Source organism: Rana temporaria, chromosome 8 (genome assembly GCF_905171775.1).
Source record: "Rana temporaria chromosome 8, aRanTem1.1, whole genome shotgun sequence".
Lineage (NCBI taxonomy): Eukaryota > Metazoa > Chordata > Amphibia > Anura > Ranidae > Rana > Rana temporaria.
The window spans coordinates 166253488-166397666 of NC_053496.1; the positions used below are offsets into that span (position 1 = coordinate 166253488).

At 46.1% G+C, this 144179-nt stretch overlaps 3 protein-coding genes across 3 annotated transcripts; 2 read left to right on the forward strand and 1 right to left on the reverse strand.

Moving 5' to 3' along the window:
* Positions 1-12145: 12145 nt before the first annotated feature.
* Positions 12146-36499, reverse strand: LOC120909854 (zinc finger protein 792-like). The gene is made up of 5 exons (XM_040321590.1): positions 36279-36499; positions 27972-28130; positions 24298-24435; positions 20840-20963; positions 12146-14127 (listed from the first exon to the last, which is right to left on the reverse strand). Exons 1-5 carry the CDS (start codon positions 36459-36461, stop codon positions 12560-12562), a joined length of 2172 nt encoding a protein of 723 aa, XP_040177524.1. The 5' UTR covers positions 36462-36499; the 3' UTR covers positions 12146-12559.
* Positions 36500-41285: 4786 nt separating this feature from the next.
* Positions 41286-65111, forward strand: LOC120909848. Its single transcript, XM_040321581.1, has 8 exons — positions 41286-41424; positions 48361-48490; positions 52000-52161; positions 52355-52478; positions 56474-57255; positions 57349-57460; positions 59544-59638; positions 63423-65111. The coding sequence occupies exons 2-8, from the start codon at positions 48413-48415 to the stop codon at positions 64902-64904; spliced, it is 2835 nt and encodes a 944-aa protein (XP_040177515.1). The 5' UTR covers positions 41286-41424; positions 48361-48412; the 3' UTR covers positions 64905-65111.
* A 25768-nt stretch (positions 65112-90879) lies between these two features.
* On the forward strand, positions 90880-137431 carry LOC120909846 (NACHT, LRR and PYD domains-containing protein 3-like). The gene is made up of 11 exons (XM_040321577.1): positions 90880-90935; positions 94888-95175; positions 97353-97394; positions 106848-108552; positions 116248-116355; positions 119563-119733; positions 124443-124610; positions 128563-128730; positions 131125-131295; positions 132209-132373; positions 137379-137431. Exons 1-11 carry the CDS (start codon positions 90914-90916, stop codon positions 137416-137418), a joined length of 3048 nt encoding a protein of 1015 aa, XP_040177511.1. The 5' UTR covers positions 90880-90913; the 3' UTR covers positions 137419-137431.
* The last annotated feature ends 6748 nt before the right edge of the window (positions 137432-144179 follow it).

The window sequence follows — 144179 nt, forward strand, 5'->3', positions numbered from 1 at the left end:
ACTACAAATCTGCAGTGCTGTTCAACAGTGTTGCTTTGCTTAAGTTCCTGTCTGCAGTGTGCTACTATTGTCTTCCTGTGTACCGTTTTTGGCCCTTTCCTTGACTTCTCCCGTTTGCCTGTGCCCCTGACCTTTTGCCTGTCTATTGGTTACCCTTGTCTGCCTGTTGCCCTGACCTTGGCCTACCCATCACTACCATTTGTCCTGCCTGCTGCTTCCCCTCTCTCCCTGCAGAGTGTGACCTAGGGGATCCCAGGGGTCGCGACCTGGATCCAGCTGCGGCGAAGGCCATCCTCACCACCAGAGGCTCTGGTGAACACAAAGCTGGGTCTTAGACTCCGCGCCCTGGGTGATCTTGGGTTCGCGCTTCCTCCCTGATAGCAGCAGTCGGCTATAGCAGTGTTTCCCAACTCCAGTCCTCAAGGCACACCAACAGGTCATGTTTTCAGGATTTCCCTCAGATGAAACGGCAGAGGTAATTACTAAGGCAGTGAAACTGATCTAATCACCTGTGCAAAATAATTGAAAGCCTGAAAACATGACCTGTTGGTGTGCCTTGAGGACTGGAGTTGGGAAACACTGGGCTATAGGGTTCACTACCCTGAGGTGCATCCCTGAATTCAACGGGGTGCACTTGTCACCTGGCTACGGGTGACCTGACAATTACAACTTCTCAGATCTTCCTATAATTGCTGAGTGACAGCATTGGTATTGGCTCATTCTAAGTCCCATTGCTGTTCCAATTACATCCATAGGCATTTCAGAGACATTTTCCCCCAAAAGTGTTGGCTTTACCCGTTGTCTTCAATAAACATTCCAAAAAAACAGTTAAAGTCAGTGCATTTCGGGGGAATGCCTCTCCCTTCCTCAAGATTGGAATAATGGATATCATTTGAACAGCTATTAAGCCTCATACACACGATCGTACTTTCCCGTGGATTTCTGTCTGCAGGGCGTTGTCCGTGAACATGGTATGCATACACACGGCAGGACTTTTTCAGCCAACACGAATGTAGTGACGTAATAGACGTACTACGTGTTTTTCTGCTCTTTACCGCCACCCTTTGGGCAACTTCTGCTATTGTTGTCTGATCTTTAGCATGTGTGTTTGTACTTTGGACTTTAGTCTGATGGACTTGTGGGTACACACGATCGGATTAGCTGACGTAGGACATTTGTTGCCAGAAAGTTTGTCTGTTCTCACAGCGAACACTTGTCCGACGAAAAAGCAAAACAGGTCCGTCGGACATTTGTTGTCAAAAAGTCAGATCGTGTGTATGGACCTTTTGACCTAGGAGGCTCATTACAACTTCTCAGATCTTGCTATAATTGCAGAGGGGCGGCATGGTATTGGCTCATGCCAAGTCCCATTGCTGTGCCAATTACATTAATAGACATTCAGGAGACATTTCCCATAAAAACTTTGGCATTACCTGTTGTCTTCAATAAACATTCCAAACAAACAGGTAAAGCCAACACGTTTCAGGAGAAATGTCTCCAAACTTCCTTTGAATGTAATTGGCACAGCAATGGGACTTCGAATGACCATACCACCACTCTGCAATTACGAGACGATCTGAGAGCTCGGAACGAGCCTCATTCTGCAGCTGGATACAGACTATACAATTTTCTTTAGATTTACTAAAACCATATAATATGGAGGTACATACGATCGGATTTTCCGCAAAGCGTTGGACTTTTGTCCAAAGGGCGTTGGCCAGGAACTTGTCTTGCATACAAAAAACGCCGCACAATTGTCGACCAACAAACACAAACGTAGTTACCGTATTTATTGGCGTATACCGCGCACTTTTTTCCCCTTAAAATCAGGGGGAAATCGTGGGTGCGTGATATACGCTGATACCGAGCCGAGCCGACTGTACTGCGCACTCGGCTCGGCTAGGCTCGGCTCCGCCCGCAGCCACGCGAGAGGAGCCGAGTGCGCAGGAAATCCGGCTCTGCACAGCGCGCCAAATTCAAACACACGACGCTGCAACCCCTCGACGGACCCCGCCGCAGACGGACACCCACAAGGCTCGACGGACCCCGCACAAGGCTGGACGGACCCCGCGCAAGGCCGCACACGGATGCCGGGCAAGACATCCAAAATGTACGTTTTTCCCTAAACTTCCCTCCTCAGCTTGAGGTGCGCGCTATACGCCGGCGTGCGGTATATGCCGATAAATATGGTAGGTACTACGTGTTTTTTCAGCTCTTTAGTGCCACCCTTTGGGCACCTTCTGCTAATGTTGTGTTTGGGGAGCAATGCTTCCGAGCATGCGTGTTTGTACTGACAGACTTGTGTACACATGACCGTTGTCCAGGGAAAAATTTAAAGCCTGCCATCCAACATTTGTCCGCGGAAAAAAAGTAAAAATTGTCCGATGGAGCATACAAACGGTCGGATTTTCCACCGACATGCTGTCATCACACAATTCCTGCCTGAAAATCTGATCGTGTGTACGGGCCAGAGTAGGGATCCTCAAACTACGACCCTCCAGCTGTTGTAGAACTTACACATCCCATGAGGCATTGTAACACACTCACATTCACAGACATGACTAGGCATGATGGGAATTGTAGTTTCTGAACAACTGGAGGCCCGTAGTTTGAAGACCCATGCTTAGAGTTTCAATTTGTATGCAATCAGGCCGGCCCGTGCACTACATGGTTTTGGTAAATCTAAAAGGAAATCAGACAACAAAAGTTGTATAGTTTGTATGGGGTCTTAGTCACATTCATTATTCCAACTCTAAAGAAGGTGGAGGCATTCCTCTGAAACGCGTTTCCTTCACCAGTTATCTTCAATAAACAATTCAAATACCGTATTTATCGGCGTATACCACGCACTTTTTTCCCCTTAATATAAGGGGAAAATCGTGGGTGCGCGATATACGCCGATCCCCGCACTGTGTTTGAACGCCGCCTCCGACATATACCGAGCGCAGTACACTCGACCAGGCTCGGCTCCCCTTGCTGTCACGCCCTGTGCCGCCTCCTAGCCTTTATGCGAGAGGAGCCGAGCGTGCCCGAGTGTACTGCGCTCGGTATATGTCGGCGGCGGCGTTCAAACACAGCGCGGGAAGCGGGGATCGACTCAGAAACAGCGCTGGAGAAGCGGGGAGGACACCACCAGGGCCGCAGACGGACGCCGGACCGGACAAGGCCGCCGGGCAAGACACCGACGAGGGGCATTCAAACTGTAAGTATTTTATTTTTTTCAGGAAATTTCCCTTCCAGGTTGGGGGTGCGCGCTATACGAAGATAAATACGGTAGATTCTTGAAGGGTATGAACTTTTGTACCGGACGCTCTTCTATACCCATCCAAGAGTTTTCTGTTGAGGGTCCTCCTTGTCACCATCAGAGAGGTAGAAGACTAATAGGCCCCCCCCCCCTTCATTGGGTATTGGCCCCCAGTAGGAAGGCTTACTCCACACTGCATGCACCAATACCTAGCCTTGTTTTTATTGGTCCAGCACTGTCACAAAACACACCAAAATGTTCTCTTGGCACACACCCCAAGCTCTTTAATACCAACTGGGCATACTTTTCATATTCTCAATATCTTAATATTGTGGCGATCACATGTGTCTTTATGGGATTTACAAGACAGGTGTACCCAATAAAGCACTAGGTTCAAAATTAGTGAGAAGTATCTTTAATAAGTGCCAACCCATGCGGTACAGGGAACTCTCCATCCTGAGGTATACAACCTAGGAGTCAGTTGTTCAGCCCAGCCTAAACCACCTTATACATGGTGAAGCTAGCATGCTCTGACCCGTCTGTCACCCGATCCTACTGGCTTTGCCCTGCCCGCTTTATTCCTAATTAGAAATTACAACGCTTGCTTATGCTTCCATTTCCATCATCATTTTAGATTAAAGGATTAGTCCACCCGAAAAGCATAACTTGGTGTTCAGTAAATGCTGATGTGGTTCACTGCTTACTGTATTGATAAAACTCTCACATTGGGGTAAATTTCCCTGAAGGGACCCCAACTCTGCCTCATGCCGCTGCATATTTGAAACTGGTCTTCTCCTAGATGCGTCGTCAGGCTCCCCCTGCTGGGCTCTTCATAGGAATATATACTGTATAAGGAGCCTGTATGAGCTAAACCTCTGCGTTTTTGAGCGAAAAACCTCAAAAACGTGAACAAGTTCTAGCAGTATCACACATAAATATTAATTTCATTATTCGCAGAGCTTCTAAAGCATCCTACACATTTTTAAACAAGCTCTATGTTTAATATTTACATGTTTTATTGGCTGTAGTTGTCATGTTGGTAGGCCCTAAGGAATAACTGTACTCTTGCAGCAATTCAACTCTTTATTTATCCAGGGATAGCCAACAAAAAATTTAAAATATTTCTAAATCTCTTCTTTTCTCTCCTGTACTTTGAGAGCGGTTATTACTGGCCAATGCAAACATTGCATTGCTTACGTTCAACCTGTCTGCAGTCTGCACTGTGACCAGAATGGATTATAATGAGGGATACCTGTTAGGCCTCGTACACACGGACGGACTGTCCGATGAAAACGGTCCGCCGGACCGTTTTCATCGGACATGTCCGCTCGGAGATTTCTGTCTGATGGTTGTACACACCATCAAACAGAAATCCGCGCGGACACAAAACGCGGTGATGTGGCCGCGACGATAACTCGGCGACGTGCGCGGCCCTGGAAGGTCAATGCTTCCATGCATGCGTCGAATCACTTCGACGCATGCGAGGGCTTTCGGCCGAGCGGACATGTCCGGTGAGTCTGTAGAGACGACCGAACATGTCCGACGGACAGGCTTCCAGCGGACATGTTTCTTAGCATGCTAAGAAACATTTGTCTGCTGGAAACCTGTCCGATCCGCCGGAAAATTGTCCGGTTGGACGTACAGACGACCGAACATGTCCGCTGAAACTGCTCTGCGGACCAGTTTCAGCAGACATGTTCGGTCGTGTGTACGGTGCCAGCTACAGATATTAATTCCTAGCTCTCTAGATCTGCCTTTCCTGTTGGCAGGGCTGGTCTGCAGACATGGGGCCAGATTCACAAAAACAGGCGTATATTTAGGCGGGCGTAGCGCATCTCATATGCGCTATGCCGCCGTAAATCAGAGTGGCTCCTAGGGTATCCACAAATAATTTGCTCCCATATGCGGGCCGGCGTAATGTAAATCTGCCGGCGTAAGCCCGCGTAATTCAAAGTAGGCTTGGAGTGGGCGTGTTGTATGGTAATCTTGTATGACCCCACGTAATTGACGCTTTTTACGAACGGCGCATGCGCCGTCCGTGGACGTATCCCAGTGCGCATGCGCGAAATCACATCGCAAATAGTCAATGCTTTCGACGTGAACGTAACTTTCGCAAAGCCCTATTCGCGAACGATTTACGCAAACGACGGAAAATTCGACTCTGTCCTGACGTCCATACCTAACATTGCATACACCTCATAGAGGCAGGGGTAACGTTACGCCAAAAAAAGCCTTATGTAAACGACAGAAAAAAATGCGACGTTCTTTTTGGATCTGGCCCATGGGCTCTTGTATTAGGTTAGTTATAGTGTAGGGAGCACGTGTGCCCAGACCAGCCCTGCGAATGAAGAAGGCATTCGAAATCTAGATGTGCATTCTGCTTTCCATAATGGTTTAAGGTCACATGGGTGGGCAGAGCCTATGCATGGCCTATCTGCTTCTAGCAGTTAGTGATCTTCAATGACTACATGAGTGTGCTGCAGCATATAAATCAACACATTAACGTTTTTTATTTATCCAGAGATACCCAGCAAAAATATCATCTCGGTTTTTCTCTCCTGTACTTTGAGAGCGATCATTACTGGCCAGTGCAAACATTGCATTGCTTTCGTTCAGCCTGTCTGCCCTGTGACCATGGGGAAACAGGAAGAGACATAAATGCTCGCTGCTTTCCGGTCTCCTAGCTCCAAACTTTGGCCCCCGGGCCGGATGCCGCTCTTTTCCCGCCTTATCTGGCCCTTGGGGAATTCTCTCCCAGATATAAAGCGCTATTTCTCCCACTGTTAAAACTCTCTCTTTAACTGGACAATGAGGGGGCACTATTCCTTCCCCTGGTACCAAGGGTGGGGCACTATCCTTCCTAACAAAACAATGGGGCACTATTCCTCCTACTGACACCCATTCCTCCCACTGACACCAACAATGGGGCACTATTCCTCCTACCGACACCAACCATGGGGCACTATTCCTCCCACCGACACCAACCATGGGGCACTATTCCTCCCACCGACACCAACCATGGGGCACTATTCCTCCCACTGACACCAACCACGGGGCACTATTCCTCCCACTGACACCAACCATGGGGCACTATACCTCCCACAGACACCAACCATGAGGCACTATTCTTATTACTAATACCCATTAATGGGCCACAATTTCTCCTCCTTTTGACCACAGGCATGATGTAATTCTTTACTCCCACTGACCAGAGTCCAGCCCCCCTAAAGTCTAAAAGGACAGCAAACTGGCCCTGTGTTTAAATTGTTTGGAGACCCCCATCCTAGACCATAGAGCTGAACGGGGACTTTCCAGTTCTCCAAAAGTTCTATGGTGTGCCAGTGGAACTGCTGGCTTTAGTTCCAGATTCTTCCGTGGGACGGAGAACCTGGAGAGGCCCCCGGTGAGCGACAACCCTTCCCGCCGCCTGTAAAAGAAATCCAGCAGCTAATTAGCTGCTACGATTGCTTTTACAAAATAAAAGCCGGGCACCCAGAGAAAAAAGCAATACCGGGAAGAAGCCTGTAGCTGCAAGTAATCATCCCGGTATACCACTTAAAAGCCGCAACATAAATTTATGTATTCCGTTCAAGTGGATAATTGGCTGTTTAAGGTCACATGGGTGGGCAGAGCTTAGCTTAAACCTATGCATGGGCCATCTGCTAGCAGTTAGTGATCTTAATTGATTACATGACTGCACTGCAGCACATAAATCAGAATTTCATCAGTGAATACCCTAAAAAACACATGTATATGGAGTAGACGCAAGAAAAATATGATCTGGCACAACCACAGTGACAGGCCTCCATCCCTAATATAGGTATGTATGCAAAGAACTGTGGTCATGGGACTTTGTGTGAGGCCAGCCACTTAATAAAGTAATGGTACAAACAATACACAAAATAAAAATGTATTTATTATACAGACAGAATTAAAAATGTTCTCCAAATACTTGATGCAATTGTTGAAACAAATTCCATTTGAAGCCAAAATTCATATAGGAGATAAAACTATAATTCTTCCACTCTACAAGACTCTGGTCCAGCAGCACCTGGAGTGTGCTGTCCAGTTCTGGGCTCCAGACCTCAGGAGGGATGTGCTGGAAATGGAGCGAGTACAAAGAAGGGAAACAAAGCTAATAAAGGGGCTGGAGCAGGGCTGTCTTAACCACTTAAGGACCGCCTCATGTACATATACGTCAGCAGAATGGCACAGGCAGGCACATGTACGTATATATACGTCCTCTGCTTGACGTGGGTCGGGGGTCCGATCGGGACCCCCCCCCCGTACATGCGGCGGTCCCCGTGGCTTCAGGAGCGATCCGGGACGACGGCGCGGCTATTCGTTTATAGCCGCTGCGTCGCGATCGCTCCCCGGAGCTGAAGAACGGGGAGAGCAGTGTGTAAACACGGCTTCCCCGTGCTTCACTGTGTCGGCGCATAGATCGCGTCATTCCCTTTTTAGGGAAGACACGATCGATGACGTCATTCCTACAGCCACACCCCCCTACACTAGTAAACACACACAAAGTAAACCCTAACTCCTACAGCGCCCCCTGTGGTTAACTCCCAAACTGCAAACTGTCATTTTCACAATAAAGAATGCAATTTAAATGCATTTTTTGCTGTGAAAATGACAATTGTCCCAAAAATGTGTCAAAATTGTCCGAAGTGTCCGCCATAATGTCGCAGTCACGAAAAAAAATCGCTGATCGCCGCCATTAGTAGTAAAAAAAAAAAAAAAAAAAAATGCAAAAAACTATCCCCTATTTTGTAAACACTATAAATTTTGCGCAAACCAACCGATAAACGATTATTGCGATTTTTTTTACCAAAAATAGGTACAAGAATACGTATCGGCCTAAACTGAGGAAAAAAAAATGTTATATATGTTTTTGGGGGATATTTATTATAGCAAAAAGTAAAAAATATAGCATTTTTTTCAAAATTGTCGCTCTATTTTTGTTTATAGCGCAAAAAATAAAAACCGCAGAGGTGATCAAATACCACCAAAAGAAAGCTCTATTTGTGGGGAAAAAAAGACGCCAATTTTGTTTGGGAGCCACGTCGCACGACCGCGCAATTGTCTGTTAAAGCGACGCAGTCCCGAACTGTAAAAACCCCTTGGGTCTTTAGGCAGCATTTTGGTCCGGGGCTTAAGTGGTTAATGAGAGGGCACACATGGGCTTTCCCCAAAGCAGCTGGTCCTTGAGCCCACGCTGCCCCGAAATTGGGGGCCCCATGATGCCACTGAGAGTGATAGATACACAGGGGAGGCAGTCTGCCTCCTACCTACTTGATGTTTACCTGCACTGTCATCGTTGTAGGGGCCCCAGAGCATTCTTTTGCCCAGAGGCCCATGATGCTATTAAGACGGCCCTGGTCTGGAGGATATTAGTTATGAAGAAAGGTTGCGAACACTGAACTTATTCTCTCTGGAGAAGAGAAGCTTGAGAGGGGATAGGATTTCAATTTACAAATACCGTACTGATGCTCCCACAATCGGGATAAAGCTTTTCCGTGGAAGAGAATTTAATATGACACGTGGCCATTCATTAAAATTAGAAGAAAAGAGGTTTAACCTTAAACAATGTAGAGGTTTCTTTACTGTAAGAGCGGCAAGGATGTGGAATTCCCTTCCACAGGTGGTGGTCTCAGTTGGGAGCATCAATAGTTTCAAAAAACTATTAGATAAGCACCTGAACAACCACAACATACAGGGATATACAATGTAATACTGACATATAATCACACACATAGGTTGGACTTGATAGACTTGTGTCTTTTTTCAACCTCACCTACTAGAGATGATAATGATCTGGAAACCTCGATCCGAGGCATCCTTAATACCATTTTAGGTAATACTGTCACTGATACTCTGCGATTTGACAGAGTTCACTGCGCCCTGAGGCCTCGCAACATCACCTCTGACCAACCCAGAGATGCCATTTGTCGTCTCCATTATTTCGAAGACAAAAAAAGCCATCATGACCAAGCTGCGGAATACTTCCAACATTGACTTTGATGGAGCTACCCTTAATATCTTTCCCAACATCTCTAAGGAGACCCTTGACCGCCGCAGGCCTTTAAAGCCTCTCTTAGAGCAACTGAGGAGTGATGGAACTACCTACCGGTGGGTGGGGTTTCCCTGCGTGGTTAATAGCTACTAAAAATGGTCGCTCCTTCACATTGCGGTTTCCCGAGGAACTCCCTGCCTTTCTTCAGGACCTGAACCTATGGAGCTGCCGGGTTGGCAGAACCCCATATTCACTTTCTCTGCTCCCCAGTCCTCCCAATGGCGGAAAACCCCAGCCAAGCAAAAGCGTGTTTCTACCCCAGGCTCTTCTCAGAAAAATGGGCGAGATGTCTCCTTGCACACATTAATCTCTCTTGCTACCTTGTCTCCTCACACCAATCGTAGCCTACATTCCAATTGTTTACTCTTCCATGTCAAGGGTCTGACTCACCTTACCTACTAGAGCAGGGGTGCCCAACCTTTTGAAGAGGGAGGGCCACTTAAGCAGCTTGGTAACCAATCATGGGCCACAATGAGCGGACGGATGACAGGTCACGGCTACGCAATAGGCCCCCAGATATGGCAAGATGGAAGGGGACAAATGTTTTTTCGGATTGGAGGTAGACAGGCGTAAAACGGACATCTGTCGCTCTGTAGAGGTGAATTGAGGGTCCCATTTGGTTGGGTTGATCGTGTGAAAATAGCTTAAGGCCTCGTACACACGACCGAACATGTCTGCTGAAACTGGTCCACGGACCAGTTTCCGCGGACATGTCCGACCGTGTGCAGGGCCCACCGGACCGGATTCCTGGCCAAGCGGACAGGTTTCCAGCGGACAAAAGTTTCTTAGCATGCTAAGAAACTTGTCCGTTGGACATGTCCGATGGTCAGTACGACTCATCGGACATGTCCGCTGGCCCGAGAACCCGCGCATGGCGTCGAAGTGATTCGACGCATGCGTGGAAGCATTGAACTTCTGTGTTCGCGCACGTCGCCTGCGTCATCGTCGTCACCGCGTATTCTGTCCGCGGGGAATTTGGTCTGATGGTGTGTACACACAACAGACCAAATTCTGCCAGCAGACATGTCCGATGAAAACGGTCCGCGGACCGTTTTCATCGGACATGTCTGGCCGTGTGTACAAGGCCTAAGACTGCTTTCACACTGATGTGCTGCGGTTTACCCAGCTGTGTCTATCCCGCGGGTTAGCTGAACTTTGCCATAGACTGTCTGTGGCAAAAGTCGGCGCTGTAGTGGAAGCATCGGCTTATGGGGCTCTGCTCTGCAGCCGATTTCTTCCTCTACCACCAGCTTCATATAACAACACTGATGCTTTGGTATGGCGGGTTGGCAACCTGCGATCTTTGCATGCCAACCTGCCATTTCAGAGCAGGAGGTCACGGGCAACAACAGAGGGCTCCGCGGGCCACTGGTTGGCCACCCCTGTACTAGATTACATTTTTATATATATATATATACCATCATATATTCCATGAGCTGACGTGTAAGCATTAGACCCTCTGTCTTTCCTTCATCTTCCTTCTTTGTTCAACATAGGCAATCCCTATTAATACACTTTCTTTAAGTGGCTGGCTTTTCGGAACCATTTGGGCCTCTGACTCTAAACTTAGGAGACACATCGAGGTCAGTAAGGAGTGCCTCTCTACCAAATCTATACTTCTAGATACCTTTGACATTGCACTCCTGATGAGGGGGTGGATCCTCGAAACACGTCAAGTTCTTTCATGTCGAAACAGTCTGACTTTTTAACATTTATAACATGAACCCCCTCTTAAATATATATATATATATATATATTTTTTTTTTTTTTAATACTATATTTTTTTTAGATATAATTGTATTAATTATATGAATGTCAGCTTCTAATGGAATTTGTTTAAACAATTGCATCAAGTATTTGGAGAACATTTTTAATTCTGTCTGTATAAATAATGTTTTATTTTATTTTAACGTATTATTTGTACCATTACTTCATTAAGTGGCTGGCCTCACACAAAGTCCCTTGACCATAGTTCTTTGCATACATACGTATATTGAGTAGACGCCTTCCTTGCTTTTCCCAGTCCTTGTTTGCAGTTGCGGACATGGATTTGCTGAATGTAATCAAAGCACCTTTTGCATTCTCTCAAAGCACATGGAAAGACAAGGGGCTGGATTCACGTAGATCGGCGCATTGTTACGGCGGCGTAGCGTATCGTTTTTACGCTACGCCGCCTTAAGTCAGAGAGGCAAGTGCTGTATTCACAAAGCACTTGCCTCCTAACTTACGGCGGCGTAGCGTAAATGGGACCGGCGTAAGCGCGCCTAATTCAAATGAGGATGAGGGGGGGCGTGTTTTATGTAAATGGGTGGTGACCCGACGTGATTGACGTTTTTTACGAACGGCGCATGCACCGTCCGTGGACATATCCCAGTGTGCATTGCTCCAAAGTACGCCGCAAGGACGTATTGGTTTCGATGTGAACGTAAATTACATCCAGCCCCATTCACGGACGACGTAAAATTTTCAAATTTCGACGCGGGAACGACGGCCATACTTAACATTGACTACGCCTCCTAGGGGGCAGCTTTATCTTTACGCGGTGTATCTTACGGAAACGGCGTATCTTTACTGCGACGGGCAAGCGTACGTTCGTGAATCGGCGTATCTAGTCATTTACATATTCTACGCCGAAATCAACGGAAGCGCCACCTAGCGGCCAGCGGAAAAATTGCACCCCAAGATACGACAGCACAGGCCGTCGTATCTTAGCTAGGTTTAAGTGTATCTCAGTTTGAGCATACACTTAAACTTACGACGGGCTTAGATTCCGAGTTACGTCGGCGTATCTACTGATACGCCGGCGTAACTCTTTGTGAATTCAGCCCATGGTCTTATTTTGCAAAATTGCCCACTATGCATAGGTGCGCTTGTTCTTCAAAAGCCCATTTTTACAGCACCAGGCTTTGTCTGCCTGGTTTGCAATTTTTAAGGTATTTTGGATATTTTTCGGGAATGCTTGCTCACGAGCGTTCTGCATCTACCTATGCTTTCAAATGTATTTGCCAAACGCTTGTACTGCCATCAAACTATTACACAGGTCGGGAACTCAGCGCCGAGGTCTAACCCAAGTCCCTGAGAGATAAAAGACTTTCAGGTGTTTAAATCTCCAGCATTTACCCAACACCAAAATACCAATTTTTGGTGGACTGGCCCTTTAAGGTGCTAATGGAATACTGGATCTACCAGCACCCACCCAAAACTAAGCTATCATTGTTAAGGAGGACTTCCCCTTTAAATCAGCTTCCTCCCTGGAAAGCCACCTGCATACTCCCCGCGTGGCTCAGCATATGCTTATTCAGGATGTGATTGGATCCAAAAAGTTGACCGCACTCCGGACAAGGCAGGGGTCTCTGTGGCAAGTGAATCTTCTCGTGGCGGACCAGGTCCGACTTCTTGATAAACCTCTTCCCGCACTGCGAGCAGGGGAAAGGTTTGACGCCTGTGTGGATGCGCCTGTGCATGAAAATGTTGGAGACGCTGGTGAAGCGTTTACCGCAGTCTGGGCACGCGAACGGCCTTTCGCCAGTATGTATGCGCTCGTGTCTGACCAGGTCCGGCTTCCGCGAAAAGCTCTTCCCGCAGTGAGAGCAGGCGAACGGCCGCTCGCCGGTGTGGATGCGCTCGTGGATGACCAGGTAGGAGGCGCTGGCGAAACACTTGCCGCAGCCCGAGCACACGTGTGGCTTCCGGCCCCGGCACAGCAGCTGGTGCTTGGCCAGGTTGCTGCTGTTGGAGAATGATCTTTTGCAATCTGGGCAGTTGTAGATCGGTTGGTTGGCGTAACCGAGCGCACTGTTAAAGTTGTTCCCAAAGCCTGTATAATTCAGCAGAGTCTGGTTTTTGCCGAGTTCTTCAGTATTAATCGAGTCCTTGCTATCCTCTTCTATGCAAACGTCCACAAAGGCCTCCTGAGCCGGTTCTTGAGGCGTAAAATCTTCCATATTGTCCTCTTCTTCATGTTCCATCTTAACATGGGTGGCACCAAAGTTGACGTGTAAATTGTTGCCGCGGCTTGCTAGCGCCCCTCCTGCCGTAGTCTCCTGTATATGTTTCACAGGTAGGTAGATTTCTTGAAACGAGAGGCTTTCCTCCTCCCACGTAACCAACTCTTGCTTGATGCTCGTTAACTCATCTTGAGTTAGGTCCGCGGGGGTGAAGATGTTGGTGAACATTGCGTTCTTGGTTTCCTCTGGGGTTTGGGAAGATCTATACGACCCCGGCCGGCTGTTAGAAGCTTCATATTCGTCCATGTGGGTAACGCTTTCCTCTGGGCATAAAGAAGAATCCTCGAGGATACAGTTTGATGGGTATTCCATCTCTGGGAGATTTAGGGCCGTATGACTTTTCTCATAGGTGGACACGCAATTTGGGGGCCACACAGAATGATGGTCTTGGACCTCAGCAGGTTTTTGAACCGTTTGTGGGTGAGAACGAATTCTGACCGCGTCGCTTTCCATCTCCTTTTCAGGTTCGATGGTCACCAGGCAGTCGTCATCATCAGAGCAATTGTGGTCTTCAAGCGGTTTTGGAATTTCGGGTATACGGTCAATCACGGGATCTTCAGCCGTAGAGTAAATGACATCATTGCCTTCATTGAAAGAAGACGGCTCTTCCCGGTCGCAGTCAAGCTCCGTCTGCGTGTATTTTGTACAGGAGGTCACGGGGGTTACTCCATATTGACCCATGTTTGGTGCCAATGCACAGTTCATTGTTTTCGGCTTGCACGGGTCTGAGATCGTCCGCTCGTCAAAGTGCACCCTGTGCGTTTTATGGTCATCGTGGGAGATTGCGACTTCCGACTCATCTGGAAACGAATGAAGAAAAGTGTTTTTTTTTTTTAAAAAAATTGAAGAAACTGACATTTTTAGCCAAATTTTTAGTTTTCATTTAAAGCGGAGGTTCACCCCAATTGACATGTATATCTGACCAGCTTCCTTATATTCGTAACAAGTACAGTCTGGAATCTTTTATTTTTTTTATTGTTTACGTAACTTGTAATCCATGTTTTCAATGTGTAACAAGTGGTAAATATCTGCGCTGTGAAACAAACTTAATTAATAATTTGAGCAGGTACAGCTTGTATACCTCCACGAGTAGCGAACTCGTCTTGCCGTCCGTCGGATGCTAGGATAAATCCAGTGCTCCAATCCCGACGCGTATCGTCACACCACGTGACTTCATCCCCTTAATTAAGTTTGTTTCACAGCGCAGATATTTACCACTTGTTACATTTACCACTTTTTGTCTATCAAGGTAGACCTTTTTATATTTGCAGCAGTGCCCCTTTCACTTTCCCTTCCCCATTCTTCCATTCACAGACAGCGCAGGAGTTTCACCTATCCATGTTTTCAATGTACTTCTCCCCGCGGGAGTAGGCGTTTCTATGCCTAGGGGGATTGTCATCTGGGAGGTCGGCCAGATGATTGACGGCTGTTCCCCCCGGCGGATAAGGCCCCGCTCCCCGTATTGCGTAGGCACGCACGAGTTACGGGGTTTCCGAAAGAAGCCAAACATGCAGAGATGCAAGTCGGCTCTATACGGCGCCTGCGCTCTGCATGTTCGGCTTTTTCCGGAAACGCCGTGACTCGTGCGCGCCTACGAAATACGGGGGGCGGGGCCTTATCAGCCCCGGGGGGGGGACAGCCGTCAATCATCTGGCCGACCTCCCAGATGACGATCCTCTTAGGCATAGAAACGCCTACTCCCGCGGGGAGAAGTAGATTGAAAAGATTGATTACAAGGTACGTGCGGCATAAAAAAAAAAGAAATTGCGGACTGTACTTCTTACAACTATAAGGAAGTTGGTCAGATGTAAATATATTAGGGTGAACCTCCGCTTTAATGTTTCAAGTAATTTTCTTTAACCACTTCAATACTGGGCACTTTTTCACTCCCTTTCTGCCCAGGCCAGTTTTCAGCGCTGTTGCACTTTGGATGACAATTGCCCGGTCATGCAACACTGTACCCATATGACATTTCTATACTTTTTATGGAGACAGAAAGAGCTTTCTTTTGGTGGTATTTAATTACCACTGGGTTTTAAATTTTTTGTTACACAACGAAAAAAAGACAGCAAATGTTTCTAAGGCCTCGTACACACGACGGGACATGTCCGATGAAAACGGTCCGTGGACCGTTTTCATCGGACATGTCCGCTGGCGGATTTTGGTCTGATGGCTGTACACACCATCAGATCAAAATTCCCAGACAGCGAACGCGGTGACGTGGCCGCGCCGTCGCGCACGACCCTGGAAGGTCAATGCTTCCACGCATACCTGTCCGATCCGCCGGAAAATTGTCCGGTCGGCCGTACACACGACCGAACATGTTTCGCCGGACCAGTTTCAGCGGACATGTTCGGTCGTGTGTACGAGGCCTTAGATTCTGTTATAAAAAGAAGTATTTTTTCTCCTTCACTAATGGGCAACGATGAGACTTCACCGATAATCAGGGTACTGATGAAATGTTAATGTGCCCTGTCATTATTGCCAGTTACCGGCTCTCCTTTCCCCACGCTGTGACAGCGTGCCAGGAAAGGAATGACGATAACCGACAAATTTGTTTACATATGATCAGCTGTGATTGGACACAGCAGATCACATGGCAAAGCTCCGTTGCGATTGGCCCTTTACCACGATCTGTGATCAGCTCTGTCCAAAAGGACACAGCACTCACAGAGTGGGCTGGATGTGCGCCCCAGAAGGTGTGGTGCTGGGAGGATGTCCATGGACGCCCTGCCAGAACTTGGACGACTGCGCTGCAGCTGTATTTTGGCTGTAGCACAGTTGGGATTGTAGTGCATGTTCATAATAATTTTTCACTCCAGCACTATATAATGGCCCGGATTCTCAAAAGAGATACGACGGCGTATCTCCAGATACGCCGTCGTATCTCCAGATACGCCGTCGTATCTCCAGATACGCCGTCGTATCTCTGCGTTGTGCCGTCGTATCTATGCACCCGATTCTTAGAATCAGTTACGCATAGATATCTATTAGATCCGACAGGCGCAAGTCTCTTACGCCGTCAGATCGTAACTGCATATTTACGCTGGTCGCTAGGGGCGCGTACGCTGATTTACGAGTTAAAATATGTAAATCAGCTAGATACGCAAATTCACGAATGTACGCCCGGCCGACGCAGTAAAGTTACGCTGTTTACGTTATGCTTTTCCCGGCGTAAAGTTACCCCTGCTATATGGTGGCGTAAGTGCGGCGCACCAATGTTAAGTATGGTCGTCGTTCCCGCGACGAAATTTAAAATTTTTACGTCGTTTGCGTAAGTCGTCCGTGAATGGGGCTGGACGTCATTTATGTACACGTCGAAACCAATATGTCCTTGCGGCGTACTTTGACGCAAAGCACACTGGGATATTCCACGGACGGCGCACGCGCCGTAAGTGAAAAACGTCAATCACGTCGGGTCATGGATAATTTACATACCACACGCCCACCTCTTCACAATTTGAATTAGGCGGGCTTACGCCGGCCGATTTACGCTACGCCACCGCAACTTACGGAGCAAGTGTTTTACGAATACTGCACTTGCCCGTCTAAGTTGCGGAGGCGTAACGTAAATCAGATACGTTACGCCCGCACAAAGTTACGCGCTCCTATGAGAATCTGGCCCAATGAGTTTGGAAATTGTAGAGAAATGTTAATGCACTAATGCATTACAATTTAATTACGCCCGTTCGATTTTAGACAACTAAAATTTGTTTTAGTCGACAAAAATGTTCCTGTAGATTTAGTCGACTAAATATGACTAAAATAATTGCAGAAGAAGACTAAAAAGACATTTTAGTCCTAAGACTAAAACTAAATCGGAATTTGCTGCCAAAATTAACTGCTTGTCAGCCAACAGTACATTTACTGCTGGTGGGTGGCTCCCCTGGGCACTTCCTGGTTTAGAGGCGTACATGCGCGGCGTTCCCCCTGCTCATCTATGCTGTCACTGGACACAGCATGAATTTGTCAGCAGGTTACAGCCAATGATTTTGGCTATATACTGTACCTACTGATTGTCTGTGGCCACTCACAGCACAGAGATGTGTGTGTTTGTAAACACAACACACAGGTTCTGGTTGGATTTTTTAAAATAAATAAACTTTTAACCACTTGAGACCCGCGCTATTGACAAAAGACGTCAACAGCGCGGCACTCAGGTGCCGACTGGACGTCTTTGGACGTCATTTAAAGTGCATTACCCGCGCGCGCCTCTGGGGCGCAGGCAGCGGGTAAACACTGTCCCGGCGCATTGCTGGGAAGCCGATGCGTGTACCTGGCGGCCGCGATGTCCGCCGGGTACACGCGATCGCCGGTAACACAGCACGGACGTGGAGCTCTGTGTGTAAACACAGAGCTCCACGTGCTGTCAGAGGAGAGGAGACCGATCTGTGTCCCTTGTACATAGGGACACAGCATCGGTCACCTCCCCCAGTCACCCCCTCCCCCCACACAGTTAGAACACACCCAGGGAATACATTTAACCCCTTCCTCACCCCCTAGTGTTAACCCCTTCACTGCCAGTCACATTTATACAGTAATTAGTGCATATTTATAGCACTGATCGCTGTATAAATGTGAATGGTCCCAAATTTGTGTCAAAAGTGTCCGATACGTCCGCCGCAATATCGCAGTCCCAATAAAAATCGCAGATCGCCGCCATTACTAGTAAAAAAAAAAATAAAAAAAAATCATAATTCTGTTCCCCATTTTGTAGGCGCTATAACTTTTGCGCAAACCAGTCGCTTATTGCGATATTTTTTTTTTTTTTTTTACAAAAATACGTCGAAAAATACGTATCGGCCTTAACTGAGAAATTTTTTTTTTTTTTTTAAATGGGAGATTTATTATAGCAACAAGTAAAAAATATATATATATATTTTTTAAATTGTCGCTCTTTTTTTCTGTTTATAGCGCAAAAAAAAAAAACGCAGAGGTGATCAAATACCACCAAAATAAAGCTCTATTTGTGGGGAAAAAAGGACGTCAATTTTGTTTGGGAGCCACGTCGCACGACCGCGCAAATGTCAGTTAAAGCGACGCAGTGCCGGAAGCTGAAATTTCGCCTGGGCACGAAGGGGGTTTATGTGCCCAGTAAGCAAGTGGTTAATATAGGGTGCATCTATGACATATGAGCTACAGGACATTTGTTTTTGTTTTTTTGGCAAATTAGTATAGTTGTGTCTTTTCAGGCTCATCCTCTAGAATTGAATTGTTGCACTGAGCTACTTAGAAGGGGAGGGAATGAAGAAAGAGCAAGTAGTCATTTCTCTGATGCCTCGTACACACGACCGGTTTTCCCGTCGGGAAAAAAAACTCATGGTTTTCCCCGACGGATTTCCTCTCAAGCCTCACAGTCACACAAAAGTCCGGTGAACTTTTGACTGCCAAGAACGTGGTGACGTAAAAGACTACGACGACCCGACAAAATTAAGTTCTATGCTTCCAAGCATGCGTCAAATTGTTTCCGACGTTTTTTTTCCCCGTCGGAAAAGCATCCTACTCTCTTTTTTCCCCCGGCGGTTTGGAGCATACACACGGTTGGAATTCCCCGCCAAAAGCTCTCATGGCAGTTTTTCCGATGGGAAAACCGGTCGTGTGTACGAGGCATGACTCACTAAGGGCCCTTTCACACTGGTGCGTTTTTGCCGCGTTTTCGCGGTAAAAATAGCGCTATTAAAACGCTCCCAATGCCCCCTCCATTGAAATGAATTAAAAACCGCGGTAAAAACGGAGCGTTAAAGTTGCGGTAAAACACTGCGGTTTTACCGTGTTTTTACCGCGTTTTTAATTTATTTCAATGGAGAGGGGCATGGGGAGCGTTTTAATAGCGCTATTTTTACCACAAAAACGCGCCAAAAACGCACCAGTGTGAAAGGGCCCTAAGTTGCAGTTGTCAAATTTCAGCTAAAGCGGAGTTCCAGTCTTTTACTGTTTATTGAAAGTCAACAGCTACAAAAAGTGTAGCTGCTGACTTTTAATAAAACAGACACTTACCTGCTCCATGGTCCAGCGATGCTGCCGGCCGGAGCTCCGCTCTTCTCCGCCGGCGCCTCCATTCACAGTGTGGGCACCCGGCCGCGACAGCTTTTTGGACAGGCGATCTCCTGGGACCAGGCAAGAGGAGGAGTCCCCTAGGTGGTCCCTGGGTGGAAGAAGGAAGTGGGACAGGAAGTCCCACTCCTACCGAAGCCCCCACTCCCCCCCCAAAAAAAAAAAAATTACGTAAGGGGGTGCTTAACCACTTGCCGACCGCCGCATGTATATGTACGTCCACAGAATGGCACGTACAGGCATATGGGCGTACATGTACGTCCCCGCCTTTCCGTGGGTCGGGGGTCCGATCGGGACCCCCCCCCGCGCTACATGCGGCAGTCGGATACCCGCGGGGAGCGATCCAGGACGACGGCGCGGCTATTCGTTTATAGCCGCTCCGTCGCGATCGCTCCCCGGAGCTGAAGAACGGGGAGAGCCGTATGTAAACACGGCTTCCCCGTGCTTCACTGTGGCGGCTGCATCGATCGTGTGATCCCTTTTATAGGGAGACTCGATCGATGACGTCAGTCCTACAGCCACACCCCCCTACAGTTGTAAACACACACTAGGTGAACCCTAACTCCTACAGCGCCCCCTGTGGTTAACTCCCAAACTGCAACTGTCATTTTCACAATAAAGAATGCAATTTAAATGCATTTTTTGCTGTGAAAAGTACAATGGTCCCAAAAATGTGTCAAAATTGTCCGAAGTGTCCGCCATAATGTCGCAGTCACGAAAAAAAATCGCTAATCGCCGCCATTAATAGTAAAAAAAAAAGAAAAAGAATAAAAATGCAATAAAACTATCCCCTATTTTGTAAACGCTATAAATTTTGCGCAAACCAATCGATAAACGCTTATTGCGATTTTTTTTACCAAAAATAGGTAGAAGAATACGTATCGGCCTAAACTGAGGGAAAAAATGTTTTTATATATGTTTTTGGGGGATATTTATTACAGCAAAAAGTAAAAAATATTGAATTTTTTTCAAAATTGTCGCTCTATTTTTGTTTATAGCGCAAAAAATAAAAACCGCAGAGGTGATCAAATACCACCAAAAGAAAGCTCTATTTGTGGGGAAAAAAGGACGCCAATTTTGTTTGGGAGCGACGTCGCACGACCGCGCAATTGTCTGTTAAAGCGACGCAGTGCCGAATCGCAAAACCAAGCCTGGGCATTTAGCAACAAAATGGTCCGGGGCTTAAGTGGTTAAAGCGGAAGTTCCGCTTTTGGGTGGAACTCCGCTTTAAGCTCTGTAAACAGGTTTTCTCATAGCAAAGCAGCTAAGAAGAGCCTAGTAAGCATGTGATAATTCCAAGAGCCCCACGTGCTGGTGAAATATATATTCTAACATATTTATAGGCAATATTTTAGAATTACATCATCCCAAAAAAAAAATGTAATTAACATTGTACTTTTTAGCGTGATCATAAAGAAAGTGTTTACAAAATAGGATAACAAATGTGTCTTAGCTTACCTTGAGAGGTAAAAGGCTTTGCATTTTCTGCCATGACTTCTTCATAGAGATCCTTGTGTCCTTCTATATACTCCCACTCCTCCATGGAGAAATAGACAGTGACATCCTCACACCTTATAGGAACCTGACACACACAATGATACAGTCACCACATACAGTATAGTTAAAGTGGTTGTAAAGACATAACATTATTTTTACCTTTTTAATGCATTAAGGTAAAAACAACTCAGTAGCAGTATCGCCCCCCCTCCTGTATACTCCTCACTAGACCTAGAGCTGTGTCCATCTATCCTCCCTCTCTGCATCCAGAGGCAGCTGCAGGAACTATTGGTTCCTGCTAGGGTTGTCCCGATACCACTTTGAGACCGAGTACAAGTACTGATACTTCCCCCCCCCCCCCCCCAAGTACTCGCCGATACCGATTGCCGATACTTTTTTTTTAGGTCATGTGACAGTATTTTTTTTTTTGTGTTTTTTAGGGGGGGGGGTGGATTGTCAGTGTGTTTTTTTTTTATTTATTTACATTTTATTTTTATTTTTTATTTTTTTTAAATATTTATTGCAATTTTTTTTTTTTTAATCAGCCCTGTTGGGGGGTCTTTGAAAAGATATCAGGGGTCTGACATCTCCCCTTTAAGACAGAGAAAGGGACTAAGGACACAGATTCCCCAGTCGCTTTCTCTGCAGCCTCAGCTGAAATGAATGGAGAGAGGCTCCTCTCCATTCATAAACTGAAGCATCGTAAACACAGGTTACGATGCTCAGTTATATGAATGGACAGTCAGAGATCACTGACTCTGTTCATTCTGAAAAGGTAGGAGCCGGGTTTAGCGGCTCCTACCTCCGCTCTCCATCCTGACAGATTGAGGGGGGAGAGAGCACAGCGCGGAACGCGGGGGAAAGAGAGCACAGCGCGGAACGCGGGGGAAAGAGAGCACAGCGCGGAACGCGGGGGAAAGAGAGCACAGCGCGGAACGCGGGGGAAAGAGAGCACAGCGCGGAACGCGGGGGAAAGAGAGCACAGCGCGGAACGAGGGGGAAAGAGAGCACAGCGCGGAACGAGGGGGAAAGAGAGCACAGCGCGGAACGAGGGGGAAAGAGAGCACAGCGCGGAACGAGGGGGAAAGAGAGCACAGCGCGGGACACGGGGGAAAGAGAGCACAGCGCGGGACACGGGGGAAAGACAGCACAGCGCGGGACACGGGGGAAAGACAGCACAGCGCGGGACACGGGGGAAAGACAGCACAGCGCGGGACACGGGGGAAAGACAGCACAGCGCGGGACACGGGGGAAAGACAGCACAGCGCGGGACACGGGGGAAAGACAGCACAGCGCGGGACACGGGGGAAAGACAGCACAGCGCGGGACACGGGGGAAAGACAGCACAGCGCGGGACACGGGGGAAAGACAGCACAGCGCGGGACACGGGGGAAAGACAGCACAGCGCGGGACACGGGGGAAAGACAGCACAGCGCGGGACACGGGGGAAAGACAGCACAGCGCGGGACACGGGGGAAAGACAGCACAGCGCGGTACACGGGGGAAAGACAGCACAGCGCGGGACACGGGGGAAAGACAGCACAGCGCGGGACACGGGGGAAAGACAGCACAGCGCGGGACACGGGGGAAAGACAGCACAGCGCGGGACACGGGGGAAAGACAGCACAGCACGGGGAAAGACAGCACAGCACGGGGAAAGACAGCACAGCACGGGGAAAGACAGCACAGCACAGGGAAAGACAGCACAGCACGGGACACGGGGGAAAGACAGCACAGCACGGGGAAAGACAGCACAGCACGGGGAAAGACAGCACAGCACGGGGAAAGACAGCACAGCACGGGGAAAGACAGCACAGCACGGGGAAAGACAGCACAGCACGGGGAAAGACAGCACAGCACGGGGAAAGACAGCACAGCACGGGGAAAGACAGCACAGCACGGGGAAAGACAGCACAGCACGGGGAAAGACAGCACAGCACGGGGAAAGACAGCACAGCACGGGACACGGGGGAAAGACAGCACAGCACGGGGAAAGACAGCACGAAGCATGGGGGAAAGACAGCACGAAGCATGGGGGAAAGACAGCACGGGGGGAGAAGACTTGCAACTCCCCTGCCTGCCCAGGTATCGGCTGAGGCATTGGAGCATTTCCCCCATGTACAAGTACTCGGGGAAATGCTTGGTATCGGTACCGATACTAGTATCGGGACATCCCTAGTTCCTGCTGCCGTCAATCAAATCCTGTGGAGCAGAGAGCGGGGGTGAGGCCAAGCCACACTGTGTGTGTCTACAGACAAACACAGCCAAGCTTTAAAGTGAGCATGCACGTCAAGCTCCTCCCACCCCACAAGAAAAATGTCTCGGCTGATGTGCCTGTCAATGTAACAGGCACAGCAGCCGATCAGGGAGTGCAGTAACCGCTGGTTTTATCAGGCTCAGCGTTCCCAAACTATGCTGAGGATGGAATGTGCATAAAGGACACTCTAGCCACCCGTTTCTAAAAGGTACATGACTCTCCTAGTAAGAAAACATCCAACCGCTGCACGCCAGCTCAGCCCAAGTGCAAAATAGTAAACTGGCTTCAGCCTGGCTCCATCCAGGCCACGCCTCCCTTCCTCAACGTGTTTCACCCCCGCTCACAAGGCTTACTCAGTGACCTGTCTAAACTTGCACTTGGGCTTAACTGGTGTGCGGCAGTTGGGAGGTTTTCTTACTAGGAGATTTATGTATCTGTTGGAAACAGGTGGCCAGAGTGCCTAATGCACATCCCATCCCCAGGAGTTGCATAGAGCCAAGGCAAGCGCTTTCTTCTGCCTGCACCCCCGATAGTAGGAGGCACCGGACCTTTTGGATAAGTGTCCAGAGCAGCAACCCAAGCAGCTCACAGTAGGTACAGGGACGGAAAAAAAATGATTTTTTTTTTGCCCCCCCATTGTAATTTTGCTCCATCCCAGATGATGTCACAAGCTAATGGACGAGAAGAGAGGAGGGGCCGCCGGGGAGCAACGTGACTTTGGAGAGAACTTATTACAGACGCTTCCTGCGCTACTCTGCATGCTGGCTAAATCTCGATCTACCCGTCAGGCGCCAGTTGTCGGTGATTTACAGGTAGATTGCCGCGGACCTCCGGGGGAATTCACCACAGAACAACTGGGAAAACCCAGTTGAGAAACGACGCAATAGGCAAATTAGGCGACCGCTGAAACCGGCTTACTGAGCCATCGGCCCACCGGGAAACTCCCGATGGCCAGTACATGCCTGTTCATGTCATAGTGCCCCTTTATACATCACAGCACCCCAATTACATTTCAGCCTTTGTCACAGCACACATTCACATATATGCGTTTTGGCAGCCCACATTTGCGCAGGCACAGTAGGCAGCCCATTCATTTAAATGGGCTGCCATGCCTGCGCTTCCTGCAGAAAAAAAATGTCCCAGAATTCCCGGCACCGCTCACCTCTCCCGTCAGCAGCTCAATGATCTTCTGGGTGACTTCTAGAATCTTCTTAGAGTTGATTTTGCTGGATCGCTCGGGGAAACGAGGGTGGCTGCGAGGTGTCGACCGCTCGCTGGCCTTACTGACAACTGTGCAACCCTAGAAGAACATTATTATCTGTCATTTAACAATGGATAACAAAGCAATTCATAACTTCAGCCAATTCTTTTTTTCCATGTAAAGGTGTTAGTTCCATACCTCCCAACCGTCCCGGATTTCGCGGTAAATCCCGCGAGTACTGCTATTTTCCCGCAATTTCGCGGCCCCCCCCCCCCCTCAACAACTTCGATCCGCCCCCCCCCCCCCCTGCTCAACAACTTTGATCCGCGGGCACCCCCCACTTGTCTCTCGTTCTGAAGTTGAAAAGTTGGGAGGTATGTAGTTCACCTCTGAAAAGATGAGCTTACACTATAAAAAACAAGCGATAAGGAGGTAACATATCACCTTCTCACCACCCAGCAAAAGCCTCTGAAAAGCATTCCAAGCGCTGATCACTTTTCAGAGGAGCGGCAGTCCTTCCTTCATGTGTACACGAGCCTTTAAAACTTTCATGTCATGTGATCTCCCAGAATCCTCCTCACCTCTCCGGTCAGCTCTGTGTTTTATTAATAGAGATAAGAGTGATGTCATGTGACCTCCCAGAATCCTCCTCACCTCATTTGTCAGCTCTGTGTTTTATAAATAAAGATAAGAGTGATGTCATGTGACCTCCCAGAATCCTCCTCACCTCTCAGATCAGGTCTGTGTTTAACCTCTTTCCCACCGGGCTTGTTTTTCAGATTCGGTGTTTACGAGACTAAAACATTTTTTTTTGCTAGAAAATTAGTTAAAACCCCTAAACATTATAAAAAAAAAAAAATTCTAACACCCTAGAGAATAAAATGGCAGTCATTGCAATACTTTTTTGTCACACCGTATTTGCGCAGCGGTCTTACAAGCGCACTTTTTTTGGAAAAAAAAACACTTTTTTGAATAAAAAAATAAGACAATGAATTTTGCCCAATTTTTTTATATATTGTGAAAGATAATGTTACGCCGAGTAAAATGATACCCAACATGTCACGCTTAAAAATTGGGTCCGCTCGTGGAATGGCGTCAAACTTCTACCCTTAAAAATCTCGATAGGCGACGTTTAAAAAATTCTATAAGTTGCATTTTTTGAGTTACAGAGGAGGTCTAGGGCTAGAATTATTGCTCTCGCTCTAACGATCGCGGTGATACCTCAATTGTGTGATTTGAACACCGTTTTCATATGCGGGCGCTACTCGCGTATGCGTTCGCTTCTGTGCGCGAGCTCGTCGGGATGGGGCGCTTTAAAAAAAAAAAATTTGTTTTCTTATTTATTTTAATTTAGTTTATATTTTTTTACACTGAAATAAAAAAAAAAAAAAAATTATCACTTTTATTCCTATAACAAGGAATGTAAACATCCCTTGTAATAGAAAAAAGCATGACAGGTCCTCTTAAATATGAGATCTGGGGTCATCTCATATTTAGACTTAAATGCAAAAAAAAAAAAAAAAAAATTGAAACTGTAATTTTTTCAAATGACCAAAAAAAAAATGTGTCTTTAAGACGCTGGGCGGGACTGACGTTTTGGGGGCGATTTTTCCCTCACTCGCATCCCCAGTCAGCTGCCGAACAGAGCCGATCGCCTCCGCCGCTACCAACGGCACCGATAACGGCGATCTCGCGGCGAATCTGTCGCGAATCTGCTGCGGAATCTGCCGCCACCGATAACGGCGATCTCGCGGCAAATCCGGCCACTGAAGAGATGGATATCTCGGTTGTGGCAGCAGCTGCTGCCGTTACCGAGATATCCATCTTTAAAAACAGGACGTCTTTTTGACATGGGGCGGTGGTCAAGAGGTTAAATTATTAGAGATAAGAGTGATGTCATGTGACCTCCCAGAATCCTCCTCACCTCTCCGGTCAGGTCTGTGTTTTATAAATAAAGATAAGAATGATGTCATGTGATCTCCCAGAATCCTCCTCACCTCCCCGTCAGTTCTGTGTTTTATTAAAGTGGTTGTAAACCAGGGGTGACCGACCAGTGGCCCGCGGAGCCCTCTGATGTGGCCCGCGACCTCCTGCTCTGGGTTGGATTAGAATAGAATACTGTTATTAAAGGTCAGTTTATTACTAAAACCACAGTGTATATATGGGCATATCTTTTCCCCAGTGGTTATTGGGCTGCTTTCAAACTGATCCACAGGTGCAGAGCAGCGCTCCTGCGGGTTACCTGCACTGAGCCATAGCCTTCTGTTATTACCTGCGAGTTTAGTGAGCTTTCTGAAAGTGCACCAAACCTGCCCGAATAGAAGTCTATTGCAAAGTGCAGGAAAGCCAAAGGTAAACTGCAGCGCTTCAGTGTGAAAGCAGCCTTGGGCCCCTTTCACACGGTCAGTCCGACCAATTGAACCCTCCATTCACCTCTAAGTATCCACTAAGGACCCTCCATTCACCTCCAGTACGATCCGCTAAAAAGTATCATGGGCTGGGTCCATGTCCGTTCTGCATGTGCAGAGCAGACACAGACACGCCATCCACCCGCTCCGCTCATTGTGGCCCGCGAACGGTAACCGAGTCGCTTAAGTGGCCCTCGCTTTTCAAAAGGTTGGGCACCACTGTTGTAAACCCTAGGGGGAAAAAAAAACACCCTGCAAGACAAAGAGATAATGAGCTAGTATGCACAGCATACTACAATAAACGCGGTTAACAAGCGTTTCGCAATACGAACACTGGGGTAGATTCAGGTACATTTGCGATTTTTTTGCGGAGGCGCAGGGCAACGTTTTTGCCCTGCTCCCCCGCAAATTTACTGCGTAGCCTTTGATTCACGGAGCAGTAGCTCCGTAAATTGCGTGGGCGCGCCGGCAAAATGCCCGGCGCAAGCACGCGCAATTTAAATGATCCCGTAGGGGGCGGGAATCATTTAAATTAGGCGTGTTCCCGCGTCGATCGTAGGGCGCATGATCCGTCTGGAAACTTTCCCGACGTGCATTGCGGCAAATGACGTCGCAAGGACGTCATTTGCTTCAAAGTGAACGGCGTCCAGCGCCATTCACGAATCACTTACGCAAACTACGTAAATTTGAAATTTCGCGACGCGGGAACGACGGGTATACGTAACATTGGCTGCCCCTGCTAATAGCAGGGGCAGCCTTACGCGAAAGACGCCGTACGGAAACGACGTAAAACTGCGTACGCAGGGCTCGCGTAACGTTGTGAATCGGCGTTAGTATGCAATTTGCATACTATACGCTGAGCACAACGGGAACGCCACCTAGTGGCCATCGCAAGAATGCAGCCTAAGATATGCGGGCATAAGAGCCTTATGCCGCGCATATCTTAGGCTGCAGTCGGTGTAACGAGGTTCCTGAATCAGGAGCAAGTAAGCAATTGCGCTGCGTAACGATGGTTACACAGGCGCTATTGCTTCTTGAATCCAGGCCACTGTATTTTGAAAAATCCTAACTCGGTTTGCGCAAAACGAATAGGATTCGGGCCAAAGCGGGGTGCAGTACCGCGTTTGGCCTGAGGTGGGGGGGGGGGGGCACTGGAGCCTGTAAATGGTTTACAAACACTTTGAGAGATTAAAGTGATGTCATGTGATCTCCCAGAATCCTCCTCACCTCTCCGGTCAGCAGGTAGATGATCTCCAATGTGAGGCTTAGTATCCTCTCCGTCACGTGATTCTCGTCCATTGTAAGTGAACAGCTGGGCGCCTCGGAGCCGGTCCAATTGTTGTGTTTGGGTGGCAGCGGAATGTCTTGCTGATGGGCAACAGAAACCTAAGTTGTGACAAGGGTATGTAATATAATTAGACCCAGATTTCACCTTAAAGACACAATATTGCATTAAAACAAACAGATTTTGAAATGACGTAAAGCATCACTCTACCCAAAAGTGATATTTTAGGTATAGTTGGAGCCTCTTGACCTTGTGCCTTTAGCTTCTTTTAGGTCTTGGATACTCCATAAGAGCTTCTTACTCTGTTCCTTTTCACGTTGTAGTTTTGGCTGTTCCCGTCCAGCTCCTTCTATTATCTTCTCCATAATATAAAATAAATTTAAAAAACTGCAGAGATGGTAGGAACCATAATGAGCACAGCAGGTGTACAGACCCAGGAACTCAGCACAGGGATGATGCCAACCCCTCATAATGGACAGCAGGTGTACAGGCCCAGGACAGTGGTGGTCAACATCTTTGATATGGGTGAGGGTGTAGGACAGTGGTGGTCAACATCTTTGATATGGGTGTCAGGGGGGGGGGGGGGTGTAGGACAGTGGTGGTCAATTTTCTTATCATAAGGGGACCTTAAGTGTAACCCCTAGCATCACCCAAAGGGCTGAACACCTGTAGTGTAAGTACATGGAGACTTGGGGAGGAGGGGGGGTGGGTGTAGGACAATAGTGGTAAACTTCCTTGACATGGGTGGGGGAAAGGGTGTGGGACAGTGGTGGTCAATCTTATTATCATGGGGAGACCTCAAGTGTAGCCCCCAACATCACTCAAAGGGCCACACACTGGCTGTATAGGCAGTGACAGCTATTCACCACAGAGTACAGCGGATACTTGGGGGGAGGGGGGGGGGTCGGACAGTAGTGGTCAACTTTCTTGATATGGGGGGGGGGGGGGTGATATTGAAGGTGTAGGACAGTATTGGCCAATTTTCTAATCATTGGGGGACCTCAAGTGTAACCCCTGACAGCATCCAAAGGGCTGCACACCTGTAGTGTAAGTACAGCAGAGACATGGGGAGGTGTAGGTGTAGAACAGTGGTGGTCACCTTTCTTGATATGGATGGGGAAGAGTGTAGGACAGTGGTGGTCACCTTTCTTGATATGGGGGGGGGGGGGGGGAAGAGTGTAGGACAGTGGTGGTCACCCTTCTTGATATGGATGGGGAAGAGTGTAGGACAGTGGTGGTCACCCTTCTTGATATGGATGGGGAAAGAGTGTAGGACAGTGGTGGTCACCCTTCTTGATATGGATGGGGAAAGAGTGTAGGACAGTGGTGGTCACCTTTCCTGATATGGGGGGGGGGGAAAGAGTGTAGGACAGTGGTGGTCACCCTTCTTGATATGGATGGGGAAGAGTGTAGGACAGTGGTGGTCACCCTTCTTGATATGGATGGGGAAAGAGTGTAGGACAGTGGTGGTCACCCTTCTTGATATGGATGGGGAAAGAGTGTAGGACAGTGGTGGTCACCCTTCTTGATATGGATGGGGAAAGAGTGTAGGACAGTGGTGGTCACCCTTCTTGATATGGATGGGGAAGAGTGTAGGACAGTGGTGGTCACCCTTCTTGATATGGATGGGGAAGAGTGTAGGACAGTGGTGGTCACCTTTCTTGATATGGGGGGGGGGGGGAGAGTGTAGGACAGTGGTGGTCACCTTTCTTGATATGGGGGGGGGGGGGGGAAGAGTGTAGGACAGTGGTGGTCACCCTTCTTGATATGGATGGGGAAAGAGTGTAGGACAGTGGTGGTCACCCTTCTTGATATGGATGGGGAAAGAGTGTAGGACAGTGGTGGTCACCCTTCTTGATATGGATGGGGAAAGAGTGTAGGACAGTGGTGGTCACCCTTCTTGATATGGATGGGGAAAGAGTGTAGGACAGTGGTGGTCACCCTTCTTGATATGGATGGGGAAAGAGTGTAGGACAGTGGTGGTCACCCTTCTTGATATGGATGGGGAAAGAGTGTAGGACAGTGGTGGTCACCCTTCTTGATATGGATGGGGAAGAGTGTAGGACAGTGGTGGTCACCCTTCTTGATATGGATGGGGAAGAGTGTAGGACAGTGGTGGTCACCTTTCTTGATATAGGTGGGGGAAGAATGTAGGACAGTGGAGGTAAATCTTCTGATCATGGGGAGACCTCAAGTGTAGCCCCCCGACATCACCCAAAGGGCCACACACTGGCTGTGTGGGCAGTGACAGTGATTTTTATTTATATTTTCCCATCATTTACAAACTTTACATTTTTTCTATTTATTGGATTTCATGCTCCGATTTCAGAAACTCTCCAAGTTTTTCTTGGATTTATTCAGCACTACTACATACAGGCGCCCTCTCCTGTCTCATTTGAGCCTTTTAATACGAGTACCCTTTTTAGGAATTTCTTCTTTTGTGATAGCCAGGTAATTTGAGCGCTCACTATGGTCACGTAAGTGCCCATGGTCTGTTGGCATTTCCTGCTGCCGTTGCTTTCCCTCCGCCCCCCAGCCCCTTGTCTGCTTCCATCTACATATAGGGATATTGGGCCTTAGGTGGTAAGTTTACTTTTTGGTGGATCTGTCAACAATGGAATTCCTGTGACAGTTATCCATGCGCTGACTGATGTATATTTATATTTTCTTTTTAAGTTTGTTTAGTTGCTTCTTTTGTCTATGGTTGACGCATACATTCCCTGATGAAGCCTAGAGACGAAACATGTCAGGATAAGGTATGATCACTCAACCTCCAGCAAACCTTTAATGCAACCACTACTTGGAACTATTCCACATTGAATGACCTTCAGCGATTATTTTAAAACAAATTTTGGACAATTGCTTATAAACTATATGTAATTTTTATCTACTTTGTTTCAGTTTCCATTGTTATGATAAAGCACCGCTATAGTCCCATCCTTCTTTTTTTCAAAATGAGGTGCATCGTTTTTGGCGTCTACCCTAAAATTTAAATAAAAATTTGCAGTGACAGCTATTCACTACAGAGTACATCGGATATGTGGGGGCAGGGGTGTAGGATAGTAGTGGTCAACTTTCTTTATATGGGGGGGAGGGAGGGGTGGTGAACAGTGGTGGTAGTCAACTTCTTTGATATGGGGGGGGGGGGTGTAGGACAGTAGTGGTCAACTTTCTTGATATGGGGGGGGGGGTGTAGGACAGTAGTGGTCAACTTTCTTGATAGGGGGGGGGGGGGAGGGTGTAGAACAGTGGTGGTAGTCAACTTCTTTAATATGGGGGGGGGGGTGTAGGACAGTGCTAATTGGGTCCTCAAGTGCAGCCCTGACATCACTCGAAGGACTGCACACCGGCTGTGTGTTGGCAGTGGCAGGGGTAGGTAAAGTAGAGATCGGGAGGGATAATTTTCTTATCCTGGGGGACCTCAATTGTGGCCCCTGACATTACCTAAAAGGTTGCAGAGCCAAGTACAGCGGAGATCGGATATGGGGGGCTAGGACACTTGTGGTCAACTTCCTCGATATGGGAAGAGGAAGTGTGTAGGACACTTGTGGTCAACTTCCTCGATATGGGAAGAGGAAGTGTGTAGGACCCTTGTGGTCAACTTCCTCGATATGGGAAGAGGAAGTGTGTAGGACCCTTGTGGTCAACTTCCTCGATATGGGAAGAGGAAGTGTGTAGGACACTTGTGGTCAACTTCCTCGATATGGGTGGAGGAAGTGTGTAGGACACTTGTGGTCAACTTCCTCGATATGGGTGGAGGAAGTGTGTAGGACACTTGTGGTCAACTTCCTCGATATGGGTGGAGGAAGTGTGTAGGACACTTGTGGTCAACTTCCTCGATATGGGAAGAGAAAGTGTGTAGGACACTTGTGGTCAACTTCCTCGATATGGGTGGAGGAAGAGTGTAGGACACTTGTGGTCAACTTCCTCGATATTGGTTGGGGGTGTAGGAAAGTGGGTCAAATTTCTTGATATGGGGGCCTCAAGTGCGGCCTTGGCATAACATTCAATAAATAATTTAGAGACAGACAGACACACAACAGCATATAGTCAAAGACTATGGGCACGATACAAGAGATGGTCAGAGACTGCAGACATGCTGCAAGAGACTTTCAGAGACTGTGAGCATGCTATATGAGTTGCTGGAGACTGGGAACATGCTTCAGGAGACAGTCACAGACTGGAGACATATTACAAGGGACTACTATCAATTACTATAATAAAGAAAAACAGAATTAGCGTCTGAGGGGCCCCTAGGGCTGCACATAAAAGTATCAAAGGGCCACATCTGGCCTCCAGGCTGGAAGTTGGACAACAGGGGTGTAGGCTTTGAGCAGAGGAGAGATCTGTGGTCTAATAGACCCCTGATGTCTCTGTAAAGAGTACCCGTCACAAGGAACGCCATTTATAACTGAAACATCTGCTTAGACCCCTGACATCTCACCAAAGCCTCCCTACCCCTCAACAGGGTTGAGTAATAGAAAAGTAAACATTGTAATATATATATATATATATATATATTTTTTTTTTAAGTAAAATTGTAAGAATACAAAAACACACCGACACTGGCTGTCCAACCTCCCCCCCCCCCCACAAAAAAATTTAAGCATTGTTATATTAAAATTGTAAAAAAAAAAAAAAAAAAAAACACAACTACCGACACGCTGCCTCATCAGTGCTGCATATTGGTGCCACCGTCACATGACATTAAAAAATAGAGGGGAAGATTCAGGTAGCAATTGCGTCTGCGTAACCATAGTTACGCAGCGCAATTGCTTACTTGCGCCGGCGTCTCGAATGCTCCTGATTCAGGAACTTCGATACGCCGACTGCAGCCTAAGATATGACTGGCATAAGGCTCCTTATGCCGTCGTATCGTAGGCTGCATTCTTACGATGTCCGCTAGGGGGCGTTCCCGTAGTGGTCAGCGTATAGTATGCAAATTGCATACCAACGCCGATTCACAACCCTACGCGAGCCCTGCGTACGCAGTTTACGTCGTTTCCGTTCGTCGGGTTCCGCGTAAGGCTGCTCCTGCTATTAGCAGGGGCAGCCAATGCTACGTATACCCGTCGTTCCCGCGTCGCGAATTTAAAATTTAACGTCGTTTGCGTAAGTGAATCGTGAATGGTGCTGGACGCCATTTACGTTCACTTTGAAGAAAATGACGTCCTTGCGACGTCATTTGCCGCAATGCGCGTCGGGAAAGTTTCCCGAGGGAGCATGCGCACCACGCTCGGCGCGGGAACGCGCCTAATTTAAATGATCCACGCCCCCTATGGGATCATTTAAATTACGCGCGCTTACGCCGGGCAGTTTTCCGGAGCGCTCACGCAAATTACGGAGCTACTGCTCCATGAATTAAGCGTAGCGCAGGTAATTTACGGAGGCGCAGCGGCAAAACGGTATGCTGCGCCTCCGTAAGAAAAGCGCAAAGCTACCTGAATCTACCCCAGAGTATTTACTACTTTTTTTTTTTTTTTTTTTTTTTTTAATCAGCACAACCCTAGCCACTTACGGTGCAGGAAAGGTGCGTTTCCAAGCCCTTTTTGTGAAGCACGCTGGTGTTGTTAAAGGCACCTCATACATATCTAGCAAAATGCGGGTGTTAGCGCCCACCAACCACATGGTACTGCAGTACCATGTGGTTTGGTGTAGCAGGATTTAAAAAATAAATAAAAAAAAAAAAAGTTGCCCCTGCCGTCTTTTTAGTGCATTCGGCAGCCCACTGAAATGAACAGGATGTCAAAAAGGGAACACGCAAGAACATGGGCATTTTGGTGTGAACCGCCCCCTAAAGTAGGGTCGCCACCTCATCCTTTTAGGGTACTTTCACACTGAGGCGATTTGGTGCGCTGGCAGTAAAGCACTGCTATTTTTAGCTGCGTTTTACCGTTGTGTTTGCCGCAGATTTTAACCCCCCGCTAGCGGACGAAAAAGGGTTAAACCCGCCCGCAAAAAAAACGCTGCTTTGGAGGTGCTACCCCATTGATTTCAATGGGCAGGGGTATTCTTACCGCGCCTCAAAGATGCAGCTGGCAGGACTTTTTTTAGCATCCCGCTAGCGCAACGCTCCAGTGTGAAAGCCCTCAGACTTTCTGGGCACGTTGCAGGCGCTATTTTTAGCGCAATAGCGCCTCGCTGTGAAAGCAGCCTTAAACCTGACCACATATGAATTACACAGGTTTAAAGGGTAATTGAATGCAGATGAGGCACCACGTGAGTTTAAATTACCACCTTAAAGGGGTTGTAAAGGTAAAAAAACAAAAAATCCCTAAATAGCTTTCTTTACCTTAGTGCAGTCCTCCTTCACTTACCTCATCCTTTGATTTTGCTTTTAAATGTCCTTATTTCTTCTGAGAAATCCTCACTTCCTGTTCTTCTGTCTGTAACTCCACACAGTAATGCAAGGCTTTCTCCCTGGTGAGGAGAAAGCCTCTTGAGGGGGCGAGCAGGAGTGTCATGTGTGTCACACTAACACACAGCTCCTTTCTCTATCTGCAAAGTAGAGAGCGTCCTGACACTTCTGCTCACCCCCTCAAGAGGCTTTCTCCACACCAGGGAGAAAGCCTTGCATTACTGTGTGGAGTTACAGACAGAAGAACAGGAAGTGAGGATTTCTCAGAAGAAATAAGGACATTTAAAAGCAAAATGGAAGGATGAGGTAAGTGAAGGAGGACTGCACTATGGTAAAGGAAGCTATTTAGGGGAAAAAAAAAAAAAAAAAAAAAAAGATAAAATTACCTTTACAACCCCTTTAATAATTACACAGGTCCTGTGGCTGATTATGTGTTCGGTTTTAAAGGGATGGAGGTGGTAACCTACCCCAGGAGTAGGCAACCTCGGCCCTCCAGTTGAGGTGAAACTACAAATCCCATCATGCCTGTGATTGTCAGGGTCTTGCAATGTCTCATGGGACTTGTAGTTTCACCACAGATGGAGGGCCGAGGTTGCCTACCCTAAAGGGATGCCGAGGTGGGCAGGATGAGGTTAAAGCTTGGACATTTCCTTGGTCTTGTGTATATCCAGAGGCGTTGCTAGGGGGGTGCGGGGGGTGCGGTCCGCACAGGGTGACACCCGCTAGAGGGGTGACACCATCCCATTTTTTTTTTTTTTTTTTTTAGCTGACATGCCCAGCCTGCCCTGTGCAATCCCAGCCTGCCCTGTACCACCCCAGCCTGCTCTGTGCCACCCCAGCCTGCCCTGTGCCACCCCAGCCTGCCCTGTACCCCCCCCCCAAACAGCCCTGTACCACCCTAGCCTGCCCTGTACCACCCAGCTTGCCCTGTACCACCCCAAACTTTCCCATTCCACCCCAACCTGCCCAATGCCACCCTAACTTGCCCTGTACCACCCCAACCTTTCCCATGCCATCCCAACTTGCCCTATGCCACCCTAACTTGTATTATACCACCCCAACCTGCCCTGTACCACCTTAACTTGCCCTATACCACCCCAACCTGCCCTATGCAACCCCAAACTACCCTATATCACCCCAACATGCCCTATACCACCTTAACCTGTCCTATACCACCCCACTACACCACTCTATACTACCCTAACCTGCCACTATACTATCATTTACAGGGGCTGGTTTGGGGTGCGCCCCATGCCCGTGCGCTGCCTGCTTGGTGCTGGGCAGCCTAGACAGAGGGGGGGGGGGGGTGACACCATGTTTTACCACACCGGGTGACACCAACCCTAGTGACGCCACTGTGTATATCTGGATGAGGTTAAAGCCCAACTCCTGGAATTAGACCAAATCTACTCTTGCTGTGGGTTTTGAAGGGTCGCTCCTTCCAAGCCCAGTGTTTGCTGGACCTTTACAAGTTGAACCCCTTCTTCTGTTCTCTGGGGGACCCCCATTGGGATCTCTGCTTTTGGAGTTCCCGGGTCCGCTGACATTCCAGGGAAGCCTCACTCGCTTTCTATTTCGGAGAACTGGAAGGCTCCACGTTGATCGGGAACAGCGCCAGGATCGCCGAGTTCATTGCCAACGCCATTGACTCAACCCCACCAAACTCCACCTAAAACTCAAATCTTACTTTTGCACGGCGGGACTTTTGAACAACAAAAAAAAAAAAGCAAAGACAAGAGATGTCTAGTGAAGCATGAGATTCTGGATTTCAGAATGCATTTCCTGGTTGTGCTTTGATTCCAATGGGTCCTGTCATACACATAGCTCCCCCCTCCCCCACAGGAAGAAGAATTGATTGTCAGCTCAATAGACAACACTGAGCATTGCTTACCTTCCAAGCATGAATCACATAATAGGCACAGCATATATAGGAAACACAACCTCCATAACACTGCAGGCAATCACCCTTAAACACCACCCTGGAAGTGATCTGCCCACACCAGAGGATTCTGGGACTTGTAGTGCATTGGACTCCACTTCCTGACACCCAAAGAGACAAAACACCACAATTCATCAAACACAAAGGTAAATTACATTGCTACAGTCAATATCAACATGTATCTGGTAAAATTCACCGAATTATCCTTCGTATACGTGATATAAATCTGTTTTACCAAACCTGTCTTTACTACAGCAGCCATTTTTCTGTGGCTATTTTACCTTATAATGAATGGAAAGCGGCTTCAAGAAAATGGCGCCCACAAGAGGTTATACTAACAAGGTTTGGAGACATTTTCTTTACAGCTTGCCTTGCAAGAATAAATCACATAATAGGCACAGCATATATATAGAAAATGCAACCACCTAGATAACGCTGGTTAAACAGCACCCTGTAAGTGATCTTCCCACACTAAAGAATTCTGGGACTTGTAGTGCATTGGACTCCACTTCCTGACGCCCAAAGAGACAAAACGCCACAATTCATCAAACACAAAGGTAAATTACTTTGCTACAGTCAATATCAACATGTATCTGGTAAAATTCACCGAATTATCCTTCGAATACGTGATATAAATCTCTTTTACCAAACCTCTTTGTTTTTCCAAACCTGTCTTTACTACAGGAGCCATTTTTCTGTGGCCCTTTTTACCTTATAATGAATGGAAAGCGGCTTCAAGAAAATGGCGCCCGCAAGAGGTTATACCAGTGATGGCGAACCTTTTTGAGCCCGAGTGCCCAAACCGCGACAAAACCAACTTATTTCTTTCAAAGTGCCAACACAGAATTAAACCTGCCAGCGTCTCTGTACAGAGGATGGGACTGATCATCCCTCTTAATTCACCCCAAAAGGACCAAAAATTTACGTTTCAGCCAAATTTGTTCAGAATGTAGGTTTCAGAATTACATTAGGTTACTGCACAATGAAAACATACTGCACACTGAAAAATGACTGCACACTGAAAACATACTGCATAATGAAAACATACTGCATAATGAAAAATGACTGCACACTGAAAAATGACTGCATACTGAAAAATGACTGCATACTGAAAAATGACTGCACACTGAAAAATGACTGCACACTGAAAAATGACTGCATACTGAAAACTGACTGCACACTGAAAAATGACTGCACACTGAAAAATGACTGCACACTGAAAACATACTGCACAATGAAAACATACTGCACAATGAAAACATACTGCACAATGAAAAATGACTGCATAATGAAAAATGACTGCATAATGAAAACATACTGCACACTGAAAAATGACTGCATACTGAAAAATGACTGCATAATGAAAAATGACTGCATAATGAAAAATGACTGCATAATGAAAACATACTGCACACTGAAAAATGACTGCATAATGAAAACATACTGCACACTGAAAACTGACTGCACACTGAAAACTGACTGCACACTGAAAACTGACTGCACACTGAAAACTGACTGCACACTGAAAACATACTGCATAATGAAAACATACTGCATAATGAAAAATGACTGCACACTGAAAAATGACTGCACACTGAAAAATGACTGCATACTGAAAACTGACTGCACACTGAAAACTGACTGCACACTGAAAACTGACTGCATAATAAAACATACTGCACACTGAAAACATACTGCATAATGAAAACATACTGCATAATGAAAACATACTGCATAATGAAAACATACTGCATAATGAAAACATACTGCATAATGAAAAATGACTGCACACTGAAAAATGACTGCACACTGAAAAATGACTGCACACTGAAAACTGACTGCACACTGAAAACTGACTGCACACTGAAAAATGACTGCACACTGAAAACTGACTGCATAATAAAACATACTGCACACTGAAAACTGACTGCACACTGAAAACTGACTGCACACTGAAAACTGACTGCACACTGAAAACTGACTGCATAATAAAACATACTGCACACTGAAAAATGACTGCACACTGAAAACTGACTGCACACTGAAAACTGACTGCACACTGAAAACTGACTGCACACTGAAAACTGACTGCACACTGAAAAATGACTGCACACTGAAAACTGACTGCACACTGAAAACTGACTGCATAATAAAACATACTGCACACTGAAAAATGACTGCACACTGAAAAATTACTGCATAATGAAAAGTTACTGAACAATGATTACCTGTAATTCAGTCCCCTTCTGCAAACCACTCAGTCCTGCCGAGGAAGGTCTCTCTGCTGGTGCTGCTGACCGGAGAAGGGGGGGCCATCACAGAAAGCCTGCTCTGTGATGGCTCTTGTCAGAGTCACAGCAGCTCTGGTCCTGACAGAGGAGAAGCAGGCTCTCTACAACACGGCAAGTGCAGGGAACAGAGCCGAGCAGAGCACACTCCCGCCCACCTCAATACAGCACAGCCACGCTTTCATCTCTGCCTGCATCTTCTTGTCAAATGTGGCGGGCTGCAGGAGGAGGGCGGGTAACAGCAATACTGATTGGCTGGTGGGTGAAGCAAATATTAGAAGCGCAGATCTGATTATTTCGGCAGCTAGCCGCTGATTGGTGGGTGCAGTGTGGATTGGATTAGCGTGCGCACGTCACCCCCCCCCCCCCCCGTCGCTTATTCTTTGTCACTCCCACTCAGGTACGTCACCGCTAGCCAATAGATAGAACTATGGGGGATGTAGTTTGCAGTGCGGTGTGGACAATTAGATTTTTCACTGTATGCTTTCATTTCATGGCGTGCCCACCGAAACAGCTTGCCGTGCCGGGAGCGGCACGCGTGCCACGCGTTCGCCATCACTGGGTTATACTAACAAGGTTTGGAGACATTTTCTTTACAGCTTGCCTTGCAAGAATAAATCACATAATAGGCACAGCATATATAGAAAATGCAACCACCTAGATAACGCTGGTTAAACAGCACCCTGGAAGTGATCTTCCCACACTAAAGAATTCTGGGACTTGTAGTGCATTGGACTCCACTTCCTGATACCCAAAGAGACAAAAACACCACAATTCATCAAACACAAAGGTAAATTACATTGCTACAGTCAATATCAACATGTATCTGGTAAAATTCACCGAATTATCCTTCTTATACGTGATATAAATCTGTTTTACCAAACCTGTCTTTACTACAGGAGCCATTTTTCTGTGGCTCTTTTACCTTATAATGAATGGAAAGCGGCTTCAAGAAAATGGCGCCCACAAGAGGTTATACTAACAAGGTTTGGAGACATTTTCTTTACAGCTTGCCTTGCAAGAATAAATCACATAATAGGCACAGCATATATAGAAAATGCAACCACCTCCATAACGCTGGTTATACAGCACCCTGGAAGTGATCTTCCCACACTAAATAATTCTGGGACTTGTAGTGCATTGGACTCCACTACCTGTTTCGTCACATATGGCGACCCGTCACATTTGGTTACGGAAGTGACGTTACGTCGCCGCCATCTTGCTATACCCCGCACCCCTCCATAGTAATGATAGAGTGAGAAGGGAGCAAGCGGACATCTTCTTAAACCCACCGGAGTTTTAGATGTCACAGTTATTTTCAACACAAAACGGAGCTTATATGCTTAAATACAGCATTTTCAAATCCGACGGACTGTTTACATGTTAAATGTGAAAATCAGAGGTGTTCTGTCACATTAGCAACCATGTAAGGTCAGCAGGTTTGCTGTTGCTTTTACAATTTAACATCTAAACAGTCCGTTGGATTTTCAAATACTGTATTGAAACATATAAGCTCCGTTTCCTGTTAAAAATAATTGTGGAATGCAAAACTCCGGTGGGTGTAAGAAGATGCCCGCTTACCCGCTTCTAGGTGTATTATTACCGTGCAGGGTGTAGCAAGATGGCGGCGACGAAACGTCACTTCCGTAACCAAATATGACGGGTCGCCATATGTGACGAAACACCTGACACACAAAGAGACAAAACATTACAATTCACCAAAGACACAGATTACATATAACATGACTACAGTCAATAACAAACGGCGTCTGCTAAAATTCAGCGAATTATCCTTCTTATACATGAATAAAATCTGATTTACTAAAGTTGTCTTTACTACAGGAGCCATTTTTTTCTGTGGCTCTTACCTTAATATGAATGGAATATTGGCTTCAAGAAAATGGCGCCAACACGAGGCGATAATATCAAGGTTTGGAGACATTTTCCCCTCACAGCTTCTTAGATGATATCGCCCCTTCTTCGTGTTTAGAATTACCTTACAAAATATCAAAATAGTTGTGTTGGGACCTGCAGACTATCATTTAGATGACATATAGCCGAGCAAATGTGATTTTTTTTGTTATATAAAACACATAATTAAAGTTAAATGGACTCATTTAGGTGATATAAAGCTGAGTAAAATGTGAACATATGATTTTTAACACATATATGAAGTAAAAGTGTCGTCGAGGTTGCATGCATTGCTATTTGTTGCTACTTTAGTGTAAACTAAGTTCTCTTTAATTCATAAATTGCTTTGGTGTAAGCGGAAAAGCATCGGGTGGTCTACGCCAAAATGGCGCCGTAACTCCTTCAGCGGAACAAGGGGCGTTTTCCTTTTCTTTTTTCGCCTCTTTGTGAACTTTTAGCTAGGCTGTGCATACATTGCTATTTGTTGCTACTTTAGTGTAAAATATGTTCTCTTTAATTCTTAAATTGCTTTGTGTAAGCGGAAAAGCATCGGGTGGTCTACGCCAAAATGGCGCCGTAACTCCTTCAGCGGAACAAGGGGCGTTTTCCTTTTCTTCTTGCGCCTCTTTGTGAGCTTTTTAGCTAGGCTGTGGTCTTCAGGAAAATGGCGGAATAAGGAACCCAATGGGGAAAGCCTAAAACAGCGCCGCTGCTAGTGTTGGGATCATTTGGCCTCTAGTGTGCGCGGCTGTCAACCAGAGAGAGGCTTGGAGCGCAGACAGGAAGTTTATAACAAACTAATATCCGGTGTTTAAGTTATGTCAAAGCTGGAGCTGTCCCACTGTTGGCTTCAATGTCTTCGTCTTCTTCTAGCTGAGGCGGGGGAACCTTGTATGTAGGTGAGTTGTGGAGCCCCCCCCAGCGGCTGTGTGGAGGGGCTGAGCCTGTGTGGAGGGGCTGAGCTGGGCTCATGGCTGCCAGGAATATTAAATGTCCATTGTGTCAGAGGGAGCCCCTTCCATAGAAGATTATCACATGGGGGGAGGGGATGATATAATATTCCTTCATGTAGATCTGATGTTCTGGGCTCTGATTGCTGCGTTTTGTATGCCTAGTTTGGGGATCGGTTTACCTTTGTCCCCGATTATATAGGGGCCTATGTGTGATATCTGGGTCGCACTCCTTCGCCCTCCATAGGTCGTCTTTTCAGTTATCTATGTGATACTGAAACGCGTTGCCTTTAGGGCTCTTGCCCATGGACACCTTAAAACGCCATGTTTTTTTTTTTTTTTTTTACGTAATGTAATTACAGCACATTGTTTATTATGGGTCTGTACACGCTGCACATGAACCTACGCTTTGTATAGATCAGAAAAAAAGAAAAATTCTGCGTTGCTGGACAGTATATTAAACGCGTGTAAAAACTAGAAGAATGTTTGTGCGCATATACTATATGGGCCATCCTCATATTTCTATGCAGGAAATTTCTGACATGAATCTGATGTTCATACATCAATACCATGTGCACTTACCCTTAAGGGATTGTTCACACCATCTGCAGACAGACATGGTGGGGGCACGGACGGCGGGGAGACATGGTGGGGGCACGGACGGTGGAGAGAGATAATGGGGGCAGGGACAGCAGACAGACATGGTGGGGGCACGGACGGCGGGGAGACATGGTGGGGGCATACACAGTGGATAGACGTGGTGGGGGCACGGACGGCGGAGAGACGTGGTGGGGGCACGGACTGCGGGGAGACGTGGTGGGGGCACGGACTGCGGGGAGACGTGGTGGGGGCACGGACGGCGGGGAGACGTGGTGGGGGCACGGACGGCGGGGAGACGTGGTGGGGGCACGGACTGCGGGGAGACGTGGTGGGGGCACGGACGGCGGGGAGACGTGGTGGGGGCACGGACGGCGGGGAGACGTGGTGGGGGCACGGACTGCGGGGAGACGTGGTGGGGGCACGGACTGCGGGGAGACGTGGTGGGGGCACGGACTGCGGGGAGACGTGGTGGGGGCACGGACTGCGGGGAGACGTGGTGGGGGCACGGACGGCGGGGAGACGTGGTGGGGGCACGGACGGCGGGGAGACGTGGTGGGGGCACGGACGGCGGGGAGACGTGGTGGGGGCACGGACTGCGGGGAGACGTGGTGGGGGCACGGACTGCGGGGAGACGTGGTGGGGGCACGGACTGCGGGGAGACGTGGTGGGGGCACGGACTGCGGGGAGACGTGGTGGGGGCACGGACTGCGGGGAGACGTGGTGGGGGCACGGACTGCGGGGAGACGTGGTGGGGGCACGGACTGCGGGGAGACGTGGTGGGGGCACGGACTGCGGGGAGACGTGGTGGGGGCACGGACTGCGGGGAGACGTGGTGGGGGCAAGGACTGCGGGGAGACGTGGTGGAGGCACGGACTGCGGAGAGACGTGGTGGGGGCACGGACTGCGGAGAGACTTGGTGGGGGCACGGACGGCGGGGAGAGATGATGGGGGCAGGGACGGCAGACAGACATAGTGAGGGCACGGACAGTGGATAGACATGGTGGGGGCGTGGACGGCGGAGAGACGCGGTGGGGGCGCGGACGGCGGAGAGACGCGGTGGGGGCGCGGACGGCGGAGAGACGCGGTGGGGGCGCGGACGGCGGAGAGACGCGGTGGGGGCGCGGACGGCGGAGAGACGCGGTGGCGCGGACGGCGGAGAGACGCGGTGGGGGCGCGGACGGCGGAGAGACGCGGTGGGGGCGCGGACGGCGGAGAGACGCGGTGGGGGCGCGGACGGCGGAGAGACGCGGTGGGGGCGCGGACGGCGGAGAGACGCGGTGGGGGCGCGGACGGCGGAGAGAGATAATGGGGTCACGGGCAGCAGGCAGACATGGCGGGGGCACGGACGGCGGAGAGAAAACCCCTCCTAAGGAAAAGCCAATCTCGCCCTTAAAGACCCAAACTATCGCAGACCTGTAACAAGCCTTAACACCATCTCCAGGATCATGGAGAAAGCAGCAGTAATACAACAGCTACAACCCCATTTAGACACAAACTCCTGGACCCACTACAATCGGGTTCCCGCCCAGGCCACGGGACTGAAACTGCACTTCTCAAAATCTGGGATGATGCCCTCGAAGCAGCAGATGACGGAGATTCATGTCTCCTGGTGCTGCTGGACCTCAGCGCCACTTTCGACACAGTTGACCACAAAACTCGTCTCACAGAAGTAGCCGGAGTCGCACTCAGACCTACCCTTGTTCGTATGGTTCCTGGAGAGCTGATCTCAGACAGTGAAACTAGGAGCCTTCACTTCGGAAAGCACGTAAAATTACATGCGGAGTCCCTCAAGGATCACCCCTGTCGCCCCGTGCTCTTCAACATCTACCTCCGCTCACTCCTCAAAATCATCAGCAATCAGGACCTGCGCTACCACTCCTACGCTGATGACTCAACTTTACCTTCTCATCACCAACAAAAAAGACCAATACCACGCACTAGAAAATTGCCTCACATTGATCGACGATTGGATGACGGAGAACTCCCTCAAACTCAATGGATCCAAAACCGAACTTCTAATTCTCCACGCAAACCGAAAAGAAAAACTCTAGAGCAGTGATGGCGAACCTTGGCACCCCAGATGTTTAGGAACTACATTTCCCATGATGCTCATGCACTCTGCAGTGTAGTGGAGCATCATGGGAAATGTAGTTCCTAAACATCTGGGGTGCCAAGGTTCACCATCACTGCTCTAGAACATCAAGCACACCACCCGCCATCCTTGGACAAACCATCACCCCAAGCGCCAAAGTCAAAAATGACTCAGATGTGACTGGACGCACAAATATAGGATCAGTAGTCAGCGGATCTCGCTACTTTCTCCGCCTGCTGCGTAGACTCATCCCCTTCATCCTGGAAAGGGACGCAGTAGTAGTTGGAACAATCATCAATTTCCGACTCAACTACGCAAACGCCCTCTACCAAATTTCACGTCTACAAGTCGTCCAGAACACAGAAGCCAGACTGGTAACTGGGGAAAAAAACCCTGGGAATCAATTGCCCTGTCCCAGGGCTCGACAAATCCCGGGCGCTAGGTCGCCATGGCAACTAGAAATAGGGTCCTTGCGACTTGGCTTGGAAGGGGGGCAAATTATCTTTTATTTTTTGTGAGCTGGCACTATCTGGTGGTAAGCCGTTGGTATTACAAGTTATGTAATAAGCTGGCGCCATCTGGTGGTGGCCGTTGGTATTCCAAGTTAAGCATTACAAGTTAAACAGCAATTCTAATGTCATTTTTCACTATTTTCACTGCCATCTTCTTCCCTCTAATTAGAACCCCCAAACATTATATATATTTTTTATCCTAACACCCTAGAGAATAAAATGGCGATCGTTGCAATACTTTCTGTCACGCCGTATTTGCGCAGCGGTCTTACAAGCGCACTTTTTTGGGAAAAAATTACACTTTTTTTAATTAAAAAATAAGACAAGAGTAAAGTTATCCCCATTTTTTTTTATATTATGAAAGATAATGTTACGCCGAGTAAATTGATACCCAACATGTCACGCTTCAAAATTGCGTCCGCTCGTGGAATGCCAACAAACTTTTACCCTTATCTCCATAGGCGACGTTTAAAAAAATCTACAGGTTGCATGTTTTGAGTTACAGAGGAGGTCCAGGGCTAGAATTATTGCTCTCGCTCTACCAATCGCGGCGATACCTCACATGTGTGGGTTAGGATGAAGGAAAAAAGCTGGGACAGCCGCACTCCAAAAAAACTCCTCCTTTAATTAAAAATCACAAAATACATGCCACAGCAAAAAACAGCACAACAAAAGAAAAGCTGACGTTTCGCACTATACCTTAGTGCTTCTTCATAGTGCGAAACGTCAGCTTTTCTTTTGTTGTGCTGTTTTTTGCTGTGGCATGTATTTTGTGATTTTTAATTAAAGGAGGAGTTTTTTTGGAGTGCGGCTGTCCCAGCTTTTTTCCTTCATCCTAACCTGCATTTTGATTGCACTGCCTGCACCCTTGGCTCGGACCACAGGAATCAGATTACCTGGTTCTCTTTGAGCGGTTACCCACTCTCTCACCTCACATGTGTGGTTTGAACACCGTTTACATATGCGGGCGCTGCTCACGTACGTGTTCGCTTCTGCGCGCAAGCTCGTCGGGACGGGGTGCGTTTTCTGGCTCCTAACTTTTTTAGCTGGCTCCTAGATTCCAAGCAAATTTGTCAAACCCTGCCCCGTCCTTGAGGACCCTCCATTGGCTAGCCGTGAAGGATCGGGTTACATTCAAGACCCACTTCCTCACTCACAATAGCACATATGGAAACGCTCCGCAATACCTATGCGAGAAAATAAAACACTACACCCCCTAGTCGCGCCCTTCGGTCAACTAACCTAAATCTCCTCCACGTCCCGCAGACCTGATACAAATCAAAAGGAAAACGAAAATTTGCAGTCCAAGGACCACGGCTACGAAACGCTCTACCCACGGACATCCGCATGCAAGAAAACCATCGGGCCTTCAGGAGAAAACTTAAGACCCACCTCTTCTGAAGACACAGGACGACATTGGATGCAAAAAAAACCTTGAGGGGATTTGGTTCGCATTTGTAGCGTTATATATACAAGATACTCACTCAAAGAGATAATGGGGGCACAGATGGGGGTCAGGCATGGCGGGGGGGCACGGACGACGGACTGTGATGAGGGGGACAGGATAGCAGACAGAAAACTAAGTAAACTGCATTGGATACGGGAAAGGGACATCATCCTTGCCCAGATGAGGTTTGCAGAAGTAGGAGCGGGTACCGTCATCCTCGCCCAGGCTGGGGGGAGGGTGTGAACCAAGGGGAACTTCACTTTTTGAGTAACGTTTCACTTTAAATTTTAGCAAAGCAAATAAATTATAGATGATTGAGGGTGGTGGGTGGAATTGCGGATGGATAGAATAAATGAAAAATAAAATAAATACTGAGGTAAATATACATGGCTCATTGAGTGATAAAACACAGCAATGGTAAGAAAGTATACACCTTTTTATTTTTTTAAGGGGTGAAATGGATGAAGTTTTCACCTTTTTGTATACTTAGTAAATAATCTAATAGTAGTTGCTGGAGCAATAATGAAAGATGGGAGTGCATGTAGACCCAAACAATGAACTTGTTTTCTGCCTTTTGGTTATAGCTGTTCAATAAATGGAAATACCTGTTGATCCTGTCAGAAATCCGCCTCACCCGCCTTTTTCCTCTTCTTCCCTCGCCGCCTCACCCGCCTTTTTCCTCTTCTTCCCTCGCCGCCTCACCCGCCTTTTTCCTCTTCTTCCCTCGCCGCCTCACCCGCCTTTTTCCTCTTCTTCCCTCGCCGCCTCACCCGCCTTTTTCCTCTTCTTCCCTCGCCGCCTCACCTGCCTTTTTCCTCTTCTTCCCTCGCCGCCTCACCCGCCTTTTTCCTCTTCTTCCCTCGCCGCCTCACCCGCCTTTTTCCTCTTCTTCCCTCGCCGCCTCACCTGCCTTTTTCCTCTTCTTCCCTCGCCGCCTCACCCGCCTTTTTCCTCTTCTTCCCTCGCCGCCTCACCCGCCTTTTTCCTCTTCTTCCCTCGCCGACTCACCCGCCTTTTTCCTCTTCTTCCCTCACCTGCCTTTTTCCTCTTCTTCCCTCACCTGCCTTTTTCCTCTTCTTCCCTCGCCGCCTCACCCGCCTTTTTCCTCTTCTTCCCTCGCCTCCTCACCCGCCTTTTTTCCTCTTCTTCCCTCGCCGCCTTTTTCTTCTTCTTCCATCGCCGCCTCACCTGCCTTTTTCCTCTTCTTCCCTCGCCGCCTCACCCGCCTTTTTTCCTCTTCTTCCCTCGCCGCCTCACCCGCCTTTTTTCCTCTTCTTCCCTCGCCGCCTCACCCGCCTTTTTTTCCTCTTCTTCCCTCGCCGCCTCACCCGCCTTTTTTCCTCTTCTTCCCTCGCCGCCTCACCCGCCTTTTTTCCTCTTCTTCCCTCGCCGCCTCACCCGCCTTTTTTCCTCTTCTTCCCTCGCCGCCTCACCCGCCTTTTTTCCTCTTCTTCCCTCGCCGCCTCACCCGCCTTTTTTCCTCTTCTTCCCTCGCCGCCTCACCCGTCTTTTTTCCTCTTCTTCCCTCGCCGCCTCACCCGCCTTTTTTCCCCTTCTTCCCTCGCCGCCTCACCCGCCTTTTTTCCTCTTCTTCCCTCGCCGCCTCACCCGCCTTTTCCTCTTCTTCCCTCACCCGCCTTTTTCCTCTTCTTCCCTCACCCGCCTTTTTCCTCTTCTTCCCTCGCCGCCTCACCCGCCTTTTTTCCTCTTCTTCCCTCGCCGCCTCACCCACCTTTTTTCCTCTTCTTCCCTCGCCGCCTCACCTGCCTTTTTTCCTCTTCCTCTTTTTTCCTCTTCTTCCCTCGCCGCCTTTTTCCTCTTCTTCCCTCGCCGCCTCACCCGCCTTTTTTCCTCTTCTTCCCTCGCCGCCTTTTTCCTCTTCTTCCCTCGCCGCCTTTTTTCCTCTTCTTCCCTCGCCGCCTCACCCGCCTTTTTTCCCCTTCTTCCCTCGCCGCCTCACCCGCCTTTTTTCCCCTTCTTCCCTCGCCGCCTCACCCGCCTTTTTCCTCTTCTTCCCTCGCCGCCTCACTTGCCTTTTTCCTCTTCTTCCCTCGCCGCCTCACCCGCCTTTATTTTAATATATATATATATATATATATATATATATATATATATATATATATTACACAAAATCTCTATCATAATATTTTAATTATTTTTCAGTAAATCGTGTTTGCCCAATTCTAGCTTGTTCAGTAGTCTTTCTGTCTTTAACCGCATTGGTTGTCTCGTAGAAATCTTCTTGAACTTCCTTCAAGCTGACCCTGCTTTGAGGATTCCCTGAGGATGGACAAGAACAGAGATCATGTGGCTAAGAAGATATTAACGCTCACTCTAAAGATCATCCATCTGTTGACTGGAGAGGTGAGGAGGATTCTGGGAGGTCACATGAAATCACTCTTATCTCTATTAATAAAATGCAGACCTGACCTGAGAGTTGAGGAGGATTCAGTGAGGTCACATGACATCACTCTTCTCTTCATCCCCGGGGGAATTTTACCTCTTTCCCGACCAGGGCACTTTTTGCAATTCGGCACGGCGTCGCTTTAACTGACAATTACCGCCGTATCTTACATGGCTTTAAGTCGAATCCAGGAAGATTTTGCGCCGTAAGTTAAGGCGGCGTAGTGTATTTCTGGCGGCGGAATTCAAATCGTCGATTAGGGGGCGTGATTCATTTAAATGAAGCGCATCCCCGCGCCGATTGAACTGCGCATGCTCCGTTTCGAAATTTCCCACCGTGCTTTGCGCGAAATGATGTCGCAACGATGTAATTTTTTGAACATAGACGTGACTTACGTCAATCCCTATTCACGAACGACTTGCGCAAAAAAGAAAAAAAATTATAATTTCGACGCGGGAACGACGGCCATACTTAACATGGCAAGTCTATTTATGCGCCGCAAAATAGCAGCTTTACCTGGAAAAAGCCGACTAGAGACGACGGCCGCGCGTACGTTCGTGGATCGTCGGAAAAAGCTCATTTGCATACCCGACGCAGAAAACGACGCAAACTCCACCCAGCGGACGCCGAAGTATTGCATCTACGATCCGAAGGCGTACGAAGCCGTACGCCTGTCGGATCGAACCGAGATGCCATCGTATCTTGGTTTGAGGATTCAAACTAAAGATACGACGTTGGAAATTTGAAAGTACTCTCACTGTGGATCTGCCCCATAGCTTCTACAAAATATGGGGATAGTTTTATGGCACTTTTATAATTTTTTTTTTTTTCGTGACTGTGATATTATGGCGGACACATCGGACACTATTTTGGGGCCATTGTCATTTACACCGCGATCAGTGCTATAAATAGGCACTGATTACTGTTTAAATGACACTGGCAGGGAATGGGTTAAGTGTGTCCTAGGGAGGGATTCTAACTGTGGGGGGCTGGGCTACAAGTGATACGACAGTGATCACTGCTCCCGATGACAGGGTACAGTAGATCACTGTCCTGTCACTAGGCAGGACAGGGAAAAGCCTTGTTTACATAGGCATCTCCCTGTTCTGCAGCTCTGTGACACGATCGTGGGACACCGGCGGATATCGGATCCCCCCCCAGGCACGGTCATAGAGCACACGGCGGGAAATTCAAAGCAACGTGCAGGTGCGTTGCTTTGTGCAGCTGTGCCATTCTGCCGACGTGTATCGTCGTTAGACGGTCGCCAAGTGGTTAAGAAAACACACAGCTGACCGGAGAGGTGAGGAGGATTCTGGGAGGTCACATGACATCACTCTTATCTCTATTAACCACTTCCCGACCGCCGCATGTACATATACGTCGGCAGAATGGCACGTACAGGCACATTGGCGTACCTGTACGTCCCTGCCTAGACGTGGGTCCCGATCGGGACCCCCCCCGCTACATGCGGCGGTCGGGTTCCCTCGGGGAGCGATCCAGGACGACGGCGCGGCTATTTGTTTATAGCCGCCCGTCGCGATCGCTCCCCGGAGCTGAAGAACGGGGAGAGCCGTATGTAAACAGGGCTTCCCCGTGCTTCACTGTGGCGCTGCATCGATTGAGTGATCCCTTTTATAGGGAGACTCGATCGATGACGTCAGACCTACAGCCACACCCCCCTACAGTTGTAAACGCACACTAGGTGAACCCTAACTCCTACAGCGCCCCCTGTGGTTAACTCCCAAACTGCAACTGTCATTTTCACAATAAAGAATGCAATTTAAATGCATTTTTTGCTGTGAAAATGACAATGGTCCCAAAAATGTGTCAAAATTGTCCAAAGTGTCCGCCATAATGTCGCAGTCACGAAAAAAATCACTGATCGCCGCCATTAGTAGTAAAAAAAAAAAAAATTAATAAAAATGCAATAAAACTATCCCCTATTTTGTAAACGCTATAAATTTTGTACAAACCAACCGATAAACGCTTATTGCGATTTTTTTTTTTTTACCAAAAATAGGTAGAAGAATACGTATCGGCCTAAACTGAGGAAATTTTTTTTTTTTATATATGTTTTTGGGGGATATTTATTATAGCAAAAAGTAAAAAATATTGCATTTTTTTAAAAATTGTCGCTCTATTTTTGTTTATAGCGCAAAAAATAAAAACCGCAGAGGTGATCAAATACCACCAAAAGAAAGCTCTATTTGTGGGGAAAAAAGGATGCCAATTTTGTTTGGGAGCCACGTCGCACGACCGCGCAATTGTCTGTTAAAGCGACGCAGTGCCGAATTGTAAAAACCCCTTGGGTCATGTAGCAGCATATTGGTCCGGTCCTTAAGTGGTTAATAAAACACAGACCTGAGCGGATAGGTGAGGAGGATTCTTATATGAACTGTCACTGACCAGCAGTTGTCTTCGCAGGCAAGGAACTAATAAGAGCACATATAAACAAGAAGGGACAACCAGGCTGGAACCAATCTAGCCAATACTAGTAACAAATAGTCCTTGGTGTCATTTAGTTGTGTATACAGGATTAGGATTTAAGCTATCACCTCATGGTATTTCTGCAGTTGTGTATTGTTTGAAGGCAATATGGTATTCGATGATACTCCTGTTTTTAATAGACCAGGGGTTGACAAATTTGCTTGGAATCTAGGAGCCAGCTAAAAAAGTTAGGAGCCAGAAAACGCGCCCCGTCCCGACGAGCTTGCGCGCAGAAGCGAACACATACGTGAGCAGTGCCCGCATATGTGAACGGTGTTCAAACCACACATGTGAGGTATCGCCGCGATTGGTAGAGCGAGAGCAATAATTCTAGCCCTAGACCTCCTCTGTAACTCAAAACATGCAACCTGTAGATTTTTTTTAAACGTCGCCTATGAAGATTTTAAAGGGTAAAAGTTTGTCGGCATTCCACGAGCGGACGCAATTTTGAAGCGTGACATGTTGGGTATGAATTTACTCGGCGTAACATTATCTTTCATAATATTAAAAAAAATGGGGATAACTTTACTGTTGTCTTATTTTTTAATTAAAAATGTTTTAATTTTTTCCCCAAAAAGTGCGCTTGTAAGACCGCTGCGCAAATACGGCGTGACAGAAAGTATTGCAACGATCGCCATTTTATTCTCTAGGGTGTTAGGATAAAAAATATATAATAATGTTTGGGGGGTTCTAATTAGAGGGAAGAAGGTGGCAGTGAAAATAGTGAAAAATGACATTAGAATTGCTGTTTAACTTGTAATGCTTAACTTGTAATACCAACGGCCACCACCAGATGGCGCCAGCACACATCTGGTGGTAATAACTTGTAATACCAACGGCTCACCACCAGATGGCCCACCTTCCAAGCCAAGTCGCCAGGACACTATTTCTAGTCGCTCTGGCGACCGGGATTTGTCGAGCCCTGTATTTAATAGACCATATCCATGTACAGCGCAACACTGATCTATTTCTTTTTATTTAGGACTATGGGCCTATTAACAAACAATGCATTTGCAACGCACCCCATAACAAAAGCCAGAGCCCCATCACGGAGCCCCCACTTTCCTCCCTGATCCCTGAGGGTAGCAATGACCAGAAAATACTGGAAGTCACCAACAAGATCATCAAACTGCTGACGGGAGAGGTGAGCAGTGGTGGAAATTCTGGGACGTTATCCAGGAGGGAAGGGATCTGATTCCTCCTCTATTGTATTGTAACTGTACTGTCTGCCCTCATGTTGTAAAGCGCTGTGCAAATTGTTGCCGCTATATAGACCCCGTATAATAATTCTAATAATAATGTGTCTGGTTGGTGACGGTATCATTGTGTGTTGTCAGGTTCCTATAAGGTGTGAGGATGTCACTATCCATTTCTCAGTGGAGGAGTGGGAGTATATAGAAGGACACAAGGATCTCTTTGAGGACATCACGGAGGACGATTGGCAGACCCTCACACCTCTGGGTAAGAGTTTTGATTTCTCACTTTTTTCAAATACTCAAACATTACCTCTTCACATGGGATGATGCAGAACTTGTCTCCGTTACCAAATGATGATCTTATTTTAAATATAAAAAAAAAATGTTTTCGTACCACTACTTCCAAGTTCCCTCATGTGACGTAAAGCTTAGATCACAAATTATACAGCTACCAGTTGTGGATGGTATGTTGCCAAAAACCCAGCACTGCAATCACAGAAAGCTTGTAACGCCACTCAAAGCTGGAAGCTTGGGTGTCTCCCCTCCAGTACTCGGAGTAAGGGAGCAAGTGTCTGACTTCACCAATCCAGAAGTATCAACATGCCGCCAATGGGATGCCACTCAACTGACCCAGTGCTTACAAAGCTGTATGGCCTCGCCCTCTGACCAAACCCTCGGTTGGCAGGACGAAACATGTCGGGGAGTGTAGTCGGAGCAGTGCTGGCTGAGGCCATACACCTTTGTAAGCACTGGGTCAGTTGAGCAGCATCCTATTTTCCAGCTATGACCACACACTTGCTGGTTCATAACATTAACTTGACCCTTAGGATGATCCAATCTTATAATCCTTCCATCATGGTAACCCTAAAACTTAGGGGCAGATTCACAGAAGAAATACGCCGTGATACTCCGGCGTATTTTAAAATTTGCCGCGTTGTATCTTTAGTTTGAATCCTCAAACCAAGATACGACGGCTTTTGGCTAGGATCCGACAGGCGTACGGCTTCGTACGCCTTCGGATCCTAGGTGTAATACTTCGGCACCCGCTGGGTGGAGTTCGCGTCGTTTTCCGCTTATTAGCTGTTTACGGCGATCCACAAAGGTACGCGCGTTCGTCGCATTCTCTTACGTCGTCGCTAGTCGGCTTTTTCCGGCGTAAAGTTAAAGCTGCTATTTAGGTGGTGTAAAATTAGACCAGCCATGTTAATGTATGGGCGTCGTTCCCGCGTCGAATTTTAAATAAATGTTTTTTTGCGTAAGACGTCCGGGAATACGAAAGGACGTAACGCACGTCGCCATTCAAAAAACACGCCGGGCGCCATAATTTCACGCAAAGCACGGCGGGAAATTTCCAAACGGAGCATGCGCAGAACGTTCGGTGCGGGAACGCGCCTAATTTAAATGATACACGCCCCATTTGAATTAGGCGGGCTTGCGCCGGACGGATTTACGCTACGCCGCCGCAAGTTTACAGGCAAGTGCTTTGTGAATCAAGCACTTGCGCTTAAAACTTGCAGCGGTGTAACGTAAATGAGATGTGTTACGCCGCCGCAGATCTACGTGAATCTGCCCCTTAGTGCCTAGCCAACCTCAACCCTCCAGCTATTTTGAAACTACAAGTCCCATGAGACATTGCAAGAACCTGACAGACGCAGGTATGACTTCTAGAGGCAGAAGAATTAAGGGATTTGTAGTTTCACCACATCTGGAGGGCCAAAGTTGCCTATCCCTGGCCTAGCCCAACCATAAAATTCACCCTTAGACCCCTTTCACACTGAGGACGTATTGCAGGGACTATAGCGTTAAAAATAGCGCCTGCAATCTGCCCTAAGACCCCTTTCACACTGAGCCGCCCATAGCGTCAGCGGTAAAACGCTGCTATTTTTACCGCCGACGCTATGGGCGGATTTGTGGCGAATTTTGAGCGCTAGCGGGGAGCATTTAACCCCTTCTAGCGACCGAGAAAGGGTTAAACCCACCCGCAATGCGCTGTCGCATTAATTTCAATGGGCAGGCAGCAGCGGTGGAGGAGCGGTATACACACTGCTTCCTCACCGCTCCAAAGATGCGGCTATTATTACTTTTTTTTTTAACGTCCTGCTAGCGCAACGCTCCAGTGTGAAAGCCCGAGAGACAATGGAGCAGCTTTTTAAGGGCGGATTGCAGGTGCTATTTTTTTAATGCTAAAGCGTCTGTAATACGCAGTGTGAAAGGTGTCTAAAAGTGCTGCTCTATTGTCTCCAGTGTGAAAGCCCGAGGGACGATAAAAAAAGTCCTGCTAGCCGCATCTTTGGAGTGGAGAAGGAGTGGTGTGTTTACCGCTCCTCCATCGCTGCTGCTCATTGAAATCAATGGGACAGTGCAGCTATACCGCCCGCAATGTGCTGCTTCAGCAGCGAATTTCTGGCGGTTTTAACACTTTCTTGGCCGCTAGCGGGGGGTTAAACAGCCCCAAAGCATGATGCTGCCACCACCATGCTTCACAGTAGGTATGGTGTTCTTTTAGTGATGTGATGTTTGGTGCAAAAACACATCTTTTGGAATTATGGCCAAATAGTTCAACCTTGGTTTCATCAAACCATAACCCATTTTCCCAAATGCTTTTGGGAGACTTCAGATGTGTTTTTGCAACATTTAGCTGCTCTAGGATGTTTTTCTTTATAAGAAAAGGCTTCCGTCTTGCCACTCTACCCCATATTCCAGACATATGAAGAATACGGGAGATTGTTGTCACATGTACCACACAGCCAGTACTTGCTGCAGCTCCTTTAATGTTGCTGTAGGCCTCTTAGCAGCCTCCCTGATCAGTTTTCTTCTCGTCTTTTCATCAATTTTGGAGGGACGTCCAGTTCTTGGTAATGTCACTGTTGTGCCATATTTTTTCCACTTGATGAGGACTGTCTTTGTATATCTAATGCCTTGGAAATTATTTTTGTGCCCTTCTCCTGACTGATACCTTTTAACAATGAGATCCCTCTGATGCTTTGGAAGCTCTGCAGACCATGGCTTTTGTTGAAGGATGCGACTAAGAAAATGTCAGGAAAGACCTACTAGAACAGCTTAAATTTATTTGGGGGTTAATGGGAGGCACTTTAAATTGGGCATGCACCGATGCCACTTTTTTAACACGAGTACCGATACTTTACCTCGGGTACTCGCCGATGCCTATTATGTACCTGTTGTTATGGAGTTGGGTGGTGGCAGGGTGGGAGTAGAGGGTAAATGAGGGCAAGGTAGTTGAGGGTGGGGTGAAATAGGGATTGTGGGGTGGGAGAGTTGGGATGGGAAATGCTGTGATTGCTGGGCGGGGAAAGAGGATGGGGATAGGAGGGTTATTGGGAGACATGGGGGCAGAGGTGACAGCTGGTAGAGGGAAGGAGGAGGCAACAAGCAGAAGTGACAGCCAGAGACGGCAGGCATGGCTCTGGAGACAGCCAGAGACGGCAGGCATGGCTCTGGAGACAGCCAGAGACGGCAGGCATGGCTCTGGAGACAGCCAGAGACGGCAGGCATTGTACAAGAAGACGCAAAAGAAAAGCGCCTCCGAGTGCAAGTATTTAATGAGTATGTATGTACAGCAACATGTAATTCGACACTTGCATGAATGTAAAGGGATAACAAGCTCCTGGGTCAGTCCACAGCGTCTCTGGGTGTCCTTTCCTGTCCTGTGTGATCGTAATCTCCTGCTGGGGTGACCACGCTCTCTGGCAGGATGGGAGAGCGCCTGCAGCACCTCCTCCATCCAGCCAGGGAGAGCCCGGAGTCAGAGCTGGAGGAGGGAGGGTATGCAGCGAGAAGACGAGGCATGTGGGCTGTTAGGACGGACGTGCGACCTGCGATGCTACTGGGAGGCGGAGGCGGGGATGGAACTGTCTGGAGGGGAGGAGGAGGCGATCCGCTTCCTAGCGATGTTGTTTCCGGTATCGGAGCATTTTCGCGAGTACCGATACTCGCGAAAATGGCTAGTATCGGTGCAACCCTACTTTAAATGATGGCAGGTGGGCAGTGACTCCTATTTAACATGAGTTTTGAATGTGATTGCTTAATTCTGAACACGGCTCCATCCCCAGTTATAAAAGGACGTGCACACTTATGCAACCACATTATTTTAGTTTTTCATTTTTACTTGACCCTCATGATGCGGTTGGCAAGCTGTTAACATTTTTTGCAATCCATTTATAGAGGGGGGCCAATGGCTTTACAGTATATACATTTCTCGTCTGTTGGTAGGAAAGTTACAACTTTTTGTTTTTCCTGCAGGAGAATCAATCGCCTGCAGTACACCAGAAAGAAGTCCCAGTCCTGTTTATGCACAAAATAGTTTAGAGAACATTGTCGCTGTATCTCGACAACCTGAAGAGGAAAATAACAGTATTACCCGAGATGCTAAAGACAAAGATGACCAGGGGTCTATAAATGAAGATTATGGTGTATTGAAGGATTGTAGGCAGAAAACAGGTGATCCCCCAAAAGGTTTAAAACAGGATGTTGGCCATATCTCTAAAGATTCTAGACAGGAAGTTGCCAACCTCCCAAACGAAGACAAACAGGAAGTTGACCAAATCGAAAATGACTGTAGACAGGAAATTGACCTAATCCGAAAAATTTGTAGGCAAGAAGTCGAGACGATCTTGAAGGACTGTAAACGGGAAATCGAACGTATCCAAACGGATTTTAGACCGGAAATGAACTGCATCTCTAGACATTGTAAACAGGAAGCTGGCCACCTTTTAAAGGACGACAGGCAGGAAGTGGACTGCATCCCTAAAGATTGTAAACAGGAAGTTGTCAGCATCTCCAAGGATTGCAGACATGAAACTGAACATAACTCGGGGGATTGTAAATCGGAAGTTGACACCATCCTAAAGGACTGTAAACGGGAAGTTGACTGTAGTCCAAAGGACAGTAGACGGGGGGTTAACTCCACGCCAAAGGACTTCAAACGGGATGCTGAGCGTAACTTGAAGGATTGCAGATGGAACACTGGCCATGTCCGGAAAGACTGGGAGCAAGAAGATGAAGAGGTCCAGCAGTATTATGAGGTAGAATCATCAAGGAGATTGATTATTGGAAGATTGGATTTCCATATGTTTGTTTTTGCCTTTTTATTTTTTTTATTTATTTTTTTCATGTAGGAAGAACAACTGAAAGAAGTGAAAATTGAGATCTTATCAGATGATGAGTGGGATGATGAAGAGTGGGTTGACACATATAAAGAAGGAGAAAGCCCTATATATATTAACACAGGTGAAAAAAATGATTGTTTATTACCTGAATGCCCACAATACAAATTCTAGGCATGGTTCCTCGTGCTAAGAGAATGTGGGCCAGATTCTCGTACCCGCGCGTAACTTTGTGCGGGCGTAACGTATCTGATTTACGCTACGCCTCCGCAACTTACACGGGCAAGTGCTGTATTCTCAAAGCACTTGCTCCGTAAGTTGCGGCGGCGTAGCGTAAATCGGCCGGCGTAAGCCCGCCTAACTCAAATTTGGATCAGGGGGGCGTGTTTTATGCTAAACTACTGTGACCCGACGTGATTGACGTTTTTTTTTCGGAACGACGCATGCGCCGTCTGTGGAATTTCCCAGTGTGCATTGCTCCAAAGTACGCCGCAAGGACGTCATTGGTTTAGACGTGAACGTAAATGACGTCCAGCCCCATTCACGGACCACTTACGCAAACGACGTAACTTTTTCAAATTTCGACGCGGGAACGACGGCCATACTTAACATTGTTACGCCACCATATAGCAGGGGCAACTTTACGCCGGGAAAAGCCTAACGTAAACGTCGTAACTTTACTGCGTCGGCTGCGCGTACGTTCGGGAATTCGCGTATCTAGCTAATTTGCATACTCAACGCGGAATTTGACGGAAGCGCCACCTAGCGGGCAAAAAAAAAAAATGCAGTTTAGATCCGACGGCGTAAGAGACTTACGCCTGTCGGATCTAATGGATTTCTATGCGTAACTGATTCTAAGAATCAGGCGCATAGATAAGACGGGGCAACTCAGAGATACGACGGCGTATCTGGAGAATGTGTGTGTGCGTACGCCGTCGTATCTCTTTTGAGAATGTGTGTGTGTGTGTGTGGTGTGTTTTTTTTTTTTTCATATATATATATATATATATATATATATATATATATATATATATATATATATATATATATATATATATATATATATATATATATATATATATATATATATATACAACCTGTAATCAAGGAGCACCTGCCCACACCACCCTGATCCCTCTCTGAGACGGTGGACAGGGGATCTTCTCCCTGCACCCGCTGTCACAGTTTAAAATGTGCTTCTGTGAATGAATACCGAGGCAGACTGCTTGTAGTTCTCAATGAACTGCAAGGAAATTGGTGAATGTTCTTGTAGCTCATTGATCTTCCTGCTCTCCAGTAACTGTCTTATTTTATTTACTAGTAATTGCGAGGATCAGTGTGGGTGTGGTGGGTTTTTTTTTTTTTTTTGTTTTTTTGGATTGCGGCGGACAAATCTGACACTTTTTTTGGAACCAGTGATCAGTGCTAAAAATATGCAGTCACTGTACTAATGACACTGGCAGGGAAGGGGTTAACATCAGAGGCTATCAAAGGGTTGAATGTGTTCCCTGGGAGTGCTTTATTACTGTGTGGGGGATGGTTTATCTGTAGGAAGACAGAGATCCATGTTCCTGCTTGGCAGAAACGCAAGATCTCTGTCTTCCTTACTAGCAGAACGGTGATCTGCCTTGTTTACATAGGCAGACCGCCATTTACATTGGGTGTGTCGGATTGCACTGATTGGCTCCCGCTGTGTCCAATCACAAGGGGTGTGGGTCACTGGAGGCACCTGTGCCCCAGACCCGAAGGGGGAAAACAGGTACGTGATTTTGCGCTTAAGGGCTTCCCTGCCGCAGTATATGTACATGGGGCGATCCTTAAGCGGCTAATCTACAAATACAGACAGGTTTCTTCACAGTAAGAGCTGTGGAATAGACTCCCTCCAGAGGTGGTTCTGGCAAGCTCAGTAGATTGCTTTAAGAAAGGCCTGGATTATTTCCTGAATTTACATAATATAACCAAATGCTAACATTTATAGTTAAAGATGATCCAGGGAATATCCGATTGCCTCTCGGGGGGGATCAGGAAGGATCAAGTTTTTGGGGTTTTTAAGCCTTCCGCTGGATCAACTGTGGGTTTTCCCCCCATTATTGATTGAACTGGGTGGACTTTTTTTTTTTTTTTTTCAATCAGACTAACTGTGTGTGTGTGTGTGTGTGTGTGTGTGTGTACCAGGCTTTAGTCACATGCTTGTATTCCTCCCACAGATGAATCCAGTGATGGAAATACACCAGAGAAAGGTCCCCCAAATCTCTATCTTGATTGCAGAGAAGATGAATATGAATCATCCCAGGATTATCAGGTACAATGACTAAAGTAGATCAAAGTGAAAAGTTTGCCTCTATTCCCATTCTGATTGCAACTCAAAGTGTTGGATTTTTTTCCTCACTTTTAGCCATGCTTACAATAGTTGGTTAGCAGGCTTTTTGTCAGCGTTGTCTTTGCTTTGGAGGTATTGCAGGTATATGAGATCCCAGGATGCATTGGGAAAACCAACACGCGAACCAGAAAGACATCATCACCAGTCACTTCCGGTGTGTGTGTATATGTGTGTATGTATATATATATATATAATATATATTCTGGAAGTGTCTGGTGCAGATGTCACATCTGGTGTGTAGCAGCAGGAAGGTGAGTGGGGGGTTCGGACTGGAGCGGAGCAATTAGCAGAGGGCACACGTGGTGTGCAACATGAGAGAGAGAGATCAGCAGAGCTGGTGGACCAGAGGAGGAGAAACTAGCAATTTCGCACACGGTGTTAAAGCGGAGGTTCACCCGTATATATGACTATTTCCCCCTAGATGGATGCTCGTTTTGTCTAGGGGAATCAGCTGGATGTTTTAAAATATGAGCAATACTTACGGTTTACGAGATGCATCTTCTCCGTCGCTTCCGGGTATGGGCTGCAGGACTGGGCGTTCCTATTTTGATTGACAGTCTTCCGAGAGGCTTCCAACGGTCGCATCCATCGCGTCACGATTTTCCGAAAGAAGCCGAACGTCGGTGCGCAGTATAGAGCCGCACCGACGTTCGGCTCCTTTCGGCTACGAGTGACGCGATGGATGCGACCGTCGGAAAGCCTCTCGGAAGACTGTCAATCAAGAAGGAACGCCCGCTCCCGAAGACCCATACCCAGAAGCGACGGAGAAGATGCATCTCGAAAACGGGTAAGTACGGATCATATTTTAAAACAAATAGCCGATTCCCCTAGACAAAACGAGCAGGAATCTAAGGGGAGAAGATAAAAAAAAACGAATTGGGTGAACTCCCGCTTTAAGTGTGGGAGCAATATATAGCAGGAGGTGAGCGGGGACCAGAGAGAGAGAGAGGAGCATCAGTAAACCAGAGGATCAGCAGAGCTGGGGGCCACTGAGGGGCGATCAGCAAAGTTGGGGGTTATTAGTAAGTGAGGCATCAGCAGAGCTGGAGGTACTACTGAGCAGGGGATTCTGACCGTGCGTGCTACAAAGCTGGGGATCTGCTGAACAAGGGTAACCATAAGCTGGGGATCTGCTGAACAAGGGTAACCATAAGCTGGGGATTTGCTGAACAAGGGTAACCATAAGCTGGGGATTTGCTGAACAAGGGTAACCATAAGCTGGGGATCTGCTGAACGAGGGTAACAATAAGCTGGGGATCTGCTGAACAGGGGTACCAACGAGCTGGGGGTCTACTGAGTTGGGGTACCACTAAGCCAAGGTTCTACTGAGCCCCTTTAAAACAAATCGTAAATCAACACACACTGGCATTTGCCAGGCCTAATTTAAAGCTTAAAAAAGAGCATCAAAAGCACATAAAAAAAAATCATGTTCAAGCGGTAGGCGCTTTAATGTGCGTTTAAAGTCGAAGCAAGTGTAAATGAGCCCTGATGGAGTTACCTGGTAAATTCGTATGCTATTTCTTGTCCTCGTCGTTTCCTCTATTGATTCTCGCCTCTATTTGCGGGTTTCCGAGTGCGTTCACTAAAGCAACGTCACGACATCAAAGGAACTACATTTCCCTTGAGGCTTAGCGGCATCGCGCATTGCCGCTTTTTCGCCATGTCACCTAACGAGAACGAGCATAGTTCTCGTTTCTATTTCAGGCTTGCATGTTCACATGGCACAGGGGGTGGAGCTACAGCGTCGTAGACACGCCCACGTTTCCCCTGCCTCCATGCCTGTGAACTAACAGAGCGTCTCCATGCAGGGATGTAGTCCCAGGGGAAGGGGCAAGCACACTAACTAACCCACAGCCAGAATGGCTTGGATGATGGGGGCAAGCTTCATGAGGGGGAACAGGAAGTGAGTTATTCAGACAAAGAAAAATAACATTTAGAAGGGAAAGGTATGTGAACTAACCATGCACTAGCTTAAACCCTTTCACGCCGACGGAACGCATATATGCGTCCTCGGCTTTCGGGGGTTATACCGGGATGATGCCTGCGGCCGCAGGCATCATCCCGGTACCGTTGTTTAGAGCCGGCGATCGGCTATCCAAACATAACAACCGATGCGGCTAAAAGCCGCTCGGTTGTTATGCCGGAGGAGCGGGAGGGGACATCTTCCCCTCCCGCCGCCTTTCGCCGCTCTGACCGGGCCTCCCGTCCCAACGGGAGACCCGATCCGCCGCCTTCTGTGTCCAGGCGGAGACTGACACTAAGCCGTAAACGGCTTTGATTCAGTCTCCGCATTGAAAACACTGAAGCAACGTCATGACGTCACTTCCGGGTTTCTCGGCTGCCAATGGCGCCGGATTTAAAAAAGTACACAGTATTCAGAATCGCCGTTTTTGGCGATCTGAATACTTTGAAGTGCAAAGGAGGGCTCAGGGGTCTTTTAGACCCCCGATCCCTCCATAAAGAGTACCGGTCACCACCTATTACTGTCACAAGGGATGTTTACATTCCTTGTGACAGCAATAAAAGTGATCCCCGCGAGCTTGCGCAACAAAGAAAACGCATACGGAAGTCGCGCCCGCATATGAAAACAGTGTTCAAATCACACATGTGAGGTATCACCGCGATCGTCAGAGCGAGAGCAATAATTCTATCACTAGACCTCCTCTGTAACTCTAACCTGGTAACCGTAAAAAAAGTTTAAAGCGTCGCCTATGGAGATTTTTAGGTACCGTAGTTTGTCGCAATTCCACGAGCGTGTGCAATTATAAAGCGTGACATGCTTGGTATCTATTTACTCGGTGTAACATCATCTTTCACATTATGCAAAAAAAATTGGGCTAATTTTACTTTTTTCATTTTTTTAAAATTCATGAAAGTAAATTTTTCCCAAAAAGTTGTGTTTTTAAAACACCGCCACACAAATACCGTGTGACATAAAATATTGCAAAAATCGCCATTTTATTCTAGATTCTCTGCTAAAAAAATATATATATAATGTTTGGGGGTTCTAAGTAATTTTCTAGCCAAAAATATGGATTTTAAAGCGGATGTGCCATGGGAAAAAAATATTAAAAGCCAGCAGCTACAAATACTGCAGCTGCTGACTTTTAATATTAGGACACTTACCTGTCCTGGAGTCCAGCGCCGATCGCAGCAGAGGACGAGCGATCGCTCGTCTCTCTGCTGCTCCCCTGCCATCCACGCTGAGGGAACCGCTGCGGCTTCACTGCCCGATTCCCTACGGCGCATGCGCGAGTCGCGCCGCGCCCGCCGATTGGCTCCCGATGTGTGCTGGGAGCCAAGTGTTCCCAGCACACAACGGGGGGGGGGGGGCGACGGGATGTGACGGAATGCCCGTCTTTTGCCCATGAATGCCGGGCCGGAAGTGGGTGCAAATACCTGTCTTTAGACAGGTATCTGCACCCCCCTCCCCCTGAAAGGTGTCAAATGTGACACCGGAGGGTTCCGATCAGCGGGACTCCACTTTGGGGTGGAGAACCGCTTTAACTCGGAAACACCAAATGTCATAAATAGGCTTAGGCATGAAAGGGTTAAAGGAAGCTATTTAGAAAATAAACAAACCTTTACAACCCCTTTTATGCTTTACATACACTATCATCTGAATGGGTTGGGTCTTTTAACTGGACTGTTTTTGTGAAACCTCATCATCTTTACACACCATGTTTTTTTTTACCCCCTCTCTTAGCGCCTTGTTCGGCCTCAGGAAAAAGCAAGCTCCTCGCTAAGCAAAAACAATACTCAGATTTTACCAAAAAGTCAGCCCGATAATGGCGCAACTTCCAGTACAACACTAAACAACATCAACATGGTGAAAAGATGCTCCATGGGGCAGAGGACTTTCCCTCCCGGTCAGATGGAATTGATGACTCACTTTGGAATTCCACCTGCTCCGGAACATGCCCAAATGCTGCAGCAACACCAACAGCAGCAGCAGCAAAAAAATATCAACACTGCCCGAAAAACTACCTCAGACATTCAGACACTCCAGAATTTTTTGAGTGAAATGAACGAAAATCGTAAAGTCGAAGACATACCTCATACTGAGCTTGACACACTGCTTTCGAAGTTCCTTCTTGTGGTGAAAAGGAAGGACGGCAACGAGTACGAGCCACACACCCTCCGCTGCATGGTGGGAAGCATCGATCGGTACCTAAAAGAACACAACTATATGCATACAATTGTATACGGGAACAGCAAGGACTTCCCGTTGACCAAGCAGTCACTCAATGCCAAAATAAAATTTTTGAAAAAGATAGCGGAGAGCAATCCGCCGATCAGACAGGAGGCTTTGACGGACGACGACATTGAAAACCTCTTCAAGAGTGGTACGCTGTCGATGGACAACCCAACAAGCTTGCTAAACTTGGTGTTTTTCAACAACGGAATTCATTTTGCCCTACGAACAAAAGAACAGTACAACCTTATGTGGGGCGACATTAAGATGAAAATGGACCCCAGAGGGAACCAGTATTTGGAGTACACTGATCGCCAGATGGAGATGGTGGAAAACCGCAAAAATGTTAGACAAGTTAAGCCAAGGATGTACGCAACCCCACATGCCCCAGACCGAGATCCGGTGACGGCATACCTAAAATACAGGAGCTTTAGGCCCGGTGCCATGATGGCACCAGACGCCCCTTTTTATTTAGCCCCCAACGTCAACTACAACCCTGCCTTCTCAGAATGGTTCCGCTCTACAAAAATAGGAATCCAGAAAATTCGAGCGATGATGACGACCATGAAAATTCGGGCATCTCTTCCAGAATCAAAAAAGAAAGTAGGGTATATTACAAAAAAGAGATTGGTAGAAAGACTTCCACAACACCTCTTGACAGCCCCTTCAATGGCGCAAACTATGCCGAACAACGTACGCAGCAGTGTCAATCATTCGATTGCCACCGAGGTAGCGCAGCATAAAATGCCAGCCATGATTAATAACATCCCGACATCAATGGCGAGCCAGTCGCAAGCTAGCAGTTTTCACCCGCGACCTTCGACAAGCAGATATGGGGAGCCACCTGTCCATAAAAGAAGCTTCACGGACCCTGACTTAATTCAGCATCACAATGCGGTTATGCAGCGTAATTCGTCTCTCTATCTCAATAGCTACGCTCAATTCATACCGGATGAACCAGCAAAGAAGCGCAAAACGGTCCCTTACGACTAAGTCGGAGTAGCGTGACGGTGTGCTTCAACTGCCTTCTCAAGCGACTTTTTGAAAAAGTTGCACCCTGGACTTCCGTTTAAGTTCTCTATTTTTTATCATATTCATGTTTTATGATTTTCTTAACTTTCACCTCCAAGCTCTATTTATTCAACTTTTTAAGTCCTATAGTATCTTATTTAAATGAAGCTGATTGTTTCTACAAAAAAATAGGGTTGTGGTATTTTTTTTTCTTTCAGTATATTAATTAAAGGCAACGGCTAGTCATAGAACATCTGCACAGACACCGTCTAATTTCAAAAGCATGCAGGTCCAGAAGCGGACCCCTCCACCCCACTGCAGGAAAGCCTTGTGGGAAAATATGGTCACTCTAGTGGCAGATGCTAGAGGGAGAATCCTAAAAGGTAGGTTAAATGGTCCTTCAAGACTAGATTTGAGTGGAGAGCAGATTTTGGGTAATGTTGGTTTGGGAACAAAGGGAAATTTTAAATTGCTGCATGATATTAAATTAGTCAATTTACAGTGATCTCCAGTAGAGCAGCGTTGGTGCGTACTGGTGAGTCAGCCATTGACTGCTCCAACAGTAAGATTTATAAAAAATTTATAAAATGCTGTTACTGTCAAGCTGTTGCCAGTAACAGAATCACCCATGTAACAAAACCCATAAAGCAGGAGTGTCCCAAATCCCAGAGTGCTGCTCAGGACTAAGGATGAGCTTGGGCGTGTTATTTGGATATACCGTATTTATCGGCATATAACACGCACAAGCTCACCATTGCCATGAATGCAGCCTCACACGTGCCATGAATGCAGCCTCACAGCCATGAATGCAGCCTTACCATTGCCATCAGTGCAGCCTGATTGATACCCATCTGCAGCCTCGGAGGGCAGAGGCAGGAGGGCGGGACGAGTGCCGACAGTTTACAAACAGGAGAATGTCTTTTTTACTCTGTGGCCTCTTTAATACAAAGTCCCGCCTCCTACGATAGACAGAACAGTCGTCCAATGGCATCCCAGAAGACGGGACTTCCAATACAGATGCTGCTGAGTAAACAGGAGATTCTCTTCATGTAATCTGACGGCGCTTGTCCTGCCCCCTCCAAGGCAGCGCAGATAAATACGGTATATATCTTTTGTGGCCCACAAACAATATATATATCCAAATCCCCAGGGGGGCCATATTAAATCAACAGGGGGGCCGGACTTTGGACATGCCTGCCATAAAGGGTCTCTGGAGATTCCCCCATTGATAAAACCCATGATAGATGCCCCCTTTGCCAAAACCCATGAAGTGTCTCTGGAGATGCCCCCTTTGACAAGATACCAATGGGGGGGAGACCCCCAGTGCATGAATATTACTCCTAGACCCCATGCACCCTATACAACTTTTGTTTGATTTCCTTTAGATTTACCAAAATGTAGTGCAAGGGCCTCCCTGATTGCATACAAATTTAAACTCTTTAAGCCGTGTACACACGATCGGTTTGTCCGATGAAAACAGACCGATGGACTGTGTTCATCGGACAAACCGATCATGTGTGGGCCCCATCGTTTTTTGTTTTTTTTTCCATCTGTAAAAAAAAATTAGAACATGTTTTAAATTTTTCCTATGGATAAAAAAACGATCGATCCATCGGACAAAAATCCACGCATGTTCAGAATCAAGTCGACGCATACTCGGAAGCATTGAACTTTTTTTTCGGCTCGTCGTAGTGTTGTACGTCACTGCGTTTTGGCTCAATCGGATTTTTGACTGATGGTGTATAGGCAAGACTGATGAAAGTCAGCTTCATCGGATATCCGACGAAAAAACCCATCAGATATCCGATTATGTGTACAGGGCTTAAAGGTTTGAAATCGTATTATATGACTTTGGTAAATCTACAGAAAATTGTATAGTGTGTATCCAGCTTTAGGAAAGAGGAGCATGCACAGCACCACAGTGCTAATCTGGACCATTAGCTGGAATCACCATCAGCCTTGCAACTATGAATGAGACACAGTTGACACCTTTTACCTTTGAACCTTTTATGGCTGTACACTGTAGTAGTAGTATAGTAACAAAAAATTCTTGCTGTACCCTCTGTTTTTCATTTTTTTGCAACTTTTGGTTTCCAGCACACCAGAAGACACTTCCTCCTGCTGGGGGAAAGAGAATCCCTTATTGTATTCAGTTCTTTAGTCGTGTAGCATCAGTTGCTGTGGTGTTTATATTGGTCTAAGCTGCCACAAAAATGTGATTTAGGCCCCTTTCACACGGGGCGGATCAGTAATGATCCGCCCCGTGAACCTCCGCTTGCTCAGCGGGGATCGCTCCGTTGATCCCCGCTGAGCTGGTGGATGACAGGGCGATCCCCGCACACTGTGCAGGGACCACCCTGTCTTTTCTCCGCTCTCCCCTATGGGGGGATCGGATGAACATGGATCGTCTGTCCGTGTTCATCCGATCCGCCAGACGGAAGGAAAAGTAGGTTTTTCCTCCGTCACACTTTGGCGGATCGGAGTGGGTCGGATGTCAGCGGGCATGTCACCGCTGACATCCGCGGCTCCATAGAGGAGCACGGAGTGCCCGTTCAGGTCCGCCTAAAAAACTGGCAGGCGGATCTGAACGGGCCGCTCGTGTGAAAGAGCCCTTAGTGTTTACCTTGCAGCACAGGTACTCAGAATTCAGTTCACACTAGGATTACAGTCTGCATGAGCAGATGCTTTATATGTTTGTGTTATGGAATATTGGTATACATTTTACATGCAGTTTATGGGGTAATACAGCCCAAATCCAAAAAAACAAGATAAAAAAAAAAAATATTTTCAGTGGGGCTTCCTCACACTGCAATGGTTAATTGCTGGTAGACGTTTTTAGAAGAGACTGTATTACTTATCTGACTCCTCGCTCCAGCAGGAGTTGGCACTGTTCTCTCTCTGAAGCTCTGTACTTGTGGGCAAAACCTTGGTGTCATCATGCACAGTGAAGGGCTATGTGTTGTACAGGGTGGAACCCTGCATTGACCCATGGCGGATACAGGAGTGCAACCATGGTCTGGAACAACTTAGGCCCTGGCGGGCTGTTCTAACTGATCAAGGGTGTCTACTGGAGTGAGAGGAAGGTAAGAAATACCTTCTCTACTACAACCCTCTAGACTTATTAAGCTTTCAACCCTTGCCGTTTGGGGAGGGGCCAGGCCCACTGCAAGAGTACTTTTTTATTTCCTAATACAGTTGAACCTCGTATTGCGAGCATAGTCCGTTCCAGGAGTATGTTCGTAATTCAAAGTACTCGCATATCAAAGCGAGTTTTCCCATTGAAGTCAATGGAAATGAAAATAATTTGTTCCGCATTGACTTCAATGGGATGCAATACTGAATGCGGCCAGAGGTGGGAGGGGGGGGTCAGAGAGCGCCAAAAATGCCTGAGGACACTTTGGCGCGTTTTATGCACCCCTGTACCTCAGGCCAAATGAGGTACTGCAGGCCAATGTTTGGCTTTTCTTAGCTCATGCCCCCCCACACCTCAGGCCAAATGAGGTACTGCAGGCCTATTTAGCTTGAATTCTGCTCATCTTGCAAGTCAACACTCGCAAACGGAGTCAGAATTAAAAAAAAAAACAGTTGCTCGCAAATCAAAACTCTCTCAAACCAAGTTCCAGGTTCCGCTGTATACGTTTTACATGGCCTGATATATACATTCAGGGTTCATGCATGACATTATTGCAGTGATACATTTGTTATGGTTATATAGGACATCCTTGTATAATGATAAAGAATCTGTAGCATCAGCAATAACTTACACTCTCATTACCGGTCATGCAGGTGTCATCTCACACAGCATAGTGGTTTGGTTCCAGTGGAAATCATATTTTGAAAAGTTAGTGGTCCAACCCTAGCGATTAAATATTGCTAATCTTTCATGTAAATTATATATATATATATATATATATATATATATATATATATTATATATATATATATATAATACAAAAGTTATTAGTTGATGACACCTTTTTAATAAGTAATCCTTCAGGACCGAAAGTTCCTCTTTCATGTTCATCGTAATATTGTTGTCCTGCGAAGTCCTCCTTCGAATTCAAAGGGCTGGGAGCTACTGGAGGGCTGTTACAGCGGAGTTCCACCTAAAAATGGAACTTCCGCTTAACCCACTCCTCGCCCCCTTACATGCCACATCTGGCATGTCATTTTTTTTGGGGGGGGGAGTGGGGGCTTCAGGAGAAGGGGACTTCCTGTCCCACTTCCTCCTTCCGCCGAGGGGCTGGTAAGGCGATTAGCTTAAAGCGGATGTTCCACCCCAAAAAAATATTAAAAGCCAGCAGCTACAAATACTGCAGCTGCTGACTTTTAATATAAGGACACTTACCTGTCCTGGAGTCCAGCGCCGTCCGCAGCAGAGCACGAGCGATCGCTCGTCACCCTGCTGCTCCCCCCTCCATCCACGCTGAGGGAACCAGGAAGTGAAGCGCTGCGGCTTCACTGCCCGGTTCCCTACGGCGCATGCGCGAGTCGCGCCGCGCCCGCCGATTGGCTCCCGCTGTGTGCTGGGAGCCGAGTGTTCCCAGCACACAACGGGGGGGGCGACGGGATGTGACGCAATGCCCGTCTTTTGCCTGTGAATGCCGGGCCGGAAGTGGGTGCAAATACCTGTCTTTAGACAGGTATCTGCACCCCCCTCCCCCTGAAAGGTGTCAAATGTGACACCGGAGGGGGGGAGGGTTCCGATCAGCGGGAGTTCACTTTAGGGTGGAGAACCGCTTTAATCGCCTTATTGCAGCCCCTCCCTGTAGGCGAGCGCCTGTCCTAGCGGACGGCGCCGTTTGCGCATGCGGTGCCCGGCCGTGAAGCCGAAAGCTGTCACTGCCGGGTGCCCACACTAGGAATGAAGAGGGGGGGGAGAGGAGCGGAGCCCTGGCCGGCGCGTCGATGGAGCCGTGGAGCAGGTAAGTGTCTGTTTATTAAAAGCCAGCAGCTACACTTTTTGTAGCTGCTGACTTTTAATAAACTTAAAAAAAGGCTGGAACACCCCTTTAAACTCTCTAGAACTTGTGCGGACTTGTAAAAATTCTCCTATTTGGTTTATGAATGATAAGTTCCTGTGCTGTTATCAGTAATTTTTTTTAAGCTGCGTCTGAGTACCACAGATCCATACTCTCCAGAAAATGGAGAAGAGGGGAGGAGTGCTGTAGTCTACCCTGTTTTCATCCTGATACTGAAAACCGAACCCAGAAAACATTGTCATTCTAGAACTTTTTAGAAATGCCAGCTAAACTTAAAGGAAAAAAAGCTCGGAAAAAAAATGCAGCCACTACATCTAAGGACAGGTAAGCAGCAATATATTATATTTCTGGTTTTGGGTTTTTATGCACTTTTAAAGTGGAGTTCCACCCATAAATATAGCATTACATCAGTAGTTTTAAAAAAAAATGTCATTAGTTCTTTACGAATTTTTTTTTTTTTTTTTTAGATGCCTTCAAAGTGTTGTTGCTAGGCAGAATAGTTAATCTTCCCTCTTCCTGCACCTAGGTGCTTAATGCTTCCTAACCTACACCGCACAGACTCCTGGGAATGTAGTGGGTGTAACTTTCCAGGAGTCTGTGCACTCCCCAGTCTCGAAGAATCATGTGACTTGGACAGTACAGGTGCTAAAACCTGATCTGACACTGCTTGTGCAGCACTGAGCATGTGCGAGTTTTGCAAGGCTGAAATCCAGGAAGTCATACAGTCTGGCTTCATGATGCCCACACTTAAGATGGCCCCAGTCAATTTCTATTTTATAAAGTGTCTAAATGCTGTAACAACCTAACAAAACGGACCTTAGTTTACAGACTAACTTTACTAGAATACATTAAGCTTGTGTATTACAGGAGTATTTATATTTAAAAAGTGAAATTGTGGCCGGAACTCCGCTTTAAGCTCAGAATAAAGAGAATTTCTCCTTCAGGAAGGACTAAAGCAGAATATTCAGATGCTGACTTTCTACTTTCAATAAAGAGATCAGGTCCTGCAAAACGTAATGGAAGCCTGCATGATCCTAAACAAAAAGTAAACGAGAATACCCGGAAGGAGTAAAGAGCTGCCACATCCCTAACAGCATGTAATGCATACTACCAGTTCCCCCTTGGGTCTTTTCAGGCAGCAAATTGACACTACTCTTTAACCACTTAAGACCCGGACCTTTAGGCAGCTAAAGGACCCGGCCAGTTTTTGCGATTCGGCACTGCGTTGCTTTAACAGACAATTGCGCGGTCGTGCGATGTGGCTCCCAAACAAAATCAGCGTCCTTTTTTTCCCACAAATAGAGCTTTCTTTTGGTGGTATTTGATCACCTCTGCGGTTTTTATTTTTTGCGCTATAAACAAAAATATAGCGACAATTTTGAAAAAAAAACAATATTTTTTACTTTTTGCTATAATAAATATCCCCAAAAAATATATAAAACATTTTTTTTCCCTCAGTTTAGGCTGATACTTATTTTTCTATTTTGGTAAAAAAAATCGCAATAAGCGTTTATCGGTTGGTTTGCGCAAAATTTATAGCGTTTACAAAATAGGGGATAGTTTTTTTGCATTTTTATTTTTTTTTATTTTTTTTACTACTAATGGCGGCGATCAGCGATTTTTTTTTTTTTTTTCGTGACTGCGACATTATGGCGGACACTTCGGACAATTTTGACACATTTTTGGGACCATTGTAATTTTCACAGCAAAAAATGCATTTAAAATGCATTGTTTATTGTGAAAATGACAGTTGCAGTTTGGGAGTTAACCACAAGGGGGCGCTGAAGGGCTTATGTATGACCTCATCTGTGTTTCTAACTGTAGAGGGGTGTGGCTGTAGGTGTGATGTCATTGATTGTGGTTCCCTATATAAGGGATCACACGATCGATGACGGCGCCACAGTGAAGAACGGGGAAGCTCTGTTTACACACACCTCTCCCCGTTCTTCAGCTCCGGGGACTGATCGCGGGACTCCAGCGGCGATCGGTGTCACGGAGCTTCGGACTGGGTCATGACCCACGGCTGGGCACTTAGAGAGGACGTACCTGTACGTTCTTGTGCCATTCTGCCGACAGTATATGTGCAGGAGGCGGCCCTTAAGTGGTTAAAAGAGTGTAAAACTTTATACATAATTAAAAGCAATCACAAATACCCTACATGCATGGTTCCATCATAATATATTATATCATCAATATCATAATATATTCACTGTACAAAAACATTAAGAAAATATTGTTGGTCATATGTTCATAGATATTTCTCATGCAATATCCAGATGGTGGTCCTGACGAGTTTCGATCGGAGAATATAAATCTTCTTCAGGGGCATGGCCGGATATTATCAAGTCAGTGTTTCTCAACCTTTATTCAGTCGAGGCAACCTTTTAAATTGTAGACAATCCCAAGGCACTCCATTCTAAAAAACAAAAAAAGAAACGATTCTATAAGCTTTACATAATGCAGCAACATCCACATGTAGGACACCCATCATTAGAAGTGATTTACTCTTCCAAAGCAAATACACTGGTACTGACTAGTATTCCGATGTTTCTCCTCCACCTCAATTTCTCTCCAGTCAGCTAACGTCACCCCAGTGCTGAGGAAGAGGGGCACAGGAGGGTCAAACAAGGATGCTGTGGAGACGACAGACATCCTCCTTATTAACTGACGATGTCATTGGTTGTTAGGATGTCAGGGCCAGATTCACATACAATTGCGGCCGTGTAACGTAACCTGTTTACGTTACACCGCCGCAAGTTTACAGTGTTAGTGCCCGATCCACAAAGCACTTACCTGTAAACTTGCGGCGGTGTATCGTAAACACGTCCGGCGCAAGCCCGCCCAATTCAAATGGGGCGGGTACCATTTAAATTAGGCGCGCTCCCGCGCCGGACGTACTGCGCATGCTCCGTTCGCAATTTTCCCGACGTGCTTTGCGCGAAATACGGCGGCGCGACGTGTTTGTAAATCGCGACGTGCGTAACGTACTTACGCCGGAAAAAAAAAATTCAAAAGCGACGCGGGAACGACGGGCATACTTTAACATGGTGGAGTAATTTTACACCATGTTAATAGCAGCCTTAACTTTGCGACGTGAAACTAAGACTTGTAACGACGGGAAAAACCTTTGTGTATCGCCGTAACTGCTAATTTGCATACCCGACGCTGGAATAAGACGCAAATTCCACCCAGCGGCGGCCGAGGTACTGCATCCTAAGATCCGACGGTGTAAGTCAATTACACCTGTCGGATCTAAGGGCTATCTATGCGTAACTGATTCTATGAATCAGTCGCATAGATACTCTGAGAGATACGACGGCGTTTCAGAGAAATGCCGTCGTATCTCTTCTGTGAATCTGGCCCTCAGTGTCTAGAAAATCATAATGGTGCATAATGAGAACCTATGGCTTTGTGTAACTAAAAGGCAGGATAGGTCCACCTACTGGCTTGTATACAATACAAAAGAAACATTAAAGCGTTGGTAAAGGAAATTTTATATACTTAACTCCACTGTGCAGTTCGTTTTGCACAGAGTGGCCCCCGATCCACGTCTTCTGGGGTCCCTCTGCGGCTGTCTCTGGTCCTCCCCGCAATTGCTCACCACAGTAATGTGAGAGAGCTTGTATGGTGGTCAGTAATTGCGGGCGCGCTCCCGTGATACAGCGAGCGGTCACTGTGTCACTTGACCCCGCCACCTCGGCGCGTCACTGGATGTGATTGACGGCAGTGCCAGCCAATGTCTGACCTGCCCTTAATCCATCCGCTCTAGCCAATCAGCGGCCAGGCTGAGCGGCGAAGAGGATCTTGGGACCGAGCGCGGGACTTTCGAGGGGTCAGGTAAGTATAACGGGGGCTCGGGGGGGGGGGGGGGGTCTTTAGCATCCAATGTTTTTTCACCTTAATGCATAGATTGCATTAAGGTGAAAACATTTTTTTCTTTACAACGCCTTTAACCACTTCCCGACCGCCGCATGTAGATATACGTCGGCAGAATGGCACATCAACGTACCTGTACGTCCCTGCCTAGACGTGGGTCGGGGGTCCGATCGGGACCCCCCCCGCTACACGCGGCGGTCTGGTTCCCCTCGGGAAGCGATCCGGGACGACGGCGCGGCTATTCGTTTATAGCCGCTCCGTCGCGATCGCTCCCCGGAGCTGAAGAACGGGGAGAGCCGTATGTAAACACTGCTTCCCCGTGCTTCACTATGGCGCTGCATCGATCGAGTGATCCCTTATATAGGGAGACTCGATCGATGACGTCACTCCCACAGCCACACCCCCCTACAGTTGTAAACACTCACAAAGTGAATCCTAACTCCTACAGCGCTCCCTTGTGGTTAACTCCCAAACTGCAACTGTCATTTTCACAATAAAGAATGCAATTTAAATGCAGTTTTTGCTGTGAAAATGACAATGGTCCCAAAAATGTGTCAAAATTGTCCGAAGTGTCCGCCATAATGTCGCAGTCACGAAAAAAATCGCTGGTCGCCGCCATTAGTAGTAAAAAAAATAAAAATGCAATAAAACTATCCCCTATTTTGTAAACGCTATAAATTTTGCGCAAACCAACCGATAAACGATTATTGCGTTTTTTTTTTTTTTTTTTTTACCAAAAATAGGTCGAAGAATACGTATCGGCCTAAACTGAGGGGAAAAAAAAATTATATATGTTTTTGGGGGATATTTATTATAGAAAAAAGTAAAAAATATTGAATTTTTTTCAAAATTGTCGCTCTATTTTTGTTTATAGCGCAAAAACTAAAAACCGCAGATGTGATCAAATACCACCAAAAGAAAGCTCTATTTGTGGGGGAAAAAAGGATGCCAATTTTGTTTGGGAGCCACGTCGCATGAGCGCGCAATTGTCTGTTAAAGCGACGCAGTGCCGAATTGTAAAAACGCCTTTGGGCATTTAGCAGCATATTGGTCCGGGGCTTAAGTTGTTAAGGACCGCCCAGCACAATATGGTAAGCCATCTCAAAAATTAGACAAAACAATTACTACACAAAAAGAAGTGTATTGCATATACATGTACATTATTATAAAAAAAAATTGCGCTAGGTGTGTGGTGAACAAAAGCAAAATATTGAAATAAATCCGTGATAGAAGTCCTGCAGCTAAACACTATAACCCTGATATGGGACAAGACAAAGAATAGACAATGGAAAGTGTAGCGCTGGATAATAAATTGTGAAAAAGATTATGATACAGAAGTAATAAAATTACGATAAAGCAATGTCCATAAACATGATGTTCTTAACCTCCTGAGACCCGCGCTATATTCGAATGACGGCTACGGATAATAAAAAGTAATAATTCTATCCCCTATTTTGTAGGCGCTATGGGCCAGATTCACAGTGGAGATACGACGGCGTATCTGCTGATACGCCGTCGTATCTCTGTTTCTATCTATGCGACTGATTCATAGAAGCGTATTGCTGTCTAAAGTATGGCCGTTGTTCCCGCGTCGAAATTTAAAAATCAACGTCGTTTGCGTAAGCCGTCCGGGAATACGGAATTACACAATGCGCGTCGCCGTTCGAAAAAATTACATCACGGCGCGCAATGCACGACGGGAGTTCGGAAACGGAGCATGCGCGGTAGGTCCGGCGCGGGAGCGCGCCTAATTTAAATGGCACACGCCCATTTAAATTGGCCCGCCTTGCGCCGGAGGCCGCCGGCGTAGGTTTTCATCGCAAGTGCTTGGTGAATCAGGCACTTGCGATGAAAAATTGCGGCGGTGTAACGTATCTACGATATGTTACGCCGCCGCTCTTCTATGTGAATCTGGCCCTATAACTTTTGCGCTTATTGCGATTATTTTTTTTTTTTTTTTTTTTTTTTTTTTTTCAAAAATATGTAGAAGAATACGTATCGGCCTAAACCTGAGAAAAAAAAAATTATTTTTAAATTGGCATATTTATTATAGCAACAAGTAAAAAATATTGTATTTTTTTTTCAAAATTGTCGCTCTTTTTTGTTTATAGCGCAAAAAATAAAAACCGCACAGGCGACCAAATACCACCAAAAGAAAGCTCTACTTGTGGGGAAAAAAGGACGTTAATTTTGTTAGGGAGCCACGTCGCACAACCGCGCAATTGTCAGTTAAAGCGACGCAGTGCCGGAAGCTGAAATTTCACCTGGGCAGGAGAGGGGGTATATGTGCCCAGTAAGCAAGTGGTTAATAGACATATGTGACTGTCCAGTGAAACACAACACTGTAGAAACATGAGTGAAGTCAATCAGATCTTGTGCTGCCCACCACCTCTGGTAAAAGTGAAGGCTTACCGAAAAGCCAGCGACCACCCTTGCCTCTTCTCTCTCCTCTTCCTTTTTCATCTCGTCTTCCTCTGTCCCTCTTCTCTTACTTTTTTCCCTCTCCCTCTTCTCACAAAAGTCAGTACACCCCTCACATTTTTGTAAATATTTTATTCTATCTTTTCATGTGACAGCACTGAAGAAATTACACTTTGCTTCAATGTAAAGTAGTGAGTGTACAGCTTGTATAACAATGTAAATTTGCACGTCCCCTCCAAAATAACTCAACACACAGCCATTAATGTCTAAACCCCTGGCAACAAAAGTGAGTACACCCCTAAGTGAAAATGTTCAAATTGGGCCCAAAGTGTCAATATTTTGTGTGGCCACCATTATTTTCCAGCACTGCCTTAACCCTCTTGGGCTTGGAGGTCACCAGAGCTTCACAGGTTGCCACTGGAGTCCTCTTCCCCTCCTCCATGATGACATCACAGAGCTGGTGGATGTTAGAGACCTTCCACTCCTCCACCTTCCGTTTGAGAATGCCCTACAGATGCTTAATAGAGTTTAGGTCTGGAGACATGCTTGGCCAGTCCATCACCTTTACCCTCAGCTTCTTCAGCAAGGCAGTGGTCTTCTTGGAGGTGTTTGGGGGTCATTATCATGTTGGAATACCGCCCTGTGGCTCAGTCTCCAAAGTGAGGAGATCATGCTCTGCTTCAGTATGTCACAGTACATGTTGGCATTCATGGTTCCCTCAATGAACTGTAGCTTCCCAGTGCCGGCAGCACTCATGCAGCCCCAGACCATGACACTCCCACCACCATGCTTGACTGTAGGCAAGACACACTTGTCTTTGTACTCCTCACCTGGTTGCCGCCACACACGCTTGTCACTATCTGAACCAAATAAGTTTATCTTGGTCTCATCAGACCACAGGTTCCAGTAATCCATGTCCTTAGTCTGCTTGTCTTCAGCAAACTGTTTGCAGGCTTTCTTGTGCATCATCTTTAGAAGAGGCTTCCTTCTGGGAGGACAGCCATGCAGACCAATTTCATGCAGTGTGCGGTGTATGGTCTGAGCAATGACAGGCTGCCCCCTTCAACCATTGCCGCAATGCTGGCAGCACTCCAGATGCTTTGGAACTACATTTCCCATGAACTACAGTGCATGAGCATCCGAAGCATCTGGGGTTCCAAGGTTCGCCATCACTGGCCTATGCCATCTTTATGTAGAGCAACAATATTTTTTTTCAGATCCTCAGTTCTTTGTCATGAGGTGCCATGTTGAACTTCCAGTGACCAGTATGAGAGAGTGAGAGCGATAACACCAAATTTAACACACCTGCTCCCCATTCACACCTGATGCCTAGTACACACGTTCGGTTTTCCCTGTCGAGAAAACTGCCGTGTTTTCCTTTGGCCGGGAAAATATGCTCCTTTAGTAGTTTTCTCGACAGAAAATCTGCGGTTTAAAAAAAGAGAACATGGTTTTCTTTTTTTCTTGCCGCGGATCGGTGTGTTTTTTTTTCCCCCGCAGTTTTCCTATGAGGGAAATAGGAGCATATACACGGCCGGTTTTCCCGACCAAAGCTCTCCTGGCAGTTTTCCTGTCAGGACCGAGCCGGTTCTCGGTTTTCCCGGCGGTCTTTTGACCATCGGGAAAACCAATCATATGTACTAGGCATTAGGGCTTGTAACACTAACAGGTCACATGACACCGGGGAGGCAAAATCGCTAATGGGGCCCAATTTGGACGTTTTCACTTAGGGGTGTACTCACTTTTGTTGCCACCGGTTTAGACATTAAAGCGGAGGTTCACCCATACCTTACACATTTTCCCCTTAGAGTGATGCTCGTTTTCTCTAGGGGAATCGGCTATTTGTTTTAAAATATGATCCGTACTTACCCGTTTACGAGATGCATCTTCTCCGCCACTTCCGGGTATGGGCTGCGGGAATGGGCGTTCCTTCTTGATTGACAGTCTTCCGAGAGGCTTCCGACGGTCGCATCCATCGCGTCACGATTTTCCGAAATAAGCCGAACGTCGGTGCGCAGGCGCAGTATAGAGCCGCACCGACGTTCGGCTTCTTTCGGCTACTAGTGACGCGATGGATGCGACCGTCGGAAGCCTCTCGGAAGACTGTCAATCAAGAAGGAACGCCCGCTCCCAAAGACCCATACCCGGAAGCGACGGAAGAAGATGCATCTCGAAAACGGGTAAGTACGGATCATATTTTAATACAAATTGCCGATTCCCCTAGACAAAACGAGCAGGAATCTAAGGGAAAAAAAAAAGGAAATGGTTGAACTCCCGCTTTAATGGCTGTGTGTTAAGTTATTTTGAGGGGACAGCAAATGTACACTGTTGTACAAGCTGTACACTCACTACTTTACATTGTAGAAAAGACATAATAAAATGGTTACAAAAATGTGTGGGGTGTACTCACTTTTGTGAGAAACTGTAGCTGTCATCATGAAGAAATAACATTTAGTGCCAGATTCTCGTAGTTTGGCGTAACTTTGTGCGGGCGTAACGTAACCTATTTACGTTACGCCTCCGCAACTTAGACGGGCAAGTGCTGTATTCTCAAAGCACTTGCTCCGTAAGTTGCGGCGGCGTAGCGTAAATAGGCCTGGCGTAAGCCCGCTTAATTCAAATTTGGAACAGAGGGGCGTGTTTTATGTAAATGTTCTGTGACCCGACGTGATTGACGTTTTTCACGAGCGGCACATACCTGTGTGCATTGCTCCTAATACGCCGCAAGGACGTATTGGTTTTGACGTGAACGTAAATTACGTCCAGCCCCATTCACGGACGAGTTACACAAACGACGTAAAATTTTCAAGTTTTGTCGCGGGAACGACAGCCATACTTAAAGGGGTGGTTCACCCTAAAAACTACTTTTTTTTTTTTTATTAGACTGGCCCCCCACATTACAATACGATTAAGGCTATTATTTTTTTTTTATGCTGTACATACCTTTGTACAGCATATTCACCCGTTGCTTCGGGGTTGCGAGTCCCGCGGGAGTGGGCGTTCCTCACATGTCTGTGATTGACATTTTGACCAAAAACGAGCTCCCCCCGTCGCGTAAGCCACGTCACGGTTTGCAAAAGGAGCCGAACGGCGAGTCGGCGCTATACTGCGCATGCACAATGCCGTTCGGCTCCTTTCGCCAATCGTGACGCGGCTTACGCGACGGGGGGGAGCTCGTTTTTGGTCAAAATGTCAATCATAGACATGTTAGGAACGCACACTCCCGCGGGACTCGCAACCCCGAAGCAACGGGTGAATATGCTGTACAAAGGTATGTACAGCATCAAAAAAAATAATAGCCTTAATGGTATTGTAATGTGGGGGGCCAGTCTAATAAAAAAAAAAGTAGTTTTTAGGGTGAACCACCCCTTTAACATTGGTACGCGGCACTTACGCCACCATATAGCAGGGGTAACTTTACACTGGGAAAAAACCTAACGTAAACGGCGTATCTGTACTGCGTCGGCCGGGCGTACGTTCGTGAATTCGCGTATCTAGCTGATTTACATATTTCGACGCGTAAATCAGCATACACGCCCCCTAGCGGCCAGCGTAAATATGCAGTTACGATCCGACGGCGTTAAGAGACTTACGCCGGTCGGATCTAATAGAAATCTATGCGTAACTGATTCTAAGAATCAGGCGCATAGATACGACCGGCCAGACTCGGAGATACGACGGCGTATCTGGAGATACGCCGTCGTATCTCTTTTGAGAATCTGGGCCTTAGTTGATATTCCGAGCAATTACAGTAATAACTTACTTCCTGGAAGCATTACAAATAACAATAAATTACTTGTTGCCTGGACTTGTCCTTTACAGAGCAAGTTCACGTTGTCTAAAGAAGGTGTGGAAGGAGGAGGATTATAGTAGTCAAGGCGAAGCCTGAGAGAAACAAATAAGCAAGCACCCGAAGAAAATAGACCGTTTTCTCCATTACAGTCTTGGGTCTAAGTAGTTTTGTAGCAACGGAGATGAAGAGAACTGAAGATCAAGAAACTGGAACAGAGAGGGTCATCAGTTGTGAGGTGGGTTTTTTATTTTTTTTACCTTCTGTTAATATCTTAGGCCCAGATTCTCAAAGGCGTTACGACGGCGCAACACCATTTGCGCCGTCGTAAATCCTAATCTGGCCCCGGGTATCTATGCGACTGATTCTTAGAATCCGTTACGCATAGATACCCATTAGATCTGACAGGCTCTTACGCTGTCAGATCTTAAATGCAATTTTGTTTCCCGCCGCTAGGTGTCGCGGACGTCGTTTTCCCCCGTCGCTTATGTAAATTAGTTAATTACGGCGATTCCCGAACGTACGCGCGCTCGACGCAGAGAATTTACGTCGTTTCCGTAGCCTTTCCGACGCGTAAAGTTGCCCCTGGGTCTATGAGGCGCAGCCAATGTTAAGTATGGCCGTCGTTCCCGCGTCGAAATTTCAAAAATCGACGTCGTTTGCGTAAGACGTCCGTGAATGGCGCTGGACGGCCATTTACGTTAACGTCTAAGCAAATGACGTCGGTGCGACGTCATTTAGCGCAATGCACGTCGGGTAATTTACCCGACGGAGCATGCGCAGTACGCTCGGCGCGGGAGCGCGCCTAATTTAAATGGTGCCCGCCCCATTTGAATTGGGCGGGCTTGCGCCGAGCGATTTAACGATACACCGCCGCAAGTTTACAGGTAAGTGTTCTGAGAATCAGGCACTAACGTTGTAAACCTGCGGCGGTGTAACGTAAATCTCATACGTTACGCTGCCCAGGAGCAACGTAATTGTATGAGAATCTGGGCCTTAGTGGCTATCCTAACTACCTTTGTTCAGGGACGAATACTCAGAGCACAAGCAGTCTGCATTCTGGGTATTGGAGCTTGGCCACATACTGCCCTAAACAGATGTACACCTACCTGCACCTTCCAGCCACAGCAGCTGTCGGCCTCCCACAGAGTCTGACAGGCTGCCGGTGACTTGTCGGTATGGTTCCCCTATCCAGATGGTTCCTGTAAGGACTGCGCAGGTGCAATTCTTGCCGACGGAAATCTCCGAACCTCGGCCGGCATCCAGGCTCATTCCTTAACATCCCCGTGGATTGGAGGATGTTAAAAAAAGAGCCAGGAGGCCGAGCGAAGCGAGGACGTGAGGCCGACTGGCCACTTTCCTCAAATTCCACGTCGCCCTGGATGCCGGCCGAGGTTCGGAGATTTCCATCAGCAAGGATTGCGCCTGCGCAGTCCTTACAGGAACCATCTCGTTAGCCGGAACCATATCGGCAGATCACCGGCAGCAGGGTTGGAAGGTGTTCCTTTGCCCTCCAACCTCAGCTAAACACTGGAGCCTCATGCATCGGGGCTAAGTGCCCTAAGTGTATGAGGCTATGGAGGCTAGCTTGAGAATGGAGAGCTACTAAACAACATTTTTTACTAAGTTCACGGGCAAAATAATAAAATCATTTTTATATCATCTAAAATTTGCCATGGGACTTTGGTTTCCCCTCCTGGAATAGCAATGCCTGCTGGTACTCAGTGGCGGTGTGTCCATTTTTTTACAAATAAATATGTGAAAACTGTGGTGTGCATTTGTATACAGCCCCCTCTACTCTGATACCCCTAACTAAAATCTAGTGCAACCAATTACCTTCAGAAGTCATCTAATTTAGTCCACCTGTGTGTAATTCAATCTCAGTATAAATACAGCTGTTCTGTGAAGCCCTCAGTGGTTTGTTGGAGAACCTTCCTGATCAAACAGCATCATTAAGGCCAAGGAACGCACCAGACAGGTCAGGGATGAAGTTGTGGAGCAGTTTAAAGCAGGGTTTGGTTATAAAGAAAATATCCCAAGCTTTGAACATTTCACAGAACACTGTTCAATCCATAATCCGAAAATAGAAAAAGTATGGCACAACTGCAAACCTACCAAGACATGGCCGCCCACCTAAACTGACAGGCCAGGCAAGGAAAACATTAATCAGAAAAGCAGCCAAGAGGCCCATGGTAACTCTGGAGGAGCTGCAGAGATCCACAGCTCAGGTGGGAGAATCTGTCCACAGGACAACTATTAGTGGTCACTCCACAAATCTGCCCTTTATGGAAGAGTGGCAAGAAAAAAAACATTGTGGAAAGAAAGACATAAGAAGTCCTGTTTGCAGTTTGTGAGAATCCATGTGGGGGACACAGCAAACATGTGGAAGAAGGTGCTCTGGTTAGAGGAGACCAAAATTGTACTTTTTGGCCTAAAAGCAAAACGCTATGTGTGGCAGAAAACTAACACTGCACATCTCCACCGTGAAACATGATGGTGGCAGCATCATGTTGTAGGGATTATTTTCTTCAGCAAGGACAGGGAAGCTGGTCAGAGATGATGGGACCATGGATGGAGCCAAATACAGGGCAATCTTGGAAGAAAACCCGTTAGAGTCAACAAAAGACTTGAGACTGGGGTGGAGGTTCTACTTTCAGCAGGACAACAACCCTAAACATACAGCTTGTGTTACAATGGAATGGTTTAGATCAAAGCATATTCATGTGTTAGAATGGCCCAGTCAAAGTCCAGACCTAAATCCAATTGAGAATCTGTGGCAAGGCTTGAAAATTGCTGTTCACAGAGGCTCTCCATCCAATCTGACAGAGCTTAAAGCGGTGGTTCACCCTAAAAACGACATTTTCTTATTCCACTGCCCCCCCACATTACAATTCGATTAAGGCTCTTATTATTTTTTCCATGCTGTACATACCTTAGTACAGCATATTCACCCGTGCATCCGGGTTGCGAGTCCCGCGGGAGTGGGCGTTCCTCACATGTGTTTGATTGACATTTTGCCCAAAAACAAGCTCCCCTTGTCGCGTAAGCCGCGTAACGATTGGCGAAAGGAGCCGAACGGCGATGCGCATGCGCAGTATAGCGCCGACTCGCCGTTCGGCTCCTTTCGCCAACCGTGACGTGGCTTACGCAACGGGGGGGAGCTCGTTTTTGGGCAAAATGTCAATCAAACACATGTGAGGAACGCCCACTCCCGCGGGACTCGCAACCCAGATGCAGGGGTGAATATGCTGTACTAAGGTATGTACAGCATGGAAAAAATAAGAGCCTTAAAGCGGTGGTTCACCCTGCAGAACAACATACAATTCGGCATTGTAGCGCGAGCTACAGTATGCCGGTCTTAATTTTTTTATCGCCGTACTCACAGTGTAATCGTACATAGAAGATTCCGACTGCCCACGGGGAATGGGCGTTCCAATCCAGATGGAAGGTGATTGACGGCCGGCTCTGGCACGTCACGCTCCCCGAAGACAGCCGGAGTAGGTCTCGGCTCTTCACGGCGCCTACGCACAGACTATGCGCAGGCGCCGTGAAGAGCCAAGCCTATTTCGGCTATTTCCGGAGAAGCGTGACGCGCCAGAGCCGGCCGTCAATCACCTTCCGTCTGGATTGGAACGCCCATTCCCCGTGGGCAGTCGGAATCTACTATGTACGATTACACTGTGAGTACGGCGATAAAAAAATTAAGACCGGCATACTGTAGCTCGCGCTACAATGCCGAATTTTAGGCTAGAAGAAAAAAAAAATATATTTTATTTTATAGGGTGAACCCCCGCTTTAATCGAATTGTAATGTGGGGGGGCAGTGGAATAAGAAAATGTTGTTTTTAGGGTGAACCACCGCTTTAAGCTATTTTGCGAAAAATGGGCAAAAATCTCACTCTCTAGATGTGCAAAGCTGGTAGAGACATCCCCAAAAAAAGACTTGCAGCTGTAATTGCAGTGAAAGGAGGTTCTACAAAGTATTGACTCCGGGGAGCTGAATACAAATGCATGCCACACTTTTCACATATTATTTTGTAAAAACAAGTTGAAAACCATTTATCATTTTCCTTCCACTTTACAATTAGGTGCCACCTTTGGGTTTGAGCTTGAGCTACCTGAGCCATTAATTCGGTTGGCCTAAGTTCACTCACTGGCTTGTTAGTGTCAGGAATGGCAAACCCTGCCAATTCAGACTCAGTCCCACTGTCCTCATCCGAGAAACTCATCTCTGCATGAACAGCTCGGGCCACCACTTTCTCTCAGTTTCCAGTAATAGAAACCCACTTCCCTGGTCCTTTGGCTTTTCTCTTCCAATAGAGCAGTGGCGGCTGGTGCTCAAAATTTTTGGGGGGGGCGCAAAAGAAAAAAAAAAAACAATTGCAGCGTCACTGTGCCCATCAAATGCAGCCACTGGGCCCATCAATTGTCACCACTGTGCCATGCCATCAAACGCAGCCACTGTGCCGTGCCATCAAAGGCAGCCACTGTGCCATCAATTGTCACCACTGTGCCATGCCATCAAATGCAGCCACTCTGCCATCAATTGTCACCACTGTGCCATGCCATCAAACGCAGCCACTCTGCCATCAATTGTCACCACTGTGCCATGCCATCAAACGCAGCCACTGTGCCTTGCCATCAAACGCAGCCACTGTGCCATCAATTGTCACCACTGTGCCATGCCATCAAATGCAGTCACTGTGCCATCAATTGTCACCACTGTGCCATGCCATCAAACGCAGCCACTGTGCCATCAATTGTCACCACTGTGCCATGCCATCAAACGCAGCCACTCTGCCATCAATTGTCACCACTATGCCATGCCATCAAACGCAGCCACTGTGCCATGCCATCAAACGCAGCCACTGTGCCATCAATTGTCACCACTGTGCCATGCCATCAAACGCAGCCACTGTGCCATCAATTGTCACCACTGTGCCATGCCATCAAACGCAGCCACTCTGCCATCAATTGTCACCACTGTGCCATGCCATCAAACGCAGCCACTGTGCCATGCCATCAAACGCAGCCACTGTGCCATCAATTGTCACCACTGTGCCATGCCATCAAACACAGCCACTGTGCCATGCCATCAAACGCAGCCACTGTGCCAATTGTCGTCACTGTGCCAATTGATGCCACTGTGCCCTTTAATTGTCGCCACTGTGTCCATTGATGCCGCTGGCTCTGATAGGCACTTCCACACAGCCAACCAGCTGCCGTTATTCAGGTGGCCGGCGTTCACCATCCGGCCATCTGAATAGTGGGCGGCAGCGGCGAAGATACATGGATTCATGCATTGCATGACGAGCTTGGTCAGCATCTTTGGGATCAATACCCTTGAGGATAATTTGATGCAGCATTCTGATATGTACTTAGACAGGCTCTCCCCCTTCAAATTTTCGCTCTTATTTTCGAATTTCAAATTTTTATGAATCATCGAAATACCGAATACCGCAGCTAAATGAATGGAACGTAAGGAATTCAAATTTTTACAAATTTAAAATGTATTCAAAATAAAGCATTTCGATCATAACGAATGATCCTAAAAACAAAAAAAAAAACACAAAAACGAATGAAATTAAAACAAACTACCGTATTTATCGAGGTATTGCGCACTCCGGCGTATAGCGCGCACCCCTAAAGTGGACCCGACATTCCTGTAAAAAAAGATTTTAGTACTTACAGTTTTGGTGTCTTGCGCAGCGTCCATCGGCGGCCTCGTCGGGTCCAGCGTCCGTCTGTGGCTTCGGGTGTCCTCTTCGTCGGGTCCGGCGTCCTTCTGCGGCGTCCTCCCTGCTCAATTACCGCTCCGAGTTTGAATACTGCGCCGGCATATACCGAGCGCAGTACACTCGTGTATAGTCGGGCAGGCTCGGCTACTCTCGCGCTCACGTCCTGGACGTACAGGACGTGAGCGCGAGAGTAGCCGAGCCTGCGCGACTATACACGAGTGTACTGCGCTCGGTATATGCCGGCGCAGTATTCAAACTCGGCGCGGGAAATCGGGTATCGGCGTATATCGCGCACCCACGATTTTGCCCTGTTTTTCAGGGCAAAAAAGTGCACGGTATACGCCGATAAATACGGTATTTTTTTCGGTAGTGCCCATGTCTAGTTTTATTAAACAGATATCTAATTTTTTGTTCTAAACAAAAATTTAGTGTGCCTTTTTTTTATTATTTTATTTTATATTATGCTATTAAAAATTATTTTATATATTTTTTTACTTCCTGTTCTTTATAATATAAACAATAAAGCTGCCATGAAACTGAACCTATCCAGAGCCGATTCATTGCTAAACAAGATAATCAACGCACAAATATGTTTGTAAGAATCAGGAAGTTAATAATTGACGGTTTCGAAGTTGACAACAAATGTGACATTGTGTCTGCGTGCCTAGCAGCGCTAACGTCATTTTACCAGTTAACCACTTCAGCCCCGGAAGGTTTTACTTACTTCCTGACCAGGCCATTTTTTGCGATACGGCTCTGCGTCGCTTTAACTGACAATTGTGCGGAAATGCGACACTGTACCCAAATTAAATGAATGCCTTTTTTTCCCACAAATAGAGCTTTCTTTTGGTGGTATTTGATCACCTCTGCGTTTTTAATTTTTTGTGCTATAAACAAAAGAAGACCGACAATAATATAATGCATATCCCAAAAAAATGTAAAAAATCAAATTTATTCATCAATTTAGGCCAATATGTATTCTGCTACATATTTTTGTTTAAACAAAATCCCAATAAGCATATATAAATTGGTTTGTGCAAAATTTATAGCGTCTACAAACTACAGTATAGATTTAGGAAAAAATGTGATACTACCGCGCTAAATTAAATAATCAAAATTATACCATTAAAAAAATCACCAAATAGTAAACGCTGCACAAATTGTGTTGTAGGTCAAACGGAGTGAAAGTGTATAAATATAGTATTTATGCGCTGAATACTAACTCAAATAATGCCAACCGTGCTTATAAGTGATTTAAACTCCGAGTGATACCATAATGTAAACCATGATATAGAAACAATATATATAAACAATATAAATGAATCAGATCCACAATAATAGTCCAATTGTGTTAGATGTACACCAGTGGTTCAATTAGGAACAGCACCCAATTCAGTGTAGTGATAGGAAGTGTGATGTGATCACAAACAAGCTCCTGCTTCACAGGTAGAAGGTCTCCTCCACATAGACACCACTCATGGAAAAACAAAAAAAGAGAAACAACTCATAGCGCAGATGGTAGAGCACCAGATACACAAGAGACACTGATCTCTAGCAATAGCACACTCACGATACCGCCGTTCAAACAACGCATATATCCACAGTGCACCGATCCTCCATAGAGCCGCTCAGCTGATGTTTCCTCTCCTCATTCGGATCCACGATCCGTCCCGCTCGTAACTCCTCCCCCACGCGTTACGTCAATGGTCACTTGACTTAGTCATGGGTCACGTCAAGTGACCATTGACGTAACGCGTGGGGGAGGAGTTACAAGCGGGACGGATCGTGGATCCGAATGAGGAGAGGAAACATCAGCTGAGCGGCTCTATGGAGGATCGGTGCACTGTGGATATATGCGTTGTTTGAACGGCGGTATCGTGAGTGTGCTATTGCTAGAGATCAGTGTCTCTTGTGTATCTGGTGCTCTACCATCTGCGCTATGAGTTGTTTCTCTTTTTTTGTTTTTCCATGAGTGGTGTCTATGTGGAGGAGACCTTCTACCTGTGAAGCAGGAGCTTGTTTGTGATCACATCACACTTCCTATCACTACACTGAATTGGGTGCTGTTCCTAATTGAACCACTGGTGTACATCTAACACAATTGGACTATTATTGTGGATCTGATTCATTTATATTGTTTATATATATATTGTTGTTTCTATATCATGGTTTACATTATGGTATCACTCGGAGTTTAAATCACTTATAAGCACGGTTGGCATTATTTGATCTAGTATTCAGCGCATAAATACTATATTTATACAGTATAGATTTAGGGACTTTTATTTTTTTGCTAGTAATGGCGGCGATCAGCTATTTTTAGCGGGGACTGCGACATTGCGTTGGAAAAATCTGACTCTATGTGACGCTTTTTGGTGACCAGAGACACCAAAATAGTAATCAGTGCTATAAAAACGCACTGATTACTGTATAAATGGCACTGGCAGGGAAGGGGTTAACCCTAGGGGGTGATCAAGGGGTTAAATGTGTTCCCTGTGAGTTGTTTCTAATTGTAGGGGGAAGTGTTATACTTTAGAAAAGGAGAGATGGTGATTTAGCTTAGCTGAAACACGATCTCTCATTTTCCCCACTGACAGATCAGCGGTATGCTTTGTTTACACCGCTGATCCGTCTCTCCTGCGAATGATCGGTGGGTCGTGGCTGCCAGACCCGCTGAATCTGATTGGCTCCGGCTGTGTTTGATCAGGTACGTGATTTTGCGCACCCGGGCACTTACCTGCTCCATGGTCCATCGAGGCGGCTGCCCGGAGCTCCGCTCCTCATACAGAGAGAGTGAGCACATGGCCCAGTCCTTTATAAATATCCTTTTCCAGAATGCGCCATCGACTAAGAAAGTCCTACTGGGTTGTCTGGAAGAAGAATAAATATCCCTAACTCAACCTAGTTGTACTTCTCATACCGGCCTGTGGTACCAGTGACACCTACTGGCGACATTGTGTCTGCATGCCTAGCAGCGCTATCTTCATTTTGCCAGTTAACCACTTCAGTCTGGGAAGGTTTTACCGACTTCCTGACCAGGCCATTTTTTGTGATGCGTCGCTTTAGCTGACAATTGTGCGACACTGTACCCAAAATAAATGAATGTCCCTTTTTCTCACAAATAGCGCTTTCTTTTGGTGGTATTTGATCACCTCTGTGGTTTTTATTTTTTGCGCTATAAACAAAAATAGAGCGACAATTTTGAAAAAAAAAAGTAATATTTTTAACTTTTTGCTATAATAAATATCCCCCAAAAACACATATATATATATATATATATATATATATATATATATATATATATATATATATATATATATATATAAAAATGTCCTCAGTTTAGGCCGATACTTATTCTTCTACATATTTTTGATTAAAAAAAAATCACAAGAAGCGTTTATTGATTCGTTTGCGCAAAAGTTATAGCGTCTACAAAATAGGGGATAGTTTTATAGCATTTTTATTAATATTTTTTTTTTACTAGTAATTGCGATGATCAGTGATTTTTTTTAAAATCATGACTGCGACATTATGGCGGACACATCGGACACTTTTGATGCTATTTTGGCACCATTCACATTTATACAGTGTTCAGTGCTATAAAAATGCACTGATTAGTGTATAAATGTGAATGACAAGGAAGGGGTTAACCACTAGGGGGCTAGAAAGGGTTTAAGTGTGTCCTAGGGAGTGACTCTAACTGTGTGGGGGCGGGGCTTACTGTGACACGACAGTCATCACTGCTCCCGACGAGAGGGAGCAGACACGATCAGTGTCCTGTCACTAGACAGAACAGGGAGATGCCTTATTTACACTGGCCTCTCCCTGTTCTGAAGCTCTGTGACACGATCGCGTCCGAGGTTCCCGTGGGCAGGGGTGCGCGCGCCGGCACGGCGCAAAATTCTAAGTAACGTAAATATGTTACTTTGAGCAGCCTGTGCCATTCTGCTGAGCCGGTTCACACTGGGGCGACTGGTCAGGCGACTCAGCCGCCTGACAAGTTGCGTCCCATTCTATTCAATAGAACCGTTCTAATAGGAGCGACGCAAGTCGCTCCAACTTAGAAAAAGGTTCTTGTACGACTTCGGCGGCGACACGGGGCGACTTGCATTGACTTCTATACAGAAGTCATTTTGCAAGTCGCCTCTGAAGTCGTCTTCAGGAAGCCTTGCCGAGTCGCCCCCAAAGTCGTGCCGCCCCAGTGTGAACCGGCTCTAAAAGTAAAGGAGGCGGTCGGCAAGCGGTTAAGATACTGATTTTGCACAGTTAACATTTCTAGATGTTCCTTATAATTGATCAAATCTTCACTTTTTTATTTAGCTCTCTAGAACCTACCAATCATATCGGTACAGTACAGTACCATAGGTTGACCGAGCCTTGGAGTAAAATTTACCAAGACTGGAAAGGCCAGAAACTGGAGCATCTTTATGTGCAACTACCGTATTAATCTTCATATAACGCGCCCCGGCGTATACCGCGCACCCCCAACCTAGAAGGAAAATTCCTGGAAAAAAAAGAAATACTTACAGTTTGGATGCCCCTCGTCGGTGTCTTGCCCGGCGTCCATCAGCGGCCTTGTCCGGTCCGGCGTCCTTCTGCGACCATCGTGGTGTCCTCCCCGCTGTGTTTTTCAGCCGATCCCCGCTTCCCGTGCTGTGTTTGAACCACTCCGCCGACATATACCGAGCGCAGTACACTCGGGTATACTCGGGCAGGCTCGGCTCCTCTTGCGTGAAGGACGTACAGGACGCACAGGACGTGACCGCGAGCGGAGCGGAGCCTGCCCGACTATACCCAAGTGTACTGCGCTCGGTATATGTCGGCGGAGTGGTTCAAACACAGCGCGGGAAGCGGGTATCGGCGTATATCGCGCACCCACGATTTTGCCCTGATTTTAAGGGCAAAAAAGTGCGCGGTATACGCCGATAAATACGGTAATCAACTTCTATTTTTCATTTTCGAAGCTTAACGAAACAAGCTAAAGCTACACCACTGCTCCAGATTCTGTCTACTCCCATTTTAGTACATAGCCACCTTGAAATATAGATTTATTTTTTTATCTTCTTTTTTTTTTATCAGGTGTTTGATTTTTCATGGAAAGATGGCTTATAGTGAATGTGTGTTTTTTTTAAATACTTGTATGTCTCTTTTAGTGACTATGAAGTGGTGACCTACCTAGCTAGTCATGGCAGCTTCAGCTCCAGGAGGTGAGAATTTTGTTATAAGAACAATTTTATTTTTAAAATGTTGATGTTTTAAATACAGTGGGGTAGATTCAGAAAGCAATTACGCCTGCGTATCCATAGATACACAGCGTAATTGCTAAGTAGCGCCAGCGTATCTACTTTCTGTATTCAGAAAGCTAGATACGCCGACTGTAGCCTAAAATACCACTGGCATAAGTCTCTTATGCCGTCGTATCTTAGGGTGCATTCTGACGATGGCCGCTAGGTGGCGCACCCGTAGTTGTCAGCGTAGAGTATGCAAATTGCATACTAACGCCGATTCACAAACGTACACGCGGCCGGCGCTCGTTTTTTACGTCGTTTGCGTAAGTCGGTTTCGTCGTAAGGCTGCTCCTGCTATTAGGAGGCGCAGCCAATGGTAAGTATGGACGTCGTTCCCGCGTCGCTATTTTCGAATTTTGCGTCGTTTGCGTAACTCGTTCGTGAATGGCGCTGGACGCCATTTACGTTCATGTCGAAGCCAATGACGTCCTTGTGACGTCATTTACCGCAATGCACGTCGGGAAATTTTCCCGACGGAGCATGCGCAGTACGTTCGGCGCGGGAACGTGCCTAATTTAAATGATCCACGCCCCCTACGGGATCATTTAAATTACGCGTGCTTACGCCGGCCCCTTTTACGAAACGCTGCCGCAAATTACGGAGCAAATGCTTCGTGAATGCAGCGTAGCTCCAGTAATTTACGGAGGCGTAGCGTAAAAACAATACGCTGCGCCGCCGTATCAGTGCGCGCCCCTACCTGAATCTGGGCCAGTATTTCTCAAAGAAGTAGCAGTAATAGTAGTACTTCTATGCAGAGAGGCCACATTACACCATAAGACCGCAGTGTATCTTCATTCTTCAATGAGAACTTTCTACAAAACTAAAGGACAGACACTCACCATAAAATGACCACCTGGTTTGTTAAACCGCAAGCTTGTTAAAGGGGTTGTAAAGGTATTTTTTTTTAAATAACAAACATACCATACTTGCCTCCACTGTGCAGCTCGTTTTGCACAGAGTGACCCCGATCCTCATCTTCTGGGGTCCCTCTGTGTCTCTCTCGGCTCCTCCCCGCAACAGCTAACCCCGGTTCTGGGAAGCGCCCTCCCAAGGGGGTTAGGTTGCAGGCGCGCTCCCGTGATACAGTCGGCGGCTATGAGCCGCCTCAAGCTGGGGGAAAGCATCGCGGGATCGCGCCCACAAAGTTTCTTGCCTCAGGTAATTAAAACGGAGGGGGGGGGGCTGGGGGGCCCGAGAGTGCAAGGTGTTTTTTCACTTAATGCATAGGATGCATTAAGGTGAAAAAACACGAAGCTTTACAACCCCCTTTAAGTCTTCCTCTATAGGAATAACGTCAACTCAAAGCTGATGGCCAAATATCGCTTCAACTTAATCTCTGGACACCTTCCACCCAACTACTCCCATGACACCAATGTTGGGGCAATATTGATGTCAATGTTGGGACACTATTCCTCCAACTGACTCCAATGTCATGACACTATTCCTCCTACTGATACAAATGATGGGGCACAATTTCTCCCACTGAAACCAATGATGGGGCACTATTCAGTTTTACTGACCCCAATGATGGAGCACTATTTTCTGTGGCATTTTCCACTCCCACTGGCCATAGGTTGACCCCTTAAAGTCTGAAGACCAGTAAACTGTCCTTATTTCTTCTGAGAAATCCTCACTTCCTGTTCTTCTGTCTGTAACTCCACACAGTAATGCGAGGCTTTCTCCCTGGTGTGGAGTGTCGTGCTCGCCCCCTCCCTTGGCCTACAGGAGAGAGCAGGACGCCCACTAACACACAGCTCCTTTCTCTATCTGCAACGTAGAGAGAGCGTCCTGACTCTCCTGTAGTCCAAGAGAGGGGGCGAGCATGACACTCCACACCAGGGATAAAGCCTTGCATTACTGTGTGGAGTTAGAGACAGAGGAACAGGAAGTGAGGATTTCTCAGGAGAAATAAGGACAGTTTACTGGTCTTCAGACTTTGAGGGGTCAACCTATGGCCAGTGGGAGTGGAAAATGCCACAGAAAATAGTGCCCCATCATTGGGGTCAGTAAAAAGAAAAGTGCCCCATCATTGGTATCAGTGGGAGGAATAGTGTTATAACATTGGAGTCAGTTGGAGGAATAGTGTCCCAACATTGACATCAATATTGCCCCAACATTGGTGTCCGCGAGAGGACAGTTTACTGGTCTTCAGACTTTAAGGGGTCAACCTATGGCCAGACAGAAGAACAGGAAGTGAGGATTTCCCAGCCCCCCCCCCCGTTTTACTTACCTGAGACCGTTCACCTGCTGTGCGCTTCCCCCTGCGCCCACTTCTCCACTGAGTCTGGACGTTGATTGGATAGATTGAAAGCATCGCAGTCATTGGCTCCCGCTGCTGTCAATCACAACCAATGACGTGGCCACCGGGGGGGCGGGACCGAATCATACACTTGGCGTCTATGGACGCCAAGTGTATGACACGGGAGTGTGCCTGTCAACTAACCCCCTCGGGAAAGAGTTTCCCAGAGGGGGTTAGCTTTAGCGGAGAGGAGCCAAAGACAGCCGCCGTGTGACCCCAGAAGAGGAGGATCAGGGCCACTCTGTGCAAAACAAACTTCACTATGGAGGTAAGTATGACATGTTTGTTAATTTTTTTAATGAACCCATACAATCCCATTAACTGGTTTCTAGATTTAGAATGATTTAACGTAGAGATATTTGTTTTTGAAACGTTGTTGAGGTAACTCCCCATTAACCACTTAAGTGGTTCTTCACTGTGGCACTGTCATTGATCGTGTGTTCCCTAATATAGGGAAGCACGATCAATGACGTCACACGTCCAGCCCCGCCCCCCCTACAGTTAGAAACACATATGAGGTCACACTTAACCACTTCAGCGCCCCCTAGTGGTTAACTCCCAAACTGCAATTGTCATTTTCACAATAAACAATGCATTTTTATAGATTTTTTTGCTGTGAAAATGACAATAGTCCCAAAAATGTGTCCAAACTAGTGTTGCTCACGAATATTCGTATTGCGAATATTTGGCTCGAATATGGCATATTCGAGTATTCGCGAATATCTCGAATTTCGCGGCCAATATTCGCTATTCCGAATATAAAAAAAAAAATTGCGAAATTTCGCTAATGCGAATTTATTGCGAACATTTTGCGAATTTTTTTTTTTTTTTTTTTCTGATTGGCTCTGATGCAAAAGAAGGGCGGAGAAAGTATTCTCGAATATTCGGAAATCGAATATTCGGAATATTTTATCAAAAAAAAATGTTGTGAAATATTTTGACAACTGTGGTAGGAGAACTCTGATTGGCTCTGATGCAAAAGAAGGGCGGAGAAAGTATTCGCGAATATTCTGAAATCGAATATTGGTGATATTTTATCAAAATTTCGCTAATGCGAATGCGAAATTGATTGCGAGATTTTGACAACTCTGATTGGCTCTGATGCAAAAAAAGGGTGGAGAAAGTATTTGCGAATATTCGATTTCCGAATATTCGCAAATACTTTCTCCACCCTTCTTTTGCATCAGAGCCAATCAGAGTTCTCCTACCACAGTTGTCAAAATATTTCACAACATTTTTTCTTTTGATAAAATATTCCGAATATTCGATTTCCGAATATTCGAGAATACTTTCTCCGCCCTTCTTTTGCATCAGAGCCAATCAGAAAAAAAAAAATTCGCAAAATGTTCGCAATAAATTCGCATTAGCGAAATTTCGCAATTTTTTTTTTTTTTTAAATATCACGAATATTCGATTTTAGCGAATATTTCACGAATATTCGGCTATATATTCGTGATATATCGCAAAATCGAATATGGCGTATTCCGCTCAACACTAGTCCAAACATGTGTCCCGACTATCTCTCTTTTATACCGATCAGCATTGTACCAAACTCTTTTTGATATTCTTTAGGCTCTGAGGCTCTTGAAGAAGCTACTCCTGGGGATGTCCTGTTTGATACACTTGAGGATCTCACCAATCAAGATTTTAAACGATTTAAGAACAAGTTATCAGATCTCTCTTACCAGGGTGGAAGACGTATACCACGCGGACGTCTGGAACATGAAGACCGCGTTGCTGTAAAGGACATTCTCCTAGATTTTTATGGCGATAAAACAGCTCTAGAGGTGACTGTACAAGTTCTCAAAGCCATTGGACTCAATGGCATTGCAAACAGACTAGTGGAACAAGTTCAAACTGGTAAGATTATAGAATCTACAATAACATTATAGACTAAAGCTGGCTACATATATTAGACCGTAACCAGTCCTCATCATCCCTGCTCCTCTGGTCCTCCCCCTGCTTCTCTATTCCCCCCAGGTGAGTGCTGTGGGGAGGGAGAGGAGGGGAGGGAGAGACAGAGGAGCAGAGGGGGGCACCGGTCCGCTGTCACTGAAGCTGGCCCACTGAGCCATCGGCCCACCGGGAAACTCCCGCTAGTCCCAATGGCCAGTCCATCCCTGGCTGCGGCTCTGTGTATAACACAGTCCAACATCGCTAATCACTCATTTATAAGCCTGAACATTCACATAGTGCTGCAGCTCTGCCATCGGCAAGCTGATAGTCACATGGTGCCGCAGGCTGTGCAACTTTTATTTTGGTTGATTGGCAGCGCTGGTCTCCATAGCGACCTCTGCTGCCAGAACTTCTGTATCAATCACAAATCTCTCTCCTTTCTAGCACCGTTGTTGGATGGGATGGGTCTGTCTGCCCATGCTTAGAAACTTAGGGCCAGATTCTCAAAGGACTTACGACGGCGCAGCGCCATGTACGCCGTCGTAAGTCCTAATCTGACCCGTCGTATCTATGCGACTGATTCTTAGAATCAGTTACGCATAGATATCCATTAGATCCGACAGACGTAAGTCTCTTACGCCGTTGGATCTAAACTGCAATTATTTTTTTTTGCCCGCTAGGTGGCGTTTCTGTCGAATTCCGCGTCGAGAAAGGCAAATTGGATAGATACGCGAATTCCCGAACGTACGCGCGGCCGACTCAGTAAAGTTACGACGTTTACGTTAGGCTTTTCCCGGCGTAATGTTGCCCCTGCTATATGGTGGCATAAGTGCGGCGCAACAATGTTAAGTATGGGCGTCGTTCCCGCGTCGAAATTTTAAAAAGTTACGTCGTTTGCGTAAGTCATCCGTGAATGGGGCTGGACGTCATTTACGTTCACGTCGAAACCAATGACGTCCTTGCAACGTCATTTGGAGCAATGCACACTAGGATATTTTACAGACGGCGCATGCGCAGTTCGTTCTGCACGGGGACACGCTTGATTTAAACGATACACGCCCCCTACCCGCCGAATTTGAATTCCGCCGGGTGATTTACGCTACGCCGCCGCAACTTACGGAGCAAGGGCCAAATTCACAGTGAGAATACGCCGGCGTATCTACTGATACGCCGGCGTACTTTCAAATTTGCCGCGTCGTATCTTTAGTTTGAATCCTCAAACCAAGATACGACGGCTTCTGGCTTCGATCCGACAGGCGTACGGCTTCGTACGCCTTTGGATCGTAGGTGCAATACTTCAGGGCCCGCTGGGTGGAGTTTGCGTCGTTTTCTGCTAATTAGCGGGTATGCTAATTAGCTTTTTCCGGCGATTCACGAAGGTACGCGCGGCCGTCGCATTCTCTTACGTCGTCGCTAGTCGGCTTTTCCCGGCGTATAGTTAGAGCTGCTATTTTGTGGCGTATAGATAGACCTGCCATGTTGAAGTATGACCGTCGTTCCCGCGTCGAATTTTGAATTTTTTTTTTTTTGCGTAAGTTGTCCGTGAATAGGAAAGGACGTAACTCACGTCTACGTTCAAAAAATGACGTCGGTGCGACGTCATTTCGCGCAAAGCACCGCGGGAAATTTCGAAACGGAGCATGCGCATTTCAATCGGCGCGGGGACGTGCTTCATTTAAATGAATCATGCCCCCTACCCGCCCAATTTGAAATACGCGCCGAGAAATACACTACGCCGCCGTAACTTACGGCGCAAAATCTTTCTGGATTCGAAAATGCGCCAGGTAAGATACGGCGGCGTAGCGTATCTCTGATACGCTGCGCCAGGAATGTCTGTGAATCTGGCCCCAAGTGCTTTGAGAATACAGCACTTGCCCGTGTAAGTTGCGGCGGCGTAATGTAAATCGGATACGTTACGCCGCCGCATAGATACGCCGATATACAAGAATCTGGGCCATAGGGACAGATTTGAATTGAACCAAGTGTTATATACGCTTGGATTCTGGGTTGTTTTAATGATATTTCTTCTTTAATGTTTTTTTTTGGAATTGGTAAAGAAAAAGATTACTATTTATAAATTCTATTTAGAGTCTTTCTGTGGGTGGTGCATGTGATTCAGGAATGTGTTTTTACCTTTTCAGACATGCAGCTTCTTCGAATATCATCAGACGAATGTTTAGAAGGTATGAGATTTATTTCATTTTTTTCTATGTGTATAGAGGAGGCGGCGCCCGTAGATAGGGGAGGCGGCGCCCGTGCACCCACAATCGGCCGCCCCTGATCCACAATATATATACTTCTCCTTTTTTACCTCTAGCACAATTTGCTTGTAGAACTACAACTCCCAATGCCCTAGCATTGTAAAGATGATCCAACACATACTCAGTCAGATCTGCAGCAGATCCCCTTTGCAGGCAGGGACCATGGGCCCCTTTGGTTGTGAAAGCAGAAAAAGAGGTCTCAGTGCTTAGCTGTCCTATCTGTGGACACTGCTCCCAGAACCTTCCCCGTTCTTCACAGTGGCAATGTCACTGATCGTCTGTTCCCTGATATAGGGGAAAGGCGATCAGTGATGTCACACGTCCAGCCCCGCCTCCCTACAGTTAGAAACACATATGAGGTCACACATAACCCCTACTGCTCCCCCTAGTGGTTAACTCCTAAACTGGGCAATTGTCATTTTCACAGTAAACAATGCATTTTTATAGCATTTTTTTGCTGTGAAAATGACAATGGTCCCAAAAATGTGTCAAAATTGTCCGATGTGTCCGCCATAATGTCGCAGTCACGAAAAAAATCGCTGATCGCCGCCATTAGTAGTAAAAAAAAATATTAATAAAAATGCCATAAAACTATCCCCTATTTTGTAAGCGCTATAAATTTTGCGCAAACCAATCGTTAAACGCTTATTGCGATTTTTACCAAAAGTATGTAGAAGAATACGTATCGGCCTAAACTGAGAAAAAAAAAGTTTTTTATATCTTTTTTGGGGGTATTTATTATAGCAAAAAGTAAAAAATATTGGCCCAGATCCACAAAGAAATTTCTACGATGCCCGTCGTATCTTTGTTTTGTATCCACAAAACAAGATACGACTGAATGTGGGCTTGATCCGACTGGCGTACGTCTTAGTACGCTGTCCGATCTTAGGTGCATATTTACGCTGGACGCTAGGTGGCGCTTCCGTTGATTTCCGCGTAGAGTATGCAAATGAGCTAGATACGGCGATCCACAAACGTACGTCCGGCCACCACATTTTTTAACGTAGTTCCTGTAAGTCTTTTTTCGGCATAACGTTACCCCTGCTCTATGAGGCGTACGCAATGTTAAGTATGGACGTCGGGCCAGCGTCGAATTTTCCATTGTTTACGTCATTTGCGTAAAACGTTCGCGAATAGGGCTTTGCATAAATTACGTTCACGTCGAAAGCATTGACTATTTGCGACGTGATTTCGAGCATGCGCACTGGGATACCCCCACGGACGGCGCATACGCCGTTCAAAAAAAACGTCATTTACGTGAGGTCAAGATGTATTGACATAAAACATGCCCACAACTTCGTCATTTGAATTGCGCGCCCTTACGCCGACACATTTACACTACGCCGCCGTAACTTACGGCGCAAATTCTTTGTGGATACGGAAAATACGCTGTAAGTTACGGCGGCGTAGTGCATCTGAGATACGCTACGCCGGCCTTAAATATGCACCGAGGTACGTAAGTTTGGCCCATTGTTTTTTTTTTTTCAAAATTTACGCTCTATTTTTGTTTATAGCGCAAAAAATAAAAACCGCAGAGGTGATCAAACACCACCAAAAGAAAGCTCTATTTGTGGGAAAAAAAGGAAGCCAATTTGGTTTGGGAGCCACGTCGCACGACCGCGCAATTGTCAGTTAAAGCGACGCAGTGCCGAATCGCAAAAACTGGCCAGGTCCTTTACCTGCATAATGGTCTGGGTCTTAAGTGGTTAATATATGTTTGGTTCTGTACTCTGCCCCTCAACCCCAAGAAAGGTTCCAACCCCTCTGGCACACCTACTTGATAATATTAGTGAGGAACCCAGCATGTATACCTCCCAACTTTTGAACTTCAGAATGAGGGACACTATGGGAGGAAGCGACCGACGGCGCGCTACGTGCACTGCGGCACAAATAGAGTATCACTGATGCATACAAAAACCCCAGCACAGTCATTTAAAAAAAATAAGAATAAAAAGCTTCCATTACAACTGATTTGACATAAACTATGGAAGTGTGCATTACACAAAGTGTGGAAGGATTCAGGAGTGTGTTATGTACAGAGTGCAAGGGTTAAAGAGCGCTGGGTACAGAGTGTAGTCATCCATCCGCATCTCACTATTGCCCTTCTCCTCAACTATAACCTCTGAACTCCCTTCACACACATCTCGCACACACACACACATCTGTCACATACTCACACACATCTCTCTCACACACACACATCTGTCACACACACACACACATCTGTCACATACTCACACACATCTCTCACACACATCTCTCTCTCACACACACACACACACACACACACATCTCTCACACACATCTCTCATCTCTCTCACACACAAACACACACACATCTCTCACACACATCTCTCATCTCTCTCACACACACACACACACACACATCTCTCACACACACACACACACACACACACATCTCTCACACACATCTCTCACACACACACATCTCGCACACACACACACACATCTTACACACACACACACACACATCTCACTATTGCCCTTCTCCTCAACTTTAACCTCTGAACTCCCTTCACACACACACACACATCTCACACACACACACACACACACATCTCACACATCTCACACACATCTCTCACACACACACACATCTCTCACACACACACACACACACACACATCTCACACACACACATCTCACACACACACATCTCACACACACACACTTATCTCACACATCTCACACACATCTTGCACACACACACACACACACACACATCACACCTCACACATCCTGCACACACACACACACACACATCACACCTCACACATCCTGCACACACACACACACATCCACACATCTCACACACACACATCTCGCACACACATCTCACACACACACACACACTTATCTCACACATCCTGCACACACACACACACACACATCTCACACACATCTTGCACACACACACACACACACACACACACATCGCGCACACACACACACACACACACACACACATCCACACATCTCACACACACACACATCTCACACATCCTGCACACACACATCTCACACACACACACACACATCCACACATCTCACACACACACACATCTCACACATCCTGCACACACACATCTCACACACACACATCTCACATATCCTGCACACACATCCACACATCTCACACACACGCACACAGTAGCATTATACGTGAAAATCACCTGTATGGCGGGATAGCGGGACAAAGGCTTCAAAGCGGGAAAGTCCCGCCCAATCCGGGACGATTGGGAGGTATGCAGCATGTATAGAGAAAACACAATAATGATAAACCATGAAGTATATTTTCTGAGGCCCTGGGTTGCATCACATCACCAGCTGTGACAGTAAATTGAGACTCGCACACGATATCAATGAACCACTCAGATATGTTTACTATGGTAAAAAATAACACAAGGAAATGGTATGATTAAACAATGAATGAATACAGGTTATGATTGACAGAAGTATTATTAAGTGTAATTATATCGTACACTTGTACCTGGTAACAACCTGAAGGGGGTATATGTCAACGGGTGCACAGGGAGATAGGCTTTCAACACTTTTAAACACATGTATTGAATACCTTCACACTAAGGCCTCAGCACACAGACCAATACACAAAGAGAATGCACAAACAGTGAATACAGTAACACAATGCAAGTTCTAACTACAGTATATCTCACTAAATGGCTCCCCATAGGTTGCAGTTCAGAGCAGGACTCTAATGTAGAGCAGTAAAGCTTTGTAGAAGAATAAAGTGGTAAACGTTCTTTAATGTGTAATGTAAAGCGGTCCAGAGGTGCAGGGTGCTGTGTAATGTAAAGGGGTGCAGGGTGCTGTGTAATGTAAAGGGGTCTAGAGGTCCTGTGTAATGTAAAGGGGTCCAGAGTGCTGTGTAATGTAAAGGGGTCCAGGGGTGCAGGGTGCTGTGTAATGTAAAGGGGTCCAGGGTGCTGTGTAATGTAAAGGGGTCCAGGGTGCTGTGTATTGTAAAGGGGTCTAGAGGTGCTGTGTAATGTAAAGGGGTCCAGGGTGCTGTGTAATGTAAAGGGGTGCAGGCTGCTGTGTAATGTAAAGGGGTCCAGAGGTGCTGTGTAATGTAAAGGGGTCCAGAGGTGCTGTGTAATGTAAAGGGGCCTAGAGGTGCTGTGTAATGTAAAGGGGTCCAGAGGTTCTGTGTAATGTACACAATAGTGACAAAGAGATATTGAAGGATGCAGAGGTATGCAGGGGGCACAGTGGGGTGTTTTTACATTTTAAGGTGGGGGGGGGGGGTTCCAGATATAGGATCCGCCCTGGCTGCAAGGCAATGTAATAATGTGCTAGTATGCGTCATATACTAGCACATTATGAGAGATTTACCACTGGGACGGCTTTCTTCTTCCCTAATTATGGGTTTACCTGTAGGTATAAGTGGAATTTTTCTACCAATTTAACACTCGGATTTGAAATGAATAGAAATTATCGAACCAATCCATCCTCCTCCTTTAGATGTTCTCATCACTGTGGTCAAAACAAATGTCCATTTGACCCCACTAACAATTCAAAAATTGTTCAGCCAACTTTACAGTATTGAAGTCTGATCAGAGGGGCAGAGGAAACTGTAGAAATGTCTTCTCCTGCCTACAACAGACTGATGGACACCCTCTCAGCCTAGGCATTTTTTTTTATGATACTGTCATTGTACAGTATGCGTGTAAAATCCCTATAATCCACTCTATTACTGTAGTAAATAATGTACAATGTGTGTTTCTGTAATATAATTGTGCCAAATACCTTTGTTATAGCGCCACTCTGCGCTTCTGTGACCTGCCGGAGCTCTCTTCCCCGCAATTATATTACAGAAACGCACACATTGTACATTATATACTACTGTGATAGAGTGGATTATGGGATTTTAAAAGCATTTTAAACTAGGTCTTATTTTCGGGTGGGGCTTATATTGTAGCCCTCCTGGAAAATAACGCTAGGTATTATTTTCGCTGAAACACGGTAGCGATTCCTTAAAGTGGAAGTCCAGTCAAAAAATATTTTTTTCCTATTAATAGAATGTTAAATATCACACACATCACATTTTGCACAGAGTGGCCCCGATCCTCCTCTTCTGGGATCCCTAAGCGGCGCTCCTCCTCTTCTCGAATGCCCCAACGGAGATGTGCTCTCTCTCGGGGCACTCGTGCAGGAGCGCTCCCGTGTCCTGCTGCTGCGTCCATTGACACAGACAGCAGGACTAGACCCCGCTCCCGGCTCCTGCGTCATTGGATTTGGACAGCAGTGGGAGCCAATGACTGCACTGCTATCCAATCAGGACCTGAGACACCGGCTAGAGCTGGTGTGCTCGTCCCGGCACAGGAAAGACCGGGCTCAGGTAAATAAAAGGGGGGATCTGGGGGGGGGGGGGTGCTGCACTTCAACAGGTTTTTCACCTTAATGCATAGAATGCATTGAGGTGATAAACTGCAATGGTTTATAACCCCTTTAACCACGTGCTGACCAGCCGCCGGCGGCGGCAAATCGTCTTGTTCCCTCGAATTTGCCGTAACTGTAAGCCGGGTTACTTCAAGAGCCATATCAGGCACACGAGCCCGCTGCACGGCAAGGAACATGATGCATGCGGCCACCCGCGATCGCAGGAACAAGAGCCTGAACGAAGATTTGTGTATGTAAACACACAAATCCCCATTCTGACAGGAGAGGAGAAACAGTTTGTCTGTTCCTAATAATCAGGAACAGCGATCTGTCTCCTCCTCGAGTCAGTCCCCCCCCCCACAGTTAGAAACACTCATGAGGGAACACATTTAACCCCTTGATCGCCCCCTAGTGTTAACCCCCTTCCCTGCCAGTCACATTTACACAGTAATCAGTGCATTTTTATAGCACTAATTGCTGTATAAATGTCAATGGTCCCAAAAATGTGTCAAAAGTGTCCGATCTGTCCACCTCAATGTCGCAGTCCTGATAAAAATCGCAGACTGCCGCTATTACTAGTAAAAAAAATAATAATAAATAAAAATGCCATAAATCTATCCCCTATTTTGTAAATGCTATACCTTTTGCACAAACCAATAAATATACACTTATTGCGTTTTTTTTTTTTAACAAAAATATGTAGAAGAATTCATATCGGCCTAAACTGATGAAGAAATTAATTTTTTTTTTTTAATTGGGGGGATATTTATTATAGCAAAAAGTTAAAAATTACGGGCCAGATTCACAGAAAAAGTACGCCGGAGTACTTTCAAATTTCCCGCGTCGTATCTTTATTTTGAATTCTCAAACCAAGATATGAAGGCATATGGCTAAGATCCAACTGGCGTACGGCTTCGTACGCCTTCGGATCTTAGGATGCAATACTTTGGCGGCCGCTGGGTGGAGTTTGCGTCGTTTTCCGCGTCGGGTATGCTAATTAGCTGTTTACGGCGATTCACAAAGGTACGCGCGTTCGTCGCATTCTCTTACATCGTCGCTAGTCGGCTTTTCCCGTCGCAAAGTTACGGCTGCTATTTAGGTGGTGTAAAAATAGACAGGCCATGTTAAAGTATGGCCGTCGTTCCCGCGTCGAATTTCAAATTTATTTATTTTTTTGCGCAAGTCGCCCGGGAATACGAAAGGACGTAACGCACGTCGCCGTTCAAAAAATTACGTCGGGCGACGTCATTTCGCGCAAAGCACGGCGGGAAATTTCAAAACGGAGCATGCGCAGTACAAAAAACACGCCTAATTTAAATGATACACGCCCCATTTGAATTAGGCAGGCTTGCGCCGGACGCATTTACGCTACGCCGCCGCAAGTTTACAGGCAAGTGCTTTCTGAATCAAGCACTTGCACTGAAAACTTGCGGCGGTGTAACCTAAATCAGATACGTTACGCCGCCGCGCAGCTACGTGAATCTGGCCCTACGTTTTTTTCTCAAAATTGTTGCTCGTTTTTGTTTTTATAGTGCAAAAAATAAAACCGCAGAGGTGATCAAATACAACCAAAATAAATCTCTATTTGTGGGGAAAAAAGGACGTAAATTTTGTTTTGGTACATCGTCCCGTGACTGCGCAATTGTCAGTTAAAGTAACACAGTGATGTATTGCAAAAAATGGCCTAAAAAGTGGTTAAAGGGTCACTAAAGGAAAATTTTTTTTTTGCTGAAATGACTGTTTACAGGGCATAGAGACATAATAGTTAACTGATTCCTTTTAAAAATTATTAAAAATTGATAAAAAAACAATCATATAATGTGCCTGCAGTGTAGTTTCGTTTTTGCTGTTGTTTGCTGGTTCTCTGATGTACAGAGAGCCACTAGAGGGCAGTCAGCCAATAGAGATCAGTGATACTTTGTCTAAAACTCCTCAGCACCAATCCAGTTTCGTTTTACACACAATAATCACATTAGTGACCACCGTGAGAAATCTCCCAGTACTGTGGTTATCAGGAAACAGGCAACCAGGAAGTGTCCAAAACAGAGAGGATTTACAGCAACATGAAAGCAAAAACGAACAATGAGGACATGAAACCAGGACTGCAGCAAGGTAAAGGAAGCTATTTAGCTAAAAAAAAAAATTCCTTTAGTGACCCTTTAAAGCTTAGAAAGTCTTATCTAACGGAGACAATCGGCTTCTTCCTGTTGTTCACCAACAACGCTCTCTCCCTTTATCTGAATTTGCTAAGCTGTCTGTCACTTCCTAAAAAGGTTGTCGGTGGTTCCGGGGCTGAAGTGGTTAATGATTGCAGGGGAGAATTTAAAGTGGTTGTAAACCCTTGGAAATAACTCTGTGCTACAGGTAAGCCTATATTAAGGCTTACCTGTGGCTACCCAGGATATCTCCTAAACCTGCATGGTTTAGGAGATATCCCCTGTCCCCTGCATGTGCAGATGTAATTGGCACATGCGCAATGGGGCAAACTGAAGAAATGGCACCTATGTGCCGCCGCTTCAGTCTGTGTGCCGTTACAGGCTCTTGCCAATAACAGTGCCGGAGCCGCGATACCGGGAAGCAAGCCCCGGGCGACATGTCGGCGGCCCGAGGGGGAGACGAGGACGGCTGCGGGGGCTTCAATGTGAGGTAAGTAATTCATAATGAGCTATAGTATGCTATGCATACTGGCTCATTATGCCTTTGTCTTGCAGGGTTTTTTTTTCTCCATTTTTTTTGTTTGGGTTTACTACTTCCTCTTTAACCCCCTTAGCGGTATTCCCGAGCGTGACTCGGGGTGGATTTTCTATGCAATTATCGGTAACCCCGAGTCACGCTCGGGGGTAGATGTGCAGAGCCTGCAGCGCGCGCTGGCTTACCTTTTCCAGGCAGGTTACTGTACTTACCTTGTCCCTGGATCCAGCGATGCATCCCCGCTGTGTGAGCGAGCGGCGTCCTCCATTCGATTCACACAGTGCCCGCGTGCCGCGGATCTCCGTTCCCTGCGATGTTACGACGCACGGGGGCGGAGACCGGCGGCAAATTCAAAAAAGTAAACAAACACTATACATACAGTATACTGTAATCTTATAGATTACAGTACTGTATGTAAAAAAATACACACCCCCTTGTCCCTAGTGGTCTGCCCAGTGCCCTGCATGTACTTTTATATAATAAAAACATTTTTTTTCTGCCTGCAAACTGGAGATTGACCAAAAGTGTCCCTTTATGTCAAAAGTGATTTTAGAGCAGCTAGAAAACAGCGATAATAAATTATAATCTAGAAAAGGTTTATTGCGCTACTGCGAGTGTTGGAACGTGTATTACGTGAAAGAGAGTTGAAATAACTGAAGCTGCTTAATCTTAAGGTGCACAAAAACCGTGAATAGAATATGAAAAAAAGGTGATCAGTGCTACAGTGTAGGCAAAAAACACAAAATAAATAAATAAATGCCAAAAACCTAGCATTCGGTGGACCGTGCAGTAATCTGATGGGCTACAGCAGCAAAATTATAATCACTTGCAGAATTGTGCGATGGCGATTTGTGGGGAAATTCGTCATAAAAAAATAAAAGTAATGACAGCGACTATTCTGCAACTGAGCAAATTTCAGTGATTTTGATTTGATTACATTATTGAATAATTTTTATTATAATTACATTATCATTTGTTATAATTATTTATAGTTATTTATTATATTATAATTTTATGATTTTGTGTTTCAAACTTTATCATACCCGGGATGCCTATTACACTCTTGTTTGGACAGATTTAAGTGAGTTATTCCTAAGAATTGCAGGCCTACAGTATAAAACGCAGAATTTCCATGCAAAATAATTGTACCGCTTTTGGTACAAAATTCCAGACAGAATAATACCGCCAGGGAGGTTAAGTGTTAGGGTGGACTTCAACTTTAACTTTGTATGTGTGACATTTTAACACTCTTATCTTATGCAGAATGCAGAGAAGATTATATGCATCTCCTGAGGAATAATTATTCAACTTTCGAGGAAAGAAATGCTCGCTTAGGAGAGGTGGTTTGTTTACAGAGTAGATACACCAGACTGTTGATTATAAAGCAACATCGTAACGAAGTGGAGAGAGATCACGAAATCCGGTCTTCTGGAAGGAGACACCTACAAATAATGGACAACAGATCTTCTCAAGAGTATTCCCCAACTGATATCGACCTTTTGTTTTCCCCTGATGAACATAGGGTTGTATCCAAGATTGTTGTTCTGCAAGGTCCAGCAGGTATTGGTAAAACCATGACCTCCCATAAGATCATGCTTGACTGGGCCTCTGGAGATCTGTGGAAAGAAAAGTTTAACTTTGCGTTTTATCTGAACTGTAGAGAACTTAACACCATCACCACAAACATAAGCCTAGCCAAGTTTCTTTGCCGAGTTTGTCATTTAGATTACGAACAAGGCCTTGTTATGTCAATCTTCAGAAAGCCTGAGGACCTTCTGTTTGTCATTGATGGCTTTGATGAGTTCACATGTTCCATAGAGAAGAGAACTGGGGTCTGTGAAGATCCTTTTCAAGAGGTTCCAGTAGAAATCCTTCTGAACAGTTTACTTAGAAAAAGAGTACTCAGAGACTGTTCAATAATCATCACCACAAGACCATTCTCACTGATGAATCTTCGGGAACTTATTAGACGCCCTCGTTGTGTGGAAATTCTGGGGTTCACAGGAAATGACCGCCAAAAATTCTGCTACAATTTCTTTAAAGACCGCTATCAAGCAAACTTGGCTCTCAGTATTATTATGGACAATGACACCATCTTCACCATGTGCGCTGTCCCGATAGCATGCTGGATCGTATGTACTGTAATAAAACAGAAAATTGAAAAGGGGGTTGATGTTGTAAATAATTGCAATACGACTACATCCATTTACCTCCTCTACCTTAAAAGTTTAATAAAGTATCACGCTAAAGGATCCGACCGGGTAATTACCTGTGTCAAAAAGTTATGTGCATTGGCTAACGAAGGAGTTTGGGATCAGAAGATCTTGTTCGAAGAAGAAGATGTTCAAAGACACGGACTTTCTTTATCAGACGAAGAGTCTGCATTTTTGATCCAAAACATTTTTGTCCAGGATGTTGATATTAAAACCTGCTACAGCTTCATCCATCTGAGCGTCCAGGAGTTCTTTGCTGCTCTGTACTATGTGCTGGTCGATGACTCTGAAAGACAACTTGTCTATACTGCCAATAAATGTACCACCGTCGGCCAATTGCTGAAGACGTCAGAAGAAAATTCTCACCTGGACCTAACTGTACAGTTCTTGTTCGGTCTCGCTGGTGATATTCACCTGACAAGAAAATGTCTAGGTTGTCCGATATCGTTCAATGAAAAGTCTGTTCTAGAAACGTGGCTTAGAAACATTGGCTTTTCTCATTCTTGTAAAATATTCAGACTCTTGTATGAAACACAAGATGTCAACTGGGTTGAAAGGGTTATGTCTCTTTTCCCCAACATTGACATTAAGTCCCGTGACTATGAATACAGGCTCAGCGATATGGATTACAGAACGTTGTCATACTGTTTAAAAAACAGCTCAATCAAGCATACGATTAAACTTACACGATGTGTGATAAGGCCAAAGGCGCAATCAATTCTAGCTGCATCTCTTCAGAAATACTCAAAGCTTTGGTGAGTACTTATCATGTCACTTAGAAATCTATAAAAAAAGGTCAATGAGTTTTTAACATCTCAAAAGCCAAAGAAATGAGAAGCAAACTTACATCAGGTCTTATTTAGAAGAAAATTGGCTTGGATGGGCAAAAAGAGCACCACACCTCTTATTAAAGAGGAAAGACAAATAGAGTCTGGAATTTTATACAGTGTTTAACACCCCAGGAATGTATACACAAAATATTTATAACAATGTTACAACTTTATTCCATATAAAACATTAGAAGAAAGTTAAAATGCAAGAATCATTCAAAACAAGTATGCCAGTCTTCAGCCCACATCAAATTATACAGACCCTAAATAAAATATCGGAATGATAAATGGTAGGGGGAGGGAGGGGAGAGGGAAAAGGGTTATAAGGAATTTATTTGTCCTTGGTAAACTGGGGAAGCCAGAGATTGTAGGAAAGAGAGTAAAACGATTAAGATAGGATGTATATAAGCTATATAGCAGAGAGCCCGCCGATACACAATGGAATGGAAGAGTTGGAGATATGATGGGTACTGACTATGGAATGGATACCATGGTCAGTGAAAAAGGGGTTAGCCAAAGTGCCTCTCCACCTTCATCCGGGTATGGATGGAGTTTTAGATTAAAGGAGGAGGGAGGGGGGGCTGTAGTAAGAATGAGGTATGTAAAGATTCAGAAAAAAAAAAAAGATTCAAAGGTGTAGTTCTACCATAAGAAGTCTTCCCCCCAAACCAGAAGGGATAGGAGGTAGTTACATGGACTTTAACTACTTGCCGACCGCCCACCGCCGTTATACGTCATCACTTTAGAGATGAATATCTCGGTAACGGTAGCAGCTGCTGCCACAATCGAGATATTCATCTCTTCTGTGGGCGGCCGTGTTAACGATAATGGCGGTCTCCGCGGCGAATCCGCCGCGAGATCGCCGTTATCGGTGGCGGGAGAGGGCCCCCCCCCTCCCGCCGCTGTTCCGCGCCCTCCGCCGCTTACCGGAGCCGTCGGTAGCGGCGGAGGAGATCGCGACCATCCGGCAGCTGAGCGGGGACGAGACTGAAGGAAAAATCTCCTTCGCCCGTCCCCATAGCTCCGCTGGGCGGAAGTGACGTCAAAACGTCAGTCCCGCCCAGCGTCTTAAAGAAACATTTTTTTTTTTGTCATTTGAAAAAATGACATTTCCAAATTTTTTTATTTTTTTTTGCATTTAAGCCTAAATATGAGATCTGAGGTCTTTTTGACCCCAGATCTCATATTTAAGAGGACCTGTCATGCTTTTTTCTATTACAAGGGATGTTTACATTCCTTGTAATAGGAATAAAAGTGATAATTTTTTTTTTTTTTTTTTCAGTGTTAAAAATTGTAAAATAAATAAAAATAAATGCGAAAAGCAAAAAAATATTTTTTTAAAGCGCCCCGTCCCGACGAGCTCGCGCGTAGAAGCGAACGTATACGCGAGTAGCGCCGACATATGGAAACGGTATTCAAACCACACAAGTGAGGTATCGCCGCGATCGTTAGAGCGAGAGCATTAATTTTAGCCCTAGGCCTACTCTGTAACTCAAAAAATGCAACCTGTAGAATTTTTTAAACGTCGCCTATCAAGATTTTTAAGGGTAAAAGTTTGACGCCATGCCACGAGCGGGCGAAATTTTTAAGCGTGACATGTTGGGTATCATTTTACTCGGCGTAACATTATCTTTCACAATATATAAAAAAATTGGGCCAAATTTATTGTTGTCTTATTTTTTCATTTAAAAAAGTGATTTTTTTCCAAAAAAAGTGCGCTTGTAAGACCGCTGCGCAAATACGGTGTGACAAAAAGTATTGCAATGACTTCCATTTTATTCTCTAGGGTGTTAGAAAAAAAAAATATATAATGTTTGGGGGTTTTAAGTAATTTTCTAGCAAAAAAAAATGGTTTTGTCTCGTAAACACCGACTCTGAAAAACAGGCCCGGGGCTAAAGTGGTTAAATATAATGTTAGGTAAGGATAATAATAGCTATTCAATGATATCATGGAATGTCAGAGGATTAAACTCTAAGTTTTTAACCACTTGACCACTAGGCACGTAAACCCCCTTAATAACCAGACCAATTTTCAGCTTTCGGTGCTCTCACAATTTGAATGACAATTACTCAGTCATACAACACTGTACCCAAATGAAATTTTCGTCCTTTTTTTCACACAAATAGAGCTTTCTTTTGGTGGTATTTAATCACCGTTGGGTTTTTTATTTTTTGCGCTATAAAAGAAAAAAGACTGAAAATTCTGTAAAAAAAAAAAAAATTTCTTTGTTTCTGTTATAAAATTTGGCAAATTTAGTATTTTTTCTTCATTCTTTTGCATAAATGTGAAAGATGAAGTTACGCCGAGTAAATAGATACCCAACATGTCACCCTTCAAAATTGCACGCGCTCGTGGAATGGCGCCAAACTTCGCTACTTAAAAATCCCCATAGACGACGTTGCAGGGTATTGTGGGGTATTGCGGAGTATTGTGGGGTATTGCGGAGTATTGTGGGGTATTGCGGAGTATTGTGGGGTATTGCGGAGTATTGTGGGGTATTGCGGGGTATTGTGGGGTATTGTGGGGTATTGCGGGGCATTGCGGAGTATTGCGGGGCATTGCGGAGTATTGCGGGGCATTGCGGAGTATTGCGGGGCATTGCAGAGTATTTTGGGGTATTGCACAGTGTGGGGGCATTGCAGAGTGTGGGGGCATTGCAGAGTATTTTGGGGTATTGCACAGTGTGGGGGCATTGCAGAGTGTGGGGGCATTGCAGAGTATTTTGGGGTATTGCACAGTGTGGGGGCATTGCAGAGTGTGGGGGCATTGCAGAGTATTTTGGGGTATTGCACAGTGTGGGGGCATTGCAGAGTGTGGGGGCATTGCAGAGTGTGGGGGCATTGCAGAGTATGGCTGGTACTGCAGAGTATTGCACAGGGAGGGATCGACAGCTGGATCTGTGACTACATGTGTCACAGATCCAGCCCGCAGCAGCAGCAGCAGCTGCTGCTGCTTCCGCTCTCTCCCCTCTCCTCTCTCACACTGTACCGTTCGGTACAGAGAGGAGAGGGAGGAACCGGCGTCATCACATGACGCCGGTTTGTTTACTAGTGATCGCTCCGTCATTGGACGGAGCGATCACGTGGTAAACCGCCGCTATCAGCGCCGATTTACCGTGATCCGTGATCAGCCGGGTCCGGAGGACCCGGCGGTCACGGAGACTCCCGTGTGCGTGCCCCACAGGGCGCGCGGGAGCGCGATTCTGGGAGGACGTACATTGACGCCCTCCCAGAGTTAAGCAACCGCCTTGTAGACGTATTTCGTCTATAGGGCGGTTGCTAACTGGTTAAAAGAGCTCTGATGTTTCTATATATAAAAAAATATAGTCCCCAATTGATCATACTTCAGGAGACACATTTAATAGGAAAAAAATGCCGATGATATGCTGCTATTTCTAAAGGATGCAGGTCAATCATTGAAGAGAGCTCTGGAGCTACTGAATGTCTTCTCAGGTTTTACAGGACTTAAAGTGAACTGGGATAAATCACTGTTATTTGCTATTGATTAAGAAGCGCAGGATACAACGACCCCAAACCTGAGATGGGTAACAGAATTTAAATATTTGGGCATAATAATATCACGCCAGGCTGAGGAATTAAAAAAATTGAATTTAGACCCAGTGCTGCAGGAATATAAGAAAATAACGAAAGATATGGGAGACGCTTTCTCTGTCTCTTTTGGGACGTATAAATTTAATAAAAATTAAGATCCTTCCCAGGTTGCTATATTTGTTTAGAAATTCACCACAATGGTTACCAAAAGTTTTTTTTTTTTTATACAGCTGCATGGTATTTTATCCTCATTTATATGGCAAAATAAAATGGCTAGAATAAAATTAAAAACACTTATGCGCCCAGTGGAACCCAGTGGTTAGCATTTCCAGACCTATATCAAGATTATCTTGCAGCTCAGTTGGTGACAGTGGGGAGATGTCACCAACTGCACCAAATGCATATGTGCTCCAATACGAATGCTTGAATCCACACTGGGTCCTACGGTGTATAAGTGCAAAGAAAAGTGATCCGTTTCCCCAAGCCTCTCACCTTAAAAAGGCTATAAGTAAGCCTATACAGATCTCCAATATTGCTGGCTTAATAAAAAAGCAGATTCCGTTTGTGATGGATGACTCCCGGCCAGCCTAATAGCCCACGTCACTCCAGCAATATTGGAGATCTTTATAGGCTTACTTAAAGCCTTTTTAAGGTGAGAGGCTTGGGGAAACGGATCACTTTTCTTTGCACTTATACACCGTTGGACCCAGTGTGGATTCAAGCATTCGTATTGGAGCACATATGCACCTTGGAAAAAAAAATTTTTTTTTAAGCACTTTGCTGTTATATTTTTTTGGACACTTTATTAATTACTTTTTGGCACACTATTTCATATATATTTTGTTGCACATTATTTTATGAGGGTGATTGTTCACAGAGACTCACTATTTATTTTTATTTTTACATATTATATTTTTACTTTTTATGCATGTTTCGGTACCTGCAATTTATTATTTATTTTACTCTTCATCACCAATGGATCATTTTTGATGTTATACATATATTAGTTGTTTTCACATTATTATATTTTAACAACTGTATTTAATTTATTGCTATTTTGCACATTGAGTTGGTGGTATCGGTCGTACCATTGGTTCACGTTTTACATTAATCATCACTTATTGGTGTAAGGTTGGTGGTGTTCCTCAGTACCCGGGTTGGACTCTTGGGTGTGTGGAAGAACCTTTGATGCGCATCGGATAATTAAAAGCCACTCTTGATTATGGTGAATTTCAACTAACACTGGTTTATTTGTCACACAGCATATTTATGCATTCATCATTAGGAAACCCCCCTTCGATTCAACCAATTACAGCAGGACACGATATTTACACAATACAATAGTATGTTAGGTTTCAAGCAACACGTATACTATTTTGCCTGCAGGTAATTCTATTGTCTTCAGTAATGATACACTAGCTTCAGGTAATCTGGTATTTCCTGACAACAAATACATTCTTGTTATGTTTATTTGTGCTAATTGCAGGCTACAATCTTATCAAACTAAATTAAATGCCACTCACTACACATTCTTCTGCTCTCTTCTCTATGTAGGCATACAAATTAATGATTTCAAATTTATTCTAGTTAAAACATAAAGGGGTACTCTTTCAGAACCTTACAATTGGTACCCCCCTCATCATCCTATTTGATTGATGGTGGGTGTTATTGACTAGAAGTGAAACATTCAGTCTTGCTCGGATGGCTCATCAGATTTAGTGTTTGGATTATACTTGGAGCAATATCTTAGTATATTTTGTATTATTTATTAAGTATTTCTCATCTGTGTTATTAGCAAGCGCCATTACCCCTCCCCCCCCTTTTTTTGGTATACATTTTACCAGTGTGTGAGCATATTATTGTAGTGGCTGCTGCTTATTTTAACTTTTAAATTTAAATGTTATATTTGTTTCTTATTTTAGTTGTATTAGGACCTATTTGCTCTAGTTAGTGTGGTTTGCGCATTAGTTCCCCCACTATTCATATACAAGGTATCCCATCAAGTCAGGTGCCCCCATAAAAGTGGCCCCCTTACATCAGGTGTCCCCATCAGAGTACCCTTGTACCTATTTAGTGACAGGCAGGCAGAGCAGGATCTGGGAAGCAGAGCAAGCTGCAGGTCTGGATGTAGGAAATTCCTCTTTAATTCTCCTTTGATGCAGAGGTTGCACGTGATATAGCATGCACGTGATATCATTGCTTATTACAATGCTGCCAGTCCTAACAACCATTTACTGCAGAGGAAGGGTATAACCTTTGCTTGGGACTGGTTGGCTGGTGGTTCAGATAAAACTCTCACTATTTAATGATGCCTGCTCTAGTGAATTCTCAAAAGAAATATAATTAAAGTCCAGAAGGTTGAGTGTGACACCAATGGCCATCATAAAAACCAACTGAGAAATGTTTCAGCCATTAGGGAAATTTTCCAGGGCCATTGGGAGACAAGAATGGAAGAAACCTACCGTATTCACTAAAAAGTGAGATTTTAGTCTTGTGTGTTGGGATAAATTGGGAGTTTTCACTTCACCCAACTCTCTGAAATAAGGCCATTTTAGTGAATTGTTGGTAAAAATGCATTAAAATAAAGCATAGCCTGTGATTTCTTTGCTGTAAAATCAGTTTTTAGAAAGATCACTCTACTCATCTCTAGCTGATGTTATTGTCTACTTTTAAAGAGGTAGTAAAATCAGCTTTGTAGTTTTTATCTACAGGTAAGCCAACAATAAGGCTTAACTGTAGGTAAAATGAGATGTTCACCCTGGATGTAGCCGGTGACATCACACTGTTCCGGACCCTTATAGCACCGCGCCGTAACCTAGGGCTCCCGCACGCATGCATGGGAGTGACGTCATTACGGCTCTGGTCTCTTACACAGCCAGAGTCCACAAACCCGGAGGGAAGACCAGGGCAAGATGGAAGCCTTTTCAGTGGTGACAGCGTACCCCTGGATGGCTTAGTTTGAAGGTAAGTATTTCATAATGTGCTAATATGAGAAGCATATTATTATATGCATATTATTTTGCAGGGGAAAGTTTTTTATTACAGCCGTTTACTACCGCTTTAAGCCAGCGCCAAGACTTCTGAAAATATTTGCTATCATTGGCCTCTTGGAACGTTGGAGACTATGATCAGGCCCGGATTTCCCACAAGGCCTCTGAGGCCAGGCCTTGGGGCGGCAGGGAGCCAAGGGGCGGCAGTGGCATAGATTCCCCCGACGCCCGGAACATACAGTTAAGGGCGGTAAGTTATGGGGGAATCCGCTCGCTCGTTAACAAGTGATTGCGGCGATGTCGCCGCAATCACATGTAAAATGTGTGCTCCCATACGTTCTCCCCCCCACCCCACATACCTCTCTCTGCTGGCTCTGTCTTCGGGACTCCGTCCTCCCCCCGGCCACCGAGTCTGTCTCCTGTCCCTGCCGCCGATGTACACAGTGAGAGGGGAGAGCCAGTACATGTGGAACCCTTCAGGTATAACACTTCCCATGTCAGCTGGGACAGGAGTTCTAGCACAATGCTAGGACTCCGGTTTTGGAGGTGACAGGGTCAATAAAGAGAACATGTCACCTCCAATTGCTATCATACAGGGAATTGTTTTCTCCTGTGTGATAGCAAAAAAGTTAAGTCCAAAAAAATTGCTAAAAAAATGAATAAATAATAAGAAATAATAATTAAAATAATAAAATAAAAAAGTAATTAAAAAGTAAATAATAAGAAAAATAATAAGAAAATTATTCAAAAATAAAAAAAAGTAAGCGACAAGCTACAAATAAAAAAAAAAAAAAAAAAAGTGATAAAAATTTTTTTTTTTTAACTAACCGTGCCGCCTCTACCATCCGCTTACCATTCCCTGTTGATTTGGGGGGGGGGGGGGTTCGGTTGGCGGGGAGGGGGTGCATTGCGGAAACCTGGCCTTGAGGCGGCAGGGAGAGCAAATCCGGCCCTGACTATGATATTGAAACTGCTATGACCGTCTCAATAATAGACAGCCATGAGCTGTACTGTTTCTTATGATGTGATGCTTGTTATGTTTTTTTCCCAAAATTTTTTACTGATCTATTTTTTTCAGGTTTGAACATTGCAGCTTTCCTGACCAAGAGGATAATGAACAAAAAAGGAGAGACAAATCCAGCATCTCCAATCTTTTCACATCCCATTGTGGAATAAAAACACTTGTGTAAGTATAATGGAGAACATGGGATAAAAGTGGATGTGGATGTAGATTCTTATGTACTTAGAATTCTTGAGTCAGGGCAACTCTGTTTAGTAACACTAAAGCCTCGTACACACGACCGGTTTTCCCAGCAGGAAAACTGCCAGGAGAGCAGTTGGCTGGGAAACCCGGCCATGTGTATACTCCCTAGCAGTTTTCCCGTCAGAAAAACAGCCGACAATCGCGATGGGAAAATAGAGAACCCTAATTTTCCCGTTGGGATTCCCGGCGGAGTGTTTCCTGCCGAGAAAATCGGTCGTCTGTATGCTTACCTGTCCCAGGTAAACCTGTGCACGCTCGATAAGAGTTTGACGCATGCATGGTAGCATACAAGTTAAGTGTGGGGCACAGGGCACGGAGCACATGAGGGTACGGGGCACATCAGGGCACAAAGCACATCAGGGCACATAGCACATCAGGGCACATACAGTTGCAAGAAAAAATATGTGAACTCTTTTGGAATAATATGGATTTCTGCACAAATTGGTCATAAAATGTGATCTGATCTTCATCTAAGTCACAACAATAGACAATCACAGTCCGGCGATTGACGGGTAGATCGCTGCGGACCTCCGACCGGCCCACTGAGCCATCGGCCCACCGGGACTTACCCGGTAGTCCCGATGGCCAGTCCATCCCTGGGCTACATCTTGCTTCAAGGCAGCAAGATCCTGAGCTAGCTTCATCAATGCTGTCTGAATGGCTGACAGGAATGATGTGCCCAGGGCATCCTGATTGAGGTACACAGACTTAAACTTCTTGGTGATTGCTACTGTTGCGTCTGCCTCTTCTTGTTCCCATGCAACCGCATCCACTAGCAAATTGTGAAAGGAAATGGTGGGTTGCACTTTAACTTTCTTCTGCAGGGCTCTCTGGACCGCCCTACCTTCAGACCAGTTATGAATTGGTCCCTCAGTATGCGATCTGAATCCCTCTTTTCTAGGCATCTCCAGAGGTTCTGCATGGCCACTGCATAGTGGGCCTGCTGCTTCCTTAAAAAGAATCTTCGCCGGAGCGGTAGCTTTCTCCCCAAACGGGCTCTCCAAGTGTGACACGATCTGCTCTAGGGTGGTCTGCTCGTGTTCTTGAAGCGCCATCACCACGGGGTGGGAATCGCCAGCTTCGCCGCCAGCTTCGCCATCCGGCTGGGCCAGGACCTGGTACAGGTGCGCTGCACTCTCCAGTGTCTCATTCCACTCTGCCAGAGCAATGTTAGAGCCATTTACCACTTGCCTACTAGGCACTTTTACCCCCTTCCCGACCAGGCCAATTTTCAGCTTTCAGCGCTGTTGTACTTTGAATGACAGTTGCACAGTCATGCTACACTGAATTTTTATCATTTATTTCACACAAATAGAGCTTTTCTTTGGTGGTATGTAATCGCCATTGGGTTTTTTATTTTTTTGCTAAATCAATAAAACAAATCATTTTTTATTGGTTTATTAGAACATTTTGAAAATAGGTAATTTTTCTCCTTCACATATGTGCGCTGATGGGCACTGATAGGCTGCACTAAAAGGCACTGATAGGTGGCACTGATGAGGAGGCACTAATGGGAACTGCTTGGCAGCACTGGTGGGCACCTATTTGCAGCACTGGTGGGCACTGTTTGAACTGCACTGATAATCAGGACACTGATAATCAGTGCCCTGATTATCAGTGTACATGTCCATTTTAGAGAAGCCAGTTATCGGCTCTCTTCTGTTTGCCTCGTGTTGTTAGAATGAGGAAAGGAGCAGGGCTGTCTTAATAAGAGGGCACACCTGGGCACTGCCCAGGGGCCCCAGCTGCATGGGGGGCCCCTGCCCTTTCCCCAAAGCAGCTGGTCCTTGAGCCGGGGCTGCCCCTCTACATCCCAGATATCCCCCCAGCACTCTGACCCCTCTACACCCCAGATATCCCCCCAGCTCTCTGACCCCTCTACACCCCAGATATCCCCCCAGCACTCTGACCCCTCTACACCCCAGATATCTCCCCAGCACTCTGACCCCTCTACACCCCAGATATCCCCCCATCACTCTGACCCCTCTACACCCCAGATACCCCCCCATCACTCTGACCCCTCTACACCCCAGATACCCCCCCTCAACTCTGATCCCTCTATACCCCAGATATCCCCCCAGCACTCTGACCCCTCTACACCCCAGATATCCCCCCAGCACTCTGACCCCTCTACACCCCAGATATCCCCCCAGCACTCTGACCCCTCTACACCCCAGATATCCCCTACCTTCTACCTACTTGATTTATGTTTACCTGCACTGTCTTAATTGTAGGGGCCCCAGAGCATTACTTTGCCCAGGGGCCCATGATGCTATTAAGATGGCCCTGGAAAGGAGTGCCGATAACCAGCTTTTAGTTACATCTGTGATCAGTTGTGATTGGACACAGCTAACCATGTAGTAAAGAGACACTGATTGGCTCTTTACCTCAACCTGTGATCAGCAGTGTCTTCCGGACACTGCGATCACAGAGCGCGCCATCGGCGCCCAGCGTGATCACAGGAGGCCGTCATAAGTTCCTCCACTCCAAACTCACTCATCCATGTCTTTGTGCACTGGTCCAAATCATTTGGTGGAGGGGGGATTATGGTGTTGGGTTGGGCTTGGCCTCTTAGTTCCAGAGGCCACTCTTAAGGCATCAGCATACCAAGACATTTTGGACAAGTTTTGGGAGGGCCCCTTCCTGTTCCAACATGACTGCGCACCAGTGCACAAAGCAAGGTCCATAAAGACATGGATGAGCGAGTTTGGGGTGGAGGAACTTGACTGGTCTGCACAAAGTCCTTACCTCAACTCAAAAGAACACCTTTGGGATGAATTAGAGAGGAGACTGCGAGACAGGCCTTCTCCTCCAATATTTAGTGCCTGACCCCACAAATGTGCTTCTGGAAGAACGGTCAAACATTCCCATAGACACACTCCTAAACCTTGTGGACAGTTTCCCCAGGAGAGTTGAAGCTGTTATAGCTGCATAGGGTGGACCAACTCAATATTAAACCCTACGGACTAACACTGGGATGTCATTCAAGTTCATGTGCGTGTAAAGGTGGGTGTCCCAATACTTGTGGTAATATAGTGTAAAAAGTTACCTAATTAATAAGAGTAATTGTATTGCTGCATACCACTGTTCTTTGGGTTCATCTGCTCACTGATTACTTCTTCTCTTTAGGATGAGGAACTGTGGCCTGACCTCATCATGCTGTGAAGACCTCCTCTCTGTGATCTCCACAAATCGATCGGTGATCAGAATTGACCTGTCAGGGAATAACCTACATGACTCTGGAATAAATATTCTGAATGTGGCGCTGAGACGTCGGAGCTGCACCATACAAGAGCTGAAGTGAGAATTATTCTGTTACTGAAACAACCTGTGCTGTAATTGCTGTCCTTTTTGTGATCATGCTAGTTGCGTTGCCGTCTCTGGGGTCAGTAGTTTCTAAACCACTGACCAAGTACAAACATATGGACAGTTAACCACTTAAGCCCCGGACCAATATGCTGCTAAATGACCCAAGGGGTTTTTACAATTCGGCACTGCGTCGCTTTAACAGACAATTGCGCGGTCGTGCGACGTGGCTCCCAAACAAAATTGGCGTCCTTTTTTCCCCACAAATAGAGTTTTCTTTTGCTGGTATTTGATCACCTCTGCGGTTTTTATTTTTTGCGCTATAAACAAAAATAGAGTGACAATTTTGAAAAAAATGCAATATTTTTTAGTATGTGCTGTAATAAATATCCCCCAAAAACATATATAAATTTTTTTTTTCCCTCAGTTTAGGCCGATACGTATTCTTCTACCTATTTTTGGTAAAAAAAATTGCAATAAGCGTTTATCGGTTGGTTTGCGCAAAATTTATAGCGTTTACAAAATAGGGGATAGTTTTATTGCATTTTTATTATTTTTATTTTTTTTACTACTATTGGCGGCGATCGGCGATTTTTTTCGTGACTGCGACATTATGGCGGACACTTCGGACAATTTTGACACATTTTTGGGACCATTGTCATTTTCACAGCAAAAAATTCATTTAAATTGCATTGTTTATTGTGAAAATGACAGTTGCAGTTTGGGAGTTAACCACAGGGGGCGCTGTAGGAGTTTTGTTTCACCTAGTGTGTGCTTACAACTGTAGGGGGGTGTGGCTGTAGGTCTGACGTCATCGATCGAGTCTCCCTATAAAAAGGATCACTCGATCGATGCAGCCGCCACAGTGAAGCACGGGGAAGCCGTGTTTACATACGCCTCTCCCCGTTCTTCAGCTCCGGGGACCGATCACGAGGGGGCGGCTAGAAACGAATAGCCGCGCCCTCGTCCTGGATCGCTCCCCGCGGGTTACCGACCGCCGCATGTACCGGGGGGGGGTCCCAATCGGACCCCCGACCCACGGAAAGGCTGGGACGTACATGTACGCCCATATGCCTGTACGTGCCATTCTGTGGACGTATATTTACATGCGGCGGGCGTTAACCGGTTAAAGAAGAACTTTACCCATAACAACTTGATAAAACGAATGTTCTTTCGCAGGGAACATACATTCCACCTTAATAATTATGCTATCAAAATGAGTGTATGAAGTAAATTGCCTCCAGCATGGCTCCTGTTTCTTTTGCTGAAGGCTGCCATTTTGCTGAAGCCCAGAGCCCCTGAACAGCAGTAAATCATAAAGCGGAACTAAACCTATTCAGTTTAAAAAAAACTGTTACATTCATGGAATGCGAGGATTTATAGTTGTCACATTTGCTTGTGGCCTCAACCAAACTATCAAACCATCAAATGGCTGGTGTCATAACTGATCACACGTGCAGCACCATGGCAGTTGCAGATCAAACAGAAGCAGCTTTATTGGCAGCAAAGGATAGGAGGGTTTCATTCCGCTTTAAGGTTGTCAGCAGATCGGCCTCAATAAACTCAGCAGTACCTAAAAATGCCTAAAATTGGGAGCAACTAAGCATGTGCAGAGCAGGGTAAGACAATGTATTACTGGATTTTAAATAGTATAGACTGTTATTTTTAATGTTTTACATAGTTATACCTGCAAAAGGGGCCAGCCTGAAGTCATCTGGCAGGACCTAATTTTCTAACTAAAGTTCTACTTTAACCACTTTAGCCCCACGTAATATACTGCAGCAGAGCGGCCCTTTGGTGCAAAATTACAGACCTGTATGTGATTGATTGGATCAGCTCTGGGGCGCACACGTGCAGATGGAGCCACGCTCACATTGTGATTGGCCGGCCACCCGCGTTCGTTCAGGAGAATGCCAGAACGGCGGTCTGCCTATGTAAACAAGGCAGAGAATTGTTCTGTCAGTGAGGGAGAGAGAAATATGGGATTCCTGCTAATCAGGATCATGGATGTCTCGCGAATCGTCTTTTACTAACACGGAATCAGCTAAAGCAGCCCCAAGGGTGGCGTCATCCGCATGGAACTTCCCCAGTATAGTGCCGTTGTACGTCACCGCGCTTTGCTAGAGCATTTTTTTAAAACGATGGTGTGTGGGCAACGTCGTTTTAATGATAAAGTTGGAAAAACTTTTTTTTTCTTTTCTAAATGCCGAAAAATGTCGTTTTTTTTTCATGACGAAAAATGATCGTCATGAAAAGTGCATCAGGCACTTGGAGTATTGGTGCACGGTGGGAGTTAATTGGCGCACGGTGGAAATGGCAGGTGGTAGTGGGAGGGGGGCCCAGGTCAGCTTTTGCATTGGGGACCACAAACTTCAAACTATGCCTTTGCTTCAAACTATTCATGCTTCCTCTCGGCTACCTTCTGGGCCCTCTCCTAAGGATTGGCTGGGACCACATACATATTCATACTGTGGACTTGACTTTTCCAGCCCACTATCTTCCAGAACCATCCAGAAGGCAGAGAGAAGCAGTCAAACTCGCAGCCTGTGAAACTCCGAGCAGACCAAAGTAATCACAGGCAGCAACACTGAGTCCCGGAGAGCCAAGAGCTAAATTTACCTAACCTAGCACCTATCTGGGTGCTGCATCGTCATGATATAACATGGAGTAATACTTAGGACCATTGCGGCCATCACTGGTGTGCAATGAATAAAGGAGGGAAAAAATTAAAACAAGTATTTTATATAAAAAATGGCAATCGATTATGATGCACAGTACTTTAGAAAAGTACAGTGCCTTCATAAAGTATTCAGAGCCCTTTCACTTTTTTAAATTTTGTTATGTTGCAGCCTGATACTTAGTTGAAGCACCTTTGATAGCAATTACAGCTTTGAGTATTTTTGGGTATGAGGTGACAAGCTTTACACACCTGGATTGGGGGATTTTCTGCCATTCTTCTTTGCAAGTCCTCTCAAGCTGGATGGATGGTGACCATCGGTGGACAGGCAATTTCAGGTCTCTCCAGAGATGTTTAATAGGGTTCAAGTCAGGGCTCTGGCTAGGCCACTCTAGACACTCAGAGTTGTCCCTATGCCACTCCTATGTTGTCTTCGCTGTGTGTTTAGGATCGTTGTCATGTTGGAAGGTAAACAGGTAAACCTCCGGCCCAGTCTGAGGTCATGTGCGCTGTGGAACAGGTTTTCATTGATAATATCTCTGTACATTGCTCCATTCAGCTTTCCCTCAACCCTGATCAGTCTCCCAGCCCTTGCTACTGAAAAACACCCCCACAGCATGATGCTGCCACCACCATGCTTCACTGTTGAGATGGTATTGGGCAGGTGATGAGCGGTGCCCGATTTCCTCCAGATATAACATTTAGAAATGAGGACAAACAATTCAATCTTGGTTTCATCAAACCAGAGAATCTTGTTTCTCGCAGTCGGAGTCCTTCAGGTGCTTTTTTGCAAACTCCAAGCGGGCTTTCATATGTTTTGCAGGAGAAGCTTCCATCTAGTCACTCTGCCATAAAGCCCAGATCAGTGGAGGATTGCTGTGATGGTTGTCCTTCTGGAACTTTGACCCATCTCCACACAGGATCTCTTTTAGCTCTGTCAGAGTGACCATCAAGTTCTTGGTCACCTCTCTTACTAAGGCCCTTCTCTCTCGATTTTTGGTTTGGCCAGGCAACCAGCTCTTGTAAGTCTCCTGGCTGTGCCAAACTTCTTCAATTTGAGAAATATGGAGGCCACTGTGCTCTTGGGAACCTTCAGTGCAGCATTTATTTTTTTTGTAGCCTTCCCCAAATCTGTGCATTGCAAAAATCTAAGGCCCCTTTCACATGGGGCGGATCAGTAATGATCCGCCCCGTGAACCTCCGCTTGCCCAGCGGGGATCGCTCCGCTGATCCCCGCTGAGCCGGCGGATGACAGGGCGGTCCCCGCACACTGTGCAGGGACCGCTCTGTCTTTTCTCCGCTCTCCCCTATGGGGGGATCGGATGAACACGGACCGTCTGTCTGTGTTCACCCGATCTGATCCGCCAGATGGATGGAAAAGTAGGTTTTTCCTCCGTCACACTTTGGCGGGTCGGATGTCAGCGGGCATGTCACCGCTGACATCCGCGGCTCCATAGAGGAGCACGGAGCGCCCGTTCAGGTCCGCCTAAAAAACTGGCAGGCGGACCTGAACAGGCCGCCCGTGTGAAAGAGCCCTAATAGTATCTGAGCTCTGTAGGCAGTTCCTTTTGACCTCATGGCTTTTTCTCTGATACAGTATGCATTGTCAGCTCAGCTGTGAGGCCTTTTATAGAGCGGTGTGTGCCTTTTCATATCATGTCCAATCAATTTATGTAATTTACCACAAGTGCTCCAATCAAGGTGTAGAAACATATCAGCAACGAGAGAGATGGGAGGCACCTTAGCTACATTTGAATGGTTTTTGGAAAGGGTTTGAATACCTATGCCAATGTGATATTTTAGTTTTTACTTTTTCATACTTTTGCAAACATTTCTAAAATTCTGTATTCACTTTATCATTATGGCATACTGAGTGCAGATTAATGAGAAAAAAAATTAACTTAAACAATTGTAATATCAGGCTGCATCATAACAAAATTGAAAAAGTGAAGGGGGTCTGAATGCTTTATGAATGCACTGTAAATGTTAGTCATTAAGGTTCACATATACTTTACATTTTCTGAAGGTTGGAGAAATGTGGTCTCACATCATCCTCCTGTGGCTACCTCTGCTCAGTTATCAGAAACCCATCTCTGATCACCCTGGATCTGTCACGTAATGACCTGCAGGACCCTGGAATAAGATGTTTATGCCGAGCACTTGGACATATTCGTTGCGGCGTGCAAAATCTAAGGTAAGATTTATGTTACGTTACATACAGAAAAATCGCAATGAACTGGGGTTCCTATGCTTGCAGTGACCTGAGATATAACATTTATATTCTAAAATAAAGTTAGTTGGTCCAAGCATTACACTGTCACTGATATGCCACATACACACGATTGGAAATTCCGACAAGAAAAGTCTGATGTGAGCTTTTGGCCGGAAGTTCAGACTGTGTGTATGCTCCATCTGACTTTTGCTGTCGGAATTTCCACCAACAAAAGATTGAGAGCAAGTTCTCTATTTTTCCAACGGAAAATCCGCCTGTCTGTATGCAATTGCGTCGCGCAAAAAAAACACGCATGCTCAGAATCAAGCAGAAGAGCCGAACTGCCTATTGAACTTCATTGATCTCGGCTCGTCGTACATGTTGTACGTCACCGCGTTCTTGACGGTCGGAATTTCCGACAACATTTGTGTGACCGTGTGTATGCAACACAAGTTTGAGCCAACATTCCATCAGAAAAAATCTTTTTTTTTTTCTTGTCAGAATTTCCGATCGTGTGTACGCGGCAATAGAGGATTTAAATTTTCCTTGTGATGGCTCACTAATACAACCACTAGTGTAAAAGTGATCTTTGTCTGGCCAGTTCACTCAACTCAGCTTCCTTGCCTCAGTATTAAGTTAATTTGTCCTGCTTACTGGCTGTCTGCTACACTAATCGGGCTAGATTTAGGTACGGCGACGTAAATTTGTGCGGGCGTAGCGTATGTTATTTACGTTACGCCGCCACAATTTAGAGAGGCAAGTGCAGTATTCACAAAGCACTTGCTCCGTAAGTTGCGGCGGCGTAGCATAAATCTGCCGGCATATGCGCGCCGAATTCAAATTGTCAAGAGGTGGGCGTGTTTTATGTAAATAAAACATGACCCCACGTAAATGACGTTTCTCACGAACGGCGCATGCGCCGGCCGTGAACGTATCCCAGTGCGCATGCTCCTAATCACGTCGCAAATAGTCAATGCTTTCGACGTGAACGTAATTTACGCAAAGCCCTATTCACGAACGACTTACGCAAACGACGTAAAATTTTCAAAATTCAAAGCGGGAACGACGTCCATACTTAACATTGGCTATGCCTCATATAGCAGGAGTAACGTTACGCCGGAAAAAGCCTTACGCAAACGACGTAAAAAAATCCACCGGGCGCCCGTACGTTTCTGAATCGGCGTATCCAGCTCATTTGCATATTCTACGCTGAAATCGACGGAAGCGCCATCTAGCGGCCAGCGTAAATATGCACCCTAAAATACGACGGCATAGGAGACTTACGCCGCTCGTATCTTAGCCTAATTTGAGCGTATCTGGTTTCCAGAATACGCTTAAATTTACGACGACGTAGATTCAGAGTTACGACGGCGTATCTACTGATACGCCGGCGTAACTCTCTCTGAATCTAGCCCATTGTATCCTGGATTCCAACCCTGGCTTATTTTCTTAGTGACTCTTAGGGATGGGTCGAACAGCCCCCAGTTTGGTTCGCACCGAACATTTCGAGCAGGCAAAAAGTTCTAGCGAACATGCAAACCATATTAAAGTCTCTGGGACACGAACATGAAAAAGTCCTAGTTTTATTATAGTCCAGACACTTATAGAATCACCCATTCATCAAGGCACCTAATCCCAAGTAGATAATATTGAAATTGTGGACGAGTGGAAAAAGGAATATATTACGGTGCAACTAGTTAGGCGGTAATGATGAGAAAGAAGAATGTCTTTGTATAAAAAATTACAAAATGATTTTATTTAATACAAAAAACACATATTAAAACCTATAGTTCATTTGATATCATAAATACTAGTGGTCGTCAAATAGCAGGATTGTAGTTAACTTGGAAGAACAAACAGAAATCGCATTTCCCAAACTTCCCTGTCCCCGGTAGCTCGCGCTCAGAAGCGAACGTACACCTAAGTCCCGCCCACGTAAGTAAACGTCGTTCAAACCACACATGTGAGGTGTCGCCGCGTGCGTTAGAGCGTGTGCAACAATTCTAGCACTAGACCTCCTCTGTAACTCTAAACTGGTAACCTGTAACAATTTTAAAGCGTCGCCTATGGAGATTTTTAAGTAATGAAGTTTGGCTCCGTTCCATGAGTGTGCTCAGTTTTAAAGCATGACATGTTAGGTATCTATTTACTCTGCGTAACATCACCTTTCATATTTTACAAAAAAATTGGGCTAACTTTACTGTTTTGTTATTTTTTAATTCATGAAACCATTTTTTTTACAAAAAAAACGCATTTGAAAAATTATTGCGCAAATACCGTGCAAGATAATGCAATGACCGCCATTTTATTCCCTAGGGTGTCTGCTAAAAAAACATATATAATGTTTGGGGGTTTTGAGTAATTTTCTAGCAAAAGAATGATGATTTGTACATGTAGGAGAGAAGTGCCAGAATAGGCCCGTTATGGAGGTGGGTTTTAAAGCCCTGCATTGAAGTGGTTAAAACAATCGTTTTTTCAGGAGCACTGATTTTAATGATGCTTAAGGTGAAACAATAAAAATGTTATATTCCTTTAAATATCATGCCGAGGGGTCCCCTTAGTCTGCCTGTAAAGTGGCACATATGTGCAATGTGTAGAACATGCCACAGCAATCATGAAATTTCGAAAGGAAAAAATGTCACTTAAATTTGCTCTTAGCTGTATTGTATAGCCGACTCCCAGCAATATAGATGAAACATCAATGAAAAAAATGTTGTGGGGTCCCCCCAGTCCATACCAGGCTCTTCGGGTCTGGTATAGATTTTAAGGTGAACTCCACGCCAAAATTAAAAAAAATTATCTTGGGGTCTCCCCCAAAATCCATACCAGACCCTTATCCGAGCATGCAGCCTGGCAGGTCAGTATAGGGGGGATATGGAGCATCCCCCCCTCCTGAACAATACCAGACCACATGCCCTCAACATGCATGCCCCCCCCCACCCCAAAGCATCTCATCCCCATGTTGATCAGAATCTGGAAGTCCCCTTTAACAAGGGGACCACCAGATCCTGGCCCCCCCTATGTAAATGGGTATCGGGTACATTGTACCCCTACCCATTCACCAAAAAAAGTTTCAAAAAGTAGACCGTTTTTGACAATTCCTTTATTAAAAAAGGAAAAAAAAAAAAGTGTCCTGCAATGTAAATCCATCGTCAATCATGCTGCCCGATGGACCCGAAAAATTTAAAAAACAAAAAAACTCCCGGCGACTCTTTTTGCTTTGACAGCTGTTGTATAGACAAGGGAGGGGCCTCCCGCTGACGTAACCGGATGACCCCACCTTTTATGACATCATGTGACGTCAGAATGGGCGGGTCATCCCGTTACGTCAGTGGGTGGCCCCGCCCTTGCCTACACAGAAGTCGCAGGGAGGCCTTCCATGGAGGCAGAGTTTTTTTTAATTTTCTATTTAAAGGAATATTTCATTTTTATTGTTTCACTTTAGGCATTATTAAAATCACTGCTTCTGAAAAACGATTGTTTTAAAAAAAAAAAATTCTGCCCCTAGGGCAGTACCCAGGCATAAATTGCCTATAAGCCTTTAAAAGTGGACTTTAGATTTTTCATATTCGTGTCCCATAGACTTATTAGGGTTCGCATGCTTGCTGGAACTTTTTGCCTGTTCGAGGTGTTCTGGTGCGAACCAAACTGGGGGGTGTTCGGCTCACCCCTACTGTTTTTTTTTGCCTTCCTCTGGAACAACTGTGGGTATAGGATTGTTTATATGGGATTGTACGTTTTTGTTTGTTTGGTTGAACTAGATGGGCTTGTGTCTTTTTTCAACCTAACTAACTATGTAACCATATGTAATTTAAAAAAAATCTTGGTCATTTTTGCAAACCCTTTTTCAAAATCTCATTACTGTAGTTGGATACCTTTTTTTATTTGTATGTCAGAATAAAGTGACGTTCCAATTGTTGGCCTTTGTCTGCAGACTGAATAAATGTGATCTGACCTCATTCTCTTGCGGTGACCTGTGCTCCATAATTACAAACCGATCTCTGATCAGCCTGGACTTAACAAGTAATAATCTACAGGATATTGGGATAAGGCGTCTCTGTGAAGGACTCAAAAATCCAGACTGTACCCTGCAGGAGCTCAGGTGATGTTTACGCTAATATAGTGGCAAAGTTCTAAAGCTGAAGTCCTAATTTTCATTCTCCACATAGGTCCTATCTCCACCGACTTTCTATTTACTATCCTTGTGTTTGCATGAGTTTCTCCTATAGCACAAAAACATACTGGTAGGTTAGTGGGCCTTCACCAACAAACATTAAATAGCGTTCATACGATCTGGCAATTGCATATCAATAGCTTGCAATACATGATTAATTTTAGCTGGCAGCACTGATCGTGAAAAACCAGACAAGCCAATGATTGTACACAAGTTGATCGATAGATGGATCTAAATTCGGCTGGATCAGCCCAGTTTTAAACTATGTATATGGCTGGCTGGGTTCCATGTGACTGTAGAAGACACCCCTTGGTTAATATTTTTTTATTGCTATTTATATAGCTCCGACAATTTTACAATGCACTTTACATATACAGTTGAACCTCGGATTATGGGCATAATCCGTTCCAGGAGTATGCTCGTAATCCAAAGTACTCGCATATCAAAGCGAGTTTTCCCATTGAAGTCAATGGAAATGAAAATAATATGTTCCACATTGACTTCAATGGGATGCAATACCGAATGCGGCCAGATGTGAGGGAGGGGGGGAGCGCCAGAGAGCGAGGAAAAACGGCCGAAAATGCCAGAGGACACTTCGGCTTGTTTCCTGCGCCCCCGTACTTCAGGCCAAATGATGTACTGCAGGCCTATTTAGCTTGAATTCTGCTCGTCTTGCGAGTCAACACTCGCAAACCGAGTCAGAATAAAAAAAAAGTTGCTCACAAATCAAAACTCTCTCAAACCAAGTTACTCTTAAACCGAGGTTCCACTGTACAGTATATTGTACATTCAAAACAATCCCTGCCCTCAAGGAGCTTACTGTCTTAGGGCCCTAAATTACATTTATACATACACATACTAGGACCAATTTAGGCAGGAGCCAATTAAGCTACCAACATTTTCGTGGCGTGTTGGAGAAAACCAAGGGTGCTTAGAAAAAATGTACACAAGCATAAGAAGAACATACAAACTCAAGGCAGGTAGTGTCATGGTTGGGATTCAAACTGATGACCCCAGTGCTGATGTGGTCAGGCAGAAGTGCTGACCATCACACCACTGTGTGTTACTGTTCACCTTGACACTGGTTTCACAAAGCATTATGGGTTATCTAAAGAAAGTTGCAGATACTGCTTGCTTTTAGTCAGTCTCTATCCAATTAAAAGTATGTGCAGTCTTATTCCTTTGAGCTATGTTGTCACTAATTGAAACCTGGTGCATTGCTGTCAGGAAAGAAGGGAAAGGAGTCGCTGCTTTGACCTAAATGAGAAGTTCAGGAATACCCCAAAAAATATCAAACTTACCAAGATGGCTACAGAACCGGTCCTAGCTGCAGCTCCCCCCCACCAGCCCTACCCTGAGAGCTGATCGCTCAGTTCTCCCCCTCCGCTCTGAGCAAAGAGTGGTGACGGTCAATTACCAGATTTCTGCTTTGGCCCTCCAATGCTCACTGGAGTGCTAGGCTGTGGAGGGGCAGGAGGGACTGGCTCAGGATCTCAGGGGCAAGCTGAGAGGCTGTGCCAGCTGCTTGTCCAGGCATCTGGATGGATCCCGACTGTAAAGTTAGGATCTTTCCCAAGCCTGGACCGGTTCTGTGACATCAGCTGTCAGCAGGCTTTATACCGCTGTTGACTGAAAACGTGTCACAGAAGTGCAGGATGAACTGAACTCCTATGATCTGTAGGAGACGTATATCCAAAATACCTTTGGCTGTACTTCTCCTTTAATCACTGTAAATTTCAGCCTAAACTATTGTGCTTTGTAGACAATAGACAATATTTGGGACTTTTAAGGGTGCCTATTACTACAAATGGATATACCACAATAATTGTATATAAAATATATATTTTTATTGCAAAGAAAGAATACAATTAAAAAAGACACTTGCTTCATACAGTTTCCACGCAATTATTCTACATTTTTCGCCTTGCGGCTTCCTCAGGACATGCATGGACTCCAATCTAATGAGTAAATACAAAAATAAGTTGGCAACAAATAAGTACAAAAAGAAGCAAAAAGTAGATAACATCAAAGACATATATATATATATATATATATATGAATATATACATGGATGCATCCGCATAGGTGGCAGGGGTTTGCCAATCAGAGATTCTTGCCTCAATGCTTTGAGGACTCAGAACCGGGTTTATGGTAGGAAGGTGAGACAATAGACATCATACAACAGAGGGGTAGAGGACAGTCTAAAATGTGAAAAGAAGTCCAGAGCTTCACCTACTGAATGATCATTTTTGGTGCAGCCTGTAAGAGCATATAAATGTGAATATTGAATATTAAATATACTATAAATTTTACCATCTTCAGATTGAGAAAATGTAATCTGACCTACTCCTGTTGTTATGAGATTCGCTCCGCTATTGCTGCCAACCGCTCTCTGATCAAGCTGGACCTGTCATTCAATAACTTGATGGACTCTGGAATAAAACTGCTATGTGAAGAACTGAGATCTCCAAGCTGCACCCTGCATGAACTATGGTAAGGAATCTGCTACAAACTCCATAACCAGCTGCAGGAATAGGACTTTCAGGCTCGGGATTTTTCCAGAAAGCATAAAAAACCTGTGCATAAACCAAATTCTGTCTGAAGGTTTCAAATAAAGTCTATAGCAGCCATTCTCAACCATGGTTCCATGGAACACTAGGGTTCTTCCAGAGGTTGCCAAGGGTTCCTTGAGCTGTGGCTGACTGACCTCCTATCTTATGGTTCCGGCATAGTTCCAGGGCCCATGCCACTTGGTAGAGCCAACTGCATGACACCTCTTGTAGGCCTGGGAGTGGCCCTCTTTTGCTCCTCATTTTGGTCCATCTGACATCTTTTCTCTCCCGTCTGAACCCCAAGGAGGGTTTGCTCCTGGTGGCGTGGTTCACTGGCTGACCGCGGGTTCCGGTTTCCGTCACCTACCTTGGTAAGTATTCTACAACCTTTATTAATGATGACTATACACACACATGTGAGGATCATGCACACGTATGTGCGACACACATGTACGTGGGTGTGTATGTTCCTCCTCCTGTTGGTTGCTCTGTAACAATATTCAATGATATACATGTGTTTCTTTTATAGAATCTATGTTCGCGCAAAAAACTGTCTCCCCCTGAAGAAGACCGCTACTATTATTACTAAGGTCGAAACATGTTGTGAATTTTGCGCCCATAGTTTAATACATGCAGTACTGTTGAATTCTACCTCGATTGTTTTTATAATCATGTACCAGTTTTATCGATGTTCTTTGAAGCTCATGTCCTGAGTTTTTTAGATGTTTTTCCCCATCTTATATGACCATTGATATTCCATTTAATAAAATGTATACTTTTTTTTACAAATTTCAAATGTGAATTTCTTAGGAAAATTACTTTACAACGCAGCTGGTCTTTTTTTCTCTTTGCAGGTTGGAGCAATGTGGCCTGACCTCACACTGCTATGAGGATCTGAAATCTGTCATTACAACAAACCTACATCTGACCACGCTGCACCTGAGCACTGATAATCTAAAGAACATGAATAGGCAATTTCAGGGTCTCAAGCGCCCCACTTCTTCTACACAAGAACTGAGGTGAGAATGGCACTGCGAATTATACACAAAGGACTTTGGAATAGGATTTCTTCGCAAGGAACTGGGTTTAGTAACACTTTAAAGTGGATGTAAACCCACATTTTTTATTTGTATTTTTTTGGCTGGCACAATGTAGAGTATAGGATTTCAGATCATCTGTGCCTAGTCTTGCCACAAAGAGTGAATCCTCTTATCTTTTTTCAGTGAGATAAAACAGACAAATGGAGAAAACCCAGTCTCCCACCAAGTCCCTACTTGAGTCACCTGACTGCTCCCACCAAATACCTACACAATTTACCTGACTGCTCCCACCAAATACCTACACAATTTACCTGACTGCTCCCACCAAATACCTACACAATTTACCTGACTGCTCCCACCAAATACCTACACAATTTACCTGACTGCTCCCACCAAATACCTACACAATTTACCTGACTGCTCCCACCAAATCCCTACAAATGTCACCTGACTGCTCCCACCAAATACCTACACAATTTACCTGACTGCTCCCACCAAATCCCTACAAATGTCACCTGACTGCTCCCACCAAATCCCTACAAATGTCACCTGACTGCTCCCACCAAATCCCTACAAATGTCACCTGACTGCTCCCACCAAGTCCCTACTCAAATCACCTGACTGCCCCCACCAAGTCCCTACATGAGTCATCTGACTGCCCCCACCAAGTCCCTACATGAGTCATCTGACTGCTCCCACCAAGTCCCTACATGAGTCATCTGACTGCTCCCATCAAGTCCCTACATGAAGCACCTGACTGCTCCCACCAAGTCCCTACTTGAAGCACCTGACTGCTCCTACCAAGTCCCTACACGAGTCACCTGACTGCTCCAACCAAGTCCCTACACGAGTCACCTGACTGCTCCCACCAAGTCCCTACGCGAGTCACCTGACTGCTCCCACCAAGTCCCTACGCGAGTCACCTGACTGCTCCCACCAAGTCCCTACGCGAGTCACCTGACTGCTCCCACCAAGTCCCTACGCGAGTCACCTGACTGCTCCCACCAAGTCCCTACGCGAGTCACCTGACTGCTCCCACCAAGTCCCTACGCGAGTCACCTGACTGCTCCCACCAAGTCCCCACGCGAGTCACCTGACTGCTCCCACCAAGTCCCCACGCGAGTCACCTGACTGCTCCCACCAAGTCCCCACGCGAGTCACCTGACTGCTCCCACCAAGTCCCCACGCGAGTCACCTGACTCCTCCCACCAAGTCCCCACGCGAGTCACCTGACTGCTCCCACCAAGTCCCCACGCGAGTCACCTGACTGCTCCCACCAAGTCCCCACGCGAGTCACCTGACTGCTCCCACCAAGTCCCCACGCGAGTCACCTGACTGCTCCCACCAAGTCCCCACGCGAGTCACCTGACTGCTCCCACCAAGTCCCCACGCGAGTCACCTGACTGCTCCCACCAAGTCCCCACGCGAGTCACCTGACTGCTCCCACCAAGTCCCCACGCGAGTCACCTGACTGCTCCCACCAAGTCCCCACGCGAGTCACCTGACTGCTCCCACCAAGTCCCCACGCGAGTCACCTGACTGCTCCCACCAAGTCCCCACGCGAGTCACCTGACTGCTCCCACCAAGTCCCCACGCGAGTCACCTGACTGCTCCCACCAAGTCCCCACGCGAGTCACCTGACTGCTCCCACCAAGTCCCCACGCGAGTCACCTGACTGCTCCCACCAAATCCCTACGCGAGTCACCTGACTGCTCCCACCAAGTCCCCACGCGAGTCACCTGACTGCTCCCACCAAGTCCCCACGCGAGTCACCTGACTGCTCCCACCAAGTCCCCACGCGAGTCACCTGACTGCTCCCACCAAGTCCCCACGCGAGTCACCTGACTGCTCCCACCAAGTCCCCACGCGAGTCACCTGACTGCTCCCACCAAGTCCCCACGCGAGTCACCTGACTGCTCCCACCAAGTCCCCACGCGAGTCACCTGACTGCTCCCACCAAGTCCCCACGCGAGTCACCTGACTGCTCCCACCAAGTCCCCACGCGAGTCACCTGACTGCTCCCACCAAGTCCCTACAAGAGTCACCTGAATCATTTAAAGATTTTTATTTTGTTTGTTCACTTTGCCACATTTGAATCGGAAAAAAAAAAATCGAATGTTTTTGATTCGACCGATTCAATTTTTTTTCGAATCGAAATCAAATTGAAAAAAAAAAACATGGTAAATTCTAAAAAGACATGAAACGTATGAAGCCATCCGTACAGTGAAGCATGGTGGTGGCAGAAACTGGAAGACTAGTCAGGGTCGAGAGAAAGACTAATGCAGCAAAGACATGCTCGATGAAAACCTGCTCCAGAGCAATCTGGACCTCAGACTGGGGCCAAGATTCATCTTCCAACAGGACAACGACCCTATGCACACAGCCAAGATAACAAAGGAGTGGCTACAGGACAACACACTGAATGTCCTTAAATTGCCCAGCCAGAGCTCAGACCTAAACCCGATTAAACATCTCTGGAGAGATCTGAAAATGACTGAACCGAATCTCTCCATCCAACCCTGATGGAGCTTATAAAGGGCCTGCAAAGAAGAATGGGAGAAAGTGCCCAAAAATGTGTGCCAAGTTTGTAGCATCATACTCAAAAAGATTTTAGGCTGTAATTGGTGCCAAAGATGCTTCAACAAACACAAGGCCCGCGGGCCGAATCCGGCCCTCCAGGCCAATTCATGTGGCCCTCGCACCTCTGGTCCTACTCTAGACCCTTACATTCTGCTTTCAAGCAATGCATCCAGATTCTTCCCAGCAGCAGCATAAGCAAAGCGGGGTACATTGTGATGTAAGGGAGAGTGGGGGACTCAACTTCTGATGGTGGGGTGGCTTTTGACATCTAATATAAGGGGAGGGGATGAACTGGACATCTAATATTACAGATACAACCGGCCCTTTTGAGGGCAATCATAATGCTGATGCGGCCCACAATGAAATTGAGTTTGACACCCCTGCTTTAGACTTTAACCACTTGCTTACTGGGCACATATACCCCCCTCCTGCCCAGGTGAAATTTCAGTTTCCGGCACTGCGTCGCTTTAACTAACAATTGCGCGGTCGTGCGCCGTGGCTACCAAACAAAATTGACGTCCTTTTTTCCCCACAAATAGAGCTTTCTTTTGGTGGTATTTGATCGCCTGTGCGGTTTTTATTTTTTGCGCTATAAACAAAAATAAAGCGACAATTTTGAAAAAAAAACAATATTTTTTACTTCTTGCTATAATAAATATCCCAATTTAAAAAAAAAAAAACACATTTTTTTCCCTCAGTTTAGGCCGATACGTATTCTTCTACATATTTTTGGTAAAAAAAAAAAAAATCGCAATAAGCGACTGGTTTGCGCAAAAGTTATAGCGCCTACAAAATAGGGGACAGAATTATTATTTTTTATTATTTGTTTTTTTTACTAGAAATGGCGGTGATCTGCGACTGCGACGTTATGGCGGACACATCGGACACTTTTGACACATTTTTGGCGCCATTCACATTTATACTGCGATCAGTGCTATAAATATGCACTAATTACAGTATAAATGTGACTGGCATTGAAGGGGTTAACACTAGGGGGTGAGGAAGGGGTTAAATGTATCCCTGCATTGTGTTCTAACTGTAGGTGGAGGGGGGGGGTGACTGGGGGGGTGACCGATCTGTGTCCCTATGTACAAGGGACACAGATCGGTCTCCTCTCCAGAGACAGCACCGCTGTCTCTGTGTAAAACGGCAATGAGAGATGATGTGTTTACATATGAGATCATCTCTCATTGGCCGCACAGATCGCATCGCAAACGGCCACTCTGATTGGCCGTTCGTGGCGATCTGTAATTGGCTGTGTCCAAGGGACACGGGCAACACAGTTTCCCCGCTGCGCGCTCTGGAGCGCGCGCGGGGAACGCGCAAAGGGGCGGACGTCAATTGACGTCCACTTGGATTTTGGGATCCGCGCTGTAGCCGTCATTTGACTATAGCGCGGATCCCAAGCGGTTAAACAAACTTCTTTCATGTTGTCATTATGGGGTATTGTTTGAAGAATTGTGAGGAAAATAATAAATTTAACCACTAGAGGCCCACGCTATAGTCGAATGACGGCTACAGTGCGGACCTGAAAATCCGGGAGGACGTTGATAGATGTCTTCCCCTTTGTACAAGCAACAGGCGCCCCCTGCAGGGCACGCGGACGCACGCTGTGATCACCGAGTCACTGAGACTCGGGTGATCACAGATCCGTGTAAGGGGCCGGTCCTGGCGCCTTACCATGTGATCAGCTGTCAGCCAATCACAGCTGATCAGAAGATGTAAACAAAGGATCGGTAATCGTTATCTTTTCTCCTTGCACTGGCAGCGTGAGGAGAAAAAAAAGCCGATCACCGGCTTGTGTACAAGGGACATCGGTCCCAAAGAGAAAGAGAGGCAATTCTGCCTCATCTGTGCCCACCTGCCAGTGCTAAATGAGGCGTAGCTAATGTTAAGTATGGACGTTGTTCCCGCGTCGAGTTTTGAAGATTTTACGTTGTTTGCGTAAGTCGTTCGCGAATAGGGCTGTACGTAAGTTACGCTCACGTCTAAAGCAATGACGACTTGCGGCGTAATTTCGAGCATGCGCACTGGGATTTTTTCACGAACGGGTCACTTCAAATACGCCGGGTCACAGTTAATATATATAAAACATGCCCACATCATCCACATTTGAATTAGGCGGGCTTACGCCGACACACATACGTTACGCCGCCGTAACTAAGGGCGCAAGTTGTTTCTGAATACGGAACTTGCGCCCTAAATTACGGCGGTGTAACTTATCTGAGATACGTTAAGCCGGGCGGATAGATACACCATTGTATCTGAATCCAGCCCATAGAGTATATTTATATCAAATTGGGTATTTAGCTCTTTGTAATATAGATGCTAAAGCTGAAGTCTAGAGAAGGTACTATTGTTTTGATGCATTTGTGTTCAAACATTCTTTTCTGTTTTTTTTTAGAGTTCATTTTGGACCGGAAACCATTATTTTTTCACAGTGAAGATGCAAAGGCCATTGATATGGTAAATAAATGACCTATTAGACTATTTTATTATTAGGAAATATTTTTAAGGCCAGGAAAGCCCCCCCAACCATCCCCAAACAATACCCCCTGTAGTGTATCATTTCATGCAATAAAACCAAATTAAAGTAGTTTAGGCTTTACAGCGCCTACCTGATACCCTCCATCCTGTTGCATACTATTAAAGCGGAGTTCCAGCTTTTTAGTGTTTATTAAAAGTCAGCAGCTACAAAAAGTGTAGCTGCTGACTTTTAATAAACAGACACTTACCTGCTCCACGGTCCTCTACCCCCCTCTCCTACCGGTGCCTCCATTCATAGTGTGGGTACCCGGCTGTGACAGCATTCATCTTCACGGCCGGGTACTCACTGCGCATGCGCGAGTCGCGCTGCGCTCTTTGAATGGACAGGCGATCTCCTGGGACCTGTCACGTGTCCCTGGAGATCGCCTAAAGGGAGGGGCCGCCTAAAGGTGAGAAGTAGGAAGTGGGACAGGAAGTCCCACTCCTACCGAAGCCCCCACTCCCCCTCCAAAAAAAATACATGCCAAATGGGGCATGTAAGGGGGTGAGGAGTGCTTAAAGCGGAAGTTCCACTTTTGGGTGTAACTCCGCTTTTTCCTTTTTTTTTGTCTGGTTTTCTATGCAGTTACATGACTGCAAAGCCCCAGCCCCTCCATGTGATGTGTAAAGAAAATACTGCGCGGTCACAGTGTATATAGAAAAACATATAAGTCTAAGAGAAAAAGTGAAAAAATAAATAAGGATATAAATTGAGTGATATGCAACAGCTGCTGCAACTAAATATGCAAGATACACACACTAGGGGGCAGATCCACAAAGAGAGTACGCCGGCGTATCTACTGATACCCCGGCGTACTTTCAAATTTCCTGCGTCGTATCTTTGGTTTGAATCCTCAAACCAAGATACGACGGCATCTGGGTTAGATCCGACAGGCGTATGGCTTCGAACGCCTTCGGATCTTAGATGCAATACTTCGGCGTCCGCTGGGTGGAGTTCTCGTCGTTTTCCGCGTTGAGTATGCAAATTAGTTATTTCCGACGATCCACGAACGTACGCGCGGCCGTCGCATTCTCTTACGTCGTCTCTAGTTGGCTTTTTCCGGCGTATAGTTAAAGCTGCTGTTTTGCGGCGTATAGTTAGACTTGCCATGTTAAGTATGGCCGTCGTTCCCGCGTTTCATTTGAATTTTTTTAGTTTTTTTTGCGTAAGTCGTCCGTGAATCGGGATGGACGTAATTCACGTCTATGTTAAAAAAATGACGTCCTTGCGACGTCATTTAGCGCAATGCACGGCGGGAAATTTAGGGACGGTGCATGCGCAGTTCATTCGGAGCGGGGACAAGCTTCATTTAAATGAAACACGCCCCCTAATCGCCGATTTGAATTCCGCGCCATTACGCCGCTTGAGATACACTACGCCGCCGTAACTTACGGCGCAAATTCTTTATGGATTCGATTTAAAGCCAGGTAAGGTACGGCAGCGTAGCGTATCTCGGATACGATGCGCCGGGGCAGATCTCTGTGGATCTGCCCCTAGGACAATATAGAAGGAATATAGCTGCGCTGCATTGCACATGTGGTTCATCAAAGAACGTGAAGAAACATATCCAAAAATGTATTTAGAATATGTGTTGAACATGAAAATCAGTGAATAGGTGTCTGCAAAGGTGCTATATAACTTGTACACAAAGGGAAAACATATGCTAAACCCCTACAATGATTGTTGACACTGTGAACAAAAGGTGATCAGTATAGAAATGAATATTGTTCCAAAATGGCATTGTATAAGTAACAGTCTGTTTTGAAAGTTGGTTATCCGTGACTTCAAGCAAATTAACACCCAAGAAGAAGTGCCAAGAAGTGCCAAAGAAATCCTCCACCTCTTATATCAGATCTCCCTACCGACTCCAATTTGGAGTCGGTAAGGAGATAAGTCTCTCGTTCTGGGAGGACGTGCTCCCACCGCATCACTGGGAACCCGATGCGTCCAGTAACTGAGCAGGACCGTGGATCTCTGTGTGTAAACGTCCTGCCAGGGAGAAGAGACTGATGGTGTGTCCCTTGCACATAGGGACACCGATCGGTCACCTCCCCCAGTCAGTCCCTTCCCCCTACAGTTAGAATCACTCACTAGGGTACACATTTAACCCCTTGATCGCCCACTAGTGTTAACCCCTTCAATGCCAGTCACATTTACACAGTGATCAGTGCATATTTATAGCACTGTTCGCTGTATAAATGTGAATGGTCCCAAAATAGTGTCAAAAGTGTCCAATATCGCAGTCACGATAAAAATCACTGATCGCCGCCATTACTAGTAAAAAAAAAAGAATAAAATAAAAATGCTATAAATCTTTCCCATATTTTGTAGATGCTATAACTTTTGTGCAAACCAATCAATATACGCTTATTGCGATTTTTTTTTTTTTTACCATAAATATGTAGAAGAATATGTATCAGCCAAAACTGAGGAAAATATTAGTTTTTTTTATATATATATTTCTGGGGGATATTTATTATAGCAAAAAGTAAAAAATATTAGTTTTTTTTCAAAATTATCGCTCTCCTTTTGTTTATAGCGCAAAAAATAAAAACCGCAGAGGTGATCAAAAGAAAGCTCTATTTGTGGGGGAAAAAAATAATAAAAATGTAATTTTAGATACAGTGTTGCATGGCCGGGAAATTGTCATTCAAAGTGTGACAGCGCTGAAAGCTGAAAAATGGCTTGGGCAGGAAGGGGGTGAAAGTGCCCAGTATTGAAGTGGTTAAAGACAGCCCATCAGAACTTGACATTTGTAAAAATCCAAATTTCCGCTTTTGTAGTAAACTTGAATAACATGGGAAAGTCTTTATTTTTTTGTGGGTTGGTGCCCCGTGTGAGGAACGAATCGGAAAGTCTTTTTATTGATGTCTTTGTCCCGCTGAGGAGATTTGCACAAAACCAGAGATAGGCTTTAAAAGACAAAACACACAAAACAAAATTGCTTATACATTTTTTAATTAAAAATGTACTTTCTTGTGTTTGATTTACATTTTTAGATACACTGCCTGGAAGAAAATGTATCACTCCTTGACCGTATGGACCTGTATCAAGAAATGAAGCCTTTCTCAGACAGATTATATGGTACATGAAGATGAAATATTGCATTGAAGTTGGTGTCAAAGAGATGCCTTTGTGCTTAATATAGGCTCAGAATATGGACACGTGCTTCTCCCAGAGTTATGAACTGTTTTGTGGTCATAAGCCATCAAAGCAATGCCTACAAAAGTGGAGGAGAGGGTCAAGGACTAGTCGGTAGTTTCGTTGGTAGGCTCCTTGCACCTTTCCCCTGGACCATGCCTCCCTCCATGCTCTTTCTCTTTGTGGTGGCGGACATCTTTGCAAAAGCAGAACTTTCTCATGTAAGAGCTGCCTCCCCCCATGACTGGTGATCTGATGACGGGTGGGGTAATATGCAAGAAGCAGCACAAGAGCTGCCTCCCCCCATGACTGGTGATCTGATGACGGGTGGGGTAATATGCCAGAAGCAGCACAAGTGCTGCCTCCCCCCATGACTGGTGATCTGATGACGGGTGGGGTAATATGCCAGAAGCAGCACAAGTGCTGCCTCCCCCCATGACTGGTGATCTGATGACGGGTGGGGTAATATGCAAGAAGCAGCACAAGAGCTGCCTTCCCCCATGACTGGTGATCTGATGACGGGTGGGGTCATATGCAAAAAGCAGCACAAGAGCTGCCCCCCCCCCCCATGACTGGTGATCTGATGACGGGTGGGGTAATATGCAAGAAGCAGCACAAGAGCTGCCCCCCCCCATGACTGGTGATCTGATGACGGGTGGGGTAATATGCCAGAAGCAGCACAAGAGGTGGAGAAAACACATATCCACAGAAGCAGGGAGATCTTTGCACTGCAGATCTTCTGGGACAGCTTCCTCTCCAGCAAGGATTTTATTTTTATTTTTTACCAAAATCCAATTTGATTTCAGAGGTTGGAGTTTATCTATCCCTTCTGGTGAAATTGTTTGACATTTTTGTTTTAATACGCACTTTATAAAATTGACATTGACTAAAAACAGACTCACTTTTGACACTCCTTTGAAATGGTCTGTTGTATTGACCCACTTTGTCTTTCAACTACAAATCACTACTTGGGAGTAACACTACCAATTCCCCATTTTATATCTTGCAATGGAAGAAAGATATAGGGTAGGCAACCTCTAAAGTCAGTGCGATTTTCAAAAACATACAAAAATTCCCAGCTCACTTACCAGCTGGCCTGCAACAAAACCAAATTGACCCTGTCTAATAGTTCATGTTAAAAACAGAGGGCTAGATTCAGAAATAATTTACGCCGGCGTATCTATTGATACGCCGCGTAAATTCAAATCTGCGCCGGCGTATCTTCTTTCTGTATTCAGAAAGCAAGATACGCTGAAATTAGGCTAAGATCCGACTGGCGTAAGTCTCTTACGCCATCGTATCTTAGGGTGCATATTTACGCTGGCCGCTAGGTGGCGCTGCCGTCGATTTCAGCGTAGAATATGCAAATGAGCTGGATACGGCGATTCAGAAACGTACGTCCCGCCGGCGCATTTTTTTACGTCGTTTACGTTCGGCTTTTTTCGGCGGATAGTTACCCCTGCTATATGAGGCGTAGCTAATGTTAAGTATGGCCGTCGTTCCCGTGCCGAGTTTTGAAAATTTTTTTTTTTCACAAGAAATCGAGTTTTGAAATTTTACAACGTTTGCATAAGTCGTTCGCGAATAGGGTTGGACGTCATTTACGTTCACGTCGAAAGCAATGACGTTTTGCGGCGGATTTTCAAGCATGCGCACTGGGATTTTTTCACGAACTACGCATGCGCCGTTCAAAAAAAACGTAAAATACGCGGGGTCAAAGCAAATTAAAATAAAACACGCCCCCAACATCCCCATTTGAATTAGGCGGGCTTACGCCGGCCCACATACGTTACGCCGCCGTAACTTAGGGCTCAAGTTCTTTCTGAATACGGAACTTGCGCCCAAAGTTACAGCGGCGTAACGTATCTAAGATACTCCATTCATTCTCCACCTGCTCTGAGACATACTGTACATCAATACGGCTCACTGATTGTTTGCTAGAGGTTACTGTATATTATTACTGCTCACTGATTGGTTGCTAGAGGTTACTGTATATTATTACCGCTCAATGAACTGTTGCAAGAGGTTAGTGCACATTATTACTGCTCACTGATTGGTTGCTAAAGGTTACAGCACATCATCTCCTCACTGCCTGCACATCATGGACTGGGGAGATGAGGGGACCCATCAATAGAAAGAAAACTCCTATGGATCATAATACTGCGTAGATCAGTGGCAATGCTGGGGGAGGGAGGTATGATCAGTGGCAATGCTGGGGGAGGAAGGTATGATCAGTGGCAATGCTGGTGGAGTAAGGTATGATCAGTGGCAATGCTGGGGGAGGAAGGTATGATCAGTGGCAATGCTGGGGGAGTAAGGTATGATCAGTGGCAATTCTGGTGGAGTAAGGTATGATCAGTGGCAATGCTGGGGGAGGGAGGTATGATCAGTGGCAATGCTGGGGGAGGGAGGTATGATCAGTGGCAATGCTGGGGGAGGAAGGTATGATCAGTGGCAATGCTGGGGGAGGAAGGTATGATCAGTGGCAATGCTGGGGGAGGAAGGTATGATCAGTGGCAATGCTGGGGGAGGGAGGTATGATCAGTGGCAATGCTGGGGGAGGAAGGTATGATCAGTGGCAATGCTGGGGGAGGGAGGTATGATCAGTGGCAATGCTGGGGGAGGAAGGTATGATCAGTGGCAATGCTGGGGGAGGAAGGTATGATCAGTGGCAATGCTGGGGGAGGGAGGTATGATCAGTGGCAATGCTGGGGGAGGAAGGTATGATCAGTGGCAATGCTGGGGGAGGAAGGTATGATCAGTGGCAATGCTGGGGGAGGAAGGTATGATCAGTGGCAATGCTGGGGGAGGAAGGTATGATCAGTGGCAATGCTGGGGGAGGGAGGTATGATCAGTGGCAATGCTGGGGGAGGAAGGTATGATCAGTGGCAATGCTGGGGGAGGAAGGTATGATCAGTGGCAATGCTGGGGGAGGAAGGTATGATCAGTGGCAATGCTGGGGGAGGAAGGTATGATCAGTGGCAATGCTGGGGGAGGGAGGTATGATCAGTGGCAATGCTGGGGGAGGAAGGTATGATCAGTGGCAATGCTGGGGGAGGGAGGTATGATCAGTGGCAATGCTGGGGGAGGAAGGTATGATCAGTGGCAATGCTGGGGGAGGAAGGTATGATCCGTGGCAATGCTGGGGGAGGAAGGTATGATCAGTGGCAATATTGGGGGAGGAAGGTATGACCAGTGGCAATGCTGGGGGAGGAAGGTATGATCAGTGGCAATGCTGGGGGGTTGATGTGATCAGTGGCAGTGGTGGGAGGATGGGATTAGTTAAGAGGCAGTACACTGTGGCAAATTCTGAATCATGCAAAGCTGGAAATCTTTGGAACGTTTATAGTGGGGGATTCTACATGTGTGTAATGGGGAATTTACAATGACCATCAATGTTAGGCGGGTTTCACATTGACCACCAATTTGAACGGAAATTTGTACTGACCACCAATGTAAGGTGACACTTCTACACCGATCACCAATGTTAGGGGGTTTTACACTGACACCACCAATGTAAGGTGACACTTCTACACT

Excerpts from the sequence above, each read along its gene's own strand:
- LOC120909846 (XM_040321577.1), top strand. The coding sequence starts at position 90,914 with ATGGCAGCTTCAGCTCCAGGAG. Across the intron at positions 116,356-119,562 it reads TGTGGAATAAAAACACTTGT|GATGAGGAACTGTGGCCTGA; the intron begins GTAAGTATAATG and ends TCTTCTCTTTAG. Across the intron at positions 119,734-124,442 it reads TGCACCATACAAGAGCTGAA|GTTGGAGAAATGTGGTCTCA; the intron begins GTGAGAATTATT and ends CATTTTCTGAAG.
- LOC120909854 (XM_040321590.1), bottom strand. The coding sequence starts at position 36,461 with ATGAATTGTGGTGTTTTGTCTCTTTGGGTGTCAGGAAGTGGAGTCCAA. Across the intron at positions 20,964-24,297 it reads TTGAGCTGCTGACGGGAGAG|GTTCCTATAAGGTGTGAGGA; the intron begins GTGAGCGGTGCC and ends TGTGTGTGTCAG. Across the intron at positions 14,128-20,839 it reads AAAGCCTTTTACCTCTCAAG|ATGAGTCGGAAGTCGCAATC; the intron begins GTAAGCTAAGAC and ends ATTCGTTTCCAG.
- LOC120909848 (XM_040321581.1), top strand. The coding sequence starts at position 48,413 with ATGGACAAGAACAGAGATCATGTGGCTAAGAAGATATTAACGCTCACT. Across the intron at positions 48,491-51,999 it reads TCCATCTGTTGACTGGAGAG|GACTATGGGCCTATTAACAA; the intron begins GTGAGGAGGATT and ends CTTTTTATTTAG. Across the intron at positions 52,479-56,473 it reads GCAGACCCTCACACCTCTGG|GAGAATCAATCGCCTGCAGT; the intron begins GTAAGAGTTTTG and ends TTTTTCCTGCAG.